A 141,529-nucleotide genomic window follows, 5' to 3' on the forward strand; every position below is an offset into this window, starting at 1 on the left:
CCTTATGCATGGTTTCAGAATATGCCTTGATTTCTTGAAGTAATTAGCATGTGTTTGTAAATTTAAAATAGAAAACTTTTATTACTCAAATCTCATCTCATTGGCTCACACTGACCTTTGGATGTGGCTGTTCCCTGGTTGGTAACAACAAGGGCTCACATTTCAGGCTCTGTCTACACTGTTCATTGGTGGGTTAGCAGATGCACTGAGCTAAGTTGTGCTTTTTGTTGGAAGATGCAGTTATCCACATGGTAACTGATTCATGGTCAATGTGATCGCGGGAGGAGGCATTTTATAAGTGTGTGTACTTTGTCAAACCACTCAGGACATTTGTATGATTAAATACTTTATCAAATGCTTCATTAATCTAGAAGGCATGATTATAAACTCAGAAGAATTTGCCTCCACTGATGGACCCCTTCAAATGGCAGAGGCTCCCAGTTGAAGGCCAGGTACAACTGTTTCTGTTTCTAGAATCGATCCTACCATTTGATGGTTATAAGACTTACTTTGGGGGTGGGAGTTGGGGATTAACGATGATACCTTGGGGACTAATTTCCTAAAGTAAATGGCAAAGTCCAGATGTGGGCTGAACAGTCCTTGGTATTCTCATACAATTAGGCAGAGCAAATATTTACAAACTGACTTGACCTCCATCACAATGTAACCAAGTGAATCCTTCCTGAAGATCCGAGGCAGCTATGAAATAAAAAGGCAAAAATACCTAAAATTCACCAATTTGGACCACATGGAGATTGACCTACTAGACACAATAGTAACATTGCAATAACAATCTTGTTTTGCAGTTTAAGCCAGAGATGCTTAGTGTCAAGTCTTAGTTCTCAATCCCCCAACCTGGTTTATCCATAAAATACAGAGAAACCAACTGTATATGTTATTCCTGGGGCACAGACGGCCCTTTTCATGTTTTGGGGGAGGGGAGGCAGTTATATTAAGAATGAACTAAACCAGAAATTCTACCGTGGAATTTTCAGAGAAGGACCGAGTGACCTGGAGATTTTAGGGGGACATGGCAGAAGCAATAGCATGCCACGTTTGCACTTGGCCATAAAGGCATTCCAGCTCCCCCTGGCTCGCTTCCTGGGGCTATTCCCTCTAGTGCGAGCCAGCGCACATCCCGAAGACATTCCAAGACAGTCTTAGAAGTGAATCCTCATCAAGCCTTCACAAGACGTGGGTCAGCCATGGTGGACTGTGCCCTCAGAGGGACCATGAAAGCCATAAGACTCTGCCATGACTCTGACCTGCAGACTCTGAGGTCATAGGTGTGGGCTGCCCGTGCTGCAAAGTTTGGGGTAATTCCATAGGCAGTGGCAAATAAGCAATATAGAAAAGGAGGAAGGTGCTAGCAGTCCCATCACTCCTGATTCCACAGGAAAACAGAGGACACGTGCAACAGGTGTGCATTAAATGACTCAGTCAGCTCTAGGTTTTTGATATTTTATTTACTTAAAATTTTTCCAGCCGAGATATTTTTCCCTTGGGTGTGCACATATCACTCAGATATCCAGAAACTTTTCTGGTCATGTGTTTTAGAAACTCCGGGACTTGACAGTGAGAACCAAAACTAGACTATGCAGGGGAGCTGGCTGGATGTGGACAGGACCTGGTTCTTCTCGCACATCCCTACTCCTACCTCCTCATGGGTCTGTCTTCAAATCTGGTCGAGGGTTTGAGGGTGGACATTTGCGCAGTCAGATTAGGAGGTTTTGCTGTGGTAATTCCCTCTTCAGCATCTCTCAAACCTGAGGAAATCCCTGCTTCAAAGAGTCTCCAAGAACAGCAATAACTCCAATTGACAAACTCCGATAACTCTCAGATACTTACATCCATCCCGACAGTCTTTACTGTGACAATGATGGTAATACTTGCTTCATAAATTGAATTTAAAAACGAATTCTGATATACGGTGCTATTCTAAAAAACCAGTATTTTTGTTTGTACACTGTAATTTTTACTATTATTCAATAATTAAAATCTGAATTACTTACAACTTCAAATCGAGGCCATTTACTCAACTGTCCAATTCTATGCAAACAAATGGACTAACCTGCAGTCTTTTTGTTTGTTTGTTTTTTTGCAGTGCGGGGATTTGAACTTAGGGCTTCCAACTTGAGCCACTCCACCAGCCCTTTTTTTGTGATGGGTTTTTTCAATATAGGGTCTCTTGAACTATTTGCCAGAGCTGGCTTCGACCTCGATCCTCCTGATCTCTAACTCCTAAGTAGCTGGGATTACAGGCGTGAGCCACTGGTTCCTGGGTCTGCAGTCATTAAAACTGACAGGCTGCTTCATTCATCATTGAAAGCTTTTGGTAGAAATAGCAAATAATGTCTTTTAATTTTTTTTAATGATTAAATTTTACTTCAACACATTAATTGGTTATTTTAATAAAATTTTGATTTTGTGTGCTAGTATGATTAGAATAATTATATGTGGAGTGTTTATGTATTTATAATCATATGTTACTTAATGTCTTTACTAATTTAAGAAGTAGATTACAAACATTTAGCCACATTTTGTGAAATACAGAAAAATACAGTCATTTCTCGGTCTGTTCAGGTTACTAGAACCAGACACCATAGAACAGGTGCTAAAAAAAACAGAAAGTTATTGCTCACGGGGCTGAAGGATGGGAAGGTCTGGACTGAGGCAGATCTGGTGTCCTGGGAGGGCTCGTTTCCTGGTCCATAAGTGGTACCTCCTGCCGTGTCTTCACGTGGCAGAAAGGCCAAACAGGCTCCTTGTGGTCTCTCTGTCGGGGAACGGGCTCCATTAACAAAGGATCTGCCCTCACAACCCGATAACCTCCTGAAGGTGCCACTTCCAATACTGTCACCTGGGGACTAGATTTCCACACAGGAATATTTTTTGGTGTGGCACCGATATTCAGAACACAGCGTGCACCTGCTTCCCCCAAATTCATTCTTCTCACACGAAAATGCACTCATCCCACCGATGGCTGCTAAAGTCTCACTCTTTCCAGCATCGACTCAGAAGACAAGTCCAGAGTTTTGTCTAAATGTTTTCTGAATCAGACAGGAGTGAGACTCATTCTGAGGCAAATCCCCCTCTGCTGTGAGCCCGTGAAGTCAAACTTGTCCTGTGCTTCCAAAACGTGGCAAGAGGGGCAGGGGACAGGCATTCCCTTTCACAAAGGAGAAATAGGGATTGATTGAGTCTCAGACCTTAAAACTTAGAAAAGTCACTGGCCCTGCCTCACAGACGGCTGCTGGAAGTGCTGCGTTAGGAAGTCAGACACAGGATTGCTCATGGGCCGTGGGCCGTGGAGAGGAGCTCCGTGCAGGTAACACACCTGCCTCAGGTCCCTGGGAGGGGAATGGAGTTCTTATCTTCAACCACAGGCCCATGCAGCATGGCTTCCCGGCCGCCCCCTTGGACTGCAGCTGACAGCATTAGCTTGTCTCTCGGGACCACGTGGCTAAGATGTGCCCCCTTGGAAAACAGCACAGAGCATTTATTTAATATTTGTTTTGGTTAAAGTTATCAGAATAACTTATAAGAAAAAGAAAACAGCACAGGCCCCATGGGGGCCACGACTCTCTGTCTGTGGAAGCTTCTTATCACTCATCCACTGGCTTCTAAAGAACTGCAGCTAAGGTCAAAGGCTGCTGGAAACACAGACGCCTTACTGGTGGGTCTGCAAACTGCTGGCTATCCTCTCATTCCCCAGGTTATGGGGATCAGGGGAAAACACAGTTATTGGGGCATTCAGCAAATACCCTGTTTCTCTGCAATGAAGACTTTCTTTGCCTTAATCAGTCAGTCAAGCAATTGCTTGCATTCTTTCTTTTTCTGGCATACCGAGGGGGGAATGCGCCCTGAAATGTTCACAAACACTGGCTGCTTTGAAGCCTCCTGCTGAATCTGAGTGGAACCCTGGCTTCCTGCAGAGTCCAAGATCACAGACAGGCCTCGGATGCTGAAAGCTGCTCAGGCGGTGTGCAGGTACTCATTATTGCTTTAACAGCCCTTCATATTCTTTTCTATTTCAGGCTCCTCTGCTGTGTTGGTGAAACTGTGTTTGAACTCACTCCCACCCCCCTTTGGCCCTGGTGATTTTCAAGTGCTGTGAAACCAAATTGCTTCGGGTTAGTTTGAGATCAGATATCCAGCGGCTGCCTGTTCACGTGGTCAGGGCAGGGACAGGAGTGAGAGGCACTAGAGCCTGCTTGGCCTGCTCTGCAGGTCGCCCTGGGGTCACATGCTGCCCGTGGGACAGGAGGCACCACCTTGGATTTGGAAGCTCCCAGCCCTGGGAACCAGGGAGAGGTTTAAGCTGCCAGCCATTCTCCTGATAGCCACCTTCCTGTCATTATCTGACTAAGTGGGGTGCACACCTTCTTCCTCCGGTGTGCACCCCACTCTTACCACACACCTGCGAAGGAGGTGTGGCTCCATTCTACAGCATCCAAGGCCTGGATAGACTCAGACATGTCTCCCTGAAATAACAAACCGCTTTCGTGCCCTTCAGAAAAAGCCTCCAGAGTCCCCTCAAGGACAGGTGGAACCAGCTTCTCAAGAATGGATAAGCCAGCCTGGTCAGTGACCTTTTGACATCACACCCTTGAAATCCTCCCTGAAAGAAACATGTGATCTGCAAAGGGACAAGATGCAAAGGACACGTTCAGAGTCCCCGAAACCCTCCTTTGTCATCTACTCCCCAGCTCCCCAGTGCTGACTGATCAGGGGACAGATTTGACCTTTGTCCCAACTCCTGGCCTTTATCTGTTGGTCTCACAATAAAGCTCTTTGATTTTGCCACACCTGGTGGACATCTGGCAGCAAGCCCGCTTGGTAGCAAGAGGACCCAGGGTTCTGAGAAGAAGAAACACCACTTACACTGAGTGACTTACACTGGATCACAGGCGACTCTAGAGCTGTGTGGCTTTGGGACATGGCTAGGGTGTCTATGTGTTCACCAGACCCGCCTCACTTCCCTCCTGGGTGGCAGGTGAGGCTACATTCCCGGCCTCTCCTGTCAGTCATTGCCTCAGTGAGCCCAGATGAGTGATGTGTTCTGTGCAAGCTGGGTCCAGAACCTGGGGAGGATGGCAGGAAGGTGAAAACACAGAAGTGCCCCTCACCTGCCCCACCTCAGCCCACCACACGGCCTTGCAGAGGGTCTCTCACTGATTGGGAACTTCTAAGCAAAAGTGAACTGTTTGGGATCAGGCTGCTGAGAAGTGGGGTTATCTGCGTGGCAGCTGGCATCACCCTAAGTAGCATATGGGCTGCTTGCTTGGCCCCCAAAGCCTGGATTCCCCTCTGCATAATGGAGGAACTGTAACGCCTACCGTGCTGAATTCGGCCAAGATTAAATGGCCTGGGGTCTTCAGGGGCTCTGGCCCCTGTCCTTGGTAGGTGCTGAATAAACATTTGCCGTTCCTCTTTTAATACAGCCTTCCGCCTCTCTTCTCATCCTGCCGGCCCCTCGGGAGCCTCCACCTTGTTCATTGGTGTGAGATAACGATCACCATACCTGCCGAGGACTTGAGGATGGAAGCAGCGGCCACCGTCTTCCACCATTGTAATTCTTCTGTGGCGATGTCCCCCGGAGTCAGACACAGGTGACAGATGTGTCAACCTCCACCTTCTTACAGAAGGCTCGAGCCCTAATTACAAGGTTGATGAAGTCTCTCCCGGACTGAAATGGCGCTCTAATGGCTCCTAATTGCACATGTCTGCCAATGCACATCCAGCCAGAAGCGCGCTGGGCGCCAGCTCCTTGAAGACAGCAGGGGCCCCTACCTGAAGAGACCGCCCTGATGCCCGAGGTGGCTGTGTGCAGCTGTGCTTCCGTGAGGTGCCAGGTCCAGGCAGCCACCCGAGCAGTGTCCCCTGAAACAAGATGGTTAGTGGACAAAGGGAATGCAAATGTCAGTTCCTGAGACCAGAGCATCCTGGAAGCTGAGTGCCCCCCTTTCAATGCAGAAACTGGGGGGCTGTGCACCGGGGTGGGGGGGGCCAGTAGTCCTTTCCAGAAAAAAAAAAAAAGCCAGGATGGTCACAGATGATGACTAAGGCAATGAGTGTGTGCACATAGGCACCCCTCCCCCACTCACACTCACACACACGTGATCCTCTATTAATCATGTCTACCTGTCAGAGTCTCACACATGCTCCGCTCACCTCAGTGGCACCCACAACCACGAGCCTGTGTGCAGGTGAAAGCCCTAAAGAGCCCCTGAATCTTCCACCTGTCCACCCCATAGCCAGTGGTAACCACCATACAGCACGGCCCCAGGGGAGGAGTCTAGTTCTGGATAAAACTGCCCGGTTAGTTCCGGTTTCATGACGGGCACAGTGTGGCCCAGTCTTTGCTCTCTCCACTCGCTGTGGCCTGGCTCTGCCTGTGCCAAGTCAGCACGCAGGATTGTTGTGCATCTACCCTTTTTCACAAGGCTGTTACCTGCTGGGGTGGGCAAGGCTTCTCTGGAATCGAGGTGAATTTCAGAACAACTGTTTGTTCTGGGACTGAGTAAACAAACTTGAAGTATGGATTTTAATCTGTTAATATTAGTGGCCCATTTGGAAGCCAGGACAAGGCAGGTAGAGGCCCTGCTGTGTCCTGAGAGAGGAATGCATCAGTAGCAGGGGCGGTGGCACATGTGTATAGTCCCAGCTACTTCAGAGGCTGAGGCAAGAGGATCGCTTGGGCCAGGAGTTGGATCTCGGAAACACAGAGAGACTCGGATTCCCCTCACCCCCAAAAGGAACGGATGGAAGTTGATTAAGAAGCTGAGGGCAAGCCTGGAAAACGCAGCAAGAAGCAAGCACGATGGAGGTAGCCATCAAAAGCTGTACTGGAGAAGGACCGGGGAGGTCTTCAGGGAGGCTGACATGGGACGATGAGGGGGCCACTTCAGGTCTGAGCACCAGACTCTGTGCAGGGAAACCGAGGCCTCAGCAGCCCTGGCTGAAGGGACCTGTGTCCTCAAGGCAGGACATGTTCATTGACTGAAGTTCCACCTGGTTTCCCTCAGAGGGACCTGCACTTGGCTGAATGCTCTCCTGTCACCACCTTTAGATGTGGCCGGGACGATGGCATGAGATGAGGAGGTGTGTGCCACACGCACACTGGCTGCTCCTCCCAACCCACTGGGCCTTTTCGATGTCTGTGAACCCAGATTCTGGAGGCCCATGAAGGTGGGAGGGCAAGGTGAGTGGGGGTGGCCAGGTGTGCCTCACTGATTTCACTGTGGCCTGAGGATGTGGCATGTGGTCCCTGAAAGGAAGCAGACGTAGGGAGAACTCTGACCCCCATCTGTCCAAAAGCAGGACATAAATGGGTGAGAGCCAGCTCTACCAAGAAGGGCAGGAGTTGCTTCCCAGAGGTGGCCTGGAGCCCTTTCGGCCCGATAGTGACAGGGGGGTCCATAGGGTAACAGGGAATCCACAGAGCCAATCCAACAACCAGCCCCTGTCTTGCAGTGGCTTCCTGCCCGCCACCTTCCTGAAGGTGCCTGCCTTGCACGCTCACCACACTCTCCCCTTGTCCTGTCACTTCTAAGCTGTATTGGTCATTGTGAGGGCTCCATGCAAGCCCAGGTTCTAAGCACCCTTGGAATTTCTCACCTCCAAGTGCTCTCTGTACGTGACACACAGCCGTTAATAAATGGCTTCTTTCCTCTGTAACCTGTCTTTGCCCGGTCTGATTCGCAGAGCCCCAGCCACGGACCCAGGGGTGGGTAGGGGTGGAGAAAAATGTTTCCTTCCCTGTGTGTTTTCTATCTCCAACTGAGAAATAGGGTACCAATACCCTGACAGACCAAGTGACCAAGTGTCCATCTGAGGCAGAACCTTTCAGGACCGTTAGGAGGTGGGTGCTCTGAGAAAGGCAGACACAAGCCCTCTGGCTCATGTCTTGTTCTGGAATTGACCATGTGTTTGCACTGAAAACAATGGCACAGTAGGAAGGAAGGAGACAGCATCCAGTCGTCTTCCCACCCCCGCTCCCCGCCCCAACCCTCCCTGACCTGTCGACCAGGAAATAGGCTTTGGCTGTGGGCAAAATGTGTGCGTCCCATGTTGGGGGCTGCAGAAGGAACAGATGGGCTCTCTTTCTGTTGTGTTTCCCTGGATAAGAAAATTTTAAATGTATGTTCATGATACAAAAAACAAGCAGTGATTTTGGTGACTTTGCAAATGCAATAAAAATCTCTTACATTTAAAATCAGCATTGCATAAAGTTGTAAAGTTAACCTTTTTTTTTTTTCTTCTAGCTGGAAGCCAGGGCCCTGTGCATGCTATGGAGGGCTCTGCCTCCAGGACACTGACCAATACTTCCTAGCTTTCCTTCCAAGGATGATTTTAAGCAGCCCCAAAAGACCTCCATGGCAGGTGGAGAGGGCCTGTGAGAGGAAGTCAAAGCCTTGTATTTTAGCTCCTTACTGATGGTTTCTCCTGCTTTTGTTTTTTGTACAAGGGGTCTCACATTTTCATTTCTACCGGGCCCCTAAATTCTGTAACTGGCACTGGAGGGGGAGGGGGACAGTGAGGACAAAGGAGCTGACCCAGGAGTGGCCACCTGGAGCTGGTACCTATAGTCCTGGGTCTCTTCTTCCTATCTTGGTTTCTGGTCCTAGCACTTAACAAGTGTACCAGCTCAGACAAGTGACCTATCCTCTTGTCCCTCCATGGTTTCCTCTTCAGGATGCAACAGTTCCAGGACACACCTCCGAGGGCTCCATGTGGAGTCCTTAGGTTGAGCCAGTCACAGTAGGTGCTCTCCATAAATGCCCAGTGGCAGAGTCACAGGTGAGGTCACCTAACTCTTGTGTGTTGGCCTTGCTCTCTGAGAAGAGGGTACAAAGCATGGGCCAGGAGGCATCCAGAGGCAGACAAAACCCAGTCCTGTCCTCAGGAACTTACCGTCGAGCGAGGGAGGAGGCCAGGGGTGCTGCAGAAGTTCTCGGGGAGAGGACTCCTCTGCTCTTGGGAGAAGTCTTCCTGGAAGAAAGGGGTTGCAGACTGAGTTATGTCTCCAGAAAAGATACATGGAAGTCCTAGCCCCAGTACCTACGAAAGCGGCTGTAGGAGCCCGTTCTGGAGCAGAGCGAGCCCTAAACCCAGCATGATATGTCAGAGGCAGAGCCTGGGGTGAAGACCTACCACCCGAGGAGTGTCAAAGATCCCTGAGAAAGGCACAGACCAGGTCCCCCTCAGCCTTTGAACTTCTGTTCTCCAGTGTGAGGCCTCGTGAACACCTGTTCTCAAAGTGTGTCCCCATGGCCAGTGGCGTCACATCACCTGAGAGTGCTTAGTTGACAACCACTGGGCTGGGCACCCGAAGCGGGGGGCAGCTGCCTGTGTTTCCACAAGTCCTGCAGGGCATGTGATGCAGGCAGGAGCTGGAGACCATGGTATGGAGAGGACCCTGCCCAGGGTCTGCAGGGCAGAGCAACAGGCAGAGAAGGTGGAGGAAGGAAATCATGGAGGACCGAAAACCCCACTCAGGAATTTGCAGGTTACTTGATGGGAGGCTGGAGACTCAGGAGGCAGTGATGTGCCCATAAGAGCAGCAGAGACAGAGGGCAGCAGGGTTGCGTGAGGGAAAGGCAGGCTGTGTATGGAAGCAGGGGAAGGGAGGGGACTGACTTGGCACCCCCAAGGGGACAGTGCTGAGAACCGCAAAGTTGCAGCATGGAACAGAATGACCAGCTGATGTAGAGAGTCCTCGTGCTCTAACCTCCGGTGCAGGCAGTGCGTATACACCAGGTGGAGTGTACACAGGGCAGAGTGTACATGGGGGTGGACTGCCCATTGCTGTGATGCTCACCTTCTGGGGGTCAGAGCAGGCAGAGGCAGGAGTGCATCCTGAGCTCTGGAGACTGCTGCCTCCTCCCAGGAGTGTGAAAACTCTCATCAAGCTTGCAGGGAAGAATTTGGCTCAGTCCTGGCACCTGGCTCTGTCGGCTGGAACAATCAATACACAGCCAACAGCCCTGTGGGTGCTAGGAGTGGCGAAGGCTCCTCTCTGAGTGGACACTCGCTCTGCAATCCTCCTCCGCCGATTTGAGGAGTAGAAAACCCTAAATACTCTGTTGCCTTTCCTCCATCCCCTCCCCCCACCTTGGCTAAAGGACACTGCTGTGTATAAGGACAACATGGTCCACTGCTGGCTACAGGGGATGTTGTTTCTTTAAGAAACACACCTGTAACTTTCCTCTCCCTTCTCTTCCTTCTGCAGCCCAGGCTCCTACCGCACACAGAGCCCTTTCCCGTCTAGTTCCCATGATAATTCAGGTCTTCATGTGAGCGCCTGTAAAACTGCCTGTGTGGGGGACAGTTGACATTTTTCTTAGTGACACTCTTGGCAGGTCAGCAGCCTCAAAAGAAGGCTTCCAATCCAGACTCCATTGCTAACCAGATGGGGCTTCCACACTGCTTAGCCTTGCTGAGTTTTGGCCACTCGTCCTTAAAGGTGACAGCAGCAGCAGGAAAACTGCCACCTGGAGTCGCTGGGTCTTGTACAAAGCAGAGTAAATGGAGCCACCGTTGTCTGTGAGCTGTGCCTTTCTTGATTTCGCACTAGCAGAAAAATTGCTCGTGCAAAATTGCTCCTACCCTGGTCAGGAGAGTTCCTTTCTCTCTTCAGAGGTCAGTACCTTCCAGACAGGAGAGCAAGTGAGTCCCTAACACAGTGACCAATGCTACCACATGGGCCTGCTCAATCCCAGATTGTCCAGGCCGTGGTTCTTGTCCACAGAGGGCCGACCACAAGAAATCTCAAAGTGCCAACCAGCAGCCCTGCCCGTGTGTTTGTCCAGAGCCTTGGGTGCTGCACAGAGAAGAGGCATGGTCTCCCACTTCTCTCACCCGGTCACCCTGTCACACCTGTGGGGAGGCAGCTGAGATTCCTGCTGGACCAGTCAAGTCTGTCCTGTATCACCTCCTCCTCACCTTTTGGGAGGTTGGGACTGCTCATCCTCAATGTTGTCCTTTAAGGAGAACAAAGAACCCAAAAATGGGCTCCTGCTTGTGTGCACCTCAGCTCAGCCACCCCCTGGGCAGCCATCTCAGGGCCAGTGGGGGAGTTGGCTCTTTCCAGAGCTCACTGCCAACTGGAGAGGCAACCAGTAAATGACGACAAAACCAGGGTATAGCCAGCACACTCATGCCCAAAGGGTCACACCTGGCTCTGTGGAGGGCTTGTGTGTGCAAGTCACATGTACTGGACAAGGCAGCTGGTCTGACCGCTACCCATCACAACCGCTCATGGCTAGGGCAAGAATAAGATGGGTGCTAGGCATGATAGCGTTGGAAGGACATAGGAATGTGACCAAGGTAGGAACTTCTGCGAGACAGCAGGACTTTCTTCACGCCCCTGAAACATCTTACCTTGGGGAGAACTACCAAATTGTCTGGTCATTTTGGGCTGGTGTCACTAATTACCATGAGCTGAATGCTTTATAAACAACAGGCATTTATTTCTCATAGTTCCGAGGGCTGGAAGTCCAAGTTCAGAGCACCAGTGCAGTGGTCGTGGTCTGGGGAAGACCTTCTCGGGGTTGCAGGCTGCTGTCTTCTTGCCATGTCCTCACAGGACAGACAGAGCTCTCCGGGTCCCTTTCATAAGGGTGCTGATGCCATCATGAGGACTCCACCCTGTGACTCCTCTCTCAAAGGGCCACCTCCATTCAGATGCCATCACCTTGGGGGTGAGGATTTCAACATGAATTTGGGGGAGGACACACACATGTTATTCATGGCAAGCGGCTGATGGTTGTGTGACATTCCAGGACTCCCCCAGGCTGAAACTCTCAATCAAAGAACTCAACCCATTCCTCAACTTCCCGGCAAAGGGAGGCAAGTTCCCCTCCAAGGAGAAAAGGTCAAGCAGGTAGGACTAAGGTCGTGTTTCAATCTGGGGGTTCAGGACCTGCTGCTGCAGATCCTGGGTCTTTGTTGAGAGGCACAGTCATCTCTAGACCTGTTGGAGCTGGTGGAGGCTCGGAGGCTCTGCATGGTGGAGACCATCCCGACAATCCAGTCTCCCATATTGAGGACGACGCCCAGGGCAAATACACCAGAAGAATGCAGAGCTTTCTTTTACTTTCCAGTGCCAGTGCTTCTAAGAGAATGGGTCCTAACCACAGAAGATGGTGAAAAATGGGTGACAGAATGAGTAAATTCCAATGCCTTTATATCGAGGGTGTTGTTTTTTTAAATTTGTAAGTTGAGGCTTTCATATCGGGAGCTTCATAAGACAGTGATGATGTGATGGGAGAGATTGTCCCTTGGCTCAGCAAAGCCTGCCTGGCCAGGTCCACATCTGTGACAATGGAGGGTGGTGTCAAGGTGCCCTAAGCTGAAAGCCAGCCCAAAGAACAAAGTCAAGGCAGCTTGGTGGTGACAAATAGGAAAGCTGACTTCTAGAATGTCATGTCCTCATGGAACAGGTGTGAGCCCAGGGAGGCACATTTTCACAGATACAGTATACTTAGTAGCTCCTCCTTCCTTCCTTCCTCCTTTCCTTCCTCTCCCTCCTCCTCCTCTTCTTCCTCTCCTCTTCCTCCTCCTCCTCCTCCTCCTCCTTCTTCTTCTTCTTCTCTCTCTCTCTCTCTCTCTCTCTCCCCCCCCACATCTTGTTATGTAGCCTAGGCCAACCTGGAACTCACTATGGAGCGCAGGTAACCTGGAACTCATTATGGAACCCAGGCTGGCCTCCAACCCATGATGCTCCTGCCTTAGCCTCCCTAGTGGAGGGATTATAGCACACACCACTATGCCCGGCCAGGGATCAGTCACATTCTAACAATTACTCTTGAGGCAAAATGCTCAGATTTTGTGACCTAAACTTTTTCAAGATAAAATACTTTGGAAAAATGTTGTATTTAGTAATGTAGTGAACCTTGGCAAATAATACAGCTATTCTTTTGTGTATAGTTGTTTGTTTGGACTTTTAAAAGTTTGACTCTGGTATATTAGCATTTAGCATTTTCTGTTACAATGAGAAAGATAACTTCATTATTATGGGGGTACCATACATGCCTTGTGGCTCTGTGTGGTCCCTTCCCACTGTGTGGAGCCCCCTGCTGGGGACTCAGACCCAGTCCTCTGGAGGAGGACCGCAGCCACCTGTCCCTGCAGAAGTCTCCCTCTGCTGTCCAGGCCTCATAACCTCCACTTTGGACTCTATGGGCGCTTCCTCCCCGTCATGGGAGCGAGAGAGAAGAAAAAGTGCTGGGCTCTTCTACCATGTGTTTTCAGGCAGGGTCCCTGCAAATTAGACTGACTAAGGCCAGGGGACAGGAGGAAAACGACAGAAGTTTATGATGTGTGTCATACCCCCATGGAACGCTCAGTGACGAGTAACTCAAGGGAGGGGCTGGAACTTGGGCCTGTGCAGCCTCATAGCAAAGAACAATAAATTTCAGAGAAGTGACAGGACAAAAGATAAAGGACCTGGAGTTTCTATAGCAGCAAACTCTGGGGAAGTATCAACCCAGAATAAAGTCAACCCGGTAGAGAACAAAGAAAACCATTAGGAGCTAATCATTACTACTGTCTGGGAAAACACAGGATCAAGCAGCCTTAAAAACACACTCTGAGCTGGGCGCTGGTGGCTCATGTCTATAATCCCAGCTACTCAAGAGGCAGATATCAGGAGGATCACAGTTTGAGGCCAGCCCGGGCAAATAGTTTGAGAGACCCTATCTTGAAAAGCCCTATCACAAAAAATTGGGCTGGTGGAGTGGCTCAAGGTGAAGGCCCTGAGTTCAAGCCCCAGAACCACACACACACACACACACACACACACAAAAACAAAGCCACACACACTCTGGGATTTCACAAACGGTTCCGGCAAGAGCCGAGCTGTCCCGGGAGAAGGAAGTGGGTGGGTCTCGGTGTCTGGGTCACTTAGGGAAGGCATCCGTTGTATGGGAGGTCTGAAGAGGTCAACACTGCTTCAGGAAACGTGGCTTGGCCCAGTCCCAAGCTTGCCTTGGTGGTAGCTGGGCATCTTTGGCCCAGGTCAGAGGTTCAGCCACTGCCGTGTCTGAAACCTGACTAACAATGGCCTCCTGGCTCCATTTCAAGTGCCTGGACTCAGTGTCTCTCCATTCTGATCTTATTTTCCTGGAGAAAGGTAAACACATGGGGAGTTAATGGAGGGTAAGGGCTGGCTGCAAGGTTGTTTGTGTGAGCTCTCCCAGGGCTACTTTGTCTGTTAGCCCTTCCTGGTACAGGAAGTGGGCAGTGGGGTGTGCTCACAGAGAGGTGGAGGAGGGCAGCTCGCTCGCTGCTTTGTCTCAATTGCCCTCAGCTCAGAACAACCCTTCTGCCAGAGTGGCGTAGCTCAGGTGGTGACCCCGACCCCTTCAGGAGCAGAAATGCCCTGGGAATCCTCAGCTGCACATCAGACAAGCCCGACGGGAGAGGCCCACGACACAGGGCCTTGCTTCTCGCACGTAGCAAGAAATGAGAGGTGGGTGGCCCTGGGCAGGTGTAAGGCTCCTGCGTGTCACCAGGGACATGTAGCCTCCTCCCTTCCCACTCCAGGATCTGTATGACTTCAATCATAGAGGGAGAAGGGGGAAAGGGCAAGGGTCAAAAGATACGCCAATCCACCATGGCCCCCACCAAAGGTGTTCTGGCTGTAAGTGGGCAGGGCCACCATTGGCTGCAGGACAGCTGGGAACAGTGCACTTGTCATCTGGACCCATTACTGACTCGGAGAGTCTGAGACTTGTTAGGAAGGATGAGGAGCAAATGGTATTCAGTAGACAATAGCACTGTCTGCTAGAAGTCACGTCCCGGCATTTACAAGGGAAGACGCTCCCAGTCCCCTTGTTCCAGGGCCAAACTTCCCTCATGCTCCTGATTCCACTGAAGTGTCCTGGTGTCAGAGTTCCTGAGACTCTGAGTCATCCCGAGCACCCACTCCCAGTCGTCCAGGTGACTTCTTGAGTAGGTAGGAGCCTCAGACATCGCACGTCATTGCTCTTGGGTACTAAGGAGCACCTCGTGGGAGGGGTTTCACCTTATCTACGCTTTCTTGCATCTCGCACAACTGTCACCCTTCCCATCCTGCAGGCAAAGGAATCGAGACTCGGACATTTAAGGAACTTCTAACGGATGCGCAGTTCGAAAGGTGCCAAGCCGGAATCTGTGTCAGTAAGGGAGATTTCAAAGTCCCTGTCCCCTGGCTGTGTGTCTCCGTTCTCTGCGCGTGGCTCCGAGGTGTAGCTTATCCCATTCTTCCCGTTTGTGAAATTTTCTCAGGACGCCACTGCTGTTATTTCTCGTTCTTTTCCAAGTTTAAGTAAAAAATAACATGTGTTACCTTCTCTGAGCTGTCAATGATCAGAAGAACATAGACCCCAAGAGGAAAAAGACGACAGAACCTGGATGGCTTCCCACCAGGAAGAGGTGGGAGAGCGACAGTGCCTCCCAACTGCTGGGAGGGGTCTCTGGCATGTTGTCATGAAACAAAGCCACCGCTCGGCGGTGGGACGTTTAACTGCTCTGCCCCTGCGTTGTAGAGGCTGTGGGGACGAGCTTTCTCGGAGGGGCACTGTGCACACTGGGTGGCAATCGCCCTGTCTTCTTGTCCTTTTCCAAAATAGAATTAACGAACATGACTGCGCCTCTCAGAGTTGTGGTTTCCAGGAAAAGTAGTCATCTGTGTGATAGTGTTTGATTTTTAATGAATTCTAGTGAACATTAAATTAGATTTAATGAAAATCTTTGTTCTGAACTTTGAGAACGTAGACCTTCAACGCATAAGAAGATTATTAATGAAAGGAAGTTTAAGTTAATCTCTTAGCTAGTTAAGACATTATTATTGTACATATATTTTGTTTAAAAACCTTTGTGTTTCAGTGAAAACTATAGCATGTATTTCGGGGCAGTCACTGTCTTTGAACTATCTTGCAACCCTGTGAAATGGGGTGACTGACGGGTATGAATATGTTGCTGTCTGGTAGTCATTTAACTGACTTCCTGTCCCCGAGGAAAACTCGGCCTGTCTCCATTTGTGATTCAGTTTGAAATTTCTTTACTCCTCAAAGATGTGTGTGGCTTTCATTTTTCCTTTGAACCTGGGCTAGCACTGCCTGGTTTTCTCCTACTGAATGCATAAAGTAAAATCTTCCACTTGTGTGCTCATTTTTATATCTTATGCAAGTCACGATTTTACCTGTTTCTAAAGTGTCTTTCAGACAATGGGCAGGCATTTAGGCTGCTCGTCCATTGCTAACCCTACCCTGTGATAGGCAAGCCATCATTTTACTTCCAGAGGTCGGAGACCAGGCTCTTTCCTCGATTCGCTTCCAAGCGTGGCTATAATGAAGTGTGTGATCTCGGTACACATCCATAGAAAATACGTGTATATTTCGCCTTAAGCAAAGCAATGCAACAGAAAAATCCGGGGACTAAGTATTTAGTTAGCACTGACTGTGTGCCCAGAGTGGTGAAGGAGAGCAAAACCAGACCTCCTATCCTAGGAGAGGTTGGGCTCAGTGAATGATACCCCAAAATGGCATCTTTGGCTTGCTGAGAATTTGGACCCGCAGACAATTAACTTCCTTAAAAGCAGGCTTAGAACCAGGTCCCTCTGAGCGTCCCTGCTCAGGCAGAGGCTCTCTCCGGATTCCCCTTGTCTGCTGTAAAAGGGAACACATTGCCTTCTCCTGCGCCCATCCATCATCCATTTCAGGAAGGACAGGCATGTGACCACAGCTGCATGTGACTCTGCTGTCTTAGATACTCAGATCAGGGCACTCAGGAGAGCAGCCCTCGGTCGCCCGAGTACCTGACCAGGCCAGGTTGGGAGGAACAGCTATTTCTCTTCAGGGAAATGTGGAGTGCCACACCTGGGGGAGGGCATTCCTGGAGCCTTTGCTTCCTGCCCTTGAGTTTCCCATTCAAAGAGGGTTTAACAAGTTTCATCAACCTCTGTTGTCATGGCTTGATTTGTAATGTCCCCCAGAGGCTCATGTGTTGAGTGCTTGGTCCCCAGGTCAGAGGTGGGGCCACTGAGAGGTGATTGGATCTTGAGGGCTTGACCTCACCAGGGCTGTCCACCCATAAGTTCATTCTTAATGGGTTATTCAGAGGTGGGCCTATTTGGAGGCAGTAGGTCACTGGCAGTGTGACTTTGAAGGGTGTATTTTTGTCCTTGGCCTCTCCTCCTCCTCCTCCTTCTCCTTCCTCTCTCACCCTTCCTCCTGGCTATCAGGAGGTGTGTCGCCTCATCTGCTATGTTGCTATCATACTGCCATGATATTCTGGCTTTTTTTTTTTTTTTGGTGGTACTGGGACTTGAACTTGGGGCTTGAACTCAGGGCCTAGACCTTGAGCCACTCCACCAGCCTTTTTGTGAAGGGTTTTTTTCAGATAGGATGTCGCATGAACTATTTGCCCCGGCTGGCTTTGAACCGGGATCTTCCTGATGTCTGCCTCCTGAGTAGCTAGGATTACAGGCGTGAGCCACCAGCACCTGGCTTCCATGACATTCTTAACCTTTAGACCCAAAGCAATGGAGCCAGCTGAGCTTGGACTGAGATCTTTGAAACTGTGAGGCAAAACAAACCTTTCCTCCTTTAAATTGAAATTCCAAGTCTTTTGGCAGAACAGAAAGCCAGCAAACTCCAGGGTCCTTTGTATTTTGGTGCCAGTGGTTTTGAATGACAATTTTGAAAGAATCACTAGTGTCCCCATCTCTAGGAGACTCTCTGGAAAGTCCCCGGGGAGGGTAGGCCTTTCAATGCCTCCAGGAAGACAAAGTCTGAATTTCCTGAAGGAAACAGCCCCCCCTCGGAGCTTGCTTTTTCCTGGGGGAGGAATTGGGACCACAGGGCCTTGCTGTCACCAGGATTGGTCTCACCCCTAGATCCAGGGACTGAAGCTGGCAGGGGATGTAGGTGACAGAACTCCCTGCCCAGGTGCCATTCTGGACTGAGTGCCATCCTCATGTGGGAGAGATGGGAATTCAGGATTTTTCTCCTGCCCTCTTGGGGAACTGAATAACACGTGGCAGTTAGCCTAGCAAAACCTAAGACCATGGGCTGACAAAGCTGTGCATAAACCATGCTAGTCACCACCTCCCTCCCAGCTTATCACACCCCGCTACACGTGGAGAACATGGCACCTCGATTCCCAAAGATCTCACATTGAACCAGGTGGAGCTTCCTGAGCCCTCAGCAGCAAGGCATCTGCAGCGAGTCTTTCTGGCTCCAGTCTTTGGGGTCACCACAAAGGATCGCATCCCCTGTGATCAGGGGGAGGCTCTCCGTCCACATGCTCTCCTGCCACCATCAGACTCCCAGTGATCCCTTGTTCATGGGGACACACCCAGACCCTCCAGGTCCATGTTCCTTGTCCCATGGTTGACTAGCTGAGATTAGAACCATCTGATCTCTGCAAGACATAGAGAAAAGCATGTTCTGGTCGGACGATGGACTGAGATGTTCCCAGCTCTAAGTCACCCCTCTGGAGCATGTCGCCCTCCCTGGAAGGTTTGAGGGCAGACAACTGCTATAGTGGAGAGGAAACTTTTCTCCACACTAGGGAGGTTTGATTATTGTGTCTATGAAATAAAGCAACCAGTCAGGGGGAGGTTAAGAGAAGAAAATCCAAGTTACTTCGTCATACACAGGATCCCCAGTGTGAGACATGAAGAGGGAACAGGTGACTGTGGTTTTCCAAACATCCAGAGCAACAGAAAGGAAAGCCTTGGCCCTTCTAAGGGGAGATAGGACAGACTTTGGGAGGAAAACCTCAGGTTGTCCTGTCACTCAGGTAAAGCAGCTCTCAAGTACTAGAAGTGAAGTCGGAGCCACCCTGGGAAAGAACAAGTGATCACCAATTTCCTCCCTCACACGTGAAGCAACTCACAGGCACCCTGCCTTGCATGTGCTGTGGTCAGCATGCCAAAATCTTTTGGGGTGATGTAACCGAATACAGTGAATGGGTTCACCTCTTGAGAGTGCAAAGTAGATAAACAGAAGTAGGGGCTGGGTGGGGCTGTGACTTGCAGCAAGGAGAGCTCTGGAGTGAGGACAGCACCGGGCTTTCAGTGGGGAGACCTGCACACTGTCACAGAGGAGACAGCATCACCTGCAGAGGCCTCTCATCTCTGAGCATGCTCAGTGTGAGGGTGTATGTCACAGGTTCAAAAAAAAAAGGCAGATACGAATGCCTGTGGGCAAAGAATACGTGATCATAGTAAGCAAATTTCCTCTAGATCACCTGAAAAGAATGAGTCAGAGTGACTCAGGGATTTGGACTGGTTCCTTGCAAGTTTCTGAATCCCCTTGGCCAAATCAAATGAAAAGCAGCAACAGCTTTGAAGCCGGTCAGGTCAGATGTTCAGCAGTTTTCCAGTGTAAGTACAGGGGCTGGCATCGAGGGGCCCGCCCAGGGCTGCCTCCTGGGTCTTCTCTGCCAGGTCTCCATCTTTGTGTGTGGTTGGGGGTAGAAGGAACATCAGCCTCCATGACACAGCCTGTGGACAGCCCAGGCAGAACAAGCTGGACACACAGCTACCTAGTGAATTCACCAGTGTGGAGCGGTGCCAGCGCCTCAAGATCGACTTGTGGGTTTCAGTGATGGAGCACAACCCCTCCTTGCTGTGTGTTGACCTCCCCCATTTGAGCCCTGCCCCCATTACCTCTCCAGAATTTCTCTCTGCTTAGATAAAGTTATTTACAGCCACACAGTTGACTGCAGGAAAAATGATGGGTTCTACCTAAGAGATTGAAATAGGCTGTACACAAAGGCCTGAGCTTCTGGAAAGTGTGGGCCTCAGAACCATGGCTGTTTAGACGTCCTGTATCATAGCGAGCATCAGACAGTTTCCCTTCCTTCTGGTTGCTTTGTCAGGAGCAGACAAGGATCCCCAAGAGCCTGCTCTGAGACAGGACTGGAAGAAAGGCCCCACACAGGGGCACATTTGGAATTTCACGTGCCATCCTGTGACCCCTCAGTCCTCTCACACTTCTGGATTTATCAGAAGCTGTTCCATGGTTTGAAAATTAGACTTGAAGTCTGTCTGAAGCCTCAAGGGAAAGAGCACATACGGGAGAAGCCATGGTGGCAAAGGACGGCGGTGAGGTGTGGGGTTATCTGGAGCCAAGATAACCCCAGGTGATGTAGACAGTGTAAATGCAGAAAGAGTTCCAGGGTTGGGGCTCAGAGAATTGCACCCCAGATATGGCATTCCTCTGAGCTTTCCTGCCCCTGCCCCCAAGTGCAGACAGTCTGGAATCCCCTTGTCTGCAGTAGGACCCCGTTGTGGAAGGGGACTCATGGCATCTACTCCAACCTGAGAGTCCATCCTTTATTCCAGGAAGAAGGCTGGGGACTGTGACCAGGATGGCGGCTCTCCCTTGGGCTCATGCAAATTCCAAAGGCAATTATGCTGCAAGCTGATTTCTGTCCTCAGGGCCGCTCGTTCCTCTGAAAACCACTTATGAGCCCTCAAAACCCTCTACATTCTCTGCCTCCCTTAGGGAAGAAAGGGGTGTGTGGTTTTGCCTAACTTGGGGTTAGCAGGTAATCACAGTGTGATCTCCCCCTTTCCCCAATTTGATCTTCATCAGTTTATTCCAGAGAGACTTAACAAGTAGAGGGGACATTTTCCCCTCGCCTGCCGCCTGGGCGAAGCTGTTCTGTCCTGCAGCGGTGGAAATTGGCTCACCTGTGAACAACTTCAGGCATCGAATGTACACTTTCTCCAGCAAGCAAAAGAGAAGACTGCTTCGCCCTGCACTCTGGCTCTCCTGAGGCCGTGCTGGTGTTTTCTTGAGTAAAATATAAATCTGTGCGATCCCAGGAGGGACACTAAGTTGTTGTTTTTGTTTTTTTTGCATAAGGTATCTATGATAAATAAAATAAGAACAGTTGGGAGGATCATGCTGCAGTAAGTGTGAGATGCTAAAGCCGTGCCTGTCCAGGGATCCCCTTCAGGACAAAGGGACCTGCTCCCTGTGTCCCCAGTGTGCTGTGGTGGTCAGCCAGTCAGTCCTCAGTGTCAGCTCCCCCGGGGCCTCCTGCCCTTTGTAGTCTCTCTGAGGAATCTCTCCTGAGGTAGAGTCCCCTGCAGGGGGTTAGCGAGGCCTGTGAGAGGGATTTTCATCAGAACTCTGGTGTTACCCTCCCTAGACAGGCCTTCCGGGGAACCACTGGAGAAGACCAGGATAAAGGCCCCAAGAAGCCAACTTCTGCAGGGTGACATGTGCTAGGTGCCTTATTTGCATATTGCTTATTCAAAAACCCAATTAGTGAACAGGTGAGGCTGTCTCTCCTCAGGATCCCACGGGCACAGAAACCATCCAGAATGACCCCGCAGTGGACATCAACATCAATCTACAAGACCCTCGCAGTGGGAGCAGTGCCTCTTCTGCTCCTCTTCTTCTGAGCCAACCTCAGCACAAGACAGGGCAGGGGAGAATCGAGAGTCCTCACCAGGCTCCACCTTAGGGATGTTCTGCATTTCTGTCTTTTCCTTTTCTCCTATCTGTGTTTTTCTTCTGCCCAGTTCTGCTTCTTTTCCTTTCCTCACTGGTGTTCCTCCTGAGAGAGTTCTTAGGACACATCTTTTAAAAAATAATACTTTTATTATTTATTATTATTATTATTTAATACAACTGATGCACGGATGACACACGCAGGAATTTCAGGTGCTCAGGGTTCTTGAGCCTGCTCTGAGAATGAAAGCACAGACAAAATCTAACCGCAGAGGTCAGAAAGATTTTACTTGTAGAGAATTTAGTTGGAGGAAAGAGGAGAAAGACTGCATATTGGAGAATGCAGGGGGACCTGGAAACTGGTGATCCCATGGGCCAGGGTGGGGAGTGGGGTTTTATAGCCTATTTGCATTGCCAGATGGCAGGAGATGTCTTTCAGATGCAAACAGGCATTTCCTAGGGAGGAGAGGTGTCTCCTTGACCACTTATGGCCTTTTGGGACCTCCTGCAGTCTGTTCTTCAGTCCTTCATTCCCCCCTCTCAATGGTCTCAATGGTCGCCCTAACTGCTGTTAGGGATTGGGACTGTGAAGTCTGTTCGGTAACTGCTTCCTGCTGACAGGGGGCGATGAAGGGGCCCGCAGCTTCAGGGCTGACCATGAGAGGGGTTGTCAAGGGGACCACAGCAGTAGGTCGTTTTCATCTCCACCAGAGGCATTTGTAGTTTGATGGATTCTAGGCGAGAAGAAACAAACTTGACAAGTAAGTTTAAAATGCAAGGCCCAAACACAAGCAAGAGAATAATGGCAACTATAGGCCCCAGAAAGGGAAGGAACCAAGTCCTGGAGGGGAGCCAGGATTTTATTTGTTCCTATACCTGTGTAGAAACCTGAGTTTCAAGAGATTGCTCCCAGAGCCACTTAGCCTGTTGGAGAACGTAGTCTGCACGTTCCTCTACAATGCCTGAAGTGTTTATATGTGTGCAACAGGAGGTATTGACGATGGCACATACCCCCCCCCCTTGCTTGGCCAAAAGAAAATCTAGGGCCAGGCGGTGGTCCATGACCACACAGGCAAGGGACGACAAAGACCTTTGCATGTCCTTAATGGCAAGGCCTACCTGGTCTGAGGTGTCCTCTACTACTTTGGTTAGGTTTTTTTGCAGTTACATGACTGGCAATCACCCCATAACTGATTCCATCAAGGGCTGCAACTAACGCTGTTCTCCCTAAAACTATTAAAGTGACCTCTATTATTTCTATGGGAAGCTGTTCCTGTTGTAGTTAGCATTCCTCTTTCCTTCCAGATGGCTGCATGAGCCTGCAGGAGCAGGAAGGCATACCTAGAATCTGTGTAGATGTTGACTGTCTGTTCTTTTGACAGTCTTAGGGCTTCTGTCAGGGCCACTAATTCTGCCAATTGAGCACTTGTATTAGGAGGAAGAGGACCTGATGTGAGGGTGCCAAATTCTGTCACAACTGTAAACCCTGCATGTCTGACACCATTCTTGACAAAGGAACTGCCATCAGTGTATAATTCTAGATCTGGGTTTTTTAAGGGCCGATCAGTTAAGTCAGGTCGGGCAGCATAATTTTCCATAAGTACCTCCTCCTCACACGAGTGCTCAGGATTTCCCTCTGCCTCTGGTAGAAGGGATGCAGGATTTAGGCTCTGACAGGTCCTTAAAGTTACTTCTGTCCCTCCCAGAAGCTGGGTCTGGTATTTAAGTAGATGGCTGTCAGGTAGCCAAAGTTCTCCTTTTGAGTTTAAAATTCCCCTAGGTCATGTGGGGTATAAACCATTAGGGGGCGGTTTAGGATAAGTTTCTGAGCTTCAGGGACTAGAAGACTTACTGCAGCCACTGCTCTAAGACATCCTGGCCATCCCTTGGCTACCTGATCTAACTCTTTGCTTAAGTAGCCTACTGGCTGGGGAGTGATGCCCCAGAGCTGAGTCACCACGCCCAAGGCCAGTCCTCCCTTTTCATAGACATGTAATTGAAACTTGTCTTGTACTGGGAGACCCAGGGCGGGAGCTGTCATAAGGGCCTTTTTTAACTGGTGGAATGCATTTTCTGACTTGTCATCCCATTCAATAAAGGGCTGGGGATCCTTCTGTGCTTCCTTAAGGATTTGATATAAGGGCCTAGCTAGGTCTGCATATCCCAGAATCCAAATTCTACAGTGTCCTGTGACCCCCCAAAAGGCCTTCAATTGTTTTAGAGTTTTAGGTAGAGGAAATGTCAGGATTGGACGGATTCTATCTTCTCCTAGAGACCTCATTTCTTTCTCCAAGACAAGACCTAAATATGTAACCCTAGACTGACACAATTGAGCTTTTTCTTTAGAGATTTTATAACCTCTATTTTCTAAGAAGTTTAGTAAGGACTCAGTGGCTCGTGAAATGACAGGCTCATTTGGTCCACAGAGCAGGAGGTCATCTACATATTGTAGCAGAGTAGCTTGTGGGTATTGCCACTCTGCCAAGTCTTGGGTTAGAGCTAACCCAAAGAGGTGGGGCCTGTCTCCGAATCCCTGGGGAAGGACAGTCCAAGTGACCTGTCCAGACTTCCTTGTGGGGTCCTCAAAGGCAAAGATAGGTTGACTTTTAGGGTGTAAGGGAATGAAAAAGAGGGCATCTTTTAAATCCAGGACAGAGTAGTAAGTGGTACCTGGAGGTATTTGGGGTAAAAGCTTATAGGGATTTGGAACTACAGGATGGAGAGGCACTACTGCTTCGTTGATCAGGCGGAGATCCTGGACTAGCCTCCATTTGTTAGGTCCCTTCCTGACACCGAGAATAGGAGTATGATATGGGCTGGAACATTCTATTAGCAGTCCCTGTCTCTTTAAGCCTTTGATTATGGAAATTAGCCCCTCCTCAACTTCTGGCTTTAAAGGATATTGGTTTTGATGGGGAAGCCAGGAGGGGTCCTTGAGATGAATTAGGACTGGGGCAGCTGTTCGTGCCCATCCCACAGTGTGTCCATCTGTCCACACCGTGGGGTCTACTTGTTCCTCTATTAGGGGCAAGCAAAAGTACTCTCTTGGGGGTAAAAGTAGCTGTACCCCCAATTTGGATAGAAGGTCTCGCCCTAGCAAAGGAGTAGGGGTTTCTGGGACAATTAAAAAGGAGAGACAGAAATGGAAATCTCCCCAGGAGCAGGCTAACAGCTGAGTGCAATAACACTCTAGAGGCTGGCCTGATATGCCTCGAACAGGAATTTTCCTGGAGGACCTGGGTCCGGGAGAGAAAGGAATAGCTGAGATGCTGTCCTCAGCATTGATAAGGAGGCTGACCTTGTGCTTAATTTGGGGCTCTTCTGCTTTTATAGTAGTTACAGAAGCCTGTATGGGAGGCCCCGGGACCCGTCATTGGTGGGAGGCTCTGACCTGGTTCCCCTGAGAACCATGGACAATGTGCCTTCCAGTGTTTTCTCTGACAAATGGGGCAGGGTCCCAGAAGTAGCTTTCTCCGGGGGCACTCCCTCCTAAAATGGCCTGCCTGTCCACATTGAAAGCATGTCCTCGGGTTTGGACTTTGTCCAGGAGGAGCCTCTCAGAGCCGAGCGCTGTGATCAGAGCCTCCTGCCACTTATCCTTTCTCTTTTCCCTTTCCAGGTCCTTCCTTTCTTTTTCTAAGTCCCTGTTAGAGTATACAGATGTGGCTACACGGACCAATTGGTCCAGATCTCTGCTCCCTTCAGACACCAATTTCTGAAGCATTTTATGGATATCTGGTGCTGGCTGTGTTAGGAATTTATCTTTTAGGACGATTTCCTCTTCCTGTGACTCTGGTACAATGTTGGTATGCTTTTGTAAAGCATCCTTAACTCTCTGTAGGAAAGCTACTGGAGTTTTTAAGGGTCCTTGCTGTACAGCTGTGACTTGGGAGTAATTAAGAGGTTTTACCTTGGTTCTCCTTAGACCCTCAAGAATGCAGTGGATGAAATGGTTACGGCTCTATTCATCCTTGTCATTTTCAGGGTCCCACTTAGGGTCATACCTAGGCACTGCCTGTTCTCCTGTTGGAATTGGGAATTGAGGCTCCCTTCTAGGTATCCAGTGTCTTTGTCTTTCTTCTCCCTCCCCCTCCTCCTCCTGTGAGGGCCCAGTCTGAGACAGGCCTGTAGGGCCGCTTTTATCTAAGTGATAATTGTCTCTAGCTGTGACTGCCTGCTCTAGAACCCGCTGTTTCTCCAGAGAAGTGAGGGTCTGAGATAGCAATAGCAGTACATTTTTCCCTCTCAGTTCAAAGTTTTGGCTGACTTCTCTAAATGCCTGGATGTACTGATCTGGGTTTTCTGTGTAATTTCCTAAATCCTTTTTTATTTCTTTACATTCACTCACTCCAAAAGGAACATGAGCTCTGTCCCCTCCAGGAATTAACTGGAGGGGGTAGTCCTGTGGGATGATGTCTGGTGTGTGAGGTAACTGGGTAAGGGGGGAGAGGGGGAGCTGATGGAGCATTAGATGGTTTTTTTGGTTCAAGAGAGTTTGGGGGCTTTTTGCAAAGGGTTACCGTGGCCTGGGTGTCTAGCCTGAATTTGTTTAGCCATTCTGGGTGGTCTCTTAGGACAAAGAACAATTGAACATATGGAACTTCGGTCCACTTCCCCTCCTCTTTACAGAATACATCTAATTGAAGAATGGTATTATAATTAATGCTCCCTCCTTCTGGCCATCTTTCCTCATCTCCCAGAGGATACTGTGGCCAAGCCTGGGTGCAGTAAAACTTGAGTCGCTTTTGCTGAAGACTTTCTGGATCAAGACCTTTCCAATGTTTTAATAAGCAGGCAAGGGGGGGATCCTTCCTGGATCCTTGAGGCTTGATTTCCCATCTAAAAAGGGAAACAAGGGAAAATTGGTCTCCTTAACAGAGGTTTCTCCTTTTATCTAGGCATTCCCAGTTGAGGAGAAACTCTAGTGGGAGAGGGCCTCTCTCTCTCCCTTGCTTCTTCCACTGCCACTTGTGAGTAAAGTCATGGAGGATTTATAGATCCTCAGTTGCACCCACCCCCCTGAGATGATCTTTGACCAATCTCTCATCTATTTTGACTTGTCTGTTTGCACTATGACAAAGGTAGGCCTGGTTCCCCTCTACCAGCTGAATGCTTGTAATTTAAAAAATAACTCTATCAAAGTAACCAAGAGGGCTTGCATGGCCAGAAGGAGGACCCCTGTAGAGGCATGGATGGGGACTCCTGATGAAGTAGACTTTTGTCCCCCTATATATCCTGTGAGGCATATATGCTTTCTATGAAAGGAGAGAGAGAGAGAGAGAGAGAGAGAGCATCTGGAGGCTTTTGCTCTGGTAAGGGGCAAAAACGGAGACCTGAGGTTTTTGCCTTTTAACTGTTTTTTTTTTTTTCTTTCCCTGACTGCAGGCTGCGGAACCTGTTTAACCAGTTAATCTGATGCTTGACAAAGACAGTTAAACCTAAATTGGAGAGTAGCATTTTCTGATGCCTGTAGGGATTTTTCCCAAGTTTTCTGAAAAAAGAAGCTCACTGCTACTTACAGCAAAGGCGGGGAGGGGGACACTCATCCTGAACTGCCTGGGAAAGGGGAAGGAGAGGCTGAGGGTTGGGGAAAAAGAGAGTTTCCAGGCTCAATGCATGAGGGATTATTGATCATCCCTGCTGTCCAGGTCCATCCTGCCAAAGGCAGTACTGCAGCACTGGAAGCAAGAGGTGACCTCCACTCTCGGGCCATGGAAACCATGAAGAAAGCATGAGAGATCTGATTGTCTGTTTGCCATGGACATGGCTGGAGAGGTCCAAGACTTAGCCACCTTTGGGGCCTCAGGGCAGGTCAAAAAGTTTTGTCTCCAGCCTTTGGGTGACACCGGGGAGTCCCCTGGCCAGAACACCTTTTGTGCTTGAAGACAAACTTTCCTTTCCACCTGCTGTTCTCAGACCTCCCCTTAAGCTGGTCAGATCTTGAAAGAGAGTGTTAGCATTTAAGGAGAGGAAAAAAGAAAAAGCCTCGGTGCACTGAAGCCGAGCTCCGCCCATGTAGCATTGGCAGCACAGTACAAACCCCTGCCCGGCCTCTGAGTTTCCTCAGATTACCTGCCGTACAGCTGTAGTGGGCTCAGACCTTTTCCTCAGTTTCCCAAGGAAGAAACCCTCCTTAACAAGACAGAGAGAGAGGGAGAAAAGGTCGACCTGAGAGTTCCACTGTAGCTAGGCTGTGGTAGGGGGTCTCTCCTGGAAAACAGACTCCACCGGAGTGCTGGATGCTCACGGTCACATTCTTAGGCAGTCTTTCCCAGTTTGGCACAACCTATACTGACCTCAGGTGAAGGCTGGTCCCTTTGTGTGTCGCCAAATATGATGCACGGATGACACGCGCAGGAATTTCAGATGCTCAGGGTTCTTGAGCCTGCTCTGAGGATGAAAGCACAGACAGACTCTAACAGCAGAGGCCGGAAAGATTTTATTTGTAGAGAATTTAGTTGGAGAAAGGGAAGAGAAAGACTGTATATTGGAGAATGCAGGGGGACCCGGAAACCGGTGATCCCAAGGGTCAGGGTGGGGAGTGGGTTTTATAGCCTATTTTTGCATTGCCTGATGGCAGAGATGTCTTTCAGATGCAAACAGGCATTTCCTAGGGAAGAGAAGTGTCTCCTTGACCACTTATGGCCTTTTGGGACCTCCTGCAGTCTGTCCTTCCGTCCTTCACAACCACATATGTGCTCACTTTATTTATAAGGTGATCACAAAAACCTTGCGTCTGCTGGGTTCCACTTTGAGAGTGGAAATGGGTGCTTTTAGATTGTACCAGGGCAGTGGGTATCAACCGGACTGAATGATTTGCAATGATTTTAAGAAATATACAGCTCTCTTTCTCCGTTTCACAAAAATGGGATCTTTGGACATTTTGCTATTTACTTATTTGTCTCATTGCCAATAACAGTGCATGACAACAAGGATGAATGTGATCAAAATACATTCTGTGCACGTATAGAAATGTCATGCTGAAATCCCTTGTTCTGTACAATCTAATACATTCCAATAAAAAGTGCCTGACACCTAGAAGATAGCCAATATTTTCTAGTAAATGAATGAACTGATCACATATAAGAAAGATGTTTATAAGATATAAAGTAGTGTAGATACTCATCTTAATCTAATTTTTCTCACCATGTCTCTGTGTTTATAGATCTATGTGTGAACTATATCTATTTTTCTATTTATGCATACATGAATTATATATGTATTATATATGTATAATATATATATTATTAGTATATAATAGCTGTACAGGAGTCTCATTGTGACATTTCCATATATGCAATGTACAATGTCCCTTGTTTGGCTCATCCCCTCCATTTTCTCCCTTTTCCCTTCTTCCTTCTTAGAATGACTGACAGGTTTCAGGGTTCCATATTCACACACGTGTAGAAAGCACCTCAACCATCTCCCCCTCCTTTACCTCCCCTCCCCTTGACGTGACCTGCCCTGCGGTCCTGTCCTTTAGTGTTCTTACAACACATTCTGCATGCCCACCAAGTATGGTGTACGCCTGTAATCTCAGTGCCAAGGCTGAGGCGGGAGGCTCATGAGTTTGTGGTCAGCCTGACCTACATAGCAAGAAAGAAAATAAAATAAAGAAAAAGAAAAGCAAAGGAACATGTGTGTGCCGATCTCCACTGAGGAAGCTTCTCAAACACATCTAGGACACTGAAACTCAAGTGCATCCCCACACTGTCTGAGTGACCTAAACAGCCTGGCGCTGTGTGGGGACAGACAAAAAAGAGTCCTGAAGAATGTTCTATGCATAAATATGTCTATTAAATGAAATTCACGATGAAGTTGGCATTGAAAATGATGTGGAAGCATGGATGATTCAATAGATCTTGTTGAGGCAAAAGGCTGGTGATTTGAAAAAAATACCCTACCACTTCACCAGCATGAATTCCATGTTGATCATGGATTTAACAGTTTTAAAAAACTGTAACATAAGGGACTGTGGTGTAGATCAGTGCTAGAGTACTTGCCTCACATATACGGGGTCCTAGGTTTGATCCTCAGCTCTGAAAAAACTTGTAATAAAAGAAAAGGGATTTTTTTTTTTTTGAGACAGGATCTTGCTATGCAGCTCAGGCTGGCCTCAAATTCTTGATTCTTCTGCCTCAGTCTCCAGAGTTCTGGAATTACAGGTGTGCACCACCATGCTCAGCTGCAATGGTTTTACTTATCATAATAAAAAATGCATACTTTTACCTGTTATTATAAATTAAATTTAAAAATCTGGATATTGCCAAATATGCCCTAAAAAGGAGTACTTTCCTAAAATACAATAAACCTTTAGAAATTAATGAAAAAGACTTAACAAAATAATAGGAAGGCTTTGGAAATCCACTTTACAGGAAAAGAAAGAATCAGTGACTCATGTGTAGGAAACGGTGCTTAGTCTTACTTATAACTAAAGAGAGAGCAGTAAGACAACCAGAGATCTCTTCCCACAGTGGCATGGCTGGCCGGGCACTACCGATGGCTGGTGTGGGGAGTGCCTGGGAAGCCTGGGCCAAGTGGCACTTGCAGGTGTGAGCCCAGGGATGCCGGCTAAAGTCAAAATTTAACATGTGTGTGCTCAGCGGTTCCATTTCTATAAGTTTCTTCTACAGAGACATGCACATGCTTTCAAAATGGTATGAGATCATGCTTGCTGAATAGCCACACCTCGTCACAAAGATAACGGCAGATGTATACCTGCTCATGTCAAAATGTGGCCAAGATTTCTGTTAAATTAAACATGAGAATAGCAGAAAACATTTGTAGAATCACATCCTACTTTACAACCACTCTGCCTATGAATTAAGACAGATGTAAAATCAGGCAGAGATGGGGGTGGATGTCAGGCAGTGCAACCTTGACCTTCCTCCTGCTGACAGATCCTAAGGAAGCCCAACTCTTCCCAGGGCTTCTGCCATTGGCCAGGTTACTGTTAGTCTCCAGTCTGACCCTTCACCCCTGAGTCCTGGCCCTGCCTCCCACCAGCTGTGCTGAATGATTTTAATTGGCTCTGTGAGCTGCAGCTCTCTTGCCCGTGGTTATTTTGACATGGTTCCCTCTTCTTTGAATGCTCCTTTTGTTCCACCCAGCATCCCACAGGTTTACCCAGCATCCCACAGGTTTACCCAGCATCCCTCAGGATTACCCAGCATCCCGCAGGTTTCAACGGATATGTCATTCTCCAGACCCCAGCTCCTACATCTGGACTCCACCTTCTAGCTGGCACAATAGTACCTGTAGGTTTATCCTCTATAGAATTATAGCACACCACAGTACAAAATCCAGAAAACTGTATTTCCTATCAGCTATGAGGTCCCTGAGACTGAGGATTGAAGCTGCTCACACCTCTGTCTCTGGCTCCTTGCCCAGTCCCCAGCATGTCACCCGCACCTGATAGATACTCTGCATGAACCAAGAAATGGCATGGAGGGGGGCAGGTAAGAGGTAGTACAAAGAGGCCCCGCTGGAAAGCCCGTCCAAGGTAACAAAACGAGCTGTGGCAGTGACTCATGCCCACCAGCCCCAGTGAAGCCCAGCAAGGGGCAGACTTTGCACATGCCTCATGGTTCTGGGACATGATGAGCTGCCAATGGGACCATGAGGCAGATCAAAACATAACTGGCTTCAGATGGGGACGAAACCGGCTTCTGGTCAGAGGTGTGCTGAGTTGAGTCAAGTTGAAGAATATGATGGGAACACTGAAAGAGTCCACAACTGAAAATTCATAGCCAATTAAGATTAAAAACTGATTTTTTAACTATAAATTTGCTCAGAGCCCATCATATAGCAAGTATTGATATTGTATTTTCAGAGTTTAAAAAGATAGAATGACCTCTGCCTGGCTTGTGGGTGACAAATGAACACAGAACTGAAGGGGTGAACTGTCCCTCACAGCCACACACACAGTGAGGCTCCTTCAGAGGGAAGCTGAGCCCTCTGACCTCGCACCAAAAGGAGAATGGCTGAGTGACAGGACCGGCACAGGGTACAGTCCTCCCCCAGGCATCTGGCCTACTCCATCTATAGGGCCAGGCTGTGGGATGTGTGTGCCCTGCCCTCTGAACATCTGCCTTGGGTTGAATTAATCTAGGGTTTTTCTGCTTGGCTCAAACTAACCCTAACCTACTTCTTTCTTTCCTAAGGATTTTGCTTTTGAACTGTCAGAGAATTGAAAGAGCTTTTTGCTTAGGGTGGAATTAGAAAAATCATATGTGCGTTATTGTTAAGTAAATAGAGCAATGGTTGGGAGGTAACCTGCCTAATCAAGGTAACACCTATCAAGGATCCCTAAACTCAGACTTACTGTGTCAGTAACAAAAGAGGCTACACGTTTATCTCTGTCTGCATGCACCACCGTCTGCAACGGTAAATCCAGCTATATTCACTTCTCTGAGCAAAGCAAACAAGCAAATCAACACATTCTCAAGGGATTCCTTCTGAAGCCAAAGTGGCCATAACTACTCAGAAGGTGTCCTGCCAAGATGAGGCCTGGGGGTCCTTCTGCAGAGGAGCCTCGGGAGGACATGCTCTGACCAGGATCATCCTTGGAGGGAGCCCTTGGGGTCATCTGTCCTCCTCTACTGGAGCTGTCTCGTTATCCTTAGATCAGATCATAGGCTTCTGCCACCCAGGCTGAGATCAAGATAAGGTAGCCACATTTATTTTGGACAACAGTCAGCCAGGATCCCAGCATCAGAGCAGAGCTCCAGTGCTCACTCCGCATGGAAGGACCCTCACAAGGTGAGCTCTAGAGGTAGAGGGGGACATGAGTTCGGAGGGGCAGGGCTCCATGAAACACTTCCAAGGTGCGACTGTCACCTCACTTGTGGCAAAGGGAGATGTGACTTGGCTTTGGTGCATCCAGTCTCGGCCAAGAGTGCTTGAGGAAGGGTTGCGGTCCTGGTCTCCATGGAAGAGGGTTTTTTCTCCTGGCAGGTGAAGCTGGACAGTGGCCCTTTGGAAGCCCTACCTATCCACCCTGCCATGGCACCCCAGTCTTTTAGCGGGGGCTGGGCTGGGCCACACACTCTGGGCCACACCACTCTATTGTCTTTGGGCTCACCTTGCACATTCCTCCCAGAGGACAGGAGGAGTTTTGTTCCTTGTTTAGAGAAAAGGCTTAAGCAACCCTGGGGGATGAAACAGCCCCACACCCAGTCGTGCAGCTGGCCGCTCTTCTTACCAACTAGAAATGCAGTTTGGAGACTTCGCAGTCTTCCTTTGGAGTCTTTTGCAAATGAATGTGTCCTGCCAAAGGCAAAACTAGCCAGCTGAGGAGATTGAGTCTTTAGAGAGGGACTCAGAGGGAAGGGGTGGAACCTCAGCAGATGCCTGCCCTTAGACCTTCCAGGGAGGGAGACAGGTTCCAGAGGAGCGACTTGGAGCTGGTGACATCTCAACTCATCATCTGACCAGGAAATGCTTTTCTCTGTGTCTTGCTAGTTTTAGGGGATCAAATAGTTCTAATCTCAGCTAGCCAACCATGGGACAAAGAACAGGCCCTAGAGGGTCTGGGCGTGGCCTGCCCCTGGTGAGTTAGGGGTGATCATGGAGACAGGAGAACACGTGGACACAGTCTCAACTGAGTCACAGGGAGGTGGGCTTTCTTTGTGACAAGCCCTGTCCTGTACACAGATGAAGAGGGGAGGCTTGGGCAAATAAGAGGTTTGGAGTTCTCACAAACTGTTTTCTTGGAGCCTAAGTACAGGCAAACTTCAATATTGCCAGTGAGCACAACACTCTTACTAGATGTGCAAGGGCAGGGAGCCTCACTTTGAACTTTTTGCTTCCTAAATATCAGTAGACGTGTGGATTCCACATATGAAAAATGAGGGTGGGTGAGGTGGAGGGAAAAGGGGCCAGTTGGAGGTACATGGGAAACTATTCTTGTGACAAACTGAGCCCTAAACTGTGCCTATTATATATATCCCTTCCTCCCCTGCATTGACTATCAAAGAGAAAGGTCTAGAAAATGCCAGAATTGACGCACACACACACACACAAACACAGATCTTAGTTTTCACACTAAGGTCTGATGAATCAGAGACTAGGTAAAGGCCCTCCTGATGTTCAAAGAGAAATGATGACGATTTAGCTGTTGGGAGCTGGTCACAAGGAAGAACTTCCAAAAGCAGGATCAACATTCACAAGATGCTAAAATGACAGTCATTTGGAAGATACCCGAAGATAAATCAGCTCTTCCTTGTGGTAAATGATTTCAGAATCTCACAGAAAGTTAGATTCCTTTTGGGAATAGTCATGCTTACTGAGTGAACCATCTTTATTTTGGTGGAGTCTCTATCTTCTACTAAATCCAACAAATGTTTTCTTAGTGCCAGCCAGGTGCAGACCCAGGACAGCGTGCCTGTCATATTCAGGCCACCTTGCCTTTGACTCAAGGCTCATTAGCTCTTGCAGATCAAAATGTCAAGACTCTTCAACACACTGGAGATGGACAGAGATTTCAAGAGAAGTTCACAGGCATTTCCAAACTCATACGGACCTTTCACTGGAGCACAGGAATTGTTCTTTTGTGTACTTGAGGTTAATTTGATGTAGAACTTCCTCCCATGGTCCACGAGGATGGACATCTGTGAGGCAGCATACGGAAAGGAACTGTAGACACACTCAGTTCCTGCAAAGTAAAAGAAACGCAGCACTGAAGGTAGTGGAGCAAATGTTTTCCAAACAACATTAAAACACCCAGGCCGGGGAGGGGAGTGAGGGGTGTACAGAGAAAAGTTGCTGGTGGAGGAGGGCTGGACTGTCCACCCTGGCTGCTGGGCCCTTGCGCTCATTCTGTTTCACAAAGCAGAGCCCCTGTTGTCCAGTGGGGGAGGTGCAACAGTGGTTTGGGGCACAGGAACGCATAAGTTAACCCAATGCCATTAACTGAACGCACTGGGCAAGAAAGACGTGGAGTGTTAGGATTAACTGAATGAGCCAGCAGTGCCTGCACACAGACCGTTTCCAAGGGCAAAGACACCATCCGGTACTTGGAAGGCCAATGGACCCAGCAGGTGTGTTGACACACCTCAGCTGCCTTCGCGCATTTGCAGTCTCCAGTACAGAGGCTCCTGGATCCTCACCCTGGAAAGGTGCTCATGCACTACAGCTGATGGACCCAGGCCTGCAAAGGCAAACCCCTCCCACATCACGCTGCGAGCACAGGACCCTTACTGTCCCTTGTGAGTCACAATCCTGGCTCAGGCCACATCATCAGCTTAACTTCTTCCTCAGCTGAACGAACACTGACCACCCTTGTGGTCATCCAGCCACCTCAGCCTTGGGCCTTGCTAGGCGGCCCCATAGTAGAGGGGTGAACTAAGTGGGATGGACAGGTATGAGGCTACCTGTCCCGAGGAAAGACAGTTGACAACCCTGTCTTGTGGGCCACCCCAGAGCAGCCCTGGCCGTTGGTTCAGGCGGTGGGGAAGGGCCCAGCTTGTTTTTGCTACATGCCACCTCTGTGTTCAGGGCACACAGTTTGAGAGCAATCCCTATCTGCACAGCTGTCCCCTGGGGTTCATCCAGGGTCAAGCCACACTTCTGGCTCCTTCCCAGATCATCCTAAACAGACCAGGCCCAAAGGAGTTGCCCATCCGGAGGGGAAGCAAGCCTGAGCCTAAATGAACACAGACAGCAGCTGGCGGTTGAGGCGCCCATGTGCCCGGAGAGAGCCCTGGGAAGGACAGGAGGGAAGGCCGAACCAGCTCTGAAGTGCAGGCCGCGCAGGCCCCGCTCCATCACGGCCGTAAGTGTCTCTGCCTCTTCTCTCCCTCACATTTGCCTTGTGCATCCATGGTGGGGATCCTGAGAGACACCCAAGGGGGAAGCAGGTCAACTATGAACACAGGCCACCCATGAAAGAGGGCAACTCCTTCTGGCCTGGCCTATTTGCCAAGCTGGGAAGAAGCCTGAAGTATGGCCTGGCACACAGCCGAGCCGGTGAGGACTGTTCAGAGTAAGGTAGTGTTTTCGTCTAATTTTATGGTTCTTTATAAGAAAACTTCTTAAAAAGTGTCTTTTGCTTAAGAACTTTCTGTTCTTTTAAAAATTAGATGTGGTTCCTACAGATATAGAAATATCATACAGGTGTGTCAAACAAAGAATGCTGTTGTCCAGAGAAGAGTTTGATGTCAGTTTAGACTCATTGTATGTAGGTGTACACACAAGCACACACCTGTGTACAACGAGCCTATAATGAACCTATATTATATATGGAGTCTACATATTACGTGATTTTTCATGAGCAAGTGGATCCTATATTTTATAGAAACTCAACGCTGATTTTCAGCATTGCAAAATGGCCTCACTTGGTCATATCAAGCACTTCCTCAGTTGGTCCTTCTGCACCCCAGACTTCTCCGAGGACAGCTCCTTCATTTCTCGTGTGTGTTGCTGAGAAGGCTGCACTTCACGATCAGGACTTGCCACCTGCTGGTGCAAAAACAAGTGTTGCCCAACCGTGATTTCCCAATGTGCTTTTGAAAAGAGTCATTCTGAACAGGGCATTCAAAACCCAACCTGGAAATGCCTCAGTATTCCGACACTCTCAAGACTTAAGAAGCTGCGTGCCAGGGAGCAGTCGAAACGAAGGAGGCCACAAAGCTAGGTAAATCAACACAGGTTATCTAGTGAGGGACAAAGTGCTGGCTTTATGGATATGTGAGCACCATGGAGCTTGGGCCAAAGCTGTCCTGGGAGTTTTGCAGCATGATCACCACGCCTTGCCCCTTGTCTAGGAACTCTGGACGTATTTGCCCTCACTTCCCAATCTCAGGTCCTGCTCCTGAGCACCTCAGGGCACTTGGATGCGTCTCACCCAATCCAAAGAGCCACCTGCTCCAGTTTGCTGGGCTCCTCCTTGGCTGCATAGCTGGGCCTTTCAGTTCCTGCTGTCAGAAAATCTGTGAAGATGAGCGTTTGTGGAGTGGGGCTGCTCTCTCCATGGCCGGGCGGGGCGGGGGTGCTTTCTGCCATGCTTGTGGAGATGGCTGTGTATGTGTGTGTGTGTGTGTGTGTGTCCCCGGCCCAAATTTCTCTCCTGTTACCTGCTCTGTTTTTGGTCTATCGTCTGTTTTTGCTTACTACAGTCTGGTTTTGTTTGACTTCCCTGTTTGCTTAGGTGTTTGTGGTCTAGAATTCAGTGCCTCTGAGCACAGGACTGCTGACTGTTCTAGCACCTGGCCAGAGCAGGGTCTCAGGAAATACTTGCACATGCCCGCAGAAGTGGGTCCTCTGTCTTGGGCAGTGGAAGGCTCATTGGAAAGAGAAAAGGAGCCATGCGTTTACAAAGGTACTCGTTATGCATGCAGCGGTGTGTCCTGCACTAGAGGCCTCGTCTATCCGCGGAATACCAGAGTGGGGCAGTAAAGACTTTCTGAGCCCTGGCTCCTCTAACGCTGCCATGGCAGGGACTGGGGAAGGCAGTGATAAGCTGCAGACAGCCGCTTTCTTCCTATGGAGCAGAATGGGGGACGGTGGTGGGAGGTGTCAGCAGACTCCTCGGTCAAGGTTGATTGAATGGTCAGTCCCTTCGAATGTAGCCAGTGGAAGCATGTGCTAACGATCCAGAAAAGCAAGCCTCAGAATCCCAGAGCATCAGACATGGCTCATCAATATTGTAAGGACAGGAGAAGCTTCATTTCAGGTGTTTGTCATAAGACAGGTCTCTGCCCTCTTATGGGGGAATGTAGCTGAAGGGCTCTGCCGAGGTCCTTACACACCATCTCAGACTGTCGTCAGCCATGTCTTGCTGAGGAAGAGGCCAGTGTTTTCCACTCAGGCAGTGGTCTGTGCAACCAGGGCCATTACCACAGCTGCACATCCCACTGTGCTCCGGCAGGGTTGTCAGTCTGCTCTAAGGTTATATAAACTCTGGGATATTTGCTGAGGTGGTCTTTTCCTCAGCCATAGTTGTGCTGATACAGACCATTCTTCCTTAAACGAGAAGGGGGGGAGGGGCTGGGGGAGGGGGAGAGAGAGGAGGATCAAATTGTTTTCCACAGTGGGAGAATTCCTAGCAGAGACAATAACTTTTCTACTCCTTTAATCATTTTCCCTCTTTCTATAGGTAAAATGTGGCTAATGGATAGGAGACATGAATTTTAGTGCCTCTTTTAAATTTCAGATGTGAACGTCAAGAAAATTGGCATTTATTTGCTTACCTGAGTACTTTCTTTAAAGAGCAAACCACTGATTGGACTTCCCTTAAATTAAGAGCCATCATTTCCTTCTTAGCAGGAAGTTTTCTGATTGCAAAAGAATTCTGTAGCACTCAAAACCCTTGGAGCGCTTGGTGAACTCGGTGGTGGCAGAAGAGTGGCATCCAGTGGCCAGCCACATCACTTGCAGTGTCCTGAGGTTCTGTAGGCCATTCCTTCTTCCAGCTCCACACCAGCACTGGGTCCTTCACCTCAGCATATAGTAGGTGACCGTTAGATCTGAGCAGACAGATCTATGAAACCATCCCTTTTCTCAAGATCAGGTGTGCAAGCTAACTTTATTTTTTATTTTTTTTTAATTTTTATTTTATTCATATGTGCATACAGTGTTTGGGTCATTTCTCCCCCCTTTATTCGCACCCCCCCCCCGCAAGCTAACTTCAGAAATGAAATGATCACTGGGACTTTTGAGCCGTTTGTATCTAAATCCCTCCAGCCCTGTGGAGGTCAACACTGGTCTGGTTTATAGCTCTGGGATACTCTGCCAATACCACTGCACCGTCTCTCACGGTAAAACAGCTTCTGGGCATCCAGAATTTGCTGCTCTCTTCCCTCATCCAAGTAAACATGGGCAGGAATGTGCCCGTGAGGTGACGACAGTGTCAGGGTCTGGGCTATGAAGAAACCATTGGTGACCGCATCTAACACTGTCCTCACATTAAGAATTTGGTAAGGGCAATGCTTGCACACATCCGTGTTCAAAGTGTCTTCTCCTTCTCCTGGACTGTAAGCAATGGTGCTTATTCTTAAAATCCCTCAGCACAGATAAAGCAGGGCTTAGGAAGGAGGGAGAAAAGGTAGGAATGGTTAAAGCAATAAAGCCAGAAATTAATCACCAACTAGAAGGAGGACAGCTAGCAGATGGAGTGTGACTTGCAAAGTGACAACAGATCTCCAAAGGGATTTTGTACAGTTGTGAAGCTTCTCAGGAGACCCCAATGGGCTGTGGGAACCTGGGGCAGAAGCTACTGGGAGTTGTTCTTGGGCCAGTGGCAAACTCCCGAAGATGGTCCTGTTAAGTTTAAGCAATCAAGGGAGAAAGAACAGCAGATGCTAAAAGAAAACATCAGAAGTTCTCATGTCAGGACACAAGTCATTTGTGGGTAATCATAGACAAGCCAGAGGTGGAGTCCACTCGTGTTGCCAAAAAATAAAAAGTTTCAAAATTCATCAACTGATCGCATGCATTGTGAAGGAAAGGCCATGCTATGCTGAGTATCCTATTTCCTTAAATACTCCAAGTCATCTTTCTCTGAAAGTCAAAGTGGACGTTTGCTGGTGACTACCAGTTTCAGACAAGTACCAAGGACTTCCAACGCAATGAGCTTCTTGCACTTTGCAACCTCTGTTTTCAAAAGAAAACTGGAGTTCGGAGAGTAGCTTGACTCACCCAAGGTGTCTGGAGCTAGAATTAGGATTTGAGGCTGCTTCCATGGTTAGCGTGTCTTACTAGACTGTGTTGCTCTCATTCTATGAAGTCATTATTTTCATAAAACTCTTATTGTCATAGGAATAAGTTAAGCCACAGAGTCTTATCCCCTTCATTGGTGTCATTACAAATGGTGTGGCCTGCTTCCCACATGTCAGTGACCAGCTGGAAGATTTACCTTATAGGTCTAAACTAGACAGAAATGGCTGATGTCACGGAATTTTGGAAATAATCACATTTAGCCACATGAATCTATTTAAATTTTAATTAACTAAGTGAAAGGCAGTTATGAATTCAGTGCCACCATTGCACCAGCTGTGTGTCAGGACTTGATGGTCCACGTGGCTGGTGGCTGCTGATTTGGGCCAGAAATACCAAATCACTGAGTTTTGCTGAAACTGTGTCCTGCCTTGTAACAGGTCTAAGATTGCTAACAGCACTTATTTCAGTACTGTTGGTAACATGAAATGATGGTGTAGAATGCATCCTTGACAAAGTGCCATAGTCATGTTATTTTAAATTATTGTAACATTGTAAGATCATATAGCTTTTGTATACTCAGACTTTGGCCCTGGGATCTTATCAGCATGTCAATTCTTTTTCAGAAGTTGAACTATGTACGTTGAAGTTAATATTTATGCATTTTCCTTTAGGACTGAAGAACACTCCACACTCTGCACCACTGACTGCTTCTCTGGACGTCGAAGGTACAGCTATACTCACATACAAAAGATGAGGTGTCTCACTTTGCCAGAGGACCAGACCTACCTGAAATAAATAGGGGGAAAGTGCAATCACTTCTAAGCTAAGAGTTGTAACCTTTGCCCCAGAGAGAGTGGTGAAGATGGGCTGTGGGAAGGTGACTGAGTAACACGCAGCCCTCACAGGTGTGAGCAGCAGCCGTCATGACCACCACACTTCTAACTCAGATGAGGGAGGTTGGGACCGCTTAGTACAGCTTCCATTTCCTGTACCCCACTGGTTTCTTTTAGGGAGTGACAAATCTTCACACCCCCTGATAGGTGGCACTTCGGCCAGCACAATGGAAAGGAGTCTGAAGAATGTCCTTGTGGTTTCCTTTGGGTTCCTCCTTCTCTTCACTGCCTACGGGGGCCTGCAGAACCTGCAGGTAAGTGTGTGCCTGTCACGTTACCTTAACTCCAGACTGTAAGACTTCAGAATCCCCGTGGTCACAGACACTGATCACTAATTAAATGAGATTTCCTTCTATCACCCCACCTCCCCAATTCTCTGAAAGAAGCAGTGGTTTTTATATGAAACCCCACAATCTTCACTTCCTGCTCATCGTCCAGCAGGGCGCATGGCAGCGTGGTATGTGTTGGACCCTTGCACAGGAGGGCAAAGAGCTTGACCTAGTTGCTTGATAAGACACTTTGCTTTGGGGTGGTTAGCAGAAGACACTAGAAAACCATTGCAGATTCTATGGTTCCGTGACCTTGGCCTTGTGGTCAGGGCTGTGATGTGAATTTACCAACTCTCACTAGATCCTATAGATACCAAGCTTGCTTTAAGCAAAACTGTGAACTCTGAGAAAATCGTCTGCATTTTTAACTGTTTATGGAATTCTTTCTCCTTGGGTCTATGAGTCTATCTGAAAACCACAATCCCTAACAGTCTGTATCATTGATGTCATGGGCCTGAGGGTAGATTTAACGTGCTTTCTGAGGTAGTTACATGTCAAATCTGATCTTAAACTTGAAATAAGGTCTCCAGAGAACTCCAAGGACTGGCTGGGAAGTAGGTAGGGCCATCACTGTCCCCCGGGTGTGCGCTCCACTCGGGGTTGCACCCCATGACCTGAGCTGTCCTGTAAGGGGTATTCTTAGAGCTTCTGGTGGCAAGTGAGTGCAGTACTGCATAGTTTGTCAACCAGACACAAGGAGTAGGCACCTCCCACATGCACGGTACTGAATCAGGAAAGCCCACTCAGGGCTCAGAATCAAAGGTTCAGTCTCACCAGTCCTCAAACGCTCTGGACCTGTAGGTTGGCAAGGAAGTTCAGATTCAGCTTTGGCCCTCCCACTGGGTCTTGTTTCCTAGAAGGCACAGTCTGAAAGGGAACAGTGTGAAAGGCGAGGCACAGTCTGCTTTCTCAGCACAGTAGGTCACAGCGCTTAGCTTCCCTCAGAACTTTGTGGTGTCACCCCAAATCCGTGTGTGCAGAATATTTGCTTTGTGCAGAGTTGAACTGAGCGTGTGCTAATGGACCCAGGAACTTTCTGGAAGGAGAACTCCGGGAGAATGTGGATATCAACACTGTCCCTTCTGAAGGCCCACACAGAGAGGGGACGCCTGTGGCTATGTCAGTGGCAGGCAGAGGCCTCTCTGGGGGTCGGGACCTGGCCGGGTCAGAAGACTTAAGAAGAATCATGTGTCTGGAAGAGGCTCAGCACATTGGGCCCTGGATGAAGAAGCAGCGGAGAAGGGTGGTGGGGAGAGCCTTAGAAGTTGCTGGCAGCCCCCCTAGGCTGCTGGTGCAGGCACAGAGCTGCAGACAAATGTGAGCAGAAAGCTGTGGCCTCTGGGGCCACGCGGCCAGCATCTGACCACACTTTGACCATAAGCAGCCACACCTCACTCTCACCAGCACCTCCGCACTCCTGTAGGGCCTCTGGGAGTGCGAGCTGCTGTCACTTGGTATGACCACTTCTTCCTAGAAAACTAGAGAATAGAGAACAAGTTCTTCCAGCTCTGGCAGGACCCAAGGGCAAGGAACAGCCCCATCACTTGGCCTGGGGCCACTGGGCCTCAGGGCATAAGGAATAAGGAGTAAGGTAGACAAGGCAGTATGGGGGAGCAATGCCTTGGGAAATGGAGTCTGGAGGCACAGTGAGTCTGTGCCTCATCTCCCTTGTTGGGGGACCAGGTAGAGGGAATTTTAATATTGTTCTGGACTGGGTTGTTTACCCCACCCCAAATTTCATTTGTAAAAGTCCTAGTCCACAGGACCGCATCACCTTAAAGAGATGACTGAGTGAAAATGAGGCTATTAGGGGGTGGGTCCCAACCTAAAATGATTGGTGTCTCTGCCACACAGCTAAACAGAGGGCTGACCATGGAAGGACACAGGAGGGGCAGAGTGAGAAGCAGTGTATATCTGCAAGATAGGGAGAGAGGCCCAAGAGAACCCACCCCTAATGACACCTTGATCTCAGACTTGCAGCCTCAGAACCTAAGAAAATCAATTCCTAAGATGAGCCACCCAGCCTTGGTGTTTTGTTAGGGCAGCCTTAGCAGATATATCCACCAGACACTGAAATACTTTTTTCCTGCTATCCCATTAACTGGCCATGTGTCTGACTACACAGAACTTCCTATCTCCTTCCTCATCTTCCCAGGGGGATGGTTAAGACCTGATCCAGCCTGGAGGGACGATGAATGCAGAGGCACTTACTTCAGTGTCTGGCACCCCAGCTGCCAACATGGGTACAGGGTGGTTTTCTGAGGGACCTAGCCCTATAGTGGCTGCTTTTTTGACTCTGGGGTCTGACCAGCTGCCTAGACCACGTTGGACACCCCACCAACGTCTTCGTGCAGCTGAAGTGACCATGGGCACCAGACTGGGGTAGAGAGTGAGGCATAGGAAGATGGTTCGGGAGGAGACGCCAGTTCCACATCCCCTTTCTTCCCCTCCCCGTCCTCCCTTCTCTCTCTTCCTTCTCATTCCTTTTCTCTTACAAGTGAAGTAAGAGGACGAAACAATAGTGCTAGGTTTCTTTGGCAGTAGAAGTCAGACTTTGCCCCATGACTGCCTTTGCCAGTCTGGCTCTGGTTACTCTTGACCTTTTGGTCACTTCACACCTTAACTGGGCCGGGCACTCACGTGGAAAACAGCAACAATGAGAAGAGCCTGGGCTTTGCTGCGCAGCTACGGCTGACGTGCTCTCTGCCCCTGCTCAGAGAGAGACCCCCTCCCGGGGCTTCTCCTCCCCGATGCTCAGAGGCAGGGGCAGCTCTGTCCCCTCGCCCTCGGCGTCTTTGGTGCAGGAAGACTGATGGACGGGCCGGTCTTGTTTCCACAGAGCAGCCTCTACAGCGAGCACGGCCTGGGCGTGGCGACGCTCAGCTCACTGTACAGTGCTGTCCTCCTGTCCTCCCTGTTCCTCCCGCCCATCCTCATCAAGAGATACGGCTGCAAGTGGACCATCGCGGGCTCCATGGGCCTCTATGTGGCCTTCTCCCTGGGCAACTTCCACGCCAACTGGTACGGCTCCCGGCCGGCTCGAATGCTAAGCTGCGCGACCCGCATGGCCCCTGACCTCTGTCGGCTGCTTCTGTTCCAGACTGTGCTCTTCACCCAGATTCCTTTCTCAGCTCCTGTGGCAGGGCGGCATGGCACCACCCTTCTTCCCTCCTTCCCTGATGGAGCTTTTGTCCTCCTGACCCGCAGCGCTGGCCTCCTCCTGCAATCGATGCTGGCCCTAACATTCCCTCAAACTCCAGGGGCTTTCATGGCCCCACAACGACAGGGACTCTCTGACCTGTACAGGGTGCATCTCAGGGAAGCATGGGCAGGATGGACCCGTGACCAAACCCTGTCCCTCACCCTGTCAGGGGCAGGGACAGAAGGGTCACTCAGTCTCCTTTTGCAGGTACACACTGATCCCCACCTCCATCTTGCTGGGACTGGGAGCCGCCCCCCTGTGGTCAGCTCAGTCCACCTACCTCACAGTCATGGGGAACTCCCACGCCGTGAAGGTGGGCAAGCTCGGCAAAGATGTGGTGAACCACTATTTTGGCATCTTCTTCCTTATATTCCAGTCTTCTGGAGTGTGGGGCAACCTGATCTCGTCTCTGGTGTTCGGCCAGACTCCCACTCAAGGTAAAGTGAAGAGGGGCAGAAGGGTCTCCATGGCGATCACGAAGGAGGGTCACTGACGTCACACACGCACCTAATGTTATTCCACAGGTGAAGGCATTGGCCTGTGCCCTGTGGTCAAGTAGTCCCTGTTCCTCTGGGGATGGTCAGGGGGCTGAAGACCCATCTCCTCCCCAGCTGTCTCCATGGAGCATGGGGACCATGGAGAAGAGACCCCATTGGGAGAACCAGGGTCCCTGGTGGTGAAATCTGGTCCTTGGAGTCATTACTGTCCTAAGAACGCATTTGCCTGGCTCATTTCCCCATGGAATTGTTAAGCCCCTTCACTTTGTAACTGAGGATGATGTGTGCCTGGGGCCTGCATTCAGGTGTCTTTACCAGACCTCAACCAGATAGAGATGTAAAGCAATGTCGTTTCATGTACCTTTTGATGCCCGTGTTGAGGACTGAAGCCAAAGCTAGAGGAAGTCGATCCCTCGTTTCCCACAGGTGGCCTTCCCTGTGGTGAAAGGCACTGGCCTCTGCCTGTTGTCAGGGTCCTTTTGCTCCCTCCATCCTGGAATCTTTCTCTCTGAGGCAAACCTCTCCTTTGGGAAGTTTGGGAGCCAAGACCTCCTTCTTGCATGAGACCATTGCTTGCTAAGTGCATCCAGAGCAGTGAAGTCACAGGGGTAAAACACGTGCCAAGCTTGCTCATGGCTGCGGCCACTCAGAACCAGACAGAAGAGACAGCAGGAACAGCAGAAGCCCCGCATCTGTTTCTTGGTGCATGAGTGCAGAAATGGGGGTCTAAGAGTCAGGCCAAGTGAGCTGTGGTCAGGGAACATGAAGGCAAAGGCGTGGGGGTTGTGGCAGGGTTTCTCCACCGCCCGTGCCTCTGGCTTCCACGCTGCCTTCTCATTCTTTTGCTACACGTCTCCCCAGCCTAGATGGTTCTGTGACATTTTCATTATGAGATTTGTATCAGGAAAACCATCAAACACTGATAGTCTTTGTCTCATGATGTCTTTCTCTCCCTGCAAAGATTAGGGCCTGATTCTGACTCGTAGGCTTTTGTAGTTCAAACTTTATTATGTTATTTATGTTTTTTCATGCTGGGAATTGAACTCAGAGCCTTGCACATGCTAGGCAAGAGCTCTTCCACCAAGCCATACCCCCAACTTCAAGCTTTACTCTTTTAACAGGTAAAGGAACTAAGGTTCATTTTCAGAAACAGAAAGGGAACGAGGGCACCTTCCCAGGTTGTGGAACTGGGCAGGTGAATTTGAAAAAGAACCCAGTGTTCCTGACACCGGTGCTTTGTTTCTTTTTGACTAATTTGAAAAGTTGAAATTTTTCAGTTATGTCAAGAAAGTAGTACAAATACCCACTCCCTGTTCCATGCCTTTCTTCTTAGTATCTTTGCAGAACACTGATGTAATTCTCTGTCTCTCCGACAAAATGTGCTAAAATCAAGTTGGTGGATGTGTGCTAATGATAGCTGCTTCCTGAGATTCTTGAACGAGCACCCCCAAGCCTTTCAACTCTGACCTGTCTGGCTGCCTTGCCTCAGAGGCTCCGCCACACTTTTCACCGTGGCCTCTTACATCAGGGGGCCATGTCCCCTCCAACCGCATTCTTACCACGTCTGTCTGCTTCCAACTTCACAGAGGCCATCCCAGAGGAGCAGCTCGTGCTCTGTGGAGCCAGTGACTGCCTGATGGCCACAGCAGCCACCAACAGCACCCAGCGCCCCTCCCAGGAGCTGATCTACATGCTGCTGGGTATCTACACAGGTACATGTCCACGTCTGGGCAGAGTCCTGACTCAAGGACTCTCTCCCCAGCCCAGGAGGACACCTTCCTCGTCTCAGGACCCCACCACGCGTGGGAACTGAGTCACCCTCAGGCGATTGCTATGGAAGTGGCCAGTGTTGTGTGATGAGGGCCCCTGTCACAAGGAATTACCCCCTCACCTACAGAGTCCAGTGCAGAAGCCATTAGCCACAGTTCTAGTGGTCACCCTCATACACGTCACGGAGGGGACCAGGGCACTGGTAGATTCAATATGCCCAAGTGACCGACAATCCACGGTCATTTTCTTCTGAGGAAATATTCAAATGACTCCTGCTGGAAGGCTGGGTGACATCAATGGCTCTGGCCTCCAGGTAGTTAAAGATGTACAAACTCAAGTCCCGGAAAAAGTGGTGGCCCAGAGGAAGTTAACAGTCACCTGATTCTTATTCTTAGAGGCTTTTTAAAGGGAACATTTTATGTTGATATTTTCATGCATGGCTGTGCTCTGTTCATAGATTTATTACTACTTTAAAGGGAACACATTTAGACATTTTTAAGAATCATTTTGAAAGGTATGTAAATGTATTTTGGTCATCCTTGAGTGCTGGAATTCATAAGGGCCTTGGGATGTGTCCTTCATAAAAATCAAAGGCCTGATACAGGTCAGCTTGGGTGGAGCTGAGCCCAGCACCCTATGGGAACCAGAGGTCAGGAAGGCATGGTCAGGAGCTTTGTCTTCACGCCTTGTTAAGAACGAGAGGAGGGGCTGGACATGGCTCAGTGGTGCAGCCTTTGCCTTGCACACACATGGCCCTGGGTTCCATCCCCACACTAGAAAATAGTGATGATGATCAAGGGACAGCACCGTCAACTGGAAGCTCTGCACACCCTTCTTTTCCTTTTATCATTTGTCTTGGGGGACCTGTCCATCTGTGGATTAAAAACAGCCCTCCATTTTCATTTTCTTCAGGTGCACATAGATCGCGTTACAGCTTCTATTACAGTAGGGACAGACTGTAATATGTCAACCAGTCCCTATAGGAGGATTTTTAGACAAATAGATCTGAAATAAGCAAAAAGTGTAGTGGTACCTTTATGGATGTATTACCCTAAAAAATAAAACAGCTGCTTATTGATAGAAATCACTTCAAAGCTAGAAGAGAAACCGAGCCATTGGCTAAGGGTGCTGGGCCTCCCACGTTTTTGCATCTTGTGCTAATGAAGACAATGCTTGGCCCACTGTGACAGGTTTCAGGTGCAAACCTATGAGTTATAAGTTAATTTTAGAACCAATACACATATGGTCAAGTGAACTTGACATCTGGGATCAGAGGCTGTGGTAGGCTTGGTATGTCTGTCTTCACCTCAGTCTGGATTTGAGTTAAGTCTTCACGGAGAGCAGGAAGACATGGGGGCGGTAATTGGTGAGGTGTCTCCACCCCAGGATCTGAAGCCTGTGTGTTCCTTTCAGGAAGCGGTGTCCTGGCAATCCTGCTGATAGCCATGTTTCTGGAGCCTCTAGAAGACAATCAGCAGAAGAGTGAGGGAGAGAAGAGGTCATCGCCCCCTTTCTGGTCCACTTTGCTGTCAACTTTCAGGCTTTTTCGAGACAAACGTCTGTGCCTCCTGATTCTGCTGCCTCTGTACAGTGGATTGCAGCAGGGATTCCTCTCTGGTGAATACACAAGGGTAGGAAAGAAAGCAGAAGCCAGTGGCTCACACAGTGTACCATGTTGCCTCTATCCCCACCTGAAGGGACCACAAGGGTGTTCCAGGGCCACCTGCCCAGGGCCTGGCTAGTGGGAGCAGGCTCACGATGCTCCCAGCCCTACAATGGCTGAGTTTGTGATTGGAGCGATCAGGTTCCAAGCAAATGCAACTCACCTGAGCTTCAACTCCTTATCTGAAGGGGAAATTTCCTGCTTGACACGTGTCTTCCCAGAAAAAGAGCAAGGATAGAATAGATGGGTAGCTGTCTACATGGAATGCTCATTTTCACTCTGTTGGCTTGTCTCATCCCATGTTCTTTCTGCTGCCTTAAACCAGGAGAGCAGTAAATCTGTGACTAACATGGAAATTCCTTCCCACTCTAGCTTTCAAACTACACGTTATAATTCCAGAAATCCACGTGGTCCTGCAGGCCTTGGCTCCCCGTGTGCTCTGATCACCTTCCTCCCTAGATGACCACATGCCTACACAGCCTTGACCTCTTTGTGTGTGGACAAGAAGCCCCTCTCGGGGCTGGGGCAGCACAGGCACGCAACACATGGGTGGCCGTTACCTAGTGGCTGGCACAATCCCAACTTCAGGGCTGCCTGTCCGCCATCTAGTCTGTCTGAGTCATCAGTCATGGTGGCATCCTGTCCTGAGAACCTCTGTGCTGTGGAAGGCAGGATCCCAGTTCTGGAAGCCTTCTTCCTCCCAGGCAAGAGTCGATACTGTCCTCCACAGCACTGGGCACCAGGTGGCCCTGAGGAGGCTGTTGGAGCTAGGTTAAACTGGCTGTGTCATCCAGCCCTGCCCCTGAGCCTCCATTATGGAGGAAATGTCTCCTGTCTCACCAACCCTCACACCCCCAGGCAGGGCTGTCAATATAGCACAATAAAAATACTTGCCTTACCAAATCTGAATTTCAGACAATCCACAAATATTGTTTAGGACAATTGTGCCCATGCAATATTGGGGTGTCTTGGGTTTGACCTGGAAACACTAGACTTAGAACAGTCTTGGAGGTTCAAAAGGGGTAAACGAGGGATGACCACAAGGTCTACTCTGTTTTTGACTTGTCATGTGACTCCAGCCACAGCCAGCTATCCAGATGTGGTCATCCTGGTCCCCATCACTTCCTCTGGGTATCCTTCTCCATCCTGCCTAGTTATGGGAGCTTGGTGCTGAGGCTGCCCAGTGGCTTGCTTCTTGGCCCTCTATGAAGGACCCTTTATTTTTGGTCCATCTTGCTCCAGCTCTCCGTAGACCTAATAGGATGTGGTGGAGTCCTTTGAGATCAGTCCCCATTAGCTCTGTGTAAATAGTGTGTACTCCACAACAGAGGACAAAGAATACATGGGGAAGAATTGTGTCCAGATGTCTGACCCAAAGAGAATTCTCTACAAACATCAGCATTGCTCTCCCCTGCTGCGAGCTGCAAGGCCTGGACAAAGGTTTCAGCGTGCCATCAATCACATGGAAATTTTCTAAGCTCCAATGGCTGCACTGCTAATACCTCTCTGGCTTCCCCTGCAGTCCTACGTCACCTGTGCCCTAGGCATCCAGTTTGTGGGTTACGTGATGATCTGCTTTGCTGCCACCACCTCACTGTGCTCCCTGTTGTACGGGAAGATCTCCCAGTATACAGGCAGGACCGCGCTCTACCTGCTGGGTAGGTATCCATGTCCACCCAAGTCAGAAAAATGCTCAGTGTGCAGTGTGAGCTCAGCGAAGCTCACAGGGAGTGAGGATAACTGCAGAAGAGCCCATGAGAGGGCTTTGCTACCACTTGAAGCCCTGGAGGAGTGCCTTTCCTTCCCTCCTTCCTTCCTTCCTTCCTTTCCTGCCTTCCCTTCCTTCCTCCCTCCCTCCCTTCTTTTTGTTTCATTCCTCTCCCTCCATCTTTCTATCCTGCCTCCCTCTTGCCTCCCCTCTTGCCTCCCTCTCTCCCTTTCTTTCTGCTCTCCCCTTCTTTTCTCCCTCCCTTTTTTTCCTTCCATCCCTTCCTCCATTCCCTCCCCTCTTCCTCCTCCTTTCCTTCCTCTCTTCGTGCCTTCCTTCAACAACAGGAATTGAATGTCCCCTCCACACAAGGCCGGGGACAGGTCTTGCACTAGGCACTGTGGACGTGAGGGAGTGAGGTGTGGTGGGCATTTATGTGCAGTGTGTAATGCTGGGGTCCATGCGGAGTTTTGTGAGGCATTTACACACGGCACCTAAGCAGTGGTGGGGCTTGGGGAGGTGTCAGGATGGACACTGGGGAAAGCACTTTGTTCACAATTGCCTCTTCATGTAGTGAGTCAAGACAAGCCTTTTAAAGCCAAGGGACTCAACTCTAGGTACACATCACCTTCCCTTTTCTGGGGAGGGAAGAACAAAGAATGATAAGGTGATAAGGAGAAATAAGGGGGCTGGTGGAGTGGCTCAAGTGGTAGAGCTCCTGCCTAGCAAGCATGAGGCTCTGCGTTCAAACCCCAGTACTGTCAGAGAGAGAGAGAGAAAGAGAGAGAGAGAGAGAGAGAGAGAGAGAGAGAGAGAGGGAGAGGGAGAGAGAGATAAGGCCATTGACAGAAATGGACAAGGCCTGAACGGTGTGAGGAGCTGTGATAGGAAGGGAAGCAGCAGACATTCATCCGAGCCTGTAGGGCTGAGGCTGTGCCCGTGGCCTCCTATTGCATCTTCCATTGCCCTGTGAGGTGGATGTGCCCATGTACAGCTGAGGACATTGAGGGGCAGGGTGTAGAGTGACCCGCCCAGGTCCCCGGCCTTGGTGGATGCTATGGAATGCTGAGGCTCCCTTATGGTTTCCGGTGGGTTTTAGCTGTCCTTGTCACCAGATTCTCGATACCACGGCACTGCAGACTAAGTCATGGAGCCAAGATTATGGCCCCTGAGCACAATGTCCCAAAGTTCCAGCTCAGATGTCATTGCCCAGGTGGCTCTTTGTCCTCCCTCCTAGTCCCCACACTGTTTGGAGGCAGGGCTCACACTATGTGCACACCCCTCCCTGCCCTCCAGCCATGCAGCAGGGGCCCATAGGGCTCACCCTAATGAGAAAGCCCTTCTTGCTTCACGTTGGGTCCTCGTGGCTCAGGGCACCTACAGGCCCAGCCACGATTCCCAAGACCCAGCATGCTGAGGCAGCTGGAGAGCAAGGACCCACTGGTTGACACCACCAGTTGTGTGGAGTGGTGATGACCTGAAGCTGGTCACACACAAGTGCCAGTTTACAGGCAAATGCCACTGGTCCTGAACCATTCTCTTTCAAAGCACTGTACAGAAATGTTACCTAGGCAGGGAGCAAAGAGTAAAGGTGGTCGTTCCTCCTGTGTGGGCTCTCTGAGGCCCTGGCTATCTTAGGTTGTGTGACAGTGGCCAACTCACTGTCCTGTCTTCCTCGCTCTGAACAGGTGCAGCCACTCACCTCTCCTGCATCATTGCCCTCCTGCTGTGGCACCCTCGATCCTCCCAGATGGCTGTTTTCTTCCTTCTCCCTGGCCTCTGGGGCCTCTCGGATGCAGTGTGGCAGACGCAGAACAATGGTGAGTGCCCAGCATAAGTCCACAGAACCTTGGTTTCTCATAGTCCACCACCTGGGCAGGTGGCAGGTCAGTGGGCAGCTGTCAGTGTAGATACCAGGATGTGTATGGCCAGCAGAGCTTCTGTAAGAATCCAAGGCACATTGCCAGTGGACGTGTGAGGGGGATGAGACAGGCAGGCCATAAGGACATTAGGTGACTCTGGGCCTGAAATACCTTCTCTGAGCTGGCATTCTAATCCATGATGCAAAAGAAGGGTAAGTTGGGGATGGGGACACCTAGTCAGCATGGGGTGTCCCCTGGAGTGCTCAGCAGCCATGCACAGAAAGAGAAGGAACAGGAGAGAGAAATTTCCAGAGCAGCCCAGATAAGGGTACCAGGAGATCAGAATGTGGACCACCCAATGTCCTCTGAGACATGAGGTCACTGAGATGGTGAGAGAGACACAGAGGAGAGGAGGCACTGGTGGGGCAGAGCTTAGTGCTGCTGCTATTGGGACAGGGCTGTTGGAATCCAAAGTGGAGGTGACAAGTCCAGGCACAGCCTGTAATGGGGATTGTGACTCCTTGTGCTGATCTTGGAGGCAAGGCTGATGGGAGGAAGTTCAAACAACAGGAGACACAGGTCAAACTCTTCGCCCAGTAAGTGATATTACCAAGAAGCCAGGGGAGGCCAGTGGCCAGGGGTGTGGCTGGAGACTGGAGACCAGAAGATGGGGCATCCCCATGGGCTGTGCGACACCAGGGAGACCTGCGGGAACCAGTGGGGAGGGCAGCAGTGCGATGAGGTGGTAGAAATGCCTGAGTCTTCTGTGCTGGCTGGGTGGCTGTGCTTTCTTCAATGAGAGGAGCCTAGAGGGGCTCAAAGGAAGACACTAGGAGAGAATGAAGTGGGGTGTCAGGTGGATGGCATCGGTGGTTGGATGGGTGGCGGGTAGGCATTTGAGCTGTAGCTGAAATGACAGGGATGAGGGCCCAGGTGGGAGTCTTCATCCTTGAATGTCCCACAAGCCACATGAAGGTCCTGGAGGTGTCTGAAGCCCAGGCAGGCAAGTGCTCTTCATTTGGCAGGTCTTGGTGAGGTGGGACCAAAGGGGCTCCTCCAGAAGGATGTGACTCAGAAGAGACCCTCCTCCCTGAGGCAGCACCACTGCACGCTTGCCCAGGACACACTCAGGATTAGAAACTGGATAAAGAAAACCCACAAATTAGCTAGAGGCCAGGACTACCCTCTGCTTTCTGAAGCGCACATCACCTCATGGTTCAGACTGATTTGTCCAGGGCTGTTGCTGCTCAGAATCACAATGCCTGTCACAGGGCAGCTGGGAACGGAAGCCTTGGAAACCCCCTTCAGCATTGGGTCTTTTCTGCTGCCTCAGTAATGCAGGTAGTGTTAGTGAAGATTACCGAGATGATGACAGATGTGTGTTTCGTTGGTGTCTTAATCTGGTTTATTAGGATCAAGGTCAATAGTCTGAAATATTCATAGGCTGGGCTGCAATATTGCTTAACAGAACAAATATGGACTCAGTGGGGTTTGGGGAAAAATTGGAAACTCACTTTAGCTCTTCTTGGCAGTGCAGAGTTATAAAATAGCTGTATGGCACATCACCTAGGAATCCTATAAGCACCAGAGAGAGTTCATGTCACCACTGTACGAAGGTCTGAGACACCCAGTGTTTTACACTCAACACACACAGGAGGTCCAACTGCCTACAAAGTGGACTGCCCTCTCTGAACTCATGGAATTTTCAAAGTCATTTACAAAAGTAGAGAAAGCAATGAGGGTGCACATCCCCACAATATTCGCTACGGTAGCTGTCTACCGGTTTAAAATGATTGCAGTGAAATGTCTGGCTTTCCTTCTCTCGGAGATGTGGGAATAGCTGCTTCCTTCCCTCTTACCGTGGGCATAAAACACTCTCAGGTAAAGTGAGCTTTTGTCAAATTGAGCAGTTACCTAAGACCCAAGACCCAAGAAGTAGCAAGAATATTCAAGTCCAGTGAGTGATCTGAGCATGAATCAAAGATGGGGATTTAAAGTGAAATCACCCTACCTTTTTGTACAGGTAAGTTTTTTCCAAGACAAAAAAGCTGTGGGGGACACAGATGTCTTTGGGAGTGCATGCTCGCTCACAGTCATCTGAGTGAGGAGGCATTTTGATGCTGAATCTTGCAGCTGGCTCCCCAGAGCTTCCTCAGAATTTGCACCACATCCGGGCACATTACGAAGTCTCTATTGTCTGTTCCTTTTAGAAGCTGGGAAGTGTGTGAAACTTGGGCCACATCTCAAGAACAGTGCTGTCTCATTTTTGTCTTTTTAAATCGCAAGTAGGATTTCTAAGCCTCTTCTCTCCGAGTGTGTGCTTTTCTTTAAGAAAAGATGTGGCCATGTTCTTTCCTAATTAATAGAATTGGATAAGCTCTCTGACCCTCTTTTTCAGGCGTTAGTGCTCATCACCTTCTCCGCTTAGCAGTTGCCAGAGGAGTTTTGCACTGCCCCCCTCCTGGGGCAGGTGTGTGGAGTCACTGATGGACACCCCATCAGGCTCCGCGAATGCCCTCTGCCTCCCAGCAGCAGGTCTGCACAGGGCTCCATGCCCACAGCTAATGAGGATGGGTGCAGTTGCCATAGCAACCCTCAGGTGCACTGTGCTGCGTTTAAGACACAGACTGTCTCCTCTAAAAATACGCTTTGCCCTGTTAGCTGCTGAAGGGCTGTTTTCAGGTTCAACACCTGATTTCTCCTGAGGGCCCTGTCTTTTCACACCATGTGAGACTGCTTGACCGCCCATCCACCTCCTCTCATCCAAGGACTAGAGTCAGCGTCTCGGTCACTTCAACCCTGTGTCCCCTGATTAGGTGAGGCAGATGGGTCAGACTGAGAGCAGGGCACTTTTCTTGTTAAGTAAACTTTTTAGTTTGGAGTAATCTATTTACAGAGAAGCAGCAAAGACAGTACAGAGTCCTTACAGAGTCCAGCTCAGTTCCTTCACCCTAAGCATCTTACATAACCACACAACCAGGCAGCACTGGTCAACACCAGGACACGGGTGCATTGCAGCTTACAAAGTGCAGAGGTGACTGGGATTTCCCCAGGTTTCAACCGGTGTCCTGCCATTGCCCAGGATCACATGCTGGGTTTGGTGCTGCATGGAGCTGCTGAGTCTCCTTACCTGTCTGTCTAGTTAATGCTGGTGCGGACACCGCCTCCTTTGGACTGGCTTGATCCACAGAAGTTCCCAAGAGGGCAGGTGGTCCCCAGACCTCTGTCCTCTGCCTTCTGGAAAGGCAGCTCTGGCTATAACATTCTGATCCTTGGGCTTCTCCTGGCTCAGGTCCAGCTTCTTCCACACCTGCTTCAGGCCTCCCTCTGGGCTCCAGCTCCTCCATCTTGGAGCCCCTCCTGCATCCCAGCACATCCAGAGTCATTTTAAATGTAAGTTAGCAGACGCTCTGAACCTTGTGCCCCTGTCTGGATTGACTCACTAGGGCCGATTCCAGAATCACACTGGAAGAACATCAAGCTCTTTATTTGGCATAAAGTGCAAAAGAGGCCCAGAAAGTTTAGGAGCCCATGGCCACGTAAGGTGTGGAACTGGATTTGTGGAGGCCAGAATGTGATCAGGAGAGAGGGAGTTGAGTCCCCTTCCTTGTCTTAGAGCACCGTGATTTCCAGTCACCACCACACAATCTAAACCCCATCTTGAAATCTTTGAAAGACCCAAGCGATAACCAGAATGTGAGCTTGGAATCAGAGTTACCCATATGGCTGGCCATGCGTGAAGCCTAGTGCATTTCCTAGGCAGCACTGCCTCAGCTCAGAGCATGCTGTCTGTCCGTCATCTGCACTGTAGCCACTGCCCTGAGTTGGGTTCCTTCCTTGGAACCTTGCTTTGAGTCCAGTTGTCAGAGTCACCCTCAGAGGGGGAGAGGAGGTCTCTAGGGCATCCTGAGGAGCCTGTCACTGATGCTCTTGGGTCACCTCATGGATGCTCTGACAAGAAGAGGTTCACCTTCCCAGAGCCTTATGATCTTCCTGCTCCCAGACACACAAGCGCAGTTTCGGGTGCAAATGGCACAGCTCCAAGTGGAGAGCGCCTGCTATCACAGAGTTGTGAGAGGAATGGAAGACGTAAAGGGCATCACGTTAGAACTTGGCAGTAGCTGGAAAATCAGAATATGAGTCATTTGGTATAAAAGCCAATTATTGAGCAAGAACGTCTGCTTTTTGCGGATGGAGTGGTTCAAGTGGTAAGAGCACCTGCCTAGCAAGCCTGAGACCCTGAATTCAAACCCCAGTGCTGCAGAAAAGAATATCTGCTTTTCAAAACTTTCTTTAGATTCAGAGATCTTTAAATTAAAAAAAAAGAGAACTTTCAGATGGGCCTCCATGTTCCCTGCAGGACAGGCCATAGCTGGGCTGCTGGTGTTCCTGTGCCCACCCAGGATTGGGAGAGAGCTCACCTGGAAGCAAGTGACTTTGTCACCTGGCACTTCTTCTTCTAGGATTGAGTCCCTCTCTCAGTGACATCACATCATCTACTTGCCTGAGAGGGATGGTGGCCCCCCTCCTGGGACCCTCCCACTGTCCACAGACTACTGGGGAAACAAAAGCCACACAGCCCTGGATACTGACTTTCCAGGCAGATTTTGGTGCCTCATTACTGGCCCCAAACCACTCACCTTACTGTGACCCCACTCATGGCGGGAGGTCACCTGCACCAGCTGCCTTGTCCTTCCCCACACATGGCAAGGGGGCCTGGGGTTCTCAAAGCTCCCATCTTCTAACCACCCCAGCCCTCCTAAGCAGGGTGGGCAGGGTTTGAGTGCTCTCTCAGACTGTGTTAGGAACTGGGGAATTAAAAAAAAAATTATAAGAAATTGTTTCTGTTCTGAGAACTTACAAAGCCCACAGTCTACAGGCGTTTGGAGAAGACCATGTTCCTGGAGCCAGGTTCAACGCTTTCAAGCTCCAAGGCCACGAGCACACACCCAGCAGCCCCTGAGAGCCAGGCCCCCGGGGGCCCTCTCTTTGACCTCTTTGCCTCGTCCTGGGAAGAGTACAGTGATGGAGGTGATGGCAAAGTGGGAAGTCATCTCCACAGTGGGACTGACTGTGCCATGGGTCACAGCATACACACACCTCCCACTGTGGACGGCCCTCCCCAGCACAGTGACACAGGAGCCCAGGTGGTGGCAGCTCCTCCATGGGGTCACTGTCCAGCCTGAGTGAGCAGCAGGGATTGGGGTGATCCAATGCTGGTACAGCCTCCCCTCCTCATGTCAGGGAATAAGGAGGAGGGGGAGAAGGAGTTGAATCCTGCAGGCCACGGGAAGAGACCACTGTCTGTGGGTCTAGGTTTCAGTTTTTCTCCATTAAGTATAATGCTGGCTGTAGGTTTTCCATATATAGCTTTTATAATGTTGAGGAACTTTCCTTCTATTCCTAGTTTTCTTAGAGCTTTTATCATGAAATGGTGTTGGATCTTATCAAAGGCTTTTTCTGCATCTATTGAGATGATCATTTGGTTTTTGTCTTTGCTTCTGTTAATGTGGTTTATTCCATTTATTGATTTTCGTATGTTGAACCACCCCTGCATCCCTGGGATGAAGCCTACTTGGTTGTGGTGAATAATCTTTTTGATGTGTTGTTGAATTCGGTTTGCCATTATTTTATTGAGGATTTTTGCATCAATGTTCATTAAGGAGATTGGCCTATAGTTCTCCTTTTTGGAGGTGTCTTTGCCTGGTTTTGGGATAAGTGTAATACTGGCTTCATAAAATGCGTTTGGCAGTTTTCCTTCCCTTTCTATTTCGTGGAACAGTTTAAGGAGGGTTGGTATCAGTTCTTCTTTAAAGGTCTGATAGAATTCAGCAGAGAATCCATCAGGTCCTGGACTTTTCTTTTTGGGGAGACTCTTGATTGCTGCTTCAATTACATTTTGTGTTATAGATCTATTCAGGTGATTAATTTCCTCTTGGTTCAGTTTTGGATGATCATATGTATCTAGAAATCTGTCCATTTCTTTAAGATTTTCAAATTTATTTGAATATAGGTTTTCGAAGTAGTCTCTGATGATTTCCTGGACTTCCATGGTGTTTGTTGTTATCTCCCCTTTTGCATTCCTGATTCTACTAATTTGGGTTTTTTCTCTCCTCATTTTAGTCAGGTTTGCCAGGGGTCTATCGATCTTGTTTATTTTTTCAAGGAACCAACTTTTTGTTTCATTAATTCTTTGTATGGTTTTTTGGTTTCTATTTTGTTGATTTTAGCTCTTATTTTTATTATTTCTCTCCTTCTATTTGTTTTGGGATTTGCTTGTTCTTGTTTTTCTAGGAGTTTGAGATGTATCATTAGGTCATTGATTTGGGATCTTTCAATCTTTTTAATATATGCACTCATGGCTATAAACTTTCCTCTCAGGACTGCCTTAGCTGTGTCCCATAGGTTCCGGTAGGTTGTGTTTTCGTTTTCATTGACTTCCAGGAACTTTTTAATTTCCTCTTTTATTTCATCAATGACCCATTGTTCATTAAGTAATGACTTATTCAGTTTCCAGCTGTTTGCATGTTTTTTGTCTTTACTTTTGTTGTTGAGTTCTGGTTTTATTGCATTGTGATCAGATAGAATGCATGGTATAATTTCTATTTTCTTATATTTGCTGAGGCTTGCTTTGTGCCCTGGGATATGATCTATTTTGAAGAAGGTTCCATGGGCTGCTGAGAAGAATGTATATTGTGTAGAAGTTGGATGAAATGTTCTGTAGACATCAAGTAGGTCCATTTGATCTATGGTATGTTTTAGATCTTGGATTTCTTTATTGATTTTTTGTTTGGATGACCTATCTATTGATGATAATGTGGTGTTAAAGTCTCCCACAACCACTGTGTTGGAGTTAATATGTGCTTTTAGGTCTTTCAGGGTATGTTTGATGAAATTGGGTGCATTGGCATTGGGTGCATATAGGTTGATAATTATTATTTCCTTTTGGTCTATTTCCCCTTTTATTAGTATGGAATGTCCTTCTTTATCTCGTTTGATCAATGTAGGTTTGAAGTCTACTTTGTCAGAGATAAGTATTGCTACTCCTGCCTGTTTTTGGGGGCCGTTGGCTTGGTAAATCTTTTTCCAGCCTTTCATCCTAAGCCTATGCTTATTTCTGTCAGTGAGATGGGTCTCCTGTAAGCAACAAATTGTTGGATCTTCCTTTTTAATCCATTTTGTCAAATGGCGCCTTTTGATGGGTGAATTAAGTCCATTAACATTAAGTGTTAGTCGCAGAGAAACTAAAGCAGATACCTTAAAAGTAACTGAGGCCAATAGGAGAAGGGGACCAGGAAGTAGAGAAAAGGTGAGATCAAGAAGAATTAACCTAGAAGGTAACACCCACGCACAGGAAATTAATGTGAGTCAACTCCCTGTATAGCTATCCTTATCTCAACCAGTAAAAACCCTTGTTCCTTCCTATTATTGCCTATACTCTCTCTACAACAAAATTAGAGATAAGGGCAAAATAGTCTCTGCTGGGTATTGAGGGGGTGGGGAGGAGAGGGAGGGGGCAGAGTGGGTGGTAAGGGAGGGGGTGGGGGCAGGGGGGAGAAATGACCCAAGCCTTGTATGCACATATAAATAATTAAAAAAAACATTAAGTGTTAGTACTGATAGGTATGTGGTGATTCCTGTCATTTAGTTGTCTTAGTTGTTTGAAGGTTTGATTGTGTGTACCTAACTTGATGTTACTCTCTACTTTCTTGCTTTTTCTTTTCCTGTAGTTTGGTGCTGCCTGTCTTTTTATGGTTATGTTGGGTTTCACTTTCTGTGTGCAGAATCCCTTGAAGAATCTTTTGTAGTGGTGGCTTTGTGGTCACATATTGTTTTAGTTTTTGCTTATCATGGAAGACTTTTATTGCTCCATCTATTTTGAATGATAGTTTTGCTGGGTAGAATATCCTGGGGTTGAAGTGATTTTCATTCAGTGCCCGGAAGATCTCACCCCACGCTCTTCTTGCTTTTAATGTTTCGGTTGCGAAGTCTGCTGTGATTTTGATGGATTTGCCTTTGTATGCTATTTGTTTTTTCTCTCTTACAGCCTTCAATATTCTTTCCTTAGTTTCTGAACTTGTTGTTTTAATGATGATATGTCGTGGGGTAGTTCTGTTTTGATCTGGTCTGTTTGGTGTTCTGGAGACCTCTTGCATTTGTATGGGAATATCTTTCTCTAGATTTGGGAAATTTTCCATTATTATTTTGTTGAATATATTACGCATTCCCTTCACTTGCACCTCTTCTCCTTCTTTGATGCCCATGATTCTCAAGTTTGGTCTTTTGATGGAGTTGGTGAGTTCTTGCATTTTCTTTTCATAAGTCTTGAGTTGTTTAATTAATAGTTCTTCGGTTTTTCCTTTAATTACCATTTCATCTTTGAGTTCTGAGATTCTGTCTTCTGTTTGTTCTATTCTGCTGGATTGGCCTTCCCTTTTGTTTTGCAATTCTGTTTCATTCTTTTTTCTGAGGTTTTCCATATTCTGGGTCGTTTCCTCTTTAATGTTGTCTATTTTTGTCCTGAGTTCATTTACCTCCTTATTAATCATGTTCTCTGTTTCACTTTGGTGTTTATACAGTGCTTCTATGGTTTCCTTTATTTCTTCTTTTGCTTTTTCAAATTCTCTATTTTTGTTGTCTTGGAATTTCTTGAGTGTCTCCTGTACATTTTGGTTGACCCTATCCAATATCATCTCTATAAAATTCTCATTGAGTACCTGTAGTATGTCTTCTTTTAAATTATTCTTGTGGGCTTCATTGAGTTCTTTGGCATAGTTTATCTTCATTTTGTTGGAGTCTGAATCTGAGTATCTGTTTTCTTCATTTCCCTCTGGTTCCTGTACTAATTTTTTGCTGTGGGGAAACTGGTTTCCCTGTTTTTCCTGTCTTCCTGTCATTGTCCTTAGTGTTGTTATTGTCCCTGTATTGTGTGCAATTAAGTATTTTCTGGCTTGTAATAATAGCTCTTGTCCACGTCTTCCCAAGCCGTCTGGGCACTGGCGTCTGGCAGCGGCCCAGGGGCTCTCCTGGTTTCTCCATTCAACGTGAAGTGGAGATGCTCTGAGCAGGCTGGAGGTGTGGAGGGGTCAAAGTTTTGCCTCTTCTCAGTGGCCTTGCCTGCAAGGTGTGTCTCCAGCGTCTCTCCAAGATTTCACTTTAGGAGGCAAGCTTTCTGCTTCCTCCCTCTAGCCGCCATCTTGGAATCTCTGTCTGTGGGTCTAGGGATGGGAAGGAGGTAACAAAAAGACCAGGATGAAGTACTTAACAGGGCTGCCAGCAGACAGTGTGAAGTCCCTGTGGGGACTCTAGGGAGGACTCTAGGGAGAACAGTCTGCAGGAGCAGCTCAGTGGCTGAGAGTACTGCTGGAGAGGAGGTGAGGGCTGGTGGGAGAAGGAGCTGCCAGCCAGGACAGGCCTAGGGATCCAGCTGCTCAGGGAGGCCCTTGTGAATGCACACAAGGCTGGCCTCCCAGATGCACCTGCCACCCTGCAGTGTCATGGAGATGGGATTCTTGCAGCTCTCATCCAGGTCTATCAAAAACATTTGATACACAGTAACGGAGCAGACATGATTTCTCCAGAAGCATCTACCAGATGTTTGCCAAACAAATCCTACAGCCTGGGCCACTTACACATTCTCTGTCACAGTGGGGGCTGAGGTCTGTGATCAGAGCACAGGTAGGACTCTTTCTTGCCTTGCAGATGGTGTCTTCTCCCTGTATCCTTACACGACCTTCCCCTGACTCTGGTCCTGACCTTCTCTATTTGTAGGGACACCACTCACACGGACCAGGGCCCGCCGATGGCTTCATTCAGCGTGATGAGCTCAGTTAGACACTGTCTCCACAGGCAGCCTCCTTCTGAGCCAGTTAGCACTTCACCGTGGGAATCTGCAAGGGGTGCCATTCACCCACCACACAGACCAGGGCCTTTCTCTTCCAGCCTCAGGCAGCCATGGGAGGGTTTTTAACACTGGTCTGGCAAACTGGTTTAGTGAACACTGATTAACTGTTAACAGTTAGCTCTCATGCTAGGAGGCCCAGTTAGTTAACAGTAGTCTGGGTTGGGCCAGTGTAGTTGGCACTCATCCTGGGAGGCCAACTCCATCAGTCTTCACTGGGGCAAAGGTAGGAAGCTAGTGACACTGGTGGCTTGCTTGCCCAAACTCTTTTGCTCTTAAAGTCTTGGACTAGTCCCCCCAAAATGTGCAATTACTAGGTGACAATTAACGATAAACACATTTTAATAAAAATAAAAAATACCTGAGACACTAAAGGGGAAAAAATTTCTCAGGTTAGGAATAGTCCCAAACCAAGGCAATGCCTGGCCTGTCGAGGCCATCTAAGTGCTGGGAGGTGACGGGAGCCTCCCTACTAGGTTACTGTCCAACTTCCAGGACCTTCTCCACACGAAAGAACAAACCTCTGTCCCCCTGGGGGTCAAGTCTGTCTGTTTGTCTTTGGTCGTGGGCACTGGTGAGCGCCCCATCTAAGCAAGCCACCCTTCCACGCATCCTTTTGCTGTGAGGGGTGGGTGAGACTCCCATGCTGGACCTGAAGGAGAAAGGTCCAGGTTCGGGGGATGCAGGCTGTGGCCCAGCTACACCGTGTGCAGTGATAACTCTGTGGCCATGTTGGAGGTTTCATGCAGCACCCTCACTCCTGTCTCTCCTCTGCAGCTCTTTACGGCATTCTGTTTGAGAAGAGCAAGGAAGCTGCATTCGCCAACTACCGCCTGGGGGAAGCCCTGGGGTTCGTCATCGCCTTTGGATACAGCCCCTTCCTGTGCATCAGCACCAAGCTCTACATTCTCGCAGGCGTCCTGAGTCTGACCATGGTGGCTTACGGAGTAGTTGAGTACCTGGAATCCAGGGACACGGGCAAGGCCCTTGCTGAGGGAGAGACAAGCCATGCAGAGGAAGGAGAAGTACAAACGGAAATGTGAGGAACAGGCTGCAGCCAGGGACCCGGCGAGGGCCGCAGAGACATCTGAGGGTGCTCAGGACACACCTGCCTCTTCCCGGCACTTCATCAATTGCGGACATTCCGAAGACACTACATGATTTTACTTTTCGTGTAATTTTTTTATAGTCTGACACATTTCTAGTCCATCTTCCTAGCAACAGAGTTCAAGAGTATACATGAAGGGATCAGTTAATTTAATTTCAGGTATAAAAGAAACACGTTGGAATTTGCCTCAGGTCTCAAACTTCCCTTGTTTTTGTTCCTTGTTCAAGAATTGAAAGCTGCTCAAAATAACACCACCATAATTTTACTAACAAGTAAATTTTTAAACTTCTAAAACCACAAATTTTATAATCGGGTCCAGACAAGTGAACGTATGCCACAGAGTGACAAAGCCAAGTCTATGAGTCTTGACCCTTACCGAGGACATACTTCCAAATAAATGCAGTTATTTTATGAGCCAGCCACTTCCTCACCAAATACTTGCATTCTAAAGACTCACACAGGTCACATAAACAAATTGTCAGGTCAGCGATCGAGCACGGACCATTGCAAGTCATCAAGAATGATTTCAAATGAGACTGTCACCATGGTAAAGTCAGGCATGGCACAGCTTTGGAAATGTCATATGTCCGTCCTACAGTCACTGTCCGCATTCGTCATCCCACGTTCTCCTCTTCTTCATCATCTCTTTATTTTTTTTGAGACAGTCTCATATGTACCCCATGCTGGCCTTGAACTCTCAATTCACCTGCCTCAATCTCCCTAGTACCAGGATTACAGGTGTGTACCACTGTACCTTGCTTCCTGGTCATCTTTAACAGCTCCTATCAATGGCCAAGCTGTCCACCTCTCTTCCTCTGAGCCCTTCTCTCTCTGAGTCAGTCCCCTGGCACCTCTGACTCCTCTCATCTCCCGTGAGGTTTTGACTCTTCCTTTCCCCTTTCCTCCTTAGTTCTTGCTCCCAAGGCTCCCTCTGAACTTCTGTGAAGGTGGCTGCTCCTCTGTGCTTTGTTATGTTTATGTTTTAGTCTGAGCATCATCTGCTGGGACTTAAGCTTCCAGTGTCTAGTACGTAATTCTAGCAGCCACCCACTGTTTGTTGAGTGAAGAAAGGGTGTCAATAATTCAAAGGTCCATTAACACTTGCTTGGTCTCTCCATGAATTTCCAGCCTCCGTCACTCATCCATTCATATACTTCTCACTGCTCTCTGGGCCCCTGTGATGAATGCTGGCCCCTGTCTAAGATGTAATCATGACCTAATGCAGGCAGGAACCTTCCTTCCTCCAGTCAGGGTGGGCCAGGAGAGGACAGGCAGCGATCACACAAATACAAGCCACAGCTGTCAGGTAATGCTTCACAGCCTCTTCATGTCACTTGGCCAAACCGAGCCTGGCATTTTCCCCCAGTTTCTGTGATGCCTTTCTGCCTGTCTCCAGCTCAGCCTTCTTCCAGGTGTGTGGCACCAGTCTTGTGCATCCTCTTCCCACTTTCTGCTCCATCCATGGTACTTCTCACTTCCTGAGCTCCACTCTCTCAGAGGGCTCCTGACTCACTTCCTGAAGTTTCCTCCTTCCCCCCTATCCCAGGGTATTTAGGGAAAAGATCAGAGTGTGTTGTCCCAGGAGTCAGGGCCCAGAGACAGAGGGTGCACAAGCAACCCTAATTTTTATCGGACTTTCTAAGGAAGGCTGGGAGGAGCCTCTGTAGACATGGCCTGATGTGTGGGGTGGCTTGCAGTCAGACATTAGTAAGCCACACGGGATGTCCTGCCTTAAGAGACAGCATGGAGGTGTCCACAATCCCTCTCTCTGGCCTGTAGGTGTCTTTCTGATGGTCTGCGGTGGACACAGGAAAAAGAGGTGGAAGGTACACAGAAGGGCCCCGCTTGAACTCAGGCCCAGGGACCAATCTCCCCCAATTACCCTCTTCAGTTTAAGAAGCCAGGCAGAACAGAGAGCCTCGCTCTGTGCTCCTGAAAAGTTATTTATTTAAACAGATTGCCACCAGCTGCTGTTTCCGCCTGGTCTGTGGGTGAAGGCGGGATGATTGGGCCCTGTTTTCACATCATCACTGCCCAACTCACATGTGCCCATTTGGGAACATCGAATTGGAAGGAACCTTCAGAGTAAATCATTGAACCCTGCTCTTTCTGAGTATTCCCTCCAAAATGGGAATGTCCCTACTTTGTAAGGTAGAGCTAAAACCATGTGTTACTGTAAACCGCTGTGAGGCACTCTACTATGCACAACAGCCGTCCCCCAGAGGAGGCAAAGATCCAGTACTCGTTCGTTCGTGAATCCCTAAAGCACAAGGGAGTTCTGACAGCTTTGACTGGAGTCCATCGTCTGTCTTAACCCCGATGGCCTTTCTCCTGGGCACAGTGACACGCACGCACATTTAGTACTTGCTCACAGTGATCAATGAAGGCCTGACTCTCAAAAACACAGTGTATGTAACAATACCCTGTACCCATTTTCTAAACCAGGGATTATGTAAAAGAAAACTTAAATACAGAAATAAAAAAGTTAGGAGCCAATGGCTGTGCCAGTTACCCAGGCTGTGGCCAGTCTGCAGTTACTGTGACGTGCAGAGGTCAGCTGTGAGGTTACCTGCGCCCACTGCAAAAAGAGACAGGGGTCAGGGTCACCCAGTAGCCATGACTTGATGAAAGGAGACCTCCAAGGAGGTCAAAAGAGGTTAACCTTAAAATGTCAAAGGATTTTCATGGGGTGCCTGGCCCAAGGCCATGGGCGAGAGGCAGGGCCTCTCTTTGGACGGATGTCTTTGTGTGATTCGACAGCTGTGGTCTTTGCTGAACGCTGACTCCACGCTCACGCTTGAGCAAGGAGGCCGGAGGGTGGCTGTGGAGCGAGTCAGGCCTCATCATTTTCTGTGCATCCTCCCTGAGACTAGAACCTTCTACCCACAGCCTGGGCTTCACGCTGTCACGGAGCCTGCCCCGTGAAGTGAGGGAGGTAAAGCACTTGAAGAATTTTATTGCAGTGAGAGAGACGACAAAACATGCACTCCAGGCAAGAGTTTAAAGGACTGAGACAGGGGACAAGCTTTTTCCAGGTTACTTTTGCTTCCCGAGTCAGTGTCCAGGCCCAAGTTCAAACTGCTTGCTGGACCCCATCCCATCTCCTTCCAGAATGTTCTCTCACAAGCTCACTGTCCACCTTCTCCCAGGCCCGGGGGCAGATGGCACAAGGGGGAAGAGCGTATCTGAACCCAGAGAGCCTCAGCCACACACTTTTCCCCTTCCTTCCCTCTAGGGTTAGCACGCTGGGGGCCCAGAGAATCCAGAAAGAACGATTTTGCCGTGGAGTGGTGGATGTGAGCCTGGGGAGGTTGGTGTGAAGGGTCTGCCACCCCTCCTAGCCCCTGAGGTCACCTGGGTGGGGCTCTCCATGTCAGCGCCAGAGCCAGCAGTGGAGCCCCTGGTGGGCAGGGGCTGTCACCGCAGTCTCCGCAAATGTGCTCAGGGAACGGGTCCTGCTGGAGAGCACAAGCACCCACGTGAGCTTCTGCCGGTGGAGATGTTCCCAGTCCATGCTTCCTTTGGATCAGGCTTTAGTTATCATCTCTTTCACGAGGGAAAAGACTCACAGCTCCTTCACCTCCAGTCCCTGACCTCCTTGGCCAATCCATTTAAACAGAAACCTACCCAGACTGTCCCAGCAGGCCACCTGGGGAGGCAAAACCTGTCACTTAGGTATACAGAAAAGACTAAAAAGACCATCCATCCACTTTGCTTTCTCTATGTCTGTCACCAGCGTTTCTATATAACACAAAGCGCTCCTGCCTAAAGAAGAGTTCTGTATTTCCAATTCTGCCAGTGCAGGGCTTTCTTCATCTCCAGTTAGTGCCCTGAAGGGTCATCAGCCATCCAGTAGCAACATTTCAAATGTGACATCAAATCAGAAGGATTTACCTGAACAGCTAAGTGCACCTGTGAGCCCAAGAGTTGAATAGATAATGCAGCCGACAGCCACTTGTAGTTACCATGCAGCCAGTGTCCATGGGCAAACTTGGTGAACTTCGAGGACATGACATCCCTGAGAGAAGGAAATCTCAGATAATGGGCAGTAGATATGGAGCCACCATGGCTAGTTCCCCTTTGGAAGAGGAGGTGTTCTCTGTCACTGTCTTTCTTACCTCCAGCCTGGCCTGGCTCCCCTCTGGCTCCACTCCAAGTCCTGGTTTTATTGAAACCAACACTTCTGAGACTTAATCCTGCTTGTTCTGCTTCCACCCCTAACCCAAACCAATACTGAGCAGGCCCGTTTTTCCCCCAAATCATTCTTGTCACACAGGAAAAGCGACTAATAAACAAATGTGGGATGAATTTATTCCTTTAGTCAATGAACACTTACTGCTAAACACCAGGTATTGTTTCACGTGTTCTATGAAGCAAGTGGACAAAACAGCAAAATTTTCTTCTTAGCAATTTCTGCTCTACACAAAGAGTGTGTCATCAGTCAGGGGAACATCAGCATTGGGAAGAGCAGTAAAATTGGGCCAGTGTATCAAGACGGATGACCGTGTAGCTACTGTGTAGGATGCAAGAGGAGCACAGAACAACCAGAAGGACAGGAACAGTTAGGTACACGTGAGTCACCGATAGTGGAGGTGGCCCAGGGTCCACAGTGTCTGCAGTACAGTGTGTGAGGAACTGGATTTACACATGCATCAGTCACCAAGTCACTCTTAAGAACCCCCAGATCTCCTCCCCTTGCCTACCCCTTGCTATAAACACCCATCCAAACCAAGGCACTGGTGCTCTTGAGCTACAGGTACTGCTTTTAAGCCACCTTGCTCAGAGCCGGTTCCCTCTTCCTTGGGGAATGAACTTCCTGTTCTCTCTCTCAGTAAAACTCTGCTACCACCTTGCAGTCTGTGTATCTCTGTCAAATTCTTTGTCTGGAATGCTAAGGACTTGTGATCTTCTTGACCGGAGTCTTCTGAGGTCACCACTGGTAATATTTTTGGTGAGTCAGCCAGATGGTGAAGCCCCTCCTCACAATGCCATTTCTGTGCCTGCTTTCATGGGGACTTTTCACCTTCACTTTCCTTATTTAGCTTGGTCACCTGGCTCATCTTTCTGATAAAAATACTGTAATTTGCTGGAAGCCCAGAAACAAGACTGGACACAGCCTTTGGAGGCAGGCAAAAGAAATTAGTGGGGCAATGTATGTCCAGAGCCAGAGACGTCAGGGGAAACTGGCGTCAGCCCCATTCTCCCCTGACAGGACTTCCAGGAAGGAAGGCCCAAGGGCTCTTGGAGTTCCAGTCTCATCACTTCTCTCTCTTCTTATTATTCTTTTCTTAATGCTTTTAAATAACACCAGCTTATTATCTTACAGTTTTGGGGGTCAGAAGTCTGAATGGGTCTTACAGGATGAAATCCACTGTTGTTAGAGCTGCTTTATTTCCGGTGACTCTAGGAAAGAATCTGTTTCGTGTCTTTCCACCTTCTGGAAGCCACCTGCATTCCTCGGCTCAGGGTCCTTTCTGCTCAGTTAAAGCACATCCCCATCCTCTATTCTTGTTACAATTCCTGTCTGGCTCTCCTGCCTCCCACTTTCCCTTATAAGAAGCCTGATGATTACACTGGGCCCACCAAGATTATCTGGGACAACCTCTCCATCTCCAGCTCCTTCATTTAATCACTCCCGTGCTTAAGATGTAAGGTAACAAGTGCTTGGGTTCTAGAGATCCGGATGTGGAGACTTTTGGTGGGGGAGGTGTTATTCTGTCTACCACACATCAGTTCTTGTTTCTTCTTCTTTCTCTCTTTCCTACTCTACCAAGACACTTATGGCTTCAAGTAACAGAGATGTCAGGAAAACGGTGGCTTCGCTGAGGTATGTTAAAGGCTCAGATAACTGGGTTTCCAGAAGAAGAATGAGGCTGCAAGTCATCAGTGTCATCATGGATCATGGTTCTTTCCAGCCCTCCAGTCTGCTCTCTGCAGTATTAGATCCATCCTAAGTCTGGTTTCTTGAGTGATCAAGCAATGGTCACCAGTAGACACTGAAGTTGAAAACCTATTCACACCCACTGAGAGACAGCAGAGTACCCACAGCTTTCCCTTTGCTTTTCATTTTTGGAATAAGTTTTTATTATTATTATTATTATTACTGTTGTACTGGAGGTACATTGTGACATTTACCAAAGTTCTTACAATATATTATAGTTGAATTCATGCCCTCCATCGTTCCCCTTTATCCCTCTCCCTTTTTTCTTTCTGCATTTATCCCAATATATTCCCCACTCGGTTGTATCCTTAACCATTGGGATCCTTTCAACCCTGACAATCTGAAAAAGAAACAGCTTGTCTTCTGTAATGTAGCCTGGCCACAATGCCAACTGGGTAGTCAGGAAAAGTGGCCCAAGAATGGAAGCTTATACCATCTGACAGGTTTGTTTTCTAAGAAATAAGAGAAATGGTCTGAAGCGCCATATGTCCAGGTCTTTATCGCCTCATATCAAGACCCTTCCCAGGCCCCAAATGTGGAATCCAAATGAAGAGGATATAGATGTCCTTGATGATCCCCTGCTACAGGGAGTGACACCTGTCTCTCAGGAATGCCCACCTCCTCACCATACTCCTCCTCCTGCACCACCACTGCTTACAAGCCCCACATCCTCCACCTTACTTCGCAACCCTTGCTCCTGTTGTGAGAGGTGCTGGGTCCACAGGGCCCAATTTGGGTTCAAGTGCTTTTTCCACAGCTGATATCTGACAATGCAAATAAAAACTAGGAAGATATTCTGAGGACACAGATAAATTTGCAGATGCGTTTCAGACCCTGACATTGGCTTTTGATCTGTCCTGGATAGATATTCAGTTCCCACTGGCCAATTGTTGCACTCCCTTAGAGAAAGAAAGAATTCTTGCTGCTGCCCATAGGGAAGCAGATGAGACCTTTGCCAGGGACCTCAGGATCACCAACCAGGGTCTGATACCATCCTGAAAATGAACCTAACTGAGACTACAACACTCCAGGAAGGTTACAAAGGAGAGCAAAAATGGTAGAGGCAATCCTCCAGGGCACGAAATAGGAATTGCTAATAAACTAATTATGATAAGGTTAAAGGAATTACTCAGGAAGAGAAAGAAAGTCCTGTATCATTTTATGATAGACTGGAGGAAGCCGTTAGAAAACATACCAATTTGATTCCTCCTCCAGAGAGGGAGCAGCTCTCCTGGGCCAGCATGTTAGTACTCAATCTGCCCCAGATATCAGGCAGAAGCTTTGAAAGCTACAGCTGGGATCTCAGACTAATAAGACCCAGCTGCTATATGCTATTTTTCTGGGCTTTACCAATTGCAATCTGGAAGAGGAAAGGAAGGGACAGAACAAGAGAAGGAGGCAGGCTAAGCTTATGGATACCATGACTGGACAGGTCCAAGGCATCCTTAAGTGAGACAGGTGGCAACCTGTTACACCTGCATGAAACTGGGGCATTTTGCCAGGGATCACCCAGAGCCAGCCCATCGTGACTGCTCCAGTTTTGACTGTCCTTGCTCCCGGAGAGGGGTGCAGCCAGTTAAGACTCTGGCTGCATTGACTGAAATGGAACACAACTCAGGAGGCCCAAGGCACTCTCTGCAGCCCACACATAAGACCATCATCACTCATGAGAACCTCAGGTAGCCTTAAATGTCTTGGGTAAGTAAATTTAATTCCTATTGGATAGGGGGTGACTTACTCTGCTCTTCCCTTCTATGCAGTAAAGGCTTCCTCCCTGACACCAATTGTGTGTGTGTGTGTCGGGGCGGGGGGTATTCACTAGAAAAAATAGGGTTAGAAGTTTCACCCCCTTCTTGGCTTACGGTATTAAGATTCAAGTCTTTATGCATAGATTTCTAGTAGATCCTGATTCCCTGCTCTGCTCTTGGGCTGGGACATATGGGAAAATTTGGCCTGGTCCTGCTAATGGACAAGTTGCCAGGGCTCTTAGTGCTTCAGGAAAGACCCCAAAGGCCTACCAAATCTCTCTGGAAGTGGACCAAAAAGTAAGTCATTCAACTTGATATGATGGAATACCTGGGAGAGCAAAGACTATTGCTGTTAAGGTACAACTCAAAGACCCCAACCATTATCCCAGTCATAAGCAATGTTCTCCAAAACAGGAGGCAAAGGAGGAACTATGGCCAATTTGCAAGAGTTTCTATTAAGACCTTGTCAATCTCCCTGTTAACACCCTTACCCTTCCTGTGATAAAACACAGGACAGTATAGGATGGTCCAGGATCTTTGACTGGTAAACAAGACCATGGTCCCCATATACCTTCTAGTGGCCATTCTGTCCCAAATACCTGGGCCATTCTGTCCCAAATACCATTCTGTCCCAAATACCATTCTGTCCCAAATACCAAAGGGTCACGGTCTTGGACTTGAAAGATGCTTTCTTTACCATCCCTCTGCATCAAGAGTCCAAATATCTCTGCCTTTGAGTGGGAGGACCCCTTTATAAGGGAAAAACAGTGTACATGGACAGTACTGCCCCAGGGGTTTTAGGATAGCCCCTACTTGTTTGCCAGGGCATTGGGAAAAGATTTAAGGGACCATCAAGTTGAGTAAGGAGGACTTCTCCAACACGTGGATGACCTCCTGATTTGCAGTGCTCTTCAGGACATGTCAAATGACAATTCTGTCCTGGTCCTTAATTTCTTGGCCCATAGGGAATGCAAAGTTTCAAAAAAAAAATAAGGCCTAAGTTTCTCACAGAAGGTTCACTATCTGGGCTATATCTTCACTCCTGGGACCCAGAAACTGTTGGCTGGGAAGATGAAAGCCATCTGTAGCCTAGGAGGGACACTGACTATCCAGTCCATTCATTCTTGGGAATGGCAGGGTTTTGCTAGATTTTGGAGTCATAGCTAAGCTTCTGTATGTGTCAACAAAGGGACCAGATAGTAAACCCTTAGAATGAACTAGAGAAACAGATGCCTAAAGAGGTCCTCACTGAGCCCTGGCCCTAGGAATCCCCAGTTTGGCAAGTGCTTTTATGCTATACGTATTAGGAAAGAGGGGAATTTCGTAGGCTTTCTAACCCAGAATCTAGGGATTCAACCTCGTTTAGTAGCCTCTTTTTAACAGGTTGGAAGGAATGGCCCCGGGTTGGCTGGGATGTCTGAGGGCAATAGCCACTGTCCTCCCAGTGGAGGAGGCCATTAAAATGACTCTGGGTCTGCAGCTAGAAGTGCTTACCCTCTCCCAGGTAAGGGCCATCCTGGAACTAAAGCCACTTATGGATGTCTGGGGATCGACATCTATAAATCCTTCTAGAGTCCCCAGAAGTGACCATGGAGATGTGTAACATCCTAAATCCTGCATCTTTATGGCTCTTAGAACTAATGACTGAATATACTTGTGAGCAGGTGATCATACAAACTTATGCACACAGACCAGACCTGACAGACAAACCATTCCTGAAACCCAAGGATGAATGGTTTACTGATGGAAGTAGTTTCATGCTAAACAGAGAAAGAAAGGCAGGATATGCAGTGCTGAGCCAAGAAGGAGTCACTGAAACCCAACCCTTGCTGGCTGAGCCTTCAGCCCAAAAACAGAACTGGTAGCCTTAACTAGAACCTTAACTCGGGATTAACATTTCTACTGACTCAAATCATGCCTTCCTAGAGCTATATGCAGCTATATGGAAGGAAAGGGGACTTAACTCAGGAAGGCAATTCCCAACAGAACAAGGAAAGGAAATCTCCCAAATATTGGAGGCTATTCACCTAGTGCTGGGGACATCAGAGGGATGTGTCCTTTGTGTCACAGGCAAATAGCTAAGTGGACTGAAAGGCTAAACAAGCAGCTCTGCAGCCTTTACATGTCTCACCGGCCTCCACCCTGGCACTCTTCCTTCCATAGGAGCCCGAGCATCCCACATGTACTCCTGACAAGGGAAAGGAGGCTGCCCTGATGGGAGGTCATAAAGGCAGAGCTTGGTGTGTATAGATGATTAATTAATCTTGCCCTGAGCAACCCAATGGAAGGTGACAAAGTCTCCACATGACACTTTCCACTCGGGTGAGATGCAACCCAGAGGGGCTGATCAATCAGCTATTTGTGGGGAACAGAATAAAATCTAGTTAGGCAGGTTTGCTGAAACCATTCCTGTGCTTAAACTTTTCAGGTCCAAAGACTCCCTCTTCTTGCCGATTCAATCCAGGAAGGAGTGCTTACCCGGGAGAGGATTGGCAGGTAGGTTTCACCCCCAGGCCCCCTTGCCAAGGATGCAAGCAATTGCTGCTTCCCACGGATACCTTTGCAGGATAGGTTAAGGCCATTAAGGTCCAAGTTAAGGCTACCATCCTGTGCAAACTGACAAATCCTCATGAGAGACCTGGATCATGCTCTACAAAGATTCAGACAACAGGGGCCACCAGGTGACCAGACAAGTTCGAAGGAAAGAAGAATAGAGACAACTTCCCTGATCGGCAGGGTCTGCAGCCCCGTGCCACCTCCCTATGGGCAGCATGTTTTTCATAAGTCCTCCCAACATCCTAAAGTGATGACGGTAATAAATAAAAGTCCATTCTCAACAAATGTTCACCATTTCTCCCGATGAGCCGGGTAAGGTGCTGGCCCTGGGTGTCCAGTAGATGTCAAGGGCTTGGGCTCCTGATTGAAAAGGATGTTGTGGGTCAGACACAGCTTCTGAGATCTGGCAAATCATGATGTGCTTTGTGTCTTTCCCTCTTGGGCTTGGGAGATGGCAGGTGGTTCTTGCTCCATTAACTACCTGGGTTTGAGTCTCTGTGCTCACTTGGGAGTAAGATAGCTATAAAATAAAATGGTTATTGGCTCAGAGATTCCTTAGACTTCACCCAGATTCTAGATTTTAGTATCATAATGCATGGAACCTCCTCTTGGTCCTGCCATTGTGGCATACATCCTGATTCAAAGTGAGCATGTCCTGATCCAGGGGGACGAGCTGGAGATGGAGGTATGCCACAATGGTGGACGTTCATTAGGTCTACATACCTGAGCATGGATTGCTCTGGAACCTGACACTTCCTTCAGAATGAGACAGAGGAGGGGTAATGCTGGGCCAGGGCTCCTATGGACTGACTCACTGGCCACAGAGCCCGGACGGTGTGTGTCCATCTCTGGGAGCATCAGCCTGTCCTCAAGCTGAGAGCCAGGGGTTACATGGAGGGAGCTGAGGCAGGGTGAAATCCAGGGGCGTCCTCAGGAGGAGGCAGAGCACGGACAAGACCATCAGGGAAGTGTCAGCTCCTGCACCCACTGTGGAAAATGCCAGGCCTCACCAGGCAAGCACACACAGCATTTCTGCATCTCTGAGGTGTCCTGGGCAGTAGTGGCCTGTGGCCTTGGTGGATTTCTCTCCTCAGTCCAGACTCTTGAGTAGAGAGAGAGTAGGCACTCTTGGCAGCTTGTGTGAACCTCTCAAACTGAGGAGAAGAGTTAAAATTACTGAACAAATGCAAGACTTAATAATCACTAACCTGGTGTCCTGGCTCAGAACTGCTTACTTCTTGGTTATCTATCTTGTACATTGCCCAGATAAAATAATTGCTGGCACCACACCTTTAATTTATGCTCATGAAGATAGTCATGGTGGAAGACCTTAATTACACTTCATTTTTATAAAATTGACCAGCACCAAGGGCTAGAAGACAACAATAGCATCAGTTTTCCAACTGAAAAAGAAAAATGCCTTTTGGGTGACATATCACAAGCTGCTTGTGTTCTTGGTTCGCCAGTTTAAAACATCTGCAGTTTCACCTTGGGGTGTGGTGCCCTGCAGTTTTCACATAGTTATGTGAGGTGATTATGTGAGGTGATTATTGCTCCTGAAAGGTGGTAACAGAGCCTGTAATTAAAGGGATGGCAATATGGTGCTAATGTTAACCTCAACAGGCAGTGGGGCCTGTTGAGTGAGCCAAGGGAAAAGATGTCTGACTCAAGAATGCCAGTCACGTCCTCTCTGGCTTATTCCTCTAAGGCTTGACAAAAGGAGACCCCCGGAAGGACCCTACCTCCAGAGGAACCTGTGGGCCTTCCCTGCCATATGTCAGCTCTGAGTCCTTGGGCACTGGTGCTGACAGCTACCAGGCCTGGCTACGGGAAGAGAGGCCTCAGAGGACAGATAAGAGAAATGTAGTCCTCTACCCTCCACTCCCCGCCATGGCTCTCACATTCATGGTCCTGGCTGCAGCCCTTCCTGAGGTGGGGAAAGCCCTGCCTTTGTGAGGAGAGCATCACTAACAACCAGGATTTCTGTGGTCCTGCCCATGTCCGCCTGCCTGCCAGACGGCTGAACTGGGACACACAACACTCCCCTCAGATCAGAATTGCTGAGAATTCCTTCCTCTACATCAACTGGGAGCAGGGAAGGGGTGATGAAAGCAACACTCAGTGTCAAGACAGCTCCTGGGCGTGCAACAGCCCTCCCTGGCCCCTTCTGGAAGTGCAGGAGTCCAGCACCACCAAGACAGTGAGTATGCACCCTACACAGTGCTTCCCCACAGAACCTGCCTTAGGGGACTCAGCAGGAGGTACATACCAGCCTAGGCTGTCCAAAAGACACACTTGGAGAGCACCCTGTGCACAGGGCGCTAGTGTGCAAGGGCCACTGAGATAGGCATAACTTCTGTGACTACAGTTACCAATGGGAGACAGTGTCACTCAAATGCACCCCACACTCAAAGTATCTACACAGGTGGAGGAGTGTGTACTGAGTTCAACCCAAGTCATCCAATGGCCAGCATTTTCAGGGACTGGTGATAGATGGTAGGTTGTGTGACCAAGCACAACTGCCTACTGGGACACTGTGACCTAGGAGGGATGGCATGTCTTCCTATTAGGTAGATGTGGGGTGACAGGGCCCATGTGGAGGAAGGAGAAGTCCCAGAGGGGAGGAAGATAGGAGTGGACATTCGTACTGGCCTTTGATAGGTAGATGGGAGGGGTAGTGGGAGGACAGAAGCATGGAGCCTGAGCCACAGCTGGTACCTCAGAGTCCACAGCATAGGGCTGGCCTTTCAGGCAGGAGTGAGGCTATGGTGGGGGATCCCACTGAAGAGGTGCAGAGGAAGCCCTGAGTGTCACACCAGGTGTGCGTTCCTCACAGCACAGGCCAAAGGGCAGAGCTGCAGGCAAGATCCACTGCCTTCCCACCTCCAGTTGTAAAGGTCAGAGCGAGCCGTATGCATGCTGGGACGATAGCAGCATTTGAACTCCAAGTCAGTTCCATCCAGCCAGGAGTTATTGGAAGTGAGGACCATGCCAGGAAGTCTTAGGCCAAAGGAGTGCATCAACATGGTCTTGTCCCCGGTACCTTAAAGCCTTACTGAGAAAATAGGACTTTCCTGCTGATTAACAATGAATTGATTATTCTGCATTTAAAGCAATGCAAACATTTATTCCAAGTAACATCTATGTGGGAAAGACGCACTCTGGGTTCCATAAGAGCTATAAACCACAACTGTGAACCACAGGGAAAAGGAGAGACAAGACAAGGACTGTATCCAATCCAAACGCTCTGAGGCCACTGTTCTCCACTAACTGGCTTCCCAACCGTGATGGTTAATCTTGACTGTCATCATGACTGGGTTGAGAGCCACCTAGGAGATTAGTAAGGCATGACTCTGGGTGTGTCAGAGGGAATTCCCAGGGATAAAGGATTCTGACTTAATCGATGGTTTAATTCACTGATGGACTCAAAATTCGAATGGACTATGGAGAGTCTTAGGAGGTAGGACCTGGTTGGAGGAAGAAGTAGGTCGGTGGGGCCATGCCTTTGAAGGGTGTATCCTGCCTTGCCCCCGCCTGTGTCTTCTCTCTGCTTCCTGGCTGCCACGCAGTGAGCAGTTCTGCCACCATGAAATTCTGCCTCGCCTCAGGCCCAAATCACTGGTCCAGTTGACCATGGGACTTCTAGAAACCTCTGAAACCATAAGCCAAAATAAATCTTTCCTCCTTTAAACTGTATCCCCCAGGTATTTGTCTCAGGGACAAAGAAGTCTAACAGACTGACCTAGAAAAATTACACTTGAGGCCCAAGCTACTGTTCCTCATTGATAAAGGTGTGGAGTTTTGGATGTGTAAACAACTGAGTTCCAAATTTAAAACTTGCTGTGCTGTGCAGTGTGAAGTAACAGTTGTGCGTTTTAGGGGCTGGGGGTCGTAGCTCAGTGGTACAACACTTGCCCAGAGTACAGATTTTACAAATGCCTGGAATCGAGGCTGTTAATGGAATTGAAGTAAGGAAGTGCACATCCATGAGAGGCGGGAAAACAGGCTACGGGGGTAAGTCCCAGGAATTCCGAAAAAGGCGGGGAACCTTTGGAAAGCAGAAGGCTGTTTATGTAGACACGTAGTTTTTATTACTTTTTCACATGCAGGATGCATGGCCTGTGTGTGTTCATGGACTAGTGTTTCTTTAGAAAAATTAGTCTCTTCTCTACATTGAAGGAAACTATTTTTATAGCATCTGGCATGGGGGTCACCTAGAAGGGCCTGTCTACCTGATGCCCAAATATTTCCTCTCTCGGTTCACTGATGACTGAAGTTCATAGCATTTAGTTGAATGGCTTAATACTCAAGCTTCGCCTCCGCCAGTGGAAAGTGGCCTGGGGTTTTCTATCTTGTACACAGTGAATATGCTAAAAAGATAAAATGAAGACAAAAAGAATGGATGCCTGGTTCTCTTGTGAGGGCCTGTTTTGGATGGAAGGAAGTTCTAGAATGGGTTGCTGCTATGGAGACTGCAGGATACTGGCTGCAAAGCCCCCTCCACTCTAGCCCAGCCATTGGCCTTGCAGGAGAACTCACAGGCCTGCAGGAGTCCCCAGAGGGATGGAATGTCTTTCCCAGGGGACCTATGTGCCAGGTACATCATCAAAGTGTGGGAAAGAGGGGCCCTCCCCCCTTCCTAAGCCAGGGGAACTTGCGGTCAGGGCTGAATAGACTCAAAAGAGTTCAGCAACCCTGTAATTATAAAAATGACCTAAAATATAGCTGGCTGTGATTTCTGAAGAACAGGTTCTACTGTTCATTAGATGCTGTTTATACTCTGATTAAATTAGCTTGGGTTAAGGCCAAAGAAGTATGGGAGACTCTGTATACTCTGAAAAGTTCTTTGTAGGCTCACTCAGGATTCAGGGTGTTTTTCACTTGTGCTGGTTTCATACTCAGTCAGTTCAATGGTGGATCAGTGTTTAAACAGTGCTTGGCACTTTCCTTGAGATGGGAGTTCTGACTTTAATAATTTCCCACAGGCAATATCTGAAGTAACTCAGGCCCACACACACAACAGGACTCACCTGCAGGCAGCAATGGGTGACTGCTCTGCTCAGTCACCCCCAGACGATGGGTTTACACCATCCTGCTTGGAGCTGTGTCTTTCTGAGATTTAATGGTGATTCCTGCCAGGAAAACACTGTAGTGGCCATGCAGTCTCCCTGTCTCCTGGTGTTGGTTTTGGGGACATAGGACCTTGTTTTCTTTTGGCAATTTTTATGTGATCTGGCCTTATCATCTCGGAATGCCCAGACAAGGCCTCTCTGTGTATCAGGCCTCATTGCCAAGTGAACTATAGACAGTATATGCTGGCCAGGGGGAGCAACCTTCTTTCTGTGGCCCCACATCTGTTAGGGACCTGCTCACAGGCCCCTCCCATGTGCCACACTGAAAAATTCAGGGTTCCCCACAGGAAGAGCTGGAAATGCACGTTAGAGATCATGACGTCATTAATATAACCGCGTGTCTATGACTCTTTGCTTGAACTCTGGCAGTCACATATCATCAGTAAATCTGCACTTGGAATCCGTAAGACGTCCTGTGAGGCTGAGCACTGCAGCTCTAAATGTAGTTCTTCTAAATTTTGAGAGAACGTTGAATGACTTCTTTTTAAAATAAAGCTGGTGGCCCTGACAGTTCTCCTGACAGGTCTGTTGTGACTAAGCTCAGGTGTATGTATGGTGGGGGTGTTAGGTGCCACTTGTCTCAGTTTCTTTCCTGGGCAAGTGACAAATACTGTTATACAGTCGACAGTTTACATTATCTGTTCATAATGACGTATGTGCATATTACATTTACATCACTGTACACATTCCTTTGCCCTTCAATCTGAGTAGTGCAGGATCAATTGAATCTCTTATGGATAATTTAAATTACTTATCATTAGCCTCGGCTGATATGGACTGATGCCTTCAGGGCCTCTGCCCCTGTCAACAATTGTTCCCCTACTATTCTTTCACAAGTCCTTTGCACCCTTCACGACATGAGACCTGTCTATTTCTCACCTGTACATCTCGAGTGACAGGCTAGAAGTCCAAATACTCAAAAATGTATTTTACACCCATAAACACATATCCGCATGCATCGTTACTGACTTAAGCCCTTGGGGTGACAGTCCAAGACCGACTCTTTGGTAAAATGTCAGCTTCTATAATATCCATTTTCTTTCAGAATAAAACTTTCCTCCAAATTTTGGACTTGGGAACTGAATTCACCTTAACTCCCCGCTTCTGATCGAGCTAAGTGAGAAGTTATTTTAAAAACAGGAAAGCAAAGACAGAATGGAATGAGGACTGTGCATATTATTTGTATCAGTGTGACATACCCATGGTTGAAATAGAAAAAGTATACAGATGCTTTATTCTGATAAGGCACAGGAAAAGTGTCCCCGTGCTCCTCCCCTCCACTCCACTGGCTTGCTGGTCCCTCACTTATTCTACCACATACAGGACACCTAATTCAGGAGACTAGGGTAACAATGGCAGCCGGGCTTCACATCCCAGTGGGTGAGGCAGCCACGTGGCCAATGTCCCAAGCCAACTCTGGTCCCTGGACCCAAAGAGGGCAATGAGAGGTCACACACACTAATGCGTCTCTTCCCTCCACACAGATCCACTTGGCCCGAGCTGGTCGATACAGATGAACACTGTCCCTTGGGCAGAGCTGGTGGAACTGAATTTGTCACATGGGGAATGTGAATAAAAAGCATGATTTTCTTCATAATTGTGAAAGCATCAATGCGGCTCGCCACAAGAAACAGTTTGTCCCCAGGTTGGCCAGCACACCTGCAAGGCACATGCTGGATGATGTCCCCTTCTCAAACCAATGCACGTGCAGTGGAGACCAGCTGGCTCCTGTAGCCAGGCACCAGTGCCTGTCGGGGGACCAGGCTGGGCCATTGCAACCATCTCCAGCCATTATAAAGGGCAGGCTCAAAAACTTCTCATGGAGCTATGCTGATCAATTGTTTTTAAGTAAACACAGGCAGGGTGGCCACTCTAATCAAGGGAAAGAGAACATGTAGTCGTCACCCCACCCTGTGACTTTCATTGGGGACTCGTGGTTTTGTTTCTTCAGAGAGACTCTATTCCCTCCTGGAAGCCAGGAGTCCCTGTGTCTCAACTCCTTCGCTTCATGGGTCCTGTTCCAGGTCCCCCAATGGAATCCCAGGTCCCACACTGCTGCCTACCCATGCCTGTGACACCAACTGTAGGGAAGGACACACCAACCTACTTGTCCCAGAACTCCCGTCAGGGGAGCAAGGTGGTAGGAGAGAAAGTCACAGAAAATAGTAGCTATTTTTCATAAATACTCCTGCCCTCAGCTAGAGCAAGGTCCAGGATGTGTCATGTAGTACAGTGAACAGAGCCTATCTTTCTTTGAGGAAGCAGAAGTGATTTAGATGGTATAAGAATGGCAGCTTGGAAGAGGGACCTCCCAGGAAGAGCCACTGACCAGCATGAGCCAGGCAGGCTCTCCAGCCTCTGCCTTCCTCCTTTGGCCTGGAGGCTCCCACTCAGGTGGCCTGCAGTCCAGGAAATCGTGGACTGAGATCCCACTGCACAGCCAGCCGTCAGCCCTATCCAGGACACAAATCAGACATAGTGCCTGCTCAGGGGACATAAGCTTGGCACCTGCCTGCCTTCCAGGACCTGGGTGTAGTTGGACACTAGTGCTTCACAGGCATCTTCCCACATGTACAGCCCCTTCACTGGAAGGCAAGATGGAGCCAAAGAAAGAATGGTATGTATACTGTTACCGTGTGATTACTTCCACATCGTCAGGATCATCATGCTGTATTCTATACTGTAAAATATATAGACATTAGCACTGTAGAGTGGTTTTAAGCATCAATTACTGTATTACTTAGCATATATCTATAATGTAAATTGGGAGTATGAATAAATAGTTAAACAAATTTCCTGCCATGGGCCATGAGTAGCACCGTCTTGTCAATGTCCCTCCTCCCAGGGATCAGGGACTTCTTCTCTCACAGCTCAGGTCAGGGAAGAAAACAAATTATGAAAACCTCCATGGATAGCAGTGCTCTTATCATGGTCACACGACACCCCACATCATGGCTGACGTCACGGTCCACAGCCCTCTTCCTGGCCACAGGACAAAGTCCTTGCTCTCTCTCTCCCTAAGCCAGGGCCTTCAGAAACTTGAGGAAGCTGCAGAACTTTTTACCATGAAGAAAAATCCTAACTGGTCGTTTGATCTCCCGCTGACATCTTAGAGAACTGTTTGAAAACATCACCATAAGTGGTGCAGATTGACTTTTTTTAGTGGTCACACCAGATTTGCAATTCTGCCTGTGCCTAGTTGGTCTAGTGCTGGAAAGGCACTCGTCATTTTATTGATGCTTTGTGTTCACAGATCTTATGGAAGCACCATCCTAGCCTGTTATCCTCACTATCATATCAGTAGCAAATCACAAGAAAGAGCTGACCTAAGGTCTGCGAAGAAGGTAACTTGGAAACAAGCAGTCTCCATCACTCCCTGGCAACTCTTCCAAATTTCCAAGCCAGAGACAAAGGTGGGTGAGCAAGCCAGGTGGCCCTCCCTCTCTTCTTCCTTCCCTCCTTTCTTCCCTCCCTTCCTTCCTCCCTTCATCCATCCATCTCTCTGTCAATCCCTCCTTTCCTCTCTCCCTCCCTTGTCAAAACTTGCTGCACTGAAAGGACTGCACCCGTCACAATTCTCTCCCTTGTCAGAATCTCCCAAACACCGCAGAGTTGTGCCCAGCGGTTATTCATGTTATTATTAAATAAATTATGCATGAACAGCACTGACATCTCCAAAGAAACTTCAAAATTGCCTTAACAAGGAATTTTTGGTGAGCATGCTGTCTTTGGACTTGGAAGGTCTGAGGTTTCTTTAAGAGGTTTTGATGCCTTTACCCTCCACTCAAGATCATGCTTCATTGTGAGTTATGGTTTTCCCTCTTTGTAGTTCAGAAGACTGTTTCAAGTCTGTATTTCCATAGTGAGAGGCATAAACTTCACATTGTCATGGTTTTTGCCAAATGGATTTTTTACAATTCAAGCTTTTCTTCTCAATTATTTTCCCACAAGCCAGCACTTATTTGAATGGCAAAGTGCCCCCCAGTGAAACACCTCCAGTGGACCCAGGTGCTCAGGTTGGGACCTGGACAACTGTTGGGTGTCTGCCCTGTCATCCTCGAACTTCTCAAGCCCAGAAAATACTTACTAATAGCGTGTTTCAAGTATCCTTTAACATACCGGAATTCATTTAACTACCAAAAAAATGACATTCTTTTTTGTTATTCATTACACTTACTTTTAGGTTAACAGGGCTCACCACAGGTGTGGATCTATGATGCTGTTTGTCCTCCAAAGCTCGGGTGGCATAACTGCAAACATTTACCCTATCAGTAGAACACCACAGGCAGATAGAGACTAGATAGGCCCAGGAAGAGACGGGCCAAGAGGGGCCCCAGGTGCAGAGAGGTGGGATTCAGGAGACAGTGTGCTGAAGTCTGCCATGGCCCATTCTTCTAACTCTGTCCTCATTACCGATCTTTAGAAAGGAAAACCCATGACAACAGAGGACGCACCCTCGGGGGCCCCCTTGAAGCCGCTGGTGTTCCGCGTGGACGAGACCACTCCTGAAGTCGTGCAAAGTGTCCTGCTGGAGTGTGGGTGGGATAAGTTTGATGAGAAGCGGCAAAATGTCGAGGACTGGAATCTGTACTGGAGGACCTCCTCGTTCCGAATGACCGAGCACATCAGAGTTAAGCCCTGGCAGAGGCTAAACCACCACCCTGGCACCACCAAGCTCACCAGGAAGGACCATTTGGCCAAACACCTGAAGCACATGAGGAGGATGTACAGCACATCCCTCTATGAGTTCATCCCTCTGACGTTCGTCATGCCCAACGACTACATCAAGTTTGTAGCTGAATTCTGTAAGGAGAAGCAGACGCTGGGTACCAAGCAGAGCTACTGGATCTGCAAGCCGGCAGAACTATCTCGTGGGCGAGGGATAATAATCTTCAATGACCTTAGAGATCTAATTTTCAATGACACACATATAGTACAGAAGTACATCTGCAACCCTTTGCTTGTCGGTAGATATAAATGTGACCTCCGCGTCTATGTCTGCGTCACCAGCTTTAAGCCTTTAACCATCTATGTGTATCAGGAAGGGTTGGTGCGGTTTGCTACTGAAAAGTTTGACCTCAGCAATCTGCAAGACTTTTACGCCCATTTGACCAACAGCAGCATCAATAAGTCGGGCGCCTCGTATGGGAAAATCAAAGAAGTGGTTGGTCAAGGTTGCAAGTGGACACTCAGCAGGTTTTTCTCCTACCTTCGTAACTGGGATGTGGACGACTTGCTTTTGTGGCAGAAAATCAACAGCATGGTCATCCTTACAGTCCTTGCCATGGCTCCATCAGTCCCCTTGGCTGACAATTGCTTTGAGCTCTTTGGGTTTGATATCCTGATAGATGACAACTTGAAACCATGGCTTTTAGAAGTCAACTGCAGTCCTGCCTTGTCCTTGGATTGTCCAACCAATGTGTTGGTGAAGAGAAAGCTTATCCATGATGTTATTGAGCTGGTTTACTTAAATGGCCTAAGAAATGAGGACAAAGAGCATGGCAAAGCCACAAATGGAAATTCCTTTTCCAAGAGTGATCAGTGTAAGCTCAGGGAGGCTCACGGCTCTCTTCCCTATGAGGCTCTCTTGCAATTCAAGAGCAGGACATATAGTTCGAGTGACACTGTCGAGGAGAAAGCTGTCAGATTGCTTCCTAAACACACACGGACCTCCCAACTGAGAGAGATGATGAACGAGCAGAAGGACTTACTTGTGCCGACAAGACAGGCACCAAGGCTGATGAGCAGGCACACACCTCATGAGGCATTTGTACCCTATGCATCACTCATTCGGTCACATCCCTGCAAGGCAAAGGTCTCCCCGGGTATCCCTCCTGACCCTGGCCAGGCACCGAGTCCCCACGCAGGCAACTTTGTGCTCATTTTTCCTTTTAATGAAGCCACATTGGGAGCTTCCAGGAATGGCTTAAATGTCAAACAAATAATCCAAGAGCTCCAGAAACTAACGAATAAGCGACATCCCCAAGTAGAAAAAAATAAAACCAACAGAAGGTGATGTGAAGTTTTGAAAACTAAGAATTCCTATTCCAGAGAAGGCAGTCGGCCAGCACCTAGAGTGTGCCTCTAGGGTGACAGGGCCCAGCAATCTGGAGGTAGATTTAACAAAGTATAATCTCACGTGGTGATTAAAGCACTCTATGTCACAAGTTCATTGGCTCAGGTCTTTTTGAAGTATAGCAGCAACCTTTGCCTTGTATGTGGGTATGCTTTAATCAAACCATGCCATGTATTTATTTCATCATGGAAAGAGACTAACATTTTTAAAGGATTGTTAGGTGAAAAATAGTACAAAAAAGACCAGGAATTAACATTTTGGTTTTTTAACCAACCACTGTTTGCCAAAATTATTTTGTCAACTTAAAGTCATTAAGAATGAGTTGAGTTACTGAAAACCCAAATAACTGTGTTTTTTATAAATACTGGGTCCTAAATCAGACCTTGTAGCAAATAGCTCCTCTGCTGGAGCATGGGTTAGCCATATTAAGAGGCGCCCCCTCCTGGCTGGCCTGTGACTGGTCACCACCCTAGCATGTGGTGACAGGACCGTCCAGTCCAGGTATGCTGCCATTCCTGACATTCAAGAGCTTCTGGAGTCCTAAGTCAGCAAGTTCCAGGAGGATCACTTGAAAACCCTATGCTAAGTGAAAGCAGCTAGCCACAAAAGGCCACAAATTACCTGACGCCATTGATGTGAAATGTCCAGTGTCACCAAATCCCTAGAAAGGAGGTTGGTGGTTCCCAGGAGCTGAGGGAAGGGGGAATGAGGAATGACTGCTAATGGGTGGGAAGTTTCCTTTTGGGTAACAGAAATGTTCTGGAACCAGACAGTGGTATCAATTGTGAGTGTATGAAATGTCACTAGTGCTAAATTTTATGCTATATGTATTTTAACACAATAAAAATATTAAAGAAAAAATAAAGGTCTGAAAGACGGTAGAATGCCTAGTCCCTGTTCATATCCCCTCCCCCTCACACACAACAATTTTGCAGCTATCCAGGGAGAAGTGCACCTCTGCGGGAACCTCGGGTTTCAGGTAGGAATTTCTGATACTCAGTGAAGTTTGGGACTGAGGAGGGTTGTTTCAAGGGCAGACACATCAATTGTGGTCCCAGTTCCAGATGAAGAAACAGCACTGTCCCACAAAGTGCATGGTGACAGCTCTGATGGCCTTGAGCCTGCCACCCTAACCATCACCAAGGGGTACAGGTAGAGTCCTGTACACTGCTGCCTTGGGAGGCAAGCCCATTTACCTAGATCCCAGTAATGAGCCTGAAAATTAGCATGTGACTCAACATCAGCCATGGTCCACATCACCCCTGCTCACACAAGGACTCACAGGGAGACCTGCCTTATCTGTGCTATTAGCAGCCTTGCTGGTCTCCATCCCAAACAGGGATGCTGAAGGGGCCCTGTCATGGCTCCAGCCTACCTTGGGTACAGTCCAGGAGCAATTTTGACAGCACAGGCAATTGCTGGGAGACTCATTATGTACACTTCCGGGATGGCTTGAGGACCTACATCCCACGGCAATGTCTGTAGGTGTCCAGCTCCTCTGTGCTGTGGTCCAAGAGCAATCGTGACCCCGCAGGGAACTCTGGGGAGTCTCACCACCCAGAGTTACCAGAAGGAGATTCATAGCATGACCCCACAGCACATCCTGGACCACAGTCAGTCCCTGCTGGCCGTGGTCTGGGGCAGTTCTGCTCAACCAGGGGCTGCCAGGGGACACGTCCACCTGAGTCTTGCAGGCTTGTCAAACTTTTCCCATCACAGACCCTCAAATTCCCCTGGACTTCAGCCCCAGCCTCTCTCACCTGCACACTGAGAGAGGTTTCGCCCACCCAGGAGCTGGAGGGAGGCACATCCGGCAGTGTCCTTGCAGGCTAACTTCTGACCTCTGTCTCACTGAGAATCTGGAAACTGCCCTGTAAATTGGCTCCAGCCTTCTCAGACAAAGTGGCCTGACAGAAGGCCTGCCAACCCAAGAATCCATATATGCCTGGCCATGAATCCTGAAGCAGACCGTATCCCTGTGCCAGCCCTGTGGACCAAGATCTTGGAGAGAGTCCTTTCATCCAGGGACCAGACAGGACCCATGCCCACTAAAGCCTCAGGTAGCATAACTGCCAAACATGATCTCCAACATCAGGCATGTGACCCAGATCCAGCACCACGGCGTCGTGATTCCAGAGGCAATTCTAGCAGCTCAAGGACCTTACACAGAAGACTTTTTAACTTGTGGAAACCATTCCATAAAGACTGAAAGAATAATTTACTCTTTGAATGCACAGACACAAATACAAAGCCTACACAGACAACAAAGGGCCAAGCACACATGACACCACCAAAGAACATTGTAGAGTTCCATTAACTGGCCCCAAAGAATACAAGCATATGAATTGCTTGAAGAAAATTTCAAAATAATCTTTAAAAAGCTCAGTGAGGTACAAGAAAATACAGACGACAACTAAGTGAACTTAGGAACAATGCTCAAACAAAAGTCAAACTTTAACAAGGAAATAGAAGCCATTAAATAACCAAACAGAAATCCTGGAGCTGAAAAATACATTGACAGAAGTGAAAAACTTAATAGCTTCCACAGCAGACATGATCATGCTGAAGAATGAGCAAACTCTAAAAGAGGTCATTTGAACTTATCCATTTGAAGAACAAAAAATAGGCTTAGGAAGTGTGGAGAACCATAATGAATCTATGGGATGCTCTCAAATATGAGAATGTACAAGATATGGGATACCAAGAACAGAAAAAAAAAAGGCGGAAAGTTTATTTGAAGAAATACCATCTGATAATTCCCCAAATCTTGGGAGTGAAATAGAAACTATGACACACATCTTAATCAAACCAACAAAATTCAAAGTCAAAGAATCTTGAAAACAGCAGGAGAGAAGGAACCCATCACATTCAAGTGAGCCTCAATAAGACTATCAGTGGACTTTCCAATAGAAAATACATAAGCCAGGAGGAGAAGTATGACATTCAAAGTACTAAAACAAAAAAATCCAACCAATAATATTATACCCAGCAAAGCTGTCCTTCAGAAGTGAAAGAGAAATAAATTCCAGGACAAATGAAAGCTGAGGGAGTTCATCATCACTCTGCCTGTTTTACAAGAAGGGAGTTCATGTTGAAATTAATGTATACTAAACAACGTGAAAATATAAAGCTTACTGTAAAGGTAAACATATAGTCAAGTTCAGAACTCTCTAAAACTGTGAAGGCGATATGCAAATCAATTTAAAATTTAAAAGCAAATACATTAAAACAATTATATCTGTAATAACTTGTGGATGGATTCCCAATACAATTAGATGCAACATTTAATATTCATTAGCACAAAAAGTGGTGGGTCAAAGACCAGTAAAAATGGCGGACAGCTTCTTGTATGCAGTAGAAGTTGTTATTAGCTTAAACGAGGTTATTATAAGATGTTCTGTGTCAGTCTTATGGTAAACCAGGAAAAAATCTCTAGGAAATATAGTAGACACGTGAAAGAAAAAGGCAAGGAAACCAAAGCACACCATTATAGAAACAGAGTAGACTGCGAAGGAAGACAGCAACACGGGAAAGCAAGAAGTAACAGCCGGCCAGTGCAATGGTGAACTTTGACCATTGTTGACGAATTGAGAAACACCCAGAAGGTGAGGAAAGCACACTTGTGGGTGTGTCTGTGAGGGCGTTCCAGGGACAATTAGATCTCAAGGGCTCTGACCTATGAATGGATTTGAACAGACTATTGGGAGGTGGTGGGACTGTGAAAGGAAGTAGGCCTCTGGGGGCGTGTCCTTGGTGGCTGTATCTTGCTATTGTCCCTTCTTATTACTGTTCCATACGTCCTAGTCATCATGAGATGAGACACTCCTCCATACTTCCCCACCAGCATGGACAGAAGCCTCTGAACTCATTGCAAAATAAATCTTTCCTCCTTTTTATTTATGTCGGGTATTTGTTCACAGCAATGATAAAACTGTAAACAAGTAAATGTCAGTAAACAAGCAAATGGCAATAGTGGCCAGGTGCGGTGGCACACACCTGTCACTCCAAACTACACAGGAATCTGAAATTGGAAGATTGCGGTTCCAGCCCAGCCTGGGCAAAAAGTTCATGAGATCCCATGAAAAAAGTTGGGCGTGGTGGGTTGCACCTGTCATCCTTGTAATGTTAGGAAGCATAAACTAGAAAGATCACGGTCCAAGTGGGTCTGTGCAGAAAAAATGAGACCCTATCTCCAAAATAGCCAGAGTGAAAACATGGTGGAGGTGTGGCTTAAGCAGTAGAGTACCTGCCTAGCAAGTGTGAAGTCCTGAGATCAAACTTCAGACCTCAGAAAAAGAAGGAAAGGGTACATAGTAAATCTTTAACCTGCTTATAATTATTTTAATGGATTACATTTTCTAACCAAGACATAGAAAATATACTTACCTAGCATGAGCAAGGCCCTGGGTTAAATTCCCAGTATCACCAAAAAGAGAGAGGGAAAAAAGGACAGAGAGACAGAGAGAGAGACGAGAGGCAAAGAGATGGAGAGAAAGATTGGATGGGTACTTTTAAGAAGTTCCAACCAAATGCTGCCTATAGTAGCCTCCCTACAGTGTAAAGGCACAGAGAGACTGAAAATGATGAGGTAAAAAGATATTCCAGGCAAGGCCAGATAACAGAGAGCAGGAATGGGTCTTAGCTTGTTTTCTGTTGCTACCACAGAACAGCTGAAACTGAGCAATCTTCAAACTAAAGAGGTTTATTTTGACTCATGATGCTGGAGGCTGGGAAATCCAAGATGGCAGCTGCATCCTGTCAGCCTCTGGTGTGTGCCATTTTAAATCAGGACAGTAAGTGGAGGGAGACACAGTAAACTCCACAGCAACAAGTAAAAACAGACAAATGGGATTGCATCAAACCTAAAAGCTTCTGTCCCACAAAGGAAGCAACAGTGCACGAGACTATGTGTGTGTGTACATGTGTATATATGTACATGTTTATGTGTATGTATGTATATAAAATTATTATTATAAAGAACTAATATGCAAAACATACAAGAAATTCAAACAACTTAATAGCAAATAATTTGATTTAAAAATGGGCAAAGAACTTAAATGGACATTCCTCAGAGGATGTACGGAAGGCCAATGGCTGTATGAAAACGAGCTCAGGATCACTGCTCACCAGGGACATCTTTAAAACCTCAATGAGACATCACCTCACACCTGCTAGAATGACTGCTATCAAAAAGACAAAGAATCAGTATTGCTGAGGACGAGACGCGGGAGCCCTAAGACTGTAGGGTGACCCTACATGGTCTTTATGGAAAACAGAATGGAAATTCCTCAGATCTCCATATGATCTAGCCATCCCAAAGGAGCTGACATCAGTGTGGGAAGAGACCTCTGCACGCCCACGTGTCCACTGCAGTGCTGGTGGCCGGAGCTGGGTCACACAGTCACCTAAGTGTCCACCGGCTGATAAGTTGCACACACGCCCGATGCAGCACTACGATCTCTTCCAAGCTAGCGGTGTGCGGTCCAGTGCTGTCACCATGCTGGGCGGGTACAGCAAGCCACAGTGTCCTTTCAGCCACGTGGTCACCAAGGGCAAACAACTAGTCCTCTACGGTCTGCTGTGTGGCTGAACTGCAGTGTTTGGGAGGTTAGGCGTGTTGAGTGCATTAACCCCACTGTAAGTCAAGGAGCATCTGTAGAGTCTACAGTTTTCAATTTCTCTCATCTAGTTCCAAATTTTCATCTCATCCCTCAGCTCTGGAAGGGAGTCAATAAAAATACAATCAGGATAAGCACGGTGGTTCATGCCTGTAATCCTGGCTACATAGAATGGCCTAGGTAGGAAGACCAGAGTCCAAGGCTGGCACTGAGTAAAAGAAAAAAAAAATGCAAGACTGCATGTGAAAAATAATGAAAAATCAAAATAAGGCTGAGGGAGGTGTAGCTCAAGTGGTAGAAGTCCTGCACAGCAAGCTTAAACCCTGAGTCTGAACCCCAGTACCACTGAACAAGTAAATAAAAGAAATAAAAATAAAAATAAAAGCTGCTTTGTCAATAAATAATTAACTGTACCATCCAGGTTAGTAGAGAGCCGACGCTGTTGGGGGGAGTTCAGCACCAACCAGGAATGATTAGGAAAACTGACTCCAACACAGAACTTCCAGGCTGCTGTTGAAGACCAAAAGTCTCTTGTAAGTTGTAACAAATTATTTTGCACTTTTGCAGAAAAAAAACATTATATGTGCCATAATCTTACTTTTCCCTTACATTTTTAAGAGTTAAAATTTCATAACTGTGGTAACTGAGCACCTAAAGATGGAAGAAAAAGACAGAAAAATGTCAGTTCTGTGTCAGATTTTTATACAAGCCCATCTCAAATTCACACTCCTAAAGATGAATTTCCAGACCCTCCCTGTGAAAAAGGAGACAGGCCATTAAGGAAGATAAAAGCTTGCAGAAAATGATGGGAATGGAGGAGAGGGGACTTGAGAAAAGTGACAAGAGATTCAGTGATAGCAAATGACATTAAAACCTGCACAGGAGATCCAGGGATTCTGAGAACTAAACAAACAGGAAAAAACAGTGAAAAGAAACCATGAACACTGCGGGATTTGGATTATTCCAACCTTTTTTTCCGATTGGTAGTAACTTTCAAAATGAATTACTTTTGGGATCCACTGGTCAGGCACTTAGAACTGGAGATGAAAACACACAGGGACAACTCACATTGTTCTCAGAAGACAATGCTCTGCTTGTTACCATTGCAAATTAAAATTACATTGGGAGACACCCAGACTTTTCAGCTTGGTGGCAGAGATGTTTATGGTCTGCACAGATTTCTACTCAGACCCTTGCAGAATATACACACTATTTAGGAAAGCTTAAAATGGAACGAGTTGTTTTTTTTCTAAGTGAGAGAGTTACATTTATCTTCTCCCAATAGAATAATTACACATGGAGAAGAACACATGAGTTCGGTATCTCCCCTCTAGATATGGGATATTTGAGAGTGAAGTTGGAGATCTGTCCAAGCCAGAGTTGGTGGCAGAGTTGGAATTTTACACCTGTCTTTTAATTTGAAGCCGTGTGGTTTTGGCACACCATGGCTTGTGTGAGCCTGCTGAAGCGCCATTGTTCTGGTTGCCCTTCTATGCTGCAATTGAACGTGGCTGTCCTTCCCAGAATCCTTCTGTTGGTTGCCTTGACGCTGCACAGGAATGAGGACAGAGTGAGAGGCAGAGGAGGAGAGTGGGTCAGGGCGAGGCAAGAGAGCTCAGGAGGAGGAGAGGGGTAGATCTTGGTGGGAATTCTTAGAGACACACACAACCAAATGCCATGGAAGGGCCCAGGGCCTTGAAAAATACTTCTTCACCACACTCTACAGAAACTTGTGTAGAACTTTAAAACGTAGGGATGTCACACACTTCTCACGTTGTTGAGGACATTGTTGAATTACAGTCTTTCGTAATAACACCCCTACACACACATGCACAAAAAATGCCCGTCTTTACCCCCAAACCTGTGACTTGTCACTGCCTGTGACAAAAGGGATGCTGCAGAGGTGACAAAGGACTTGAATGGGCTGATCACCCAACATCACCCAGGTAGGAAAGGAGGAGACGTGACCACAGCAGCAGAGGTCAGAGAGACCCTGGCCATCTTACCTCTGATCTTTCTTTTTCTTGTTGTTGTCATTGTGTTCTGTAGGCGAGAGGGTTGTTTTGTTTGGGGTTTTTGTGGTACTGGAATTTGAACTCAGATCTTCACGCTTGCTAGGCAAGCACAATACCACTTGAGTTTCTCCTCCAGACAGTTTAGCTCTGGTTATTTTGGAGGTAGAGTCTTGCTTTTTCCCAGGCTGGCCTGGGCTGCTGTCCTCCTATTTCTTCCCATTGCTGGGACGACAGGTGCACGCCACCACAGCCAGCTTTTTTCCACTGAGATAGTGTCTCACACTGTTTTTTTGCCTGGGCTGTCCTGGTATCTTTGATCCTCCTGATCTCAGCCTCCTAAGTAGCTGGTATTACAGGCATGGGCCACCAGTGTCCAACTTTGCTTCTGCTTTAAAGATGGAGGAAGTAGGCACCAGCCAAGGAGTGCCTGAGACCCGAGAAGGGGAAAAAAGGGGAAAGAAAGGAAAAAGATTCTACCTTGTGCCCCTTCCCTGAGGAATGCAACTCTTGAACCCAGTTTGGAACTCTGATCTCCAGAGATCATAAATTTGTATTACTTTAAGCCATTTAAGCTTATGGTCATTTGCTACAGCTGCAATAGGAAACAATGATGTCTAAATCACTTGTTAACAAAGCATTGGTGAATCCTCTTTCATGTAAGTCTAACAAGAAAGATCTGTCACAAAGGGCAGGAGGATAGCCACTGTGGCCCTCTCAGACCTTCCATCTTTCTTTGAATTCAGGCAGGTGCTCAGCCACTTCTACTCCATACCTGGGAGATAGTGAATATTCCCCATTTAGAATAGCACTTCCACAGCCATCAGGGCTGAAGGCAAGGTTTCCTGACATTTCAAGCCACAGATAGAAGGGACAGACACTTCTCCACTGCCCTGTGGTGAATGTACCATGTCAGAAATGTCAACACATTTCAGTCTTTCCACAATGTCAGGACTTGTTGAATAAGAATAAAGTCACAAAGTATGTCTATTCTGTGTATTTTAATTTGCCAAGAATGACTTAGTTCATTTGGTAGCCACAACCATTGGCAACCTGGTTCTTTTATTCTAACCAAAATTACCAATATAATTCCCAGCTCACACCTTGCACATCACAGAATAACATGTGGGGTATAGAATAGCTAAGAACAAGTTAAAGATGTCATAGACACAAACAGGCCTTGCTGAAGGCAAAGAGAGTCCCCAAGGTCATTAGATAAGATATTAACATAACAAACCCTGTTTCAGAGCTCTTCAGGTACAGGTCTGGTTTGAGGCACAGAGCTGGTTCCAGGCTTACTTGGTCTGGATGAATGGCAGCATTGAGCAGAGTGACAGTGCTGAGCTGAAGTCTGGGGATGGGGTCTGGAGTTCATCACCTGTCAATCCATGACACATGCAGTAGGTGGTCAGTGTGTTGCTGTACTTCAGTGTCAGGTGCCCCTCCTTTTGTATGGTCCAGGTGAGGAGAAGCACCATTCTTTGGTCTGGTGTTGTCAATAAACTCACAGTCTTGCTCTTTCTGATATGGTTTGGATACAAGTGTCCATAGGTTCCTGATTTAATTTGACATTTATAGGTGGTAATACTGTATTTGTGTAAATAAGTTATCAGTCTGTGCCTTATGGTTTGTGCTAGACAGATCATGGTCATTTACAAATGATATACAGAGTTTTTCTTCCTCAGCATTTGCACTTAAAATAGAGAAAGCATCTCTTTTATAAAATGGAGTCATTTGGAAAAAGGAGTGGTGGCTGGAGGCATGGCTCAGGTGGCACAGTGCCTGCCTCACAAGATCAAAACCCTGAGTTCAAACCCCAGTACCACCAAAACAAACACAAAACAAACAAAACAAGGCATAGCCTGAGCTAACCTGCTCTCAGATCCCATTGCTCCTCTATGGCCAGGTTTTGAAATTCTTCTCCCTAAAAGGCCCCAGGGTTCCTGCAGAACAGCTGTTGCCACCTTCTTGGCAGGAGGATCCCATAGTTTCAAGGGACCCAGTTTGTGGTGACTTCTTGTGGCAGCCACAGAGAACTGATGTAGTCTGCCAGATGACACGAGCTTCCAGAAAGCAAGGATCTTTTATAGCTCTCAGGGAAAATGGGAAAAGAGTCCACAAAGGGCCCCCACCAGCCACATGTCGACAAAATGAGAATCAACTCACCATGAAAAATATACAGTAAAATGTGGTTAATTAAAGTAAATTGATCTATGAATTAAAAATGATATTCAAAAGAAAAAATTTAAATAGACAAAGATAATTTAAATACAGTATGGCATTAAAATTTATTACTTCCACTAGGTAAAGAATATGGTTTTTATTCATATCTGTTTAAAAACTATGGATATCAATCTGTATGAGCAGATTAGCTGCTTAGAGAACCATGCAAAAGCTAAGGGGACCAGGAACAGGTGAGGATTGAGCCAAAAGCCAAAACCACAGTCAGCATGGATGGCCCCACCTGCTGGCTGAGCCCCACCTCTCCTGGATGGGGCTTCCAGGGGATTCCTCTGGCCTCAGCAAAGGACCCATGATTGATGCTGTGTTCCTGAAAACAGTGACAGCACTGCTCACATGTCATATGGCAGGACCACAGGTTAGGGACGCTAACGAAGGGAGACGCAAAGCTATGAGGTGAGAGACTGGCCTGGGGGCTGGGGGTACAGACTCCTCCATCAGGCACATGAGGGCCACACGCTTTTAGGAGCCCATCAAAGTGTCTTAGTTTCTTTTTTTTTTTTTTTCCTTTTTCTTTTATTATTCATATGTGCATACAAGGCTTGGTTCATTTCTCCCCCCTGCCCCCACCCCCTCCCTTACCACCCACTCCACCCCCTCCCGCTCCCCCCCTCAATACCCAGCAGAAACTATTTTGCCCTTATCTCTAATTTTGTTGTAGAGAGAGTATAAGCAATAATAGGAAGGAACAAGGGGTTTTGCTGGTTGAGATAAGGATAGCTATACAGGGCATTGACTCACATTGATTTCCTGTGCGTGGGTGTTACCTTCTAGGTTAATTCTTTTTGATCTCACCTTTTCTCTAGTTCCTGGTCCCCTTCTCCTATTGGCCTCAGTTGCTTTTAAGGTATCTGCTTTAGTTTCTCTGCATTAAGGGCAACAAATGCTAGCTAGTTTTTTAGGTGTCTTACCTATCCTCACCCCTCCCTTGTGGGCTCTCGCTTTTATCATGTGCTCAAAGTCCAATCCCCTTGTTGTGTTTGCCCTTGATCTAATGTCCACATATGAGGGAGAACATACGATTTTTGGTCTTTTGGGCCAGGCTAACCTCACTCAGAATGATGTTCTCCAATTCCATCCATTTACCAGCGAATGATAACATTTCGTTCTTCTTCATGGCTGCATAAAATTCCATTGTGTATAGATACCACATTTTCTTGATCCATTCGTCAGTGCTGGGGCATCTTGGTTTCTTTAAAAAAAAAAGAAAGAAAAGAAAAAGATAACATGCTTTATTAACTCAAAGGCCACAATAAAGCTTAATTTTTTAATTTTTAATGGAAAAAAGACCCCATAAAAGCAATGAAAATTATAATATGGCCCCAGTTCCAGGTTGCAGAAAACCAAAACTTTTGTGGACAGTATTAATGCAAAAATGCAAGAATGGTAATTAATGCAGCACGTCCCTTTTAACTGTAAAAGCTGAGTGACCTGTGACATGAGTTTAAATCACTGAGGTGGAAATGACGAAGTGAACCTCACCATTGCCACACCCACAGCTAGTCCAATTAAAGGGTTTTTTTTTTTTTTCTCTTTTAGGCAGAGCAAAAAGTAAACGACTACAAAAAAAAAAAAAAGAACCTGAGAAGATACCAACATAATTATACTAAAATTCTAGGTAGGTATGAAAATTAGTTATAGACGAGCGAATAAATCAATAGAATAGGTTCAGGTAAGAGGGTAAGAAGCTGAGTAAAAAATGTTTGTCTTTTGGGTAAGGTGTTTGTCCAAAACAATCAGTCATGGTAAAATCTAAAATTATATTTTTAACTAAGGAAATTTAACCTGATTGGAACTAACTTTCAAATGCTCAAAGACAAACTCCTCTAACCCACACCCGGCCACACTCTCTACTCCAGACACCGGGAAGTGGAAGGTGGAGAAGGCTGACGGCCACCTTCAATGTGGTCTGGGCTGCTGGAGGATTCGATAGTGGACAGGTGTCTGGGGTACAGAATGGGAAAATTACAGAGGGGCCGGGGCGTGGAGCACTTGGGGAGACCTACCTGGGAGGGGTGGGATGCCCAGACAGGCTTTGCAGAGTGGTAGCCACACGGTCTCTGGAGGATAGACATGGCGGCCCAGATGAGGCTGGTTGGTCCTAGGGCTCTCTGGGCAGTGTGGCGTGGGCAGAGAGGACTATGGGGAGTGATGAGAGAAGAGGCAGGAGCAGGAGTTCATAGCTGGGCCAGATGGTCACAGAACCCAATGCCATGCTCTGAAGAGGGACTTGTTCTTTAGGACAGTGCAGAGCCTCAGAGGGGTGGGAGGAGGGTGGGGGTGACCAAGCATGGCCTGGAGCACCAGCATCCTGCATGCACCAGGGACGGGGGAGATTGCTCTGTGGCTGGTCCCAGTGTGGCAGGGTGAGAGGAAAGGGAGCAGAGGAAGCGGAGTGGCTTTTCCAAACTCACCATGGACAGTGGCCCAGACGGGAACAACTTTGTGGCCTTTGGCTCCTTATTCACTGTTCCTCCCTCTACAACTTCTGGCTGACTCATTCCACTTTCTAGACCTGAATGTTCCATTGTTGTTCCATGATGTCTTTATGCTTCACTTTTCTTTTCCTTGAGGTACCGGGGATTGAGCCCGGGGTCTCACGACTGAGGTACCTTCCCTCCCTTTATTTGTTGAGATACGGTCTCACTAGATCACCCAGGCAGGTCTTGAACTTGTGATCCTCCTGACGGGGCTTCCTGAGAGCTGGGATTATAGGTATGTACCACCATGCTCTGTGTAATACTCCCTTTTTGACCAACTACACGTGCTTAGGCACACCTTGAAAACATGTGGACGTCCATACACCCCCAAAATTAATTTTATGCATACAGTCAGACCTCAGCTTCTATGGAATCTGCATCTGAGGATTCAACTAACTGCAGATTGAAAATATTTTTTGAAAATTGCATGTGTATCGAGCATGCATAGACTTTCTTGTCATTATTCCCTAAAACAATCCAGTACCACAATTACTTCCATAGCACTTGCATTGTGTTAGGTATTATAAATGATGCAGGACTGCTTAAAACCCATGAGAGGGTGGACATGGACTTATGAGGTACTTCCCCATGTTATATAGGGGAACTTGAGCTCTGTATTTTGGAGTCCTAGGGCATCCTGGAGGCAATCCAGTGTGGATGTTCAATGTGTTGGTCAGCTTTCCATAACTATTGACAACTGAAATTAATCGCCTTACAAAGAGAAGGGTTTTTCTTCCGTGCTGTTTCCCAGAGGCTCCAGGACACTACCATAAGCAGATCAACTCAGTTCTATTCCTCCAACAGGCCCGCTGCAGTCTCCTAAAGCAAGAAGACCCTACCGACATCCCCTCCCTTTAAGATACCTCAACACCCCCATTCAGCAAGAAGAAGATACAGGAACATCAGCACCCCGTTCCCTTTCAGATCTATGTATGTCAAAAGGCAGGAATGTTAGGGTGAACCACAGGAAGCCATGTTAGAATTGGAGCCCCGCTCCCTTGAAGGTGACTTACCAGAAACTCTCCACCTGGCCCTAAAGAAAAATAGACATCTACCTTTAGCCACTTACTAGAAACTCCCCACCTGGCCTAGAAGAAATGGCCTGCCCTGAAGTCATTATCTCAGGAGGGTCAGAGGGCCATTGAGGATTTTCCTGCCCCCTGATCTTCTTGGGACTTCTCCATCCATATCTTATATCTACCCCAAGTCTGCGAGCAGCAGTGGGATTCTGGATTTGGCTGGAAATTCCCCTCCATAGGGTTTCTCTTCACAATAAACCCTCGGCTGGCATCTGAAGAGAGAGACAGAGAGAAAGAGAAAGAGAGAGAGAGAGAGAGAGAAAGAGAGAGAGTCTTTTTGGCTCATGGTTTCAGAGGTTTCAGTCCGTGGTCACTTGGCCCATCACTTGTGGATCTGTGGCGAGGCAGCACAACGGGGCAACAGCGTGTAGGAAAGTCACTCATCTCACATCCAGAAGCAAAAGAGGAAGAGAAAGATGAGGTCCTCACACTCCCATGACCTGAGGACCTCCCCCTACACCTCATCTCCTAGAGGCTCTACCACCTCCTAAAGGAACCACCTGGAGACCAAGCCTTCATCACATGGCCTTTGGGGACATTCAAGATCCACACTAGAGCACCGAGGGACACTGTGTGTCAGATTTATACAGCCAATGTGGAGCTAAAAGTGAAGTCTGGCTTTGGGGACAGTGGGGTGTCAGTCATATCAGTAGTGTGTTTCCAATGTGGCAGAGTGTACAACCCTCTTAGAGCCGCCGGTAGAATGCCCACAGTCAGGTCATCTTATCTCAATTACAGATTTTGCACACCTCACTATGGGGCATGAACTGAAGATTATACTCAATGAAATAACCGACCAGGCAGGCCAGCTGGTGCTTGACGGGCCTCCGGACACGACCACATGTTAGCTTCCTCCCAGCCTCCCACCGTCAATAAGTCAGTTTACTCAGTAGAATAGTGTTTGTTTTGTTCTGTTTTGTTTGCCTTAGTTCAAATCATAAGCCAATTCCAAATAACTGAAACATTTGGCAAGTCCTTGTTTTCAGCCAAACCAAAAGGTTTTTTTTCCAATAGTAGATTCATTTGGCCAGTCATAGCTCACAAATGTCCTTGCCCTGATTGACATTCATCCAAAAGGAACAGACCTCCATCCAGGGTAATTGCAGTAGAGAATCCTTTTCCCCGCCTCAAAGCCAAGACAGTTACTTTAAATAGCATTACCAAAATACTGAGAACTACAATCATGAACACACAATATATTTCAAAATAATTAAAAATATTCGCTGGCACTAAGATATGATATTTCATGTCCTTCACACAAAAACACTAATACCTTCTGAAAAAAAATGAATAAGCCTACATCATATAAGATTTTCAAGAAATTATTCCTACATTTCAGTATAAAAATTCATGGACTGGCAATTTGTTTTTGCATTTTTTAGACAGCCTGCAAAACAACAGAAGTGGTCAATGTTTTTACATTGGGATTACACAGTCAAGAGTTCGAGGAGGTAGCCCATTTCCCAGACAGCCACAGGCCACAGTCACTATGCTCATTTAACCCTGGTCAGTCTTCCCCGGGTCATTGGCGTGGCATTTTGGCCTAGCAAGGATGTGGGTGCAGGGGGCTGAGGGTCACGGAAGGGAGCCAGCCAGGCTGGGCAACTAGGATTCTGAAAAACTGGGCAAGGTTGGAATGGGTGGAGCAGAGCCAGAGGGGCTTGGTGGTGGCAATTGCTGGTCCCAGAATTAACAGATGAGGTTGTGGCCAGAGTGAGGGAGAACAGGTTTCGTGAGAATGAAGAGGACTCAGTGTGGCCGGGGCCCTGGACCTCGTGCATTTGTGAGCTTCGTGAGCAACTCTGATGACTTTTCCTAAACAGGCCCTAGAGCCTCTTTACAATTTCTAGATGACTTGGGGGATCTCCGACATCATCTGGGGCAGCTAACACATACATTAGCAGTTCTTGTCTCAGTTTTAGCAAAAGCTGTAACTAGAGTTTTGCAGCCAATGTGGAGTCCGAGGGACGCTCTACTTCCAGTCCAGGATGATGTTCCCACTCTCATCCTTGACCTTGACCCTCCCAGAGGCGTACTTGGTCTCCTGGCAGCTGCTGCAGTACACAGTCCTGACAGTGCCGTCGAGGAATTCCCTCCTCTTGAAGCGGGCTGTGTGGATTTCCTTCTGCCCATTGCTGAACATGATGGTTTTGTCACCATTCCTGGTGGGGAAGAAACACCGTGGTAAGACGAGCTGTGCTGAAGCCCAGCCCTGGAAGTGAGGATCAAGTGGGGACACATGACTCCAGGATGCCATCCGGATTCCCAGCCACCCCTGGGAGATGAGGACACACTGTCCCGGGTGAGAGCAGGGAGGGTGCTCGGGGCTCAGGGCACTGAGGTAGCCCAGGATGGCCGCGGACAGGCAGGTGGGAGTGCCAGAGATGGGTCTACGCATGCAGAACCTGAGCCTCGCGCAGACAGCTTGAGACGGCGGTGGGAGGAGACAGCAGGGTTGCAAGGGACATGCCAGGAGCACAACGGAGAAAGGGCCCCTGGGGGCAGGGACTGCTCCGCTGCCTCCACAGAAACTGGACCCATTCCAGGCCAAGCGAGTTCATGGGTACCAGGACTGGAGGAACAAACAGGTCAAGGCCAAGGAGGAGATGCATCCATGACACTCCATGGTCATGCAAATGCTGCGTGAAGTCAGGGGGAGACCTAAGGCAAATTCCCAAACTCTCACTCAGGCAATTGGAGGGACAGTGATGGCCTCCTAGACTTCACTCTCGGCACACCCCAGCCGTGAGACAGTGACTCTGACCAGCACTGTCCAGGTGCGACTTACACACTGTTTACACTTTTCCTCCTAGACTTGAAATTCTAGGCAACATGGCTTGAGGGAGGCAGCTGCTGAAACCTGGACTGCTCTTAGGAGTGCAGTTCAAGCAACGTCAGTGGGTTAAGAGTGTCCTGTCACTTAACGATGGTGGCACATTCTGAGAAGTGTGTCATCAGAAGATTCTGACATCACGAGGTGAGTGTGAGATGCTCTGACATCATGAGGCCATGTAATCTTAGGGGACCACCATCATTTATGCAGTCCAACACTGACAAAAATGTTATCATATAACACATGACTGTCCCTAAAAGCCACTTATCCACAAAAAGATTCTTATCCACAAAGAGATTCAAATCAAGGTCATAAGACAAACCTTTTCGGGTTAATGGCTTTATTTTCTATTATTATATTTAAGTAGCTAAAACTTACCAAAACTCTAAATTATTATAAATAATTGGATACACAAACCAAAAATTGGTGGTGTTTTGGATTCACAGAGTCTGACAGGATACTAACCTTTTCACATTTACAGTCGTCCCATCTGGAAATACGGTCTTCTCACACCCATTCTTGAGCCATGTCACTGTCCCATCTGGAAACACTGTTTCCTTGGAGCCATCAGGGTAGAATTTTTCTGTATAATACATTATTTTAAAGAGGAGAAAAAACAGAGTATATTTACACGTTCAGGACACACACACACACACACAGAGGAGAAACCCATTATGAAACGTGGGTGGATAAGATTTGGGGCTTAGATAGAACCTTAATAAAGAATGGGTCATTTGTAGAGAGGTGACAGGACAAAGGGGAAACTGCAGTAGGGTAGACCTGTGGGGAGAAGTACGTGGAAGATGGGGGTTATTTCAGCAGTTTGCCATTTAGAGCTCTAGTCTGGTCAGAATAAATTTTTAATGTGTGTTACACTGAATATATTTACAAACAGTGTCATATATGAATGATCTACAGAGAAAGCACTAATGAGTTCCTTAGAAAGAGACTATTTCCTAATCATGTAAGTTTAAGCATAGGATTGCCAGATATAATGCAGAATGCCCCAGTTAAACTCAAATTTCAGAAAATGAATACTTTTTAGCATTAACACAGGTAGTCCTCAATTTGTAATGTTTCAACTTATGTTTTTTGATTTTCTGATGATGAAAAAGTGCCGCATATTCAATAGGAACCGAATTCAGATTTTGAACTTTGATCCTTTCCCAAGCCATTGATTGTGGTATAATCCTCTCTTGATAAGGGGCAGGAGCAGTGGGCCATGTCTGCTGGTCAGGCCTGCAACCCAGAGGTCCAGCAGCTGGCACCACAGAGTGTGCTGTGCGGCTGAGCTGTGACGTTCACCACATTAGGTGAGGTCAGTGCTATTTTCTTTTTCAGTAGCGGGGATCAAACCCAGGGCCTCTCCAATGCCAGGCAAGTGCTCTACGCTGAATCACACCCACCCTATCAATGCATTTTTCGACTTACAACATTTTCAACATACAATAGGTTTATGGGGACGGACCCTTGTGAAAACATCTGTATTGTCCAAATACTGCATGGACCACATTTTTATCTAAAGAATCTTTTAAAATTTGGTATTCAAATTTAAATGGGAGTCCTGAATCTTTTTATGCTAAATGTGGCACCCTACTAACAACAAAAGATCAAGGAGTCAAATATCATAGGAAAATAATGGAGAGAAATCCAGGGTAACCTTGGTTGTACGCTTGCTGTCTTGCTGTCTTTCACTGTCACCGTCGGGATGTAAACGACATACGTATCTATCTTTGCGCTTTGGTAAATGTGCCTTCCTAAACTAGAGCATCTGTATGCCACTTGACTGCTCAAATATATTTTATGGTGATTCACTCTGCTATGGTCTGAGGGGTTCATATCCCCCATCCACAATTCATATGCTGAAACCTAAACCCTCCCCGAAAGTGATGGTGTTAGGAGGTGAGACCTTTTGGGAGGCGATTGGATCGTGGGGGAGGAGCCTCATGAAGGGACCCACAGAGCTGCTCCCTGTTCCCTCCGCTGTGCCAGAAGGCACATCTGTGAACCAGGAAGTCGTCCTCACTGGACACGGGGCCTGCTGGTGCCTTGGTCACAGACTTCAGCCCCAGAACTATGAGGAAGACATTTCTGTGGCCCATCCTGGTTTAGGATTATTGCAGCCTGAATGGACTAAAGCACCTATATTCCCTCAAGATAACATTCCAGGCTTGTTTTTGCATCCCACGCTACCATTTTTTAATTGATTTGATGAGCTTGCTCCAGGCAGACACATCTCCTTGGCCTCATTAAAACATAAAATTTACATTCTCCCAACTTTGCTCAAATGAATGCCCTGACTGAAATTTTTCCTTCCCTTTATTTGCTCTCTGACTCTCCAAACCCTACACGTGTAGTCCAGGTCCATTACTAGCCCCCACTCTGGCCTCTGGATGCCTTTGGCCCTTACTGACTTGCAGTGTCAGTACCTAAGTGTATCAGAAACCAGAACAAGGTGCCAGAGCACAAAGAAAAAGTCGAAACCATTTGAATGTTGAAGAGTGGCTGGATTAAACTTCCTTAATTGGTTTCAATTTGTCCATTAGCTTTTTTATTGTGTGTTGTATCAGCTGCTGGCCGACAGTGGCAGCACTGAGTGCACAGGAAAAACCAACATGACAATCAGAGCCGAAGAAAATTTTACCCCTCAAAATAATGGTTAGCACAAAACTGTAAAAGAGTGTTCTAAGTAGAGTTGGTGTAGGACACTGGAGAAGTTGGGGGCTTTTCTTTGGGTCAATAGTTAGAAAATCTACGAATTATCTAAATGTACCAAAGGTCTTTGCTGACTCATGACATAAACACATATGACACACACAAAAATCCAATTGAACCTATAAAATGGCAAGAAGGGGAAACAATGGAGCTTTTGTTTCACTTCATTCTTGAACTATCAGTCATGGCAGAAGTGCTGAAGATAAGATAAACGCATCTAACAATAAACATAACTAACAATAACAGAACATAGAATTTCTGCTATAAAATTGATACTGTAGAGACTTTCTAGGTGGACCAGCTGAGATTCAGAGAAAATACAGGCCTATGAAATGCTCTTCATTTTCACCACACCTGATTAGCATTAATCAGTCACCTAACAGGGTGTCTGTGAACAGTCAAGTGTAATTTTTCATTGTCAAGGGTCTGCGGAAGTCACTGAAGAAAGCAATTGCTCTTTTGTCTACCTCTGTGCTCACCGGCCTCGGCAGAACCTCAATGACAGACAGTGATGGAAAAGTCCAAAGAAGACACACAATGGCACTTGCTGAAAAATTAAGACCAAGGAAAAAGGCTCAGGAGCTGAGCTTGACTGATGCATCCCGAGACCCAGCGGTACCATACTGTGGACCAGCCCAGTGCTCCATCACAGCCCAGATGGTGACTCGGTCAACGATGGCTTCATTCTGTTCTTGGCAGTGTGGCGCGGTGGATGTTTTACAAACTCTCCCACTACAAAATATCTAGTAATACTAAATAAAATGATACAAAACCCTTTCAAATGCATATCCAGGCTCATGGAGGGGGCCCAAATTCACTGAGGTTGCTAAAAAAGTAGACCAGAACAGAACAATGCTGCCACTGACCTTGTCACTTGCTGGCCTCTGCTCAGCTTTTAGCAGCTCTGCAGGGATAGGACACAAAGCCTTCATCCTAGGAATTGAACCCGAGCCCATGCTTCAAGGTGCCACTCTCAAAGAAGGGGTGACCTCTAAATATCTACTGTGACCAAGTGGTGATCACCAGGGAACATGTCTGCCTCTCTCTGAGCGCTCTCCAGAGAATTTGTAACTATAGTCTGACTCTCAAGTAGGCTTAGCAATTTCAGTCTTGCTACCTGTGGAGTTCGGGACATTCAAGAGCAAGTAATAAGCAGGAAGTGGACTCAAGCTGCAGGGCTTGGGACACCTGGCAGAAGCGAACAGAAAGCTTTCTGGATGGACAGCCCCAGTCTGGGCCCCATAGGACCATATAATACAAACTATGGGAAGAGTGAGGGAATGCGGCACCCTGAGGAAGTACCAGCAGAGACAACCGAGCAGAGACCCTGCAAGCTCCAAGACCGCCGTAAGCACGATGTTACCAGAAACACACTGCAAAGCTCCTACGCACGGAATCGAGGCAGGCTAGTGACGGGGAAGGAGACCTCCCATGCAATTCCCCTGAGAGCACTTCATGATCAACTCTTTGTTTTTTTTTAGAGCAAAAAAAAAAGAGTTGGATAACTCAGAATTTTTTTTTTTTTTTGGTGGGATCGGGGCTTGAACTCAGGGCTTTGTAAATAACCCAGAATCTTGACCTACTAATTAGAAGGTAGGGTAACTAGAGGTCACACATTCTTCTCAAGCATACACAGAGCCAGGACTTGAAAATAGTGAAATTTAAAGGAACTAGGAGCCACGCAGGCCACATTTTCAGAATACAAGGCGTGTCCTCATTATAAATACAAAAAACCAGAATGGCAACATTACAATGGAGGGAAGACTCACTTCCAGTATCACAGATTGTAGCATAAATATTTCATCTTTTTTCGGAACACCCAGTTGCGTTATGACCCAATATCTGAATCTGTGCAGTGCTTGGCCCTGGCAGGGCCTCTGTCCCCACCGGGTATTTCTATGCGACACCAGCCTGGCTTTGCAGAGCCATTCTGGGCTGATTACCCATACTTCCTAGTGAGTGGGGGCAAGCAATCATCTAATTGCGAGAAAACTGGAGTAGGGAGTGAACTTAGACTCATTTGCAGGCTATTTGTTTAACCAATACAAAACACTTCTGTGGGTGAGTGCTGTGCAAGCAAAGCAATGAGCCCTTTAAATTAAACAAACAAATCTTCACTTGTACACAGATGGAGGTGCCTGGTCCTATGATGGAGGAACCTGGTGGCTCTTCACAACCCACCATGGGTGCTGCTACTGCCGAGGGCACTTTTACTCTTGCACCCTTTCCTGTGACTTGAAAATTGACTATGAGCAGGAGTCCAGGAGGATATTGGTGACATCACAAAGGCTGTGTCACACATGCACAGATCAGCCCAGTGTAGATCCACTTCAGACAGCCCTGAAAACAGGAAGTTACACTTCTGATTTAACCATTCCTGTTGCTACAGGTCAGGCAGGAAACTACACACATATGGCGATCCAAAGAGATGGAACATCTTGCAAAGATGGAGACAGATGGACAGAGAACCTGTGAAGAGAGATCACAGGTTCCGACTAGAGGGCCGGCTTTGGTCATTGCCAAGGCCCTAAGAACGTAGCTGGGAAGAATTTTCACACTGCGTTTTGGAGTTGGCAAACGTCCTTGGAATCACAGTTTATAAAATCTCTTACTTAAAATGTAGACCCTTGGCCACTGCAGAGGATGGAAAAGCAGTCAACAGCCATAGTAGAGGCCTTTAGCCAGGAAGTCAGCCCTGGTAGAGCAGGGCCCAGGAAAAGAAGGCTGCCCCCGACCCCACCCCATCCCACCCCTGCCCCACGAGTGTTTCAGGAGTAACCCAGGAGAGGACGGTAAGAGTAACTCAGAGACTGAGTTCTGAGCAATGACCACAGGAAGCATTGCCACTTGTTCTTTGGTGAGGAAGACCTAGACTCATAAGAGACACAGGTCTTAGCTGGAATTTAAACACATGTGGTGAGCCGCGGATTCAAAGGATGTCAAAGTAACCCTGTTTGTTGGACTTTCAAAGATCCCAGTTAGAAATTAAGAACAAAACTTGCACTAAATCTTTTTGAAAGGTGTTCCCCGGACACTTTAGCCCATGTCCCTAAGAACTGCACCATGCCTGCCACCGTCTCCAGCACTTAAAGACCCAGAGAACTGCAGGAACAAAGCCCACCGCTTCGCCTAATCCAGGACTTTCCAAACCAACTCGTTGGGCCACAGAACATGTTTACGGTTGCTGGTCACAGGTTCTGAAAAGAAGGAATACGGCCATAGCTTCCAAACCAGAGCATCCATTTGCTGTCATGGCCGTGACATGGAGTCTAGATGCATGGTCCTCAGAGAGACCTGCTCTGAGGAGTCCTGTTCCTCCCAGACCCAAACACCAACAGTGCCTCCCTTGTTTGGAGCCAGTGAGCATGGCAGCCCCGCTCTGCACACTGCATGGGGACCATGGGTGACGCCCATGGACTAGTCCTCTGACTCCCTCGCCATCCAGTGGATGGTGCTTAACTCAGGTGCAGGAAGCTGCCTGCCTGGGTCCCCAGCAAGGATCACACACAGGTGGCCCAGCTGCACAGCATTTCTCTGAACTCATCTGCACAGTAGCACCCGCTGGATTCTGACCCTCCCCTCCCAGTGCCACAATGGCAAAAACAACAGCGTGGTCTTTCTACGTAAAATCTGGCATTAGGTTTTTTGTTTCATGATTATGGCTTGACTTCTAAAAATAGAAGAAGGAATCTAAAGAATGAAATCCAGATGAAACTATCCCTTTTCTCGAACTGCTCATAGCCTACCTTGAAAACAAGACTTCAGAGGAACTACGACTGCTGGGAAGCCAACCTAAATGATTCCACTTACTGATCAGAACACGTCTGGTTCTTAAGTGGCAAATCTAAGACTTCCTCGGCAGCATCCACAGTGCCACTCTCACCTCTGTGGGCTTCCAAAGCAGGAACTGTGTGCTGTGGCCCAGCTGCACCCCTCAAGGAACAGTCTGTGGATGGCGCAGACTGTCTGACCTGTACTCCAGCCTTCATTGCAGCTTCTGGATGCTACCCACAGCTTAGCGGGCTTGCTCAGGCGTGACTGGCAATGACCAGGAGGTAGCCACAGCCCGGACCTTCCCTCAGCATGACAGCTCCCGGAGACACTTGGGCCGCAATCAGGAGACAGGGCACTGGCTGCACATCTGCCCTGGTGCCCAGTCTCATGGAGACTACAGGCTCAGCCCAAGGCTGGCGCCCTGTTCATTTCGACACATAGAGCAGCTTCTGAAGACAGACGCCCCACACTCAGACCCATGGTGGGAAACCACAAGGACAGTGAAGTTCGGGATGTAGCCTGTGTTTATGATCATGCTGTCTGGGAACTACTCCAGAGACAAGCCCCCATTTTCAGTTCTGGGATATGACAGCAGTGAGGTTGATGGCAATGATGACACTGAGTGTCCTCTCAGTGGGAGGCTAACAGTCTGCCCCAGCCAGACAGCTGGGCTCTTTGAAAACATCCAAATCGTGAATATAAAAAGTAGAAATCTAAATGAGAAGAGATGAAATATACTATGGTGAGGCAAAGCAAGTTCACAGAGCCTGAAAACTCCAAGTCTACCCAGAGGAATCTGGCCCTTCGGAGTCCAGGTGCTACCTCAAAAAAGAACTTCCTTTGGTCCCACACCCCCGTCCCACTGCGCTGTGGTGTGCAGTGGAGAGACCACACCCCCGGCTTTGGCCAGGTGACTAGCATGCCCTGGGAACTGGGCAGGCATGCCTTGAAGAAACATATTATCTTGAGAGAAATGTTTGGTGAAATGACTTCATTGATTATAGAAATGCTTACATTTCTATAACCCAACAACAACCCAGACTTAATAAAATTGACCAAGACATAATGTCTTCAGGACAAGCTGATAATGTCAAACACTGTAGCAGCAGGAATGATTGAAAAGGACCAGGCACCTGGAACAGGGGAGTACTTATCTAAAGGAATGCTTAAGCTAACCCCCTCCCAAAAAATACCTTCTTATACGTGTGTGTGTGTGTGTGTGTGCGTGAATGTATTCCTGATGTTACTAGGCTCGTTGTGTTCCTCTTAATCCCCACACTTTGCCTAGGAAGTGTGTCTCTGCTTCTCTGCTTGCTAAATAAAACTCTGCTAGTCTCTCACCTGTGCTCTGGGCTGAAATTCTTTTCTGCATCAGAGACAAGGACCTACACAGCCCAAGTTAAGGTCCCTCCCTCTCAGGGTTCTCCTTGGATCCTGACCAACCCCTGGTGACAGCACTGGTAGAGGCTGGTGCACATACAGACCACACAGAAGCAGCTGTCTGTTGCTAGCTAAGATTCCATAAAGAACACATACTTGGCACTTCGTTGAGCAATTTGAGCATCGAATTATCTGGACAATTGTTGCCATGGAAAACTTACCTAAACGATGGATATCCACGACACCTGGGGTTTCCACACCCATCATCCACAACACTCGCACACAGAAGGCAGGTGACTAGGCTGGTTTAGGACGGTGTCACTCACCTGTCTGGTTGTTTGGAAACTGCACAATTTCCATACCATCCGGGTAGGTGATGTGTGTTGTCTGAGCATCTGCATAGTAATAAACCTGTAAGAACCAGGAAAACCAGGTGAGCATGCAGTTTTCGTTCAGTCGTGAGCCTGAATTTAATCTGGTAAATTACACCTGCATGGCTACAGGTATGATCCTGGCAGGTAGGAGAGGCTGGGCCATGTCCAAGAGGGCATCCACCATCATGGGATACCAGGAGAAGAACTTGTTACTAATGCCCCAGAAATGACAACACTGGCATGCTAGTTAGTGGGAGAAATTATAGGATCCAGTGTAGCTCAGTCCTGCACTTGGGTAGGCAGTAACCTGTGGTGAGCCTCAGTGCCTTGTGAGACCTGTAGCAGGTCAGTCCAGGCATGGTGGGCTTCAGCCCTGAGCCCCACCACCATGAATCCCCCAGCTCTCAGACCAAGATCCTGCTGGCGGTGCATGAGAGAAAATCCACTCCAGCACATCAGATGTCCACGGGACTGTGTCTGAAGGACCACCCCTGGATCGTGAAGTTTCCAGATGTGAATAATCATGGCACCCGTCCGTTTCCAATGAAGGGAGAAAGGAGGAATGTGAAGAATGGTTATGGAAGAGTGTTATCAACTTCTGGCCCAAACTGGGTTCTTTCCTACTCTCAAAATCGTGAACCCAATAACAAAACCAAGAGCTGACTGTGCAGTGAAGGAAAGAGAAGAGAAGCCAGGAGGAAGAGCTCCCACATCAGCTTCTTACCCAAACAAAGGACGAGGATCCCTGTTAAGAGTAAGAGGAGAAAAGGAGGACTTCATTACTGAGTGGGGATAACTCATGACCTTTCTGAGGGAGCTGGGTCCATCCTGGAGATGAGGGCCTGCCTTCCTTTGCTCCCTTTATGGCCAGCTGCAGTCTGGGTCAGAAGTGGATGGGGCCAGGAGGGCGCTGGCAGGTAGGGCTGTGTGTCACAAGAAGATGGTGAGATTCTGGGGTGAATTCAGGTCCACATGGCATCTTTTATGGCTGAAACCAGTTTTTTCCTGTTCCTTCCTGTCAAGTCTGGATGTGTGTGCGGCTGGCTAAGGGTGTGTTTTGGCTGTGACAGAGGATTGCCTCTCGGGGTTTGAGGGTGTCTGCCTGGAGACAAGAGGACGGTTGTGCAGGGGAGTAATTCTGCCAGTGCGAAGACCGAGGGCGCCTTAGACACAACCTGGAGAAGGGAAATTTGTTTTAATGTATGGCTTCAGAAACAAGTAATTAATGAATGTGATTGTTTTCAAAGTGAGTCCATGGGAGGGAGATGTCGTACTCTTCTAGTTAGAGCACCTGGTTGGTCACTTCCTGTCAGTCCTCTGTGACAGCAACCACATCTCTGCCCATCCAGAGATGAGGAGGGAGAGAATAGCCAAGTGAATTTCCGTAAGGTTGATGTCCTTGGAGACCTGTGGTCCTGAGACTGGCAGGGCCGCCCTGCTCAGGAATTTGAAGGCGTCCTCCTTGAATGGGTGACTTGTCCAGAGGTCAGGTGAAGGAGGGGAGTACTCATTTCTCCCTGTTACCGCAAGTCCCCCACTTTCCCTCTGGAGGCCATGGAGGCACTGGCAGAGAGCAGCAGGGTCTAGTGCCCCCGATGGGTCACACCAGGGCTCACCTCATGACTTCCCACTCTCACAGATCAAAGGTCAAGGCCGAGGACTTTCCTTCCTCAGCCTGCACAGGGTCACCCTCTCCCTGCTGTCCCTTTCTCATTGATTTTTAGGTTTGTCATTCTCTGAATCTCTCCATTCCTAAAGTTTGTCTATGAAATGACAATTGTTCACCCAAAGACAGGAAAATCCAGCACTTGAAATTTACAGGACTGAGGTAGGTCACAATCCCCCCACCATATATTACCCCCACTGGCTGTGACATAATCAAAGTCCCCCTTTAAATGGGTGTCCAGGCTCCTTGTTCACATTTCTGAGGAAAAACCTGTGGATCAGCAAAAGAGCACCTGTCAACGATGCCACAGCCCTGTGTGCACTCCAGGATGCTAACACCCACCCTGGAAGGGTGGGGCAAAATTACTGAGCAGCAAGTGGCTCAATTTTCATTAAAACAAGTAAGATAGAAACAAGATCATCAGTCGCTCGCAGCTCAGTGTGTGCTCGAAGCCCAGCACAGAGCCCTCTAAGGAAGGAAATGCTTTGAATACAGTTTGGTGAACTTCTGGTGCTCGGAGACTTCTCAAACTATAAACCCTACCCTGGTCTCCATTACCATGGAGACCAAATCACTACCAGGATTATTTGCCAGCTACCTGGATTTCCCAAGTCTTTACACCCCGAGTTATGCAGACAAACGCGACCCTCCAGAGTCTGTGGAAGTCACTTTCTCCACTATGATCCTCTGACATAACACAGACACCGAGCTTATTCCACTGAGTCACAAGCACGTTTGTGGCTCCCATCATCACACAGTGCTCCACCCACCACGATCTGCTGCCTCTTCCGTATATATGTCATCTGCCTTTACCAGGGAGATCCACAGGGCCACCACTACTGGTTGGGTTACCCAGTACAAATTGCACCAGCAATCTGTGTACAGAATGAATTTATGGTGACCTATGGCGGGACTTGCCACCCTTGGGTCTTAGTATTGGATAACTGTGTGTGGGGGGCGGGGGGGTCTTCTGTACGCTGGGATGTTTAGCAGCACCTCTGGCCCCACCTGCTAGATGACAGTAACAAGCCCCTCCACCTCCGATAGTACCCATCAAAAATGTCCCCAGTCATTGCAAATGTCCAGTGGGGAAAGAAGCAAAATTGTTCCCGGTTGGGAAACAGTCTAATACTATTTGCAGATTTTATTAGAGGCACAAATGAGCTTGCTGAGATTAATTAACTTGCTGTGAGCACAGCTGGTGAGACAGTGCAGTGACAGCCCCCTCCCTGTGTTCCCAAGTCCAAGCTTTCTGTTCCACCCAGCTGGGCTGCTGCAGGGCACGTCTCCCCCCATCCCACACCGTATGGGAGCTGAGACTGAAGGACAGCTGTGAAGACAGCCATCTGGTCTACCTTGCCTCCAGCTCTACAGGTCCTGGTTCCCGAGCCCGCCTAATTTCACCGAGAAGCACGCGCATTTGCTGAGTGTTTCTACACAGTACTGCAGGAGTGGTGCTGTTTGGTTAATGTGTTAGGCCATTTCTATCCGGGACCATCTTTGAGTTAAGTCCTAGTTATGAACCACAATTGCTAAACAAGAATTCAGAACAGGTGGGGGTGCTGGTGTTTCCTCATGTTGACGAGGAGTCTCATTTGCCCAAGTGCAAGGCAGAGGTAGAATAGCCCCGTTAACAAAAGGGCCTGTGTTCTGCCCCAACCCTCCCCTTTCCCACAAGCACTGGAATAAAGGGTACACATGTGCAAACTGCTTCCTAATAACGGAGTTGGGTTTCCTTAAAAACTGCAAGACACTCATTGCTCTCACCACTTTCTGATCTGGTTTGATCTTCTTCACATCTCCATTGAAGAACCTGATGAGCACATTCTTCTTGTCAGCGCTGATCTCCTTCCTGGTGCCATTGGGAAAGGTGACGATCGTCCGGCCATCGCTGAGCACCTGTTCTACCTTTGTGGAAACACATAAGTTCTGAGATGAAGAATTACTTAAAGCATGATTTCCGTGGTGCCACTGTTTCTCCTTACATTCAAAATCGTTACCAGTCTGCTATCTGCATAGTAGCATTGACACCAACTGTTATATTCCCATGGGGAAAAAAATCACTAGACCCACCCCTGAATTTGGTTATGAATAATGTGTCATGATTTGTTCCACAAATATCTGATTTCTGTCAGGTCCCATTATCATTTGCCATGAGTCTGAATGAATGACTCACTGGATTTAGTCAATTTGGAATTGGACTAAAGAAATTACATAACTACTATGTAAAACATGCATGTATTTTTTTAATTTTTTGAGGTACTGGGGTTTTGAACTCAAGACCTCAAGCTTGCTAGGCAGGTGCTCTACCACTTGAGCCACTCCCCAGCCCTAAAACTTAGCTCTTGTGCATTTTTCTTCCCATTCCATCCTTTGACACACGAAGTACTCTACCATGTTGATCTCAGTTGACAATCGGCAGATATGTGACTTTAGGTGCTAGGCTAGAAATTCAGCAAAGAATGTCTTTGCCTTTAAGGAGAAAATATTACGCAGGTAAAGATTAGCACAAAGAAAAAACAGAGACAACCTCAATTTGGGGAATTAAAAACGTGTACGTGAAAATTCCAAGTGGAAAAACGTGGTTTGGGTCATTACATTGCATTCTCATTCAATGCAGCTTGGGATACATGAGTTAATTCAAGAAATTAATGCTCTGCTTCTGAAAACATCTTCAGCAATCCACCAGACAAGACCTGAGGCCGTGCGCCCCCTGCTGGCCAAGCCAACAGCCATCCTATTTGACAGAGGTGACCCAAGTCCACTGACTCTTCTACTGCCAACCCAACCAGGTGACTGTCTGCAGTCTTCGTGCAGTTCAAAACCTGAAGATGAATTCTTAACCAACAAGAGCAACTCCAACAGTGTTTGAATGACCGATTACCCCTCAGACAAGAAAATGCACACATAATTTTTTAAATGTTCCACGTAGGAAAATCCTAAGATCAATAGCAGTTAGGTAAATCAATTACACAGCGATATTTCAGTCAGTAACAAACTATATACAACAGTGGTCACGTAAGATTATCAGCTGGTGACCTCGTAACGTGGCACAAAGCACCACTCACGTTTGTAGTGATGCTGGTGGAAGCAAACTCACCGCTCTGCCTGCACATAAAGCAGAGCAATGCCATCACACGCAACATACAGGCGACGATAACAGGTGACAATGGTGCTTACTGTGCATTCACCACCCTGGACTTCTTATTTTAGAGGGTACTTCTGTTTACTAAAATTTTTTAAGTGCCCACTGTAAAGCAGTGTGCCATGCTGCACCAGCAGCAGTCCCACACACCTTGCTTACCATGTCTCCTGCCCACATTGTGAGGCATGTCAGGCATCTAGGGTCCACGGTGATGTCCACCTATCCCAGTGAAATCTCCTAACCACAAAGTCCTGGGGATAGGTCCTCAGCTTTAATTGGCGCATGACTACATAAATTTTTGAATTTATAAAAACAAGCAAACCAGAAAAGAACTTCAGCACCTCCAGTGCGAGACTCACAGAGGTAGAAGAAGATGTCAGAAGTGGTAACAGGGAGGGAACAGGGAGGGCAGTGGGAGCCAGAGGCTGGGCAGGCAGGTAGATGTGTTTGGTTGCAGGGAGAAGGATGACTGATAGAACGGGATGGAGAGGGCTGCCTGCTTCTTACAGCCACACCTCTGAGGTTTCCTAAATAGAGTGATCAATTCACCCACGTTTGTGTCCAGCAAATCAGCGACTTGATTTGAGATAGCTCTACCTCTAATGTCTCTGTGGAGTCTGTAGGACAAGGTAATAGACTGGTTTCCTTTCCCCATAAAGCAGAAGAGCATTAAGGGAACTCAAGCCGTCACTGCAAGTGACAGTCCCCGTTCATCTGATCAAACGTTTCTGTTGGGAAAGCCATAAACCCTCCTTTACTCGGCCCTGTGTTCATTCAACAGAGCCAGAATGAGGGCACTCCTGCCTCCCAACCAGCCAATGAAAGAGGCTCAAAGTGAACGAGTGTTGAATTGGGTAAGGAGCTAGATGGTCACTGCTCCGAGGGTCAGTGAAGGGTGGGGGTGGGGGGGTCTCTGCAGGACCTGCAAACTGCCTGGTGCAGCCACAGCAGCCCTCTCCTCTTCCTATCCTTCCTGCTCAACAGCAGCTCCCTCCAGGGATGGACCCTTCCGGAGGAAAGTGCCTCTCGCTCTCACGATGAGGAGTGGAGGCTGGGAGAACCCAAGGAAGCAGGCAGATTTTCCTCTCAAAAACTGTGTTTGGTTACTGCAAATAAACTGGCCACCAAAGACCTTGAAAGAGGTGCTCTGGCCTCTAGCATGGAGCCCCAAGAAGAGTCTGGATGGACGAGAATGCAGAGCACAGGGGGCGTCGTGGGGAGACACCTACCTTGCCGCCTGGGTGTTGCTTTTCCTGCATTTCCTCCTTCTCTGTCTTAATGTCCGTGACTGGTACTGCCTCTGGGAAAGGTCCCGGTCTGAGAAGATTCTGCAGAAAGAGTACAATCAATGCCCCCTGTGACTGTCCTGAGAACTGCAGGGGCCATCCACGACAGGATTTTGGACCACATTTTGTGGTTATAAAGACATTTCTCCCCAGCTGTTTGTTTGATCTGAGCATGGTGACAACCAGCACACCCAACCCTGGCTCTGAAACGCAGATCACTGAGGCCTTGAGTGAACTCATTAGCTAGAGTCCAAAAACAAAAAGTTCCAAAGAAAGCACGGCACTGCTACCTCACTGACGTTAGAGAGGGTCACTTCAGGTTCCCAGGGAGAACAGAAAACCGAGGCCTGTGTCAGATTCACTCACGGCTGCCTACTCTGTTTTTGCTTTTGGTGGTACTGAGTTTTGAACTCGGGGACTCACACTTGCTAGGTAGATACTGTACCACTTAAGTCACTCCACCAGCCCTGTTTTGTGTTGAGTTTTTTTGAGAGAGGGTCTCGCAAACTATTTGCCTGGGCTGGCCTTGAACCATGATCCTCCTGATCTCTGCCTCCTGAGTAGCTAGGATTACAGGTGTGAGCCACTAGCACCCTGCTACAGCTGCCAGCTCTTACATCACACATAGCTTTCCTCCTGTGGAGAAAACTGTTTCATTTTATTGTCATTTCTTATTAAATAGCATGCAGTAAGTAAACCAGCAGTTATGGGTTACAAGTGCCTTTGATTCTATTCATTTCCATTGAGAATCATAAATTTTAAAAATGTAAGAAAACTTTGACTTGGGGAACTCTAAACTTATGAAAAGTATTACTCTCTTTTAGGCTATGTGCTGAGCTCAACCAATCTACAGGAAAGCAAGGTTTGTATTTGCTTGAAAGGCTGAAGTTGCTGAGAGTCAGGAGGCATTTGGAGCTTATCAAAGTATGGAAGGAGCCGGGTGCTGGTGGCTCACATCTGTAATCCTAGCTGCTCAGGAGGCAGAGATCAGGAGGATCATGGTTTGAGGCCAGCCTGGGCAAAAAGCAAGACCCTGTCTCAAAAATACCCAACACAGACTTTTGAGCTAGCTTGACAGGGCTCACTTAGCTCCCAGGACTGATCTTAGTACAGAGCGGACTTCAACCAAAAAGAACTTCCTTTGTATTCTGGTGTACAGGAGTATAAATCATTCCCACTGTCTCTTCTCTTCTCTGGCCACAGACACAAGACACCTCCTCTTTTTTTCTCCTTTTCTTTCTTTCTTCCTTTCTTTCTTTTTTCTCTTCTCCTCCAGCACTTCATTACTTTGAAGACTGGTCAAAGACCCTTACTCCCTTACCCCAACCAAAGAGGAACTGTGAGGATCTGCTTGTTTTAATTTTACCCCCAGGCCCTGCCTTCTAAAATAGACTATCTTCATTCTGTTTCACACTTTTTTTTTTTTGAGATGTGGTCTCACAAGGCTGTTTTCTCACTTCTTGGCTCAAGGGGTCCTCCTACTGCAGACTCCTAGAGTGCTGGAACTACAAGCATGGGTAACCATGCCCAGCCACTTTTACTGTTACAGTTTGACAGCTGGAGGTGTGGCTTTACTGGTAAAGCATTTGCCTGGTGAGTTCAAACCATGGTACCATTAAAAAAAAAACCAAAACAGATGCTGGTGGCTCATGCCTATAATCCTGGCTACTTGGAAGGCTGAGATCAGGAGAACTGAGATTTGAGGTCAGCTCAGGCAAATAGGTCTCAAGACCCCGTCTCCAAAAAACATTTTTAAAAAGTTTCCAACACAAAAAAGGGCTGGCAGAGTGGCTCAAGTTGTAGAGCACATACCTAGCAAGTGTGAGGCCCTGAGTTCAAACCCCAGTACTGTCAAAAGAGGAGGAGGAGGAGAAAATGGGATGATGTCAACACTACCCCCAAACCTTATCTCCTGCCCCCACACCCCAGGGACTGGGTGGGCTGTCTCCATGGGGTGAGACCTCACCTACCTGTGGCCCCATGATGTCTGGGACTGAACGAGGGCGCCCACTGGCTTGGGCCTTGACTGGAAACCTGTCATCAGAACTCTCTGGGATGGATGAGCGCATATCTGAAAGACCAGAGAAGCTGCATTTCAAAGAATGGGCCACATGCATGTGGAAAGTACCTCTGTCCCCATGTGACCTCCAAGTCCAGTTCAAGCTGGGAGTGATCGTGTGAGAAACATGAACCGTTTAGTGGACATAATCCGTATCCACTGGACATCACTCCCTCCAAGTCTGATGACAATGAACCCACAAGAAGGCAATGTTTCCGCCCTGAAGCTCCTGATGACCCAGTGGGAGATGTCACATTCCAGGTGACAACTAGCCCATTGCACATATGGGAAGAGACAAAAGCAGCCAGGTAAAGAGCTTCTGGGAAAATCAGGGGGGCTGGTGAGAAGGTCCCCATATGTCGAGATGAAACCTGGACACTGCAGAGAGGCTCCAGGCCCACGGAGGAGAGGGGATGGCATCAAGCTGAGTATACACAGCAGAAAGCACAAAGATGTAAACTGAGGCATTGCTGCAGGACTGCATGAAAGGCAGGGGGTGAGCATGAGGGCAAGTGATGTCAGTGATGTCAGCCTTGCATCACAGAGGCTGGAAGACCAGCAGGCGGACTTGGGAAGGTGATAAAGAGCTTGGCCATGCAGGAGGGTCCATAGGTCAGCTGGACCCCACACTGTGTGCATAGGATGGCAGATGAGAGTTCCCATCTTGGCCACTGAGGGCACCACCTGGAGCTGGCAGGTTGTGTTCTGCACAAAGACACCACATTAAGGGGCCACCTACATGGAGGAGCGGGTCCAGGGCATGGAGAGGGTGGTGGGAATTTTCTGACAGCGGCTTGGGAAGGCACTTTTCTTGCCATGGCGTGGCTCTCTCTGGTCCTCCCGGTGGGAGCCTGAAGCATAAGGTGCTGCCCAGCTAGATGGGTAACTGGAGCTCAGGAGAGAGGTCAGGCAGGTGCTGGATGAGTGGAGTTGGATTTCCATCCAGATGGCAGGTAAAGCCATAGGCCAGCAAACAGAAAGAGAAGGGCTGAGGATGGCCCTGGAAAGCCAGCACTGGCCTAGGTGTGGGGCACTGAGGAGGGGTCAGCAAGATGGACAAAGAGGATCCCATGTGAGAATCAGACAAGAAGTGGCCATCAATTCAGAAGCCCCAAGAACTGACGGCACGCACCACCATAAACTTTTCTGCACATCTGCCCACACTAAAGGGTCCCTCACAGCAGGCAGGCACAGGATGGAGCCCTTCCACCACTCACCGTGCTCCTGTCCTTTGGCCGCTGCCATGGCCTCCGGCGGTGTAACGTCCCAGGCTGACATTGGCAGTCTTCTACCCCTGAGTTTGTGCAGGGCTTGGAAGGATTGATGCATAACCTGGGCACCAAGACAGTCACAAAACCTGCATGTCTCTGCCTCCCAGAACAATCCAAGACTTAGACTGGCTTCTGCTTACAGCCAGCGTCTGCTACCAACCTTTGGGTAACATCCCAGGCTCCCCCAAAAGCACCACTCTCCGTACTATGAGCTAGGTCAAATTTTTTAAATGCAAAAAGAAAAAAAAACCCCAACTATAAACATAGTAAAGCAAATAATTTTTTAAAACTCTATAGCTTGCTTTTTTAGTACTAAAGACATGTCTGAAGAAATTCAATTTTTTATCTATAGAAACAATCGTTTTAAATAAATCACGAGGTCTATTTTGAATCACTGGTTGAGTTCTCTTGTTCGACCTAACACAGCTAGTATAAGGTCACCTTTCCATCATCAGACGGTCCTTTCTTCCAAGGGACTCACCCCTCCCGAGGGTGTGGTCCTTCTGTTGTGAAGACCTCTGGGAGGGGCTAGATGTCCATCCTCCAGAGAGGCTGCAATCTCCGACTGGGTTCTTCCTATCTGTAGGCTAATTGGCTAAAAGTAAACAGGAAGGGTATTGTTGCATTAACCAATCATGTCCGGAACCACTGGCCAGTCCATCCCGCTGGCCATCCCATGATCTAGACTACGATAACCCCAATTTTACAGCTAAGGGGCAGAAGGGCAGCCACTCATGGGATCGCCCCCTCCCCCCATTACAGCCTTTGCGCTGTGGTTCCAGGGCCGTTGGGATTGATAGTGAAGAAACAGTTTGGCACCACAGTAAAATGAAGTGCAAAATTTTTTTCTACCTTCTGTGCTACTCAAAAGCTGATGGCTTTGAGGTGTAGCTTAGTACTTGCTCAATTATTCATTCATTAGATTACACATTTATTGAGCAACCCAATTAGTTTCCTTTAGTGGGTTGCACTGTGGCCCCAACACAAAAGGCACAGAGGAGCCCAGGCAGAGAAGCAACAGCTGCAGAACCAGAGTGACACAGATAAGCCCCATGGTCACCTGAACCACCACCTAGGGAAAACCTCCTGACCCAGCAGCCTGGCAGCCCTTGGGGTGGGCAGGCAGAGGAAAGCAGTGAGTGACCTTGGGACCTCCCTCTTCAGCAGATCTGCTCAAGGCCACGTCTCTTTTGGCTGTGCCCATGGTCATGACCTCAGAAGATGCATGGCTCCAAGGGAGCACATGCTCACCCAGAAGCGGGGGGTGAGCATCAAGGGGGCTTTGTAATTTGGGTACCAAACCTCTGCCTCCTTCTCCAGAGGAGGAATGCAGATGACCACCTTCGGGGAAGCTACGGGCTTAGAGGGCTGCCTTCGTATTGGGAGAGCAAGGCCATGATTCTTGGGGCCGGCAGATTTTGGCATGTCCTCATCAGTTGGTAGAGGTGACATTCTTCCAGATGTTGATAACGATATCTAAAAGACAATTGATGACAAATAAAATGCAGGGGAAGTTGCCACATACTCAGAGGTATGGCAACTGCGAGGTAAATTCTTATCTTAACCCGTCAACAATAATTTCAAAGTCCTCAAAAGAGCAGGGCACAAGGCACACAGATATGGAAGAGCTGGTTTCCCTTCAGCGTCCCCAATCATCAGAGGACATAAAAGAGTCATCGTCTCCTTTTTTATTAATCGCCATTTCAAAACCATCACAGGATCTCAAAGACCACAGAGTGCGCGATACCCAACGTGTGTTTCCTTGGAAACAGTCCTGTGTGGTCCGCTGAGAATGTGTCGAGGACAGAGAAAACGTGCCACTGCATCTGGTGTTGTGTCGTGAGATGGAACTCTCCATCTTCCCGCTGTGCAGCAGCCTCTGCGGCAAACTGCGGACCCCGTAGGCAGGGAGAGGCATTGTGGGCTGATATTCTAAGTTTTCCCACCCCCTGAGGATGGAGTGGCTGGCCCTCAGCTACACACTTTCGTCATATGTGCAAGTGTCAGTCTTTTTGTCACCACCCTGAAAATCATGTCTGCACACAGACACACCTAGCATACTTAAAAGGGCAAAATTCTCAGATCTGGTCTTTTTTCTTCAAGTTAGATGCGTTTGGGGGAGGCTGTTATAAATGGCCTCGTGGTGAGTACAATCACCTGCAGAGTCGGTGAGCATTTGAAATTCACCTGAAAACAAGTGAAGAGTCTCAACCGCAGGACCACGCAGAGACTTCACCACCTGACACGTGAAATGAAACAGCTCCACCTGCGTGCCTGAGCAAGTGGGCAGCGGCTATGCTTAGCTGGGAAGTGGTGTAAGAGAACTAGGACCCTGCAGAGGCAACAGCAGCAAACCCGTGAGTCACTGCAATGACAGGTACAATACTGACACGCGAAGCCACCAACTCTGAAAAATGGGACAGCTCCCAGGGGTTTCTGTGACTTCTTTTAGAAGCTGCTCCCAAGGGCTGAGAGTGAGACCAGACCACAGGTGACTCCTCCACAGCCCCACGGACTTCTTCTGAGTGTGTGGGGAGGTGACTGGCTGCATCAGGAACATCCTGAGTCCTTGAGCTGTGTTTTAGAAGTTTACAATGCAGAAAAGAAAGGTTAGAGATTTTCTGGCTTCAACTGGGAAATATCCCACAAATTTTCAGTGATGCTGGCTGCTTAGCTCCACTCGCAGGCAAGAGCACACAGACAATGCGGTCTCTGTGACACACTGTGTTCCTCCCACAGCTCAGCCGAAGAGGCCTAGCACTGTGTGGCAGCAGACAGGTCTCTGAGGAGCCGACCTCTGTGACAGGAGACTCCTGGCTCCTGATGGCCGGTGTGGCTATGTCTCTGTCCACCACTGTTGTGAGGATGGCGATCAGCCTGCTCTGAGCTTGATCTGGAGTCAGCCTGAGTTCTGCTCCAAGCCCTACCATCCCTCTGTGGCCACAATGGAGGTCATGACAGAACCCACTCCATTTGATGATGCAAAGTGGGAAGCTGGAGCCATGCCTGACTGGGTTAAAGACCCAGCCGGGACGTGCCACCGATAGGTGTCCTGGAAGATGGGGCACAGACCCAGCAGTGAGGGGGCACTCCTGGGAAGCCCAAGGAGCCAGTTCTTCCTGTTTGCACTTGAAAAGAGGGAAAGACACAGCCTCACTGGGTGCCAGGTGAGGGGCAGCCCCCCATCCCGTACCCGTGAGAAAGCACGGGCCTCTGCGACACTGTCTTAAGTAATGGAAAAGCCTGCTGTACCGGAGGGCCGGGCTGTCCTGTGGGCAGCAAGGCTGCAGGCCTCTCCACGGCTTCCAGGAGCTGCAGCCCCATCACCTTCAGCGCCTCCCGGAGCTCCAGGTTCTGTGTCGTCAGGGCGTTTATCTGACTCTGGAGCTGGCTGTGGGCCGCAGACCACCGAAACGCCTGTGTCCTGAGCTCTACCTGGAGGGCCCGGATCTGCTGCTGCAGGAGCTGTTGAGAGGAGAGAGAGCCAGGCTCCTCTGATGTCCTGCAGGTGCAGATGCACCATCCCGCACACCAGCCCTGCCCCATAACCAAAAGCCCAGTGCCTTTGACATCCAACTAGAAAAACAGGACCACGACAGCTTCACCCACTGCTATCACACAGCGTCCACCGTAAATTAAGCCACAACACATGGTGTAACGAGCTGCAGATGGTTGGCAAATTGCAGTCTTTGTTTAAATACTACTGTAGCAAAAGAGGCCAGACCTCTGTTCTCCTTCTTAACCTTGACGGTCTGGAAGGAACGTGACCTTTTTGAGAATGATTCAGAGCTAGCCTCTAACCCTAGCTTCACTGCTTCCCGCTATGTAGGTCACTAACCTCTCTGTGCTTGTTTCTCCTTTCCAGAATGGTGACACATAATGACATCAGATTTTTATGTCAAAAATTAAAATCGATGCTGAGCAGAGAACGTCTAGCACAGAGACTGAACGTAGAAAGTGCTGAGTAAATCAGGTGACATTTTTGTGTTTACTTCATTAAGTTGTGCCAATCCTAATGTCACACATCTGTCCATACTAATGCATAAAAACACCTTCAAAATAAAAGAGATATCAGTGCCTGGTACCGGTGGCTCAGTCCTGTAATTCTAGCAACTCAGGAGGCGGAGATCAGGAGGATCGTGGTTTGAAGCCAGCCCAGGCAAATAGTTTGTGAGACCCTATCTTAAAAATATCCAACATAAAAAAGGTTGTACTCACGGGGTGGCTCAAGGGGTAGAGCGTCTGCCTAGCTAGATTTAGGCCCTGAGTTCAAACCCCATACCACCAGAGAGAGAGAGAGAGAGCGAGATTAGCTTTCAGGTGCAATAAAGGAAACTGTATACAAGGACCAAAGTTGCTTTCAGGAAGGGAGGTGAAAACCTGCCACATCCGAAACAATTCAGCAGAGAGCCTCAGGACTAAAAACTCCACATGCATGACAAGTGCTGGGAACTTGCCTCCCTGGGGTCTTCAGGGACCAGGGCTGAGCGGGTGGCCAATGAGAAGATGCAGGAGAGGAGAACCACCTTCTCCTCTTCTCTCCTGAAAGCAGGGCAGAGAGCTACAAAGGCAGAGACCTCTGCACTGCCCAGGACAGAGGTTAGCCACTGGGGACAGGGTTTAACCACTGGGGACCACTTGAGATGCTCACCACCCCGAGACACTGCAGAGGCTCCAGGCCAGCTTCCCTGACAGCCTCTCCTACAGCTCTTTGCTTCCCATGAGTCCAGTCGCCACCCAGAGACTTTGTCCTTTGTCCTGTCCCTTCTCTAAGAATTTCCTGTTCCGTGTTGAAGTGACAGAAGTGGGAGTTCTCAGCCACCTCTCCGAGAGCTGCCCACCCTGGCCGCCTCCCATGTGTCTGGGTTTGTTTTTCTCTTGCCTCTCTGTGTTTTGATGGTCTGCTCCAGCCGAGGGCCTGTGAGGGTCAGGGAAGAACTGCTGCCCTTGCTTTACAGTATTTTTCTTTCCCAGACATTACCTCTGAAAAGTAGCTACATTGCATTGCAAATTAACTAAATGGAAGGTAAATAATACATAATTTGAGAAGAAATTAGTGGTCCTATTATTCTCCTACTTAGTTCTAAAAGCAACAAGACAGTGGTTGCATTTTAATTTAAAATTAAGCCAGTATTCTCCCCACTCCAGAAATCTTCCTTGTGATACTGAGCTTGGGAAGACACACTGCTTTGCAGAGGGTGTGACCGGTGACAGACCAGGGAACTTGGGTGCGTCTCTGCCAGTCCCCACATGGAAAATTTTCTTAATCATACTCCTTTATTTTTAATTAACATGTAGGAACTGTACATATTAATGGGACTGGTGTGAAAGTCCTACACTCCCTTGCAGTGTGCCTCAGGCGGGGTCAGGGGGAGACAGAAGCAGAGCAAGGGCCCCAGAGGAGGCAGGAGTAGGACATCCCAGTGTCCAGTGGGGGAGAATGCTAAGGTTCCAAAACCAGAATTTGTGCACTGTAAGAAACCAGCTGTGTAAATCAGCTTCTGTCGCTATGTCAAAATACCCGAGATAATCAATTTACAAGGAAGAAAGGTTTATTTGGGCTCATGGTTCCAGAGTTTCAGTGCACGGTTGGTTGGCGCCATGGTTTTGGGTCTGTGTTGAGTCAGAGTACCATGACAGGGAGCATATATCACCTCATGGCAGCCAGGAAGCAAATGGAGAGACAGGAAGTGGCCGGACCCCAGTGTCCTCTTCAAAGCACACCCCCAATGACCTCACTTCCTTCCACTAGGCCCCACCTCCTAAAGGTTCCACCACTTCCCAATAGCACATCAGTGGGTACCCAGCCTCCAACACACGGGCTCTGTCACAGTTCAGACCAAACCCTAACAGGGTTCTCCCAAACCCTGGTAAGCCCTATTGCCAGCAGGTGGGTGACACTGGAGGGGACAGAGCTTCAGTGACCAAGAGCTGAATTCTGACTTCTGACAGTAAGATGTAAGGTCGCCTAAAATTCACGAGGATGTCCACCTCACTGTTTCCTTTGTTAAAACGCTGTTTTCTTAGCGCTTGCCATGAGACGAGCCAGGGCTGTGGTTTTACCCCTAGGATTTTGTGCAGTTCCCCCAGGTGACTCTGTGACACAGTCTACACTACACAGGGCAGGCTGAGTTCAGGGAGCAGAGCTGGCCAGTGCTGCCGAAATCCGCTGCCCCCAGAGCTCAGCTGCTCCTCAGAGCACTTAGCACCATGTGACAGTCTGTGGACTCACAGGTTCCTTCACCCGCCTCCATCCTGCAGCACGACACCTACAGATGGCGCTGACCATCTGTACCTGAAACAGTGTGTGGCTCACAGTGGACACTCGCCGAACACCCACCAGCTGTCTGAATTACCCTGCTTGTCATAAACCTGGGGAGACAGGCGGAAGCTGAGGTTGGGGCCGGAGACGATGAGAGAAGGCAAGAAGAGAATGAGGCTAGAGAAATCTCAGGCTCTGAGGATCGCAGAAGGCTGAAATGTAAACCAGAAAGTGCGATGACAAGGAGGGGACAGGGGTCACAACTGGGTGGCCATGTGAGTGGAGAGATGCTGACTTGCCAAACTGTTGGTGCCGTTCACAGGAGCTCTTCTCCTGCTCTGCACACACGAGTGGTCCTCTCTGTGGCCATGAGATCCCCCCTGCTCCCCTCCTCCATCCTTTCCAGGCGGTACTGAGCTGTGAGCCAGGAAGAGGGACAGGACGGGACTGTCCTAGGAAGTATCACAGAGCTGTCCCAAGCCTCAGTGCTCACTGAGCAGAGCCACTGTCCTCCCCCTGCTCCTAATGTGTTGCTGAGGCCACACGGAGGCCCCTCCACCTCTACAGCTCAGCTTCACAAACACCCACCCATCCCCGTACTGGGAATTGAGCCCAGGGTCTGTAGCATGCAAGGCAACTCTCCACCATTTGAGCCGTGTCCCAGCCCCATCTACCACCAGTCACCTCTAGCCCTTCTGTTTGTATTATTTTCGAGATAGAGTCTCACTAACTTTGCCCAAGCTGGCCTCAAACTTGAGATCCTCCTGCCTCCACTTCCCTGGTAGCTGGAATTACAGGCATGCTCCACCATACCCAGCCAACTCAGGCTGTTGATCTATCCATTTGCCTCACTCTCGCACTGGACTTTAAGCCCCTACTGTGGGGTGCTTATCAAGAGGACTTTGCAGTCACAGGGCCCCACTTCCGTGCTATGTCCTTCCTCCCAGTGCTGGCTCTGTGACCTTAGCTAGACACCCATTTCTTTATGGGTAAAATGGGGAGCATAACCCCCTCCCATGCTCACGTAAGGCTCAGTGTTGGTGGATGTGCAGCACTCCTGGGGCAGAACCTGGTGCTCGGTAAATATTGTCAGAATCAACGTTATGATGGCCGAGCTGCTGCAGCCCCAGCCCGTGGCAGACACAACGCAAACCCTTGGCGGTACTGGACACAGACGGTGCCAACTGCCCAACAGTTACCACAGCGGAGGCATTCTGAACGTGGCATACCAGTTTTTCATGGACTTCTTCGCTTGACACCGCAGAAGCTGTGGCCTGGTTGTGAGAACAAATCGGTCATAACAGAAGGTGTCGTTTGCCTCCCCTGACCTTGGCCTCAGGAACAGGTGGGAGTAGCCGACAGGTGGAGATCGAGGATATTGGAAGGAGCACTCCCAACGGGGCAGGGGCAGGGGCAGGGGATGGATTAGGAAGTTTGCTGGGTGATTTAAGGCCTGTAAACATTCTGGGTTTTTTCCAGCAGGTTTTTGAAGCCTCGTGTCCTCTCCTGAGTTAAAGGAATAAAGCTGACACGTTCTCTTGCCTCCCTGGCCCTAGGGGAAAGAACCACATGCTCCTCCCAAGAGGAAGTAAAATGCTAACACCCAGGGTAAGAGCAGCACTTTGGCCTCTAGCCAAAGCTAGGGGAAGTTGAATGGCGGGTCTTGGGGAGGGGAGCAGGGTCCCTCCCGGTGCATCTCCCTCCTCCATGTGGTTCCACAGTCCTGGCTCCCTGGGCCTGCTCACCAGCATCTCCTCAGCTCTGCCATCCTCCCTGGGGACCTCTGCCTTAGTTGCTGGCTTCTCAGGATTTGTTCCAGCTCCTAGGCATGAATCTTCTGTAGGACTCGAGTCCTCTGACTCCCTGGCCTCAAGGTGACCCGTCAGCATCCTGGTTGGGAGAAAGAAGTGTCATGAAGCTCCTTGGTGCATCCACCTCTGACACTCCACGTTGGCCGATGGCCTCCAGGGCCTCCCACTTAGAGGTAAGCCCGTGAACAGTGCCTTACCCCACTGCATGCTGCAGTCCCAAGGCCGATGCTGACGAATCGGAGGATATCCCATGTCTGGAAGCCACAGAACAGAAGGCGCTCAGCCATCACAAGTGGTCTGTCCTCAACAGTGGCTGGGAGATGCTTTAATTCACAGAGAATCAGCCTGACGCCAATCACACCTCCGATACCAGCACAACTTTGGACTTGAGCAGGGTTCCACTAGGAACTCTCAACTCACTCACCAGGTCTCTGCCTAAAAGGATCAACCCAGACCCAGAAGCTAGAGCCTCAGACATCTGAGCCCACAGAAAGGAGGCAGAGAAGTGCCCTTCCAGTAGGTACGGCATGGTGCCAGGCATGCTAACACAGCTATGCAAACAAAAACAAAAGGGAAAACACACAGGCCTCTCCCCGACACACAACGCCTCTCAGCCACCTCCTGGCCCTTTGCCATCATAGGGAAGCAGCAACGTGGCGGTGATGGGACAGAGGCAGAGGGCTGGCTGGCAGCAGTGATATTGTCACCAGGCAAAGCCCTCTGAACCTTGGGGGTTTGGGAGTGGGTCCTGATCCACAAGCTCAAATTATAACAAATTTCTTCCTGCCGTACACAGAAATTCTTGTATTCATAAAATCAGACTGTCCATCATAAGAATGAGCAGTTTAGTCACAGGAAATTAGGCTGATGAAGGCAGTCAAAGGCGTCACCAGATGTGTCCCCTAGCTACCCAGCCCTCCACCTGCTGCCCTCCACTGGGCTGCACCAGGCTTCCTGCAGACCCTGGAGTGCACGGCTGCCCTGCAGGAGCATCCCAGCTCCACAGCTCCAGTACCCAAGGCCCTCGATCCAGGCAAGACCTTGTCCTCAGTCACCCGAGCCAGACTGGGTCGTGTCACCTAGCCCAAGATGGTATGGTACCTTCTACCAGGTTGCTGTTCATCTTGGCCACTGCCCAACAGCTCTCCCAACCTCCCACCCACCCATCTCCAGAAAGCCAGAAACCCCCATGGGTTCTAAACCGACTCCCTGTCTTAAAGGGCCACACCCTCCTCATGGGGCTTTATGGTTTTATAGGATTAAATGATACCTCCGATCCAGCTCTTGGTTGTGGAATACATCTATCTGTATAGAGAACCGAAGAGTCAGATTAAGAAGGTGAGCATGGTTGCTGTACTTTCTGCAGGGAATGAACCAATTCAGGTTATAATCCATGGAAATGTCACAAGGAAACTCCCTGTATAATTACCTCAAACAAACAAAAATGTCTTTTTTCAAAAACAGAGAAGAAGAAGGTAAAGCAGGTCCTATGTGGGGGTGGACACAGTGGCAGGAGGGAGGATATAAGGAAAGGGTGTGGGAGGGTGAAAATACTGTGTGCTTGGTAGCTGGAATGCCATTGCAGGTATGAAAATGGGAGAATGAGACCTGCTGAACCTGCTCAGGAATGGGGGGAGGGAGGAGAGAGGAGAGTGAGGAGGGGGTGAATTCAATTATGATATATTGTAAGCACTTTTGTAAATGTCACAATGAGCCCCCTGTACAGCAATAATTTCAATATATATATTATATATGTAAGACTATATATGTGAAAGGAGAATTGGCAAGAGCTAAATTCTCCTCCCAACTTACAGACAGCATTTCATATCATGATCTCAAGGTAGATCATGTAGGAAGAACTCATTTCTCTTACACATTGTCAGGAACATACAAACTTTGTTTGGATTTTCATTTGATTTAACAAATTATCTGCTAGAAGAGATATTCCCAAGGAGAAAATAATCCTTCCAAAAAGTTTAAATAAGAGACATGATTCGAGTTTTCGTCATTTTATAAAGTGTGTGTCTATCTATATTGTCCACATGGTTCCTGTGACTGCAGTGAGGGTGAGGAACAAGTGACAGTGTCCATGCTGGGAGACAACACTGACCACCACGTCTTATCCACAGCACTGCATATGGCATCTTGAATATTTAGAGGCAAATAGAAGGGGCCTTTTGTACATGAGTGTGTCATTCTGTACCCTGGGCCACGTGGTCCTGGGGACAGATGGTTCTAGCTGGGCTAGGGGTTGGCAATTCTGCTTGAGAGAGGCCTAGGAACTGCCCTTGTTCTCATTCTATCACCCAAGTTCAAGTTCTCCTTGGATCAACCCTTGTTATGTAAGGGAAGTCAAATGCCCAGGCACTTCCATTAGATGGTCAGACATTTGCTGGGCACCAGTGGCTCATGCCTGTAATCCTAGCTACTCCGAAGGTCAGACACCCACTGATTGTCCATGGTGCATGGTGAAGAATCCCAGCACAGGTCCAGGTGACAGTGCCTGCAGAATCCCTCCAGCCAGCGAGGCTGGGCACTGTGCAGAGCTTCAGAAGCCTGACGTCGGCCCCTCCACCAGACCCGGTGCCACGGCAGCCCAGTCCCCACTGGAGAGGACAAAGTGTGCTGCAGAGCCCTGAGGGGTCGGAGGCAGCCCTTCCGCTATGACCTCTGCACCCTTCGAATGAGCAGACACCGCAAGGGCCCCTCGGGGTCAGGGTCAGGGTCAGGGTGGTTCTGCTGTGCACGTTCTACAGAGGAAGCCACACAACTCTCATTCCTCCTCTGAAATCAGCTGCCAGTGACAGAGCCTCCTGCTTAAGGTGGCAGCAGGAGTGCTTTTCAAAGCAGTTTACCTTTTTCAATTTCCCTTTTTAAAGAACTCTGAAGTGAAATCTACCTTGACAAAATGGCCAGAATGATTTGGGATTACTGAAACAAGATCGAGGTTGCAGTCTGTCCACCTCCAGTACATTAATGGACGACTGGAGGTCAGACGCTGAGCCAGTGGTGCTGTGTGTCCTCTGGGGAGCATGGCCATGTGCTAAGTGGCGTCCTCTGACACTTCTGTGCCTCAGTTGCTAGTGGATTGCTGGCAGCCATATTTGAGTTCCTCAAACTGCTGTAGAATAATGGTGGTGAAACTGCGATTTGGGAAGTAAGAGTGTGAGACCTAAGCTGAACCCAGGCGCACATATTAAGACTGTTTTTAATAGCACTGCCAGAATCCATGGTGCTCAGAGATAAAGTCCAGGGAGCATTCTTGCCAGTTCTCCTGCTATTATCTCAGTTTATCCCTGTGATGTTAGGCCGGTGCACTCAAGATTCTGTCTCTTAGACCAGGTATGGTGGCACACAGCTGTAGTCACAACTATGATGCAGGAAGTGGAAATAAGATCTCTGTTTGAGGCCAGTCTGGGCAAAAGTTAGCAAGACCCTATCTAAAAAACAAGCCAGGCATGACAGAGCATATCTGCAATCCCAGCTACTCAGGTGATTGTAAGTAGGAGGATTGCAATCCAAAACTGGCCCTACACAAAAAGCCATTATAAGATAAGGTCTTAGATCCTATCTAAAAACAAAACTAAAATAAACAGGGCTGGGGTGTGGCTCAAGTTGTAGAGTACCTGCCTTACAAACGCAAGGCTCTGAGTTCAAACTCCAGTACTGAAAAACAAACGCCGCAGTTCTTTGAACCGCGCTGTGTGACAGTTTAAGACAAGAGTAGACGTTGCCTCTGAGCAAAGTGGGGAACACATAAAACCCACAGATCCACCGCACTGAGAACTTTTCTTCTCTGCTAAGGCTCTGGCTGCCGAGGGAGGGACCGGGATCCGTTCAGCTTCCCATGGTGGCCCTGTGCTCTGAACACGGGGATGCACGGGTTTTCTATCTATCCCTCCGCTTTTACAGGTGGATCCTTGGGATTCTGTGGGCAGAGCAGAGCTGAAACTGAACACCGAAAGGAGAGAAAGGTGACTCAGACACACGGGCCTGGCCACCAGGTGTTTCTTTTCTATGTGAGCCACACAGCTAGTTAATATCAACCCTTGCCTTCCAACATCAGTGCTGGAATGGCCACAGAAGACAGAACCTGCCAGGGTCCCAAACACCTGGCAGTCCCTGGATTGACAGGAGCAGCCATTTCCTGATGAGAGTGAGGAATGCCAAGGTGACACCCAGGACACTGGGAACTTTGGTCTTTTCCAGTGTTTCTGTAGACACTCTCTGGATTCCTAATTTTCAAACCTTAGTTACTGATTTGCATTGTCATTTTTCTTTTTTTTAAAGCACTTTTCCTGTAACAAATAACCCAGTCAATCAAGCTGAAAAAAGAAGCAAGTCACCTGGCGTGTATTTTCTCAAAGCCCCATAGCCACATGGGAAGTAGGAGCCAGAGTGTCCACTGAGCAGACACACTCCAGAAGAACAGCGATATTGCTGAGGTGGGGTCACATTTGCTTAAGTTGGCCAGGATGCAACTAAAACTCCTTACATCCAGGTTAATGGGAACCCTTGAATGCCTTACAAACAGTCCAGTGCTGATGGAAGCATCCAAGGGGTGTGCCAATGCAGGCCTTAGTTTATTTAGGAAAAGCCTTGACAACTGCAAACGCTATGTGAATTCTGCTCCCTAGTCCTCGGGTGGGAAATAGCAGTGAGAAGGTCTCAAAATACAGAATACTACATGCTTCTCGTCTGCTCTTTGTTATTTTCTAAGTTTTCAAACAGAAACTATCCAACAACCTCAAGTACCTAGAGAAAAGTGAGACACTGTCTCTAGCCTGTGAGAATGTAGGGTGCAGCCACAGGGACAGTCTCAGCCACAAAGAACCCGCACCTGGACCCCCAGTGCAGACAGCAGAGCCGGAAGGGGCAGCTGAGCTCTTCCTGCCAGACAAGACATTTCCTTGACCGGTGGGCAAGGTCACTTCTGCAGGATCAAAGGAGAAAGGACATTTCTAGAGAAGAGTGGCCAAGCAAAAGTGGGGGAGGTGGCCATTGTGCCACCTGAAGGAGCAGGAGTTCATCAGCAAAGTGAGGGAGGGAGCTCCTCCTGGAATTTGGGGATGAGACTCAATTATAGGATGATCTTAGTTTATGGTCCTTTTAACAGTCAGACATCCAACTTTGGACATGACAGAATAAATAGAAACTGTTTGAAATCCATCAAAATGAAATTTGTGGTTGTGAAAGACAGTTTTGGCAGAAGCATATGAATGCACTGAAAGAGGAAGACAGGAGCCCAGTCGGTTAGGAAACCAGTTCGTAGCCCAGTCAGTCATGTAGAAGGATGTCCAAGACACCACGTGTCACAGATTAGTGTGCATGACGTTTGTGGTAGACAGAATAAGAGTCCTAATCTACGTCCTAATCCCTCAGACCTGGGAACATACCACCTCACAAAAGGGTCTTCGGATGTGATCAAGTCAACGATCCTGAGATGGGGGTGAGCTGGGGGCTAGCTTGGATTATTAGGATAGGCCAACATAGTCACTGCTAGGTCCTTTCGTCATGGAGGCACAAGAGTCAGAGTCATGAAACATATGGAAGCAGTGTGCGACGGGGACATTTGGAGCCTCTACAGTCCTGTGTGAGGGAGGAGCAGTCACAGTGCCAAGGAGGACAGGCACCTCTAGAAGCTGGACAAGGCAGGAAATGATGCCCTCTGGAACCTGCAGAAGGACCCAGCCACACAGACTCCTAGATTTAACCCTAGTTCGTGTCAGATTTCTGACCTCCAGAACCATGAAGGGTTGATGTGTCTGGTTTGAAGTCACTGCATCTGTGGCAATTTATTTCTGCAGAATTTTTAAATTCTAGGCTTCACTCAGGCAGGTTCTCGTGCAGCAATTCTGGGCCTCGCCTGCAAGTCTTGACAGACACCATGTCACTCTCATTCGGTGGCAGATGGCATTTGGGGAAGCATGGCTGAAGGCAAGAGCCAGAAATGACTGACAGAAATCCAGCAGGTCACTCTGGGGAGGACAGAGGTGCCATCCTCAGGAAGATGGACCCGTGGACTGTGGGGCTCTCACTGTTCTAGCTGGAGAGGACAAGACAGAGAGCTGTGCTAAGAGAGGAGATGCTGGCGGCGGAGAAGTCGGTCAAGGTCAAAGCAGTCAGTCTCAGGGGCTCAGTCTTATCATCTGTGAAGTGTGAGATGAGGATGAGTGTCAAAGATGTCCAAAAAGCTGGACAAAGATCATTTGTGATCACCAAGGACTACTTAGAAAACACTTTGAAAATAACACTAGTAACTAGTGAGATAAATCCCCTTAAAAATAATTTGATAGACTAGATTGCACTCTTCAAATCTACTGAGAAAGTCTAGTTCACTGTGTCCAAGAAGTTTCAGTTTAGGGCAGGGTTGTAAAAGCCTTCCCTGCGCCACCCCCTGCAGCTCAGGGTACCACAAGGCTCCCATGACCTCAGGAAAATGAGGGAAGATCCCTAAAACCCACAAATCTGGGGAGAGCTGGAAAGAAGGGAAATCAGGCTCGTTAAAGTAAATTTTAATTAGGAGTGAAGATAACCCCTGCATGTCTCACCCCTGCAGGCTGCTCACACAGTGACAGGCCACAGCTTGCATAGGACACACCTTGCATAGGACACGAGGTGGGGAGGACACCCTACCCAGTGTAGATGGATGTGATTTTCTACGATACCAGCTTATTCCTCACGAGATTCTTCCAAAGTATCGTTTTCTGCCGCAGTTCTTGGCTTAGTAAGTCTAGAAAGAAAACAAAAAGGATGTAAAATGTTCTTAGAAAAGTCAGATTTTTTTTAATATAGCAACAAAAACTTAAATCAAGCACCTGCAAAACCTTCCAGAGCCTTCCATGTAACTTCAGCTCCTGGGATCTTTCCCTAAGTAGCAGCTAAGAACCTCAACAGACCCAGCCCAGAGGACGCTAGCTGCAATTTGCTTACGGTGCTAAGTGTTAATGTTCTGAGATTTCAAACGGTGACGTGAGACTTGAAGTAGGGTTGCAGGTCGATGGAGAAGCAGCTGACTGCATGATGTGCTGGAAGTGGCTGGGCCCGGCTCTCAGCAAAGCGGCCGTGTTGACGCAGGGAGATTACAAAGATTTTTCTATTTCACTTCATACCGCCCCGTATTTTCTATAACAGAACAGAATGTGCTGTCTTTATACTCGGAAAATAATCCTAAATTTTTAGATTAAAATTTTGAATCGTGAGTTTAGGTAGGAGAAAGAGCCCTTCTGAATTCTGGGATGACTGGCTGTCATAACCAGTTCAACCCAGGGCCTCAGCTTCCGCCCTGGTGGCTCACTCGTGGCATGGTTACCTGGGCTGGTGTGGGCAGCACCTCATCTTGGAAAGGGGAGCGCTGAGTTCAAGAAAGGTGAGCACAAATTCAAAAGTCCTTCCTCCCACATCAAAAGGAAATCATATTTTAAGATGCCAACGTGGTAAGCAAAATCACGGTCCCCACAATGTCCACATCCTGACCTACAGGTCCACGAGCAGGTGATGTGACACAACCACAGGGGCTCCCAAGGTGTGACAGGTTGGGGGTCTTGGGATGGGACATTTTCCTGGATTCTCCCCAGAGTCCCTATTTGTAACGGAAGGAGGGAGTCAGACTCCAGAGCAAAGTCATAAGGGCTCTTTCCAGCTCTGCCCCAAGGGTGCCTGTCAACCTCTCGCTTAGGAATGCTTTGGACCCTTTCACCTAGTCCTCCAAGAAATGTCTTCACTACCTAAGAAAAACCCCACATGTCTTTCTTTCCTTTCCCCTGTGACTCCCTCTGCTTTTCCCCTGGTCACAAGTCCTTCACGTGTCTGCTCGATATGTCCCACACAGGAGGCCTGCGTGTGCCGGCAGCTCGGCGTGTCCTCCCCACCCCAACACGCCACCCTCCTCCATACCAGCACTCATGACCACTGCACGTCCCCAGCTCTGTGGCCACCAGTCACACACAGAACGTGGCTCCAGACAAAGGCTTCACACGTCACCATGCCGAGGACCAGAGCCACACTTGGTGTGTTGTAACCACCTGGTGCAACCCGTGAGTGAATGAACATTTTTCAGTGTTTCAATGTCACACACAGAGTATAAGGAACAAGGCTTTGCTGGGTTCAATCCGCTTCTCCAGCAGAGAATGAACTCAAAAAGAGTCACTTTTAAATCCAGGCCTGCTGTCCAGCTGATGTGTCACCACTCTCGCTTCTGGGTGCATCTTCCTCTTCACTGTCCACACTGGAAGCTGTAGCTGGGGGATTTCCATGATTTTAAGCTTGAAACTCTTGGCTCATTTGAACCTTGCACAAAAAAATTGAAAACTGAAAACAAAGAGCAAAACTGTTTTTACTAAGCACACTTTTTTCCTTCTCGTTGACAGCACTGGGCTTTCAGTTCAGAGCGTGGTGCGTGCTAGGCAGCTGCTTGAGTCACGCCTCCAGCCCCGCACGTTTCATGTTCAGACTCAGTATTGGAGTTTGGGTGTAATTATGCAAGTTTCATTTAAATTGTATTTTCTGGGGTTAAAATGTTTTCCTCTTACTGGCCTGCGACCTTAAACAAAGTACCTAACCTCTCCGTGCCTCCTTTCCTCATCCATGCCTGCTGCCTCTCACTGCTGAGCACACTGAGATAAAACTCAGCACACAACAGTGCTTGCCACACAGTAGACACTCTGTCAGCCTCGGTACTGCCGAGGTCTTAGTTGTCGAAGCTAGACCTGAAGGGAAGGAACCAAGGCATCGTAGAACTGCTATTTGGTACAAAAGAGGACTGCCGTGTTAGGAGAGAAAGGGTATTGTTCAACCAAGCGTCTGCGTGAGGTTCTTGATCTCCACAGTAATGTATCAAGCACCCATGATGTTCAAGTCGTGGTGCCAGAAGTTTTCCTCACCTGTATCAGCACCAAGCCATTGCTCGAAGCCACTCTGCAAGGAGGTAGGATCGCCTCCACCTCCCAGGTGCACAGAAGCTGACTTGGTTTCCCAAAACTGCAGGGCTGCTGAGTGGAGAAGCACGAAGGCAGCTAAACTCCGACTGCAAAGCCCAAGTCCAAAGCTTGGGACTAACAGTGGAGAAGAGTTGGGGCCAACACGGGTAAGAAAGGCCAGACTCACATATGTGCCCAACACTGCTTCGGTCACTGGAGACACAGCACAACCTTCCTGGGCTCGTGAACCGCTTGCTCGTTCCCCTATTCTAGGCGTCTTGCATAGCCACTGATGGTACCTTGCTTACCGGCCCAACCCAGGCCCTGTGGGTTTAAACTCGTGTAACCTAAGAAAAGTGTACTTGAATATCTTGCTTTAAAATGCTACCCGGGTGGTGTAAGAGGGAAAAAAATATTTGACACAATGACAGGACAAGTGATTGGTCAGCTGTCAGGACCAGGACGTCCTAAATCCTCTTTTGAGTGAAAGTGGAAGCCAGGTCAGACCTAGTATGTAAAATCAAGCCCGATGCAGGGGTCTCAGCATTTAAGAAAAGGGGGACGACTTTCCCACGAAACTTCTTCAAACTACATAGTGATGTAGACGTCTTCTTGTCCCTTAACTTTTCCTGTCCCTTCTTCAGCAGCGAGGGGCAAATAGCTCTGGTCACTAGACATTCTCAGAATACTGTACCCTCAGCTCTGGGGCCCACTGATACAAAGTGAAACATAATTTCCCCTTTTTTAGGACAAATCTGTAAGGGATTTCCCCCTCTCCGCTGATCCTCTTTCCCCACACAAATCTTGGGTCTCTTTGGAGCCAGTCCTGCGGCTGGTTCAGTATTTTTTCTCACTGAGCAAATACAGAACTTGCATGCATTGTGGAAGGAAAAAGCCTTTTCCTTTTCTTTTAGGGGAAAGAGCATAGCAAGGTCTCCTTGCATTTTGTTCCTCTCCCACTGCTCCTGTGCAGCAAAGCTGGGACCATGTCACTCCCCAACTGCTCAGTGGCCAGCCCGGAGGTGGATACAGCCGTGGGCACCCTCCTTGCCCTGGAGTGTGGCCTGAGCCTGCCGGGCAATGCTATCGCCCTGTGGACCTTCTTCTTCCGCCTCAAGATGTGGAAGCCTTACACTGTCTACCTGTTCAACCTGGTGGTCGCCGACCTGCTGCTGTCTGTCTGCCTGCCATTCCTCGTGGCCTTCTATCTGAACCACAAGGTCTGGGGTCTCAACCACACATCATACCAGGTGCTGGTCTTCCTGCTGACCCTCAGCCGAGGGGTGGGAGTGGCTTTCCTGGCTGCAGTAGCTCTAGACAGGTATCTGCGTGTGGTCCACCCACGGCTCAAGGTCAACCTTCTGTCCCCCGGGTCAGCCCGGGGCATCTCAGGCCTCATCTGGCTTCTGATGGTAGCCCTCACCCACCAAGGCCTGTTTGGTCCCAAGACTGCCCAGAATTCCACTGACTGCCCCAGCTTCTACCCCACCAGAGAGTCATCCGCCAGCGCCACCTGGCAGGAGATGTTCTTCTTCTTCCAGTTCCTGCTTCCCTTCGGCCTCATCTTGTTCTGCAACACCAGCCTCATCAGGATCCTCCAGAAGAGACTCCGAGAGTCCCACAAGCAGCCCAGGCTGCAGAGGGCCAAGGCCCTGGTCACTGTGGTGCTGTTGCTGTTTGTACTGTGCTTCCTGCCCAGCATCCTGGCCAGGGCCCTGGTGCACATCTTTCGAGGGTCACAGAGCTGCCCTGTCTGGCGCAAGATGGTGCATACCTCGGACATCGCAGGCAGCCTCACCTGCCTGCACAGTGCCCTGAACCCGGCCGTCTACTGCTTCTCCAACCCGGCCTTCACCCACTCCTACCGGAAGGTGCTCAGCAGCCTCAGAGGCAGGAGGAAGGCCGTGGAGCCTCCCAGCTCCGACCTCAGGGACTCCTACTCCTGACAATGTCGACTCTACGGGCTCCTGCGTGTGCGGGAACCATGCATTCTTCAGCCCTTGAACGATGGAGGTGGCTGGATTGGCAGAGGAGAGAGGAAGACAGAGGGCCTTGTGGTCTCAGCAGGCAGGTCATTTTCACTCTTCTCACCTCCTGAACAGACTTGGGAAACTGAGGCCAGAAAGCGCTGAAGCTCTAAAGAGGTGCGGGTGTATTGTGTTTATGTAGTTTGTGCTCAGCCCATTATGCTTTTGTTTCTATAAAATTTTGCTTTATTTTTATAGGTTGTACATCACGTTAAAGACAGTGCAGTTAAGTCCCTCTTTTTTGTTGTTGTTGTTCTTGTGGTACTGGGCTTTGAACTCAGGGCCTACACCTTGAGCTACTCCACAAGCCCTTTTTTTGTGATGGGTTTTTTGGAGATAAGGTCTCACAAACTATTTGCCTGGGTTGGCTTCGAACCTCAATCCTCTAATGTCTGCGTCCTGAGTAGCTGGGATTACCAGCACCCATCTCCCTTGTTTCTTACAGGAAGCCCTCGCCTCTAAGTGTCTCAAAATCACCTCTCCATCTTTTTGTGGGAGTTTGAATGTCTAGGTCCCTTCTGAAACTTACTCTGCTTCTCCTGCTTAACAGACCATTATACTGATCTGGGAGAAATGCACAATGTAGGAATTGCATCTGAAATGATGGTTTGGCAGGGTTGGCATCCACCTGTGGGGTGGGTGGGGCAGGCCTCCCTGGAGACCACTGATCATATCAGTCCTGGTAAATTTTGCCCCACCAGAACTGGTGCCTGGGGAGGAGAATTTCCAAAGCCGCTTTCCTTACTGCCACCTCTCTGTCTTCATACCCAGAAGGATGGAAACAGGAACCACCACCTCCACAGAGGCAGCCCCACCCACAGCCCGCCTGGGCTGCACCTGTGGAGGGAGGTTGCTCCATGCCGGGCCACATCTGAGGTCAAAGCTGATGGCACTGGCAATAGAAATTGTCAAAACTGGCTCTGCCGGGGCCTTGGCTTGCAGGTAGGTTCCTCGTCAGTGTGTCTCCCAGTTTGCTGAGGAAGGACGCTATGCTCTTCTTACCCCATGGAGTGTGCTGTATTTGGTGTTCCCCATGGGGACTAACTCTGCCAGCATTGCCCTACTGTTTCCTTGGGTTTTATTTTCCCTGAGTGAGTCAAAGGGCTGAAAGGAGACCCTGTGGCCAGATGAAGATATAACCCTCTCTTCGTGAGAAGGGAGGTCTCCGCTTTTCTGCTCCTGACCCTAAAATGCTGCTTTCAAAACCTAACATCCATCATAAGTATTTTCCATACTGTGATAAACCCCTCTCATGCATTCGGACCCTGACTGCACAGTGATCTGTCAGCAGACGGTTCCTAACCCTCTCCTGTGTCTGGACATTTGGATCCATGACTGCATGGGTAAAGTGCCCATGAAATGTGACAGTCATCTGGCACAGGTCACTGAAGCACATACCCTGGCGAGCAGGGGGGGAACCAGCCCACTAAAACTCATCAAGAAGGTTTTGCTGGCCAGGCATGGTGGATCCCTCAAGTCTAGCCCTTCTAGACTCAAGGTTCCCAGGCTTGTTGTTGTGGGCTGAGCCCTTCCTCAGGGAGGGCTTCCCTCTCCCCCTCTATCTCACTGCAGCTCACACTCTTTTATTTTGGGGAAGTGTCACCAAAGGACCCCTGCCCCCTAAGAGTCCTCCTCTCTGCTCACACTATGAGTTTCATATGCCATCACAGCTTCTGGGGACATGGGAGCCTTGACAAAACCCTGGTGTCCAGCTACCCCCCCACCCCCCATCATTCTGACTCAGTTGGTCAGGCTGTGGAAGGAAGTTCCTGGATCCTGACATTTTCAAGTTCTTCCCCCATTGACTCTTAATGTGCAGGCAGGGCTGGGAATCACAGGGTGAGTCGCTAAGGGTGGACCTAAGGGATTAGCTCCACCACTTCTTAGTTCTATGACCTGGAGTGAATCACTATGTACTCTCCACTGTCCCATCTGCAAAATGAAGACAATAAAATCTACTACAGGATTGTTGTAGGGATTAAGAAAACTAACACATAAAGTGTTTATCTCAGAGTCTTGTCCACCATTGCATTCAGTAAATAATGATTTGCATTTTTACACCATCATCTGAAATCTATTTCCTTGTCTACTTTCCCATCCAGTCTGTGATCCTCTGGGACATGGTTTTTCACTTACATATCCTCAACTCAGAACCCAAACATGACGGCAGAATGTTGAAAAGTTCAGTTAAGGCATTGCCATCCCCTGGGGGGTGTTTTATAAGGCTCCTGTGTGAGTCACTGTTCTCACATCTGTGAGATAGGATTTCTTTTGTTCTGGTCACTTGAGCAGCTGTCACTGACTTTTTCTCTGTCCCCCTCCCATCCAGTTAAGCAAGCACTGTAGGCAAGGGGAAAGCAAGGTCTGTTCTCCTCCAAACTGTCTCCTCTTGATGAGGAAATGCCTAGAAAGGAAAAGGGGAGCAGGGGTGAGAGATGGCCTGAGGACACAGCTGCCTGCTCCTGGCTGTGGGTTTCAGTTTCTTTCCTCTTCTTGTCACAAGTAGCTGGCTCACTGTCTCATCTGTCAGCTTGCAGCTCTCAGCCCTGCTGGTTTCCCACATATGTAGTAAGAGTGGCACGTGACGAGTTTCTCTTCCTTATTAAGATAAGCCATCACTTTCGGAGCACTGTTAACATTGCTGTTTCTTTTTCCAAACCCACTGGCAACTGATTCCCTTTGGCCACAGGCAGGTCCTCCACCCGCCCAGAAGGTGCCAGTCCTCATCTTCTGAATTCCTGCCAGCCTGTCTGGTCTCAGCCCTGAGATCTTCCTTTGTGTGAAGCCTCACTGACAAGGTCCCCAGCTGCACACTGACAATCCAGTCCCCAGGTTCTCTCTGCCCTCGCCCGCGTTCCCACCCCACCAGCCCCTTGAAGCCTGAGTGTGCAGGCTCACCAGGAACCCCCACTGCTTTGTCAGAGCCCAGCACACAGTGGACTCTTCATAAACCAATGGAAAGAAGAAATAATCAGGTTAACCTGGTTCTAAGTTAACAAGTGAATTTCTTAATTAACAGCTGGGTTTTTAAGCTATGGGAAGTCTGCATCGTGAGGCAAACTTAATCACGTCTGACCGTAACCTAACACCCTTCAACCATCTTAAGGTCAAAACAAGGAACAAACTCTAATTTGCCTTCACACCTAGTTGGGGACAGTGAAATGTGTTATGTGACTCTCAGGGGCTTCTGGAACATATGCCAGGGGCTCACGCAGTGTTAACCAGTAAGTCATCTCCAAGACGTCTCGTGTGTGCGTGTGTGTGCGTGTGTGCGTGTGTGCGCGTGTGTGCGTGTGTGTGTGTGTGTGTGTGTGTGTGTGTGTGTGTGTGTGTGTGCAGAAAATACACATAACATAAAAGTCACCATTTTGGTCACGTTACATGCACAGCTCTGTGGCATTAAGAATGTTCTGCTGTGCAGTCACTACCATCAACCTCCAGAGATGCCTGCAGCTGGACTCTGGACACCACAACTGGGCTAACAGTGGATTTATGACTTATTTATACTGGTCCCGCTGGCTGACTAATTCACAAACAAAAGAAATTGATGCTCAGAGTTGGGGGCTTGACTGCCAGTTAATGGGCTTTTGGGAAGTGGATCCTGAGGGTTCGACCTCATCAGGGGGTCCATCCTGTGAGGGATTTGTGAGATGATGCACTGTTGGGAGTGGTGAAAAGGAGGTGACGGGCCTCACTGAAAGACGCGGGTCACGGGGGCATGCCCTGGAATGGTGTATCTTGTCCTCTGCCCTGTGTCCTTTCTTTGCCTCTCAGCCACCACGAGGTGCCCAGCTCTGCCACTTACTTCTGTCACCATGACATTCTGCCTTGCCTCAAGCCCCAAGCAATCGATGCAGCGAACTGTGGACTAAAACCTCTGAAACCACGGGCAAAATCAAATCTTTCCTCCTCTTCACTTGTCTTGTCTGGTGTTCTGTCACAGTGATGGAAAAGCTGATGACAAGGGTGCTGAAGCTCACATGTACCCAGGGAGTTTCAGGAAAGACCACATTGTGATGGAGCCATCTCCCACGCGTGTCTGTCTCTTGAGACGCTCAGCGAGGCCTGGAATCCGTCAGCCTGGGAAACGCTGGATTCCTCTGCTAATCAGGATCATTCTGCTTCTTTAAAATGGGATAAGAACCAGCAACACATTACAGACAGAGGCAACTAAGATTACTTCAGAGAGTATTTTAAATGGAAAGAAAACTTATGAGTGCAAGAAATACTGACCAAAACTGTTGCAGAGTTTCCCTTTTATATTTTATTCAAAAATGTTCAATGACACGGGACAAATTTCCTTTTGAGTTCTAATATTGCCGTCAAAAGCAGCAGTACGAACGTTAGCTGTTCTTATTTTCTAATCAACCACACTCCGAGTTTCTAAAGTTGCCCCTGAGTACAGCATAATAGGAATTGAAGGAGAGTGGTCAGGGTTCTGCTAGAATCCCCGGCTGATGGCAGTAACTCCCACGGTCCACTGCCCACCACCCTTCCTCCAGCCCCAGTCTTCCCACTGTGTCTGCAGAATGCTCCCGTCCCATTGATTAGGAAGCTGTCACTATAAAACGGGGGTTCTGTGGCTGCAATGCCTGTTACCAACTCACACAGCCCAGAAGGGACACAACTAGGATGAGATCCCAGACACTGGCTGGAGGCTCTGGCTCCTGGCTTCTCTCCTGTCCACTCATGAAATCCACGGCAGCATTTCCAGGCCACTGCCTGCTTCTGAAGGTCAAAATCCTAAGAGAAGAACTTACAGCTGAGTTACCAAAGAGCAGAGCTGGGCAGAGGCCAACCATTCGTGTGTGGACAAATCCCCAGGACCTTGTAGCAGCCCACAAAGAGGGGATAAAACACTTTTCACATTGCATTCAACAGGTCACTTAGAGGCAAGCAGGAATTGTTACCCACCCCTGTGACATTTGGACAGTACTGTTACTGGACATCTCCCGCAGTTTTTGAAAACAGGGGAGTGATGGTGCCTGTGGGGAGTGGAGTAGGAGAAGCCTATGAGGACATAAGCACAGTTGTACTCGGTGTTCTGCAGGCTGAGTTGGGCACAGCCCCAGC

The 141,529-nt window shown here is 48.3% G+C and overlaps 4 protein-coding genes and 1 long non-coding RNA gene across 13 annotated transcripts; 3 read left to right on the top strand and 2 right to left on the bottom strand.

The window, feature by feature from the left end:
* Nucleotides 1-1,465: 1,465 nt before the first annotated feature.
* On the bottom strand, nucleotides 1,466-5,716 carry LOC141420651 (uncharacterized). Its single transcript, XR_012445164.1, has 3 exons — nucleotides 5,525-5,716; nucleotides 4,899-5,084; nucleotides 1,466-2,776 (listed from the first exon to the last, which is right to left on the bottom strand). It is a non-coding gene; the product is annotated as an uncharacterized lncRNA (long non-coding RNA).
* Nucleotides 5,717-11,666: 5,950 nt separating this feature from the next.
* Nucleotides 11,667-62,805, top strand: Unc93a (unc-93 homolog A). 7 transcript variants are annotated; one of them, XM_074070379.1, is made up of 11 exons: nucleotides 35,977-36,096; nucleotides 37,725-37,971; nucleotides 39,791-39,844; nucleotides 40,160-40,266; nucleotides 43,181-43,362; nucleotides 43,751-43,980; nucleotides 45,627-45,752; nucleotides 47,224-47,441; nucleotides 48,996-49,131; nucleotides 50,870-51,001; nucleotides 61,722-62,805. In XM_074070379.1, exons 2-11 carry the CDS (start codon nucleotides 37,944-37,946, stop codon nucleotides 61,985-61,987), a joined length of 1,479 nt encoding a protein of 492 aa, XP_073926480.1. In that variant the 5' UTR covers nucleotides 35,977-36,096; nucleotides 37,725-37,943; the 3' UTR covers nucleotides 61,988-62,805. The 7 variants fall into 7 exon arrangements, with proteins under 7 accessions (XP_073926510.1, XP_073926494.1, XP_073926518.1 ...); XM_074070409.1 differs by lacking the exons at nucleotides 35,977-36,096; nucleotides 37,725-37,971 and adding an exon at nucleotides 11,667-11,887 and having other exon boundaries at nucleotides 40,130-40,266; XM_074070393.1 differs by lacking the exons at nucleotides 35,977-36,096; nucleotides 37,725-37,971 and adding an exon at nucleotides 11,667-11,887.
* A 6,561-nt stretch (nucleotides 62,806-69,366) lies between these two features.
* Nucleotides 69,367-84,378, top strand: Ttll2 (tubulin tyrosine ligase like 2). Of its 3 annotated transcripts, XM_074070437.1 has the most exons (6): nucleotides 69,367-69,691; nucleotides 72,170-72,237; nucleotides 74,006-74,497; nucleotides 78,914-80,046; nucleotides 80,683-80,842; nucleotides 81,853-84,378. In XM_074070437.1, the coding sequence occupies exon 6, from the start codon at nucleotides 81,865-81,867 to the stop codon at nucleotides 83,443-83,445; it is 1,581 nt and encodes a 526-aa protein (XP_073926538.1). In that variant the 5' UTR covers nucleotides 69,367-69,691; nucleotides 72,170-72,237; nucleotides 74,006-74,497; nucleotides 78,914-80,046; nucleotides 80,683-80,842; nucleotides 81,853-81,864; the 3' UTR covers nucleotides 83,446-84,378. The 3 variants fall into 3 exon arrangements, with proteins under 3 accessions (XP_073926538.1, XP_073926533.1, XP_073926527.1); XM_074070432.1 differs by lacking the exon at nucleotides 74,006-74,497; XM_074070426.1 differs by lacking the exons at nucleotides 74,006-74,497; nucleotides 78,914-80,046.
* A 13,661-nt stretch (nucleotides 84,379-98,039) lies between these two features.
* Tcp10l3 (centrosomal P4.1-associated protein) lies at nucleotides 98,040-117,445 on the bottom strand. The gene is made up of 7 exons (XM_020183430.2): nucleotides 117,385-117,445; nucleotides 116,079-116,179; nucleotides 114,052-114,150; nucleotides 111,445-111,585; nucleotides 107,964-108,048; nucleotides 100,234-100,351; nucleotides 98,040-99,097 (listed from the first exon to the last, which is right to left on the bottom strand). The coding sequence occupies exons 1-7, from the start codon at nucleotides 117,443-117,445 to the stop codon at nucleotides 98,908-98,910; spliced, it is 795 nt and encodes a 264-aa protein (XP_020039019.2). The 3' UTR covers nucleotides 98,040-98,907.
* A 17,878-nt stretch (nucleotides 117,446-135,323) lies between these two features.
* Nucleotides 135,324-136,979, top strand: Gpr31 (G protein-coupled receptor 31). Its single transcript, XM_020152692.2, has one exon. The coding sequence runs from the start codon at nucleotides 135,416-135,418 to the stop codon at nucleotides 136,373-136,375; it is 960 nt and encodes a 319-aa protein (XP_020008281.1). The 5' UTR covers nucleotides 135,324-135,415; the 3' UTR covers nucleotides 136,376-136,979.
* Nucleotides 136,980-141,529: the final 4,550 nt, after the last annotated feature.

Source organism: Castor canadensis, chromosome 1 (genome assembly GCF_047511655.1).
Source record: "Castor canadensis chromosome 1, mCasCan1.hap1v2, whole genome shotgun sequence".
Classification (NCBI taxonomy): domain Eukaryota; kingdom Metazoa; phylum Chordata; class Mammalia; order Rodentia; family Castoridae; genus Castor; species Castor canadensis.

What these genes read in the sequence shown, in the direction of transcription:
- Tcp10l3 (XM_020183430.2), bottom strand. Translation starts at nt 117,445, where the DNA reads ATGTCAGCCTGGGACGTTACACCGCCGGAGGCCATGGCAGCGGCCAAA. An exon ending in TCAAACCAGATCAGAAAGTG is followed by an intron (nt 108,049 to 111,444) that starts GTGAGAGCAATG and finishes TGGTTCTTACAG; the next exon opens with GTTTATTACTATGCAGATGC. An exon ending in GTTTCCAAACAACCAGACAG is followed by an intron (nt 100,352 to 107,963) that starts GTGAGTGACACC and finishes TGTATTATACAG; the next exon opens with AAAAATTCTACCCTGATGGC.
- Unc93a (XM_074070379.1), top strand. Translation starts at nt 37,944, where the DNA reads ATGAAACCATCCCTTTTCTCAAGATCAG. An exon ending in ATCCCTTTTCTCAAGATCAG is followed by an intron (nt 37,972 to 39,790) that starts GTGTGCAAGCTA and finishes ATTTTCCTTTAG; the next exon opens with GACTGAAGAACACTCCACAC. An exon ending in GGCAACTTCCACGCCAACTG is followed by an intron (nt 43,363 to 43,750) that starts GTACGGCTCCCG and finishes CTCCTTTTGCAG; the next exon opens with GTACACACTGATCCCCACCT.
- Ttll2 (XM_074070426.1), top strand. An exon ending in ACCCGGGAGAGGATTGGCAG is followed by an intron (nt 72,238 to 80,682) that starts GTAGGTTTCACC and finishes TTGTGTTCACAG; the next exon opens with ATCTTATGGAAGCACCATCC. An exon ending in TTTCCAAGCCAGAGACAAAG is followed by an intron (nt 80,843 to 81,852) that starts GTGGGTGAGCAA and finishes ACCGATCTTTAG; the next exon opens with AAAGGAAAACCCATGACAAC.
- Gpr31 (XM_020152692.2), top strand. Translation starts at nt 135,416, where the DNA reads ATGTCACTCCCCAACTGCTCAGTGGCCAGCCCGGAGGTGGATACAGCC.